Source organism: Hemitrygon akajei, chromosome 4 (assembly GCF_048418815.1).
Source record: "Hemitrygon akajei chromosome 4, sHemAka1.3, whole genome shotgun sequence".
Lineage (NCBI taxonomy): Eukaryota > Metazoa > Chordata > Chondrichthyes > Myliobatiformes > Dasyatidae > Hemitrygon > Hemitrygon akajei.
Genome location: NC_133127.1, coordinates 9,216,273 through 9,360,451, shown reverse-complemented (window position 1 = coordinate 9,360,451; position 144,179 = coordinate 9,216,273). Strand labels below are relative to the sequence as shown.

At 44.8% G+C, this 144,179-nt stretch overlaps 3 protein-coding genes and 1 long non-coding RNA gene across 4 annotated transcripts in view; all 4 read right to left on the bottom strand.

Annotated features, from left to right (window-relative positions):
* Nucleotides 1-21,221, bottom strand: part of LOC140726118 (dysferlin-like) — a 388,334-nt gene extending 367,113 nt beyond the window's left edge. The window contains 1 exon segment of the mRNA XM_073042070.1: nucleotides 20,501-21,221. Within this exon segment, the coding sequence (XP_072898171.1) occupies nucleotides 20,501-20,588 (88 nt within the window). The 5' untranslated portion in view covers nucleotides 20,589-21,221.
* Nucleotides 21,222-24,847: 3,626 nt separating this feature from the next.
* Nucleotides 24,848-65,116, bottom strand: LOC140725874 (uncharacterized). Its single transcript, XR_012098495.1, has 3 exons — nucleotides 64,894-65,116; nucleotides 39,247-39,344; nucleotides 24,848-25,572 (listed from the first exon to the last, which is right to left on the bottom strand). It is a non-coding gene; the product is annotated as an uncharacterized lncRNA (long non-coding RNA).
* Nucleotides 65,117-73,836: 8,720 nt separating this feature from the next.
* On the bottom strand, nucleotides 73,837-84,007 carry LOC140726117 (sepiapterin reductase-like). The gene is made up of 3 exons (XM_073042069.1): nucleotides 83,615-84,007; nucleotides 76,201-76,491; nucleotides 73,837-74,904 (listed from the first exon to the last, which is right to left on the bottom strand). The coding sequence occupies exons 1-3, from the start codon at nucleotides 83,928-83,930 to the stop codon at nucleotides 74,714-74,716; spliced, it is 798 nt and encodes a 265-aa protein (XP_072898170.1). The 5' UTR covers nucleotides 83,931-84,007; the 3' UTR covers nucleotides 73,837-74,713.
* A 20,167-nt stretch (nucleotides 84,008-104,174) lies between these two features.
* On the bottom strand, nucleotides 104,175-142,773 carry LOC140726116 (hematopoietically-expressed homeobox protein hhex-like). Its single transcript, XM_073042068.1, has 4 exons — nucleotides 142,422-142,773; nucleotides 121,761-121,939; nucleotides 119,421-119,471; nucleotides 104,175-106,072 (listed from the first exon to the last, which is right to left on the bottom strand). The coding sequence occupies exons 1-4, from the start codon at nucleotides 142,723-142,725 to the stop codon at nucleotides 105,803-105,805; spliced, it is 804 nt and encodes a 267-aa protein (XP_072898169.1). The 5' UTR covers nucleotides 142,726-142,773; the 3' UTR covers nucleotides 104,175-105,802.
* Nucleotides 142,774-144,179: the final 1,406 nt, after the last annotated feature.

Genomic DNA, 144,179 nt, shown 5'->3' with positions numbered 1-144,179 from the left:
TTGTGGGTCAGATAGACTTGGTTCAGCGAAGAAAGGGTTAACCTTGGTAATAGTGGGAAGTGAGAGTTCCCAGGTGTTTGTGCTCGAAGGTGTGTTAAAAGTTAATGCGGAGATCAAAAGTGAGGAGATGAATATTATCATTGAAGAAAACGGGAAATATGTAGTTCCCAAATCGAATGAAGAAAATTTAAAACCTGCGGATCACTTACAGGTTGAGTTGGAAGATGACGGGGCCCCCCATGCTATTGTTATTCCAGAGTGTGGTGTGAAAAGGCAGAATTTGAAATGCTGCTTGAACAAAGAGTTCGAACTGAAAACTAATAGCCTGAAGGGTCCTGAAGAGAAAGCTAGCAACTTGCGTAAAATTAAAGAATTGGGTGGAAATTCAGAAGATGGTCTAAGTTTGGGACACAGTGTTAATAAAATAACTCCTATGAAAGAAGCGGGCAAAAGTCTATTTCGCTGGGTACCCAAGCTCCCCACGTGGGAACTAACCGGAAACGAGGCGAGGGTTAATGGGGACGCCATTTTTAAATAGCAGAAACCGGTTTTGAGGGATTTCGACAAAGCCTGTGAATAATAAAAGACAACCCCCATGGAAGCCTGCCTGTTAAGTTTGAAAGCAACATAAAGATTAGTATTTGCGTGAACTGTTGTAGTATACCCGTAAGCTAAGATCACAACTCTTTAGTTTTGTTGGCTAAAGAAAAATATGAAAAATAAAAACAGGAAGTTATTGAGTTGGAGTCTGATGCTGCAAGAGTTCGATATTAAGATACAGCATATTAAAGGAAGTGATAATGTGCTCGCAGACTGTTTATCTAGATGCTGAATTGAATGTATAACTGTATTACTCTGTAGTGAAAAGAAAAGCTTTTGTATTGTGTTAGATTCTAAAATCCTGTAAGACTCTGTACTACTTCGTTTTCACCGCTGGTGAAAACGCTTTGAAGAAAGGGGGTGTTACGAATGTGCCACAGCTCTGAGGGGCCGAAGGGTGCGGGGTAGCCCCCTCCTTTGTGAGAATCGCAAGATCACTATTAAGTCAGTTCAGGGGACACAGGAAATGAGAGAAAGACATGCAGAATCCACAAAAGGGTTGGAATGTGTCCTGGCCTCCGAAAGGCGGACCCATTGATACCGGCTATTGTCTCTTGGAGACGGACTTGTGTATTGCATCCTGCACGATGCATCGAAGCCCCCCCCCCAGGCAATGAACCGAGGGGGAGGTTGGTGGAGGGATTGCATCATCCCAACCTGATCGACATCTGCGACCCTGTGAGTCAGGATAAAAAGAGGGTCTGTGGGAACAGCCCCTCAGACGCACCAGAAGAAACGCTAGAGATCCCGTAATAACAAAAACCAGTGGAAGGCCACGTGCGTCCGTTTCCATTTGCCCCGGAATCGGTGGCCTTTACCACGGAAGAACGGTTTTTAGCTAACAACGGGGAAATCAACTCCCAACGACTCTCGAAGGATTGACATCATAAAAGGAATGGGCAAGTTTTAACCCGTCTTTCTCTCCAACCAAAGGCTGCAGCCTACAGCTTGACTGAACTAAAGTGACTTTTATATTTCCATCGGACAATACATTATCCCCTAGACAACGATAGAGCTATTTCTTATTGATTATTATTATACCCGCGCTTTTAGATTTAGTATTGATGACGTATATTATCTCTGTGTTTGCATTGATATTATTTTTGTGTATTTCTATCAATAAATACTATTAAAAATAGTACCATCAGACTTCAACGGTCCTCTCTATCTTTGCTGGTAAGTGACCCAGTTACGGGGTACATAACAATTGAAACATACAATGTACAGTGAAATGCAACTTTTGCGTTCAGAACCAACATACCCAAGGACACGCTGGGAGCAGGCCACAAGATCCATCACACATTCCGGCACCAAGATATCATGCCCACCATTTTCGGCAGAACAACGCAGACCACAAGAAGCAACAAAACAACAACATCAAAACAAAGCAACACACAAAACGCTGGAGGAACTCAGCAGGTCAGGCTGCGTCAACGGAAAAGAGTAAACAGTCGACGTTTCGGGCCGAGGCGCTTCATGAGGACCCCGCTCCTATCCCTCCCTCCCACGCACATGCACGGTCCTACAACTCCAGAACAGGCTGTCTTTCACCTCCAGCCTCCAGGGAACTCTGACTTGGGGTTGCAGACTCACAGGGATTGACAGTATTGGAAAACTCTGAGCCTAGGGTTCCAGAATAAGCTGGCCAGTTGGATGGTGATGTGAGTCAGATGATGGTAGTAGATGGGATGTTTCTCAGTTTGGTGGCCTAGACCAGTGGTGTGCTACAGGATTTGGTGCTGGGGGAGTCCAGGACCAAAGTGCACAGCCTCAGTCCCTTTAGAACAGAAATGAAGAAGAATTTCCTCAGCCAGAAGGTGGTGAATCTGTGGAATTTATTTCTACAAACAGCTGTGGAGGCCAGGTCATCCATATTTAAAATGGAGGTTGACAGGTTCTTGTTTAGTCAGGGTGTCAAAAGTACCTTGGAGAAGGCAGGAGAATGGAGGGATAATAAATCAGCCATGATGGAATGGCAGAGCAGACTCGATGGCTTAATTCTGCTGTTATGTCTTATGGTCTTCCACTTAGAGATGGAACAGCTCTTCCATGTCAAGCGTTCCACCAGTCAACTTTGCCACCACATCCTCTCTCACTCTGAGTAATTGGATGCAGACGGTTTATCATTGCTGTAAAATTCCCTTTTCTAATCCGAACCTCCTTCCTCCAGCGACTCACTGCCTCAAGACAGGCTTGGTCAATTAATCCACCCCTCTCACTTCCCATTTCACTTCCCCTCTTCAGCTCAGAGCACCACAGGGTTCGGAAGCTGAGGGATATCACAAGCTAACTTCAAGGCTGCCCTTGTAATTCAATGGTTCAATTCAATATCAGAGAACGTGAGCAGTGTACGACCTGAAATTCTTACTCTTCACAGACATCCATGAAACAGAAAAAAAAACCCGCAAAGAATAACAGAAATGTCAGAACCCCAAAGCCCTCCTCCCCCTCCTAAAGCAGCAAAAGCATCAACCCCCTTCCCCCCCCCACATAAGCCCTCAAAGATACCATGATCTGAAGTCCATCAAAAAAACTACAGTCCATCCCAACACTTCAGTATCTTAGACAGTGAGGGAGAGAGGCTGCTCCTGCAACAGAGAGAGCAGGAGCGGAGACCGGCAGACGGGTGTTCCGATGAGGCAATCTTCCGCAACGCTTACCCTTACCTTTGGCCAGTTACTAGGGTTTCCAAACCCCAGTATTTATTTATTTGACAAAGTTTATTCGACGTGGTTTGTGGACTGGATCTGCCATTCATAGCTCACATTATATGTGTTTCTGATCTCTGCTTACTGCTTTTTCATTGTTATTTTGTGCAATTTTGATCAGGGAAGATTTGCTCTGGGGCCTGCAGTCAATGACCAAAGCAAGGCTAAATTGATATGATCTAAATCAAATTGACTGATGTTCTTGCTGTGTTTAATGCAGGGTGGGGGGTTTGGGGGTTGAGGATTGTCTTGCGGTTCTTTTTTATCTTGGTTTCCTGGCTATCTGGGGAAGAATAATCTCAGAGTCGTATACTCGGAGAATAAATGAACCTTTGAACTGATCATTCCTAGACTGTTTCAAGGACTCTGTTTAATATTCTGTGTGTTGTTCGCTCACTTTTTGCCATTTGCGTGATGTGTTAATTTTTGCACGTTGGGGATTTGATGTTTTTCTTTGAATGGTTTCCATGGTGTTTCTGTTTCCTGGCTGTCTGTGGGAAGACAAATCTCAGGGTTGTATACTGCATACATACTTTGATAATAAATGTACTTTAACTTTGATGTTCAAATGAGAGGGGATAAGTTTACGTGAAACGTGCAGGGCAAATTTTTACTTACAGGGGCAGTGGTGGAGGCAAATATGATAGTGGTGTTCAATAGGTCCTTAGATAGGTGCAGAATATTGGGACATGACATTATCTAGGCAGAAGGGATTAGTTAAATTATGCATTTGATTACTAGTTTATTCAGGTTGGTACAATATTTTGGGGCCAAAGGCTTGGGGGGGGGATGCTAGAGTAGGCCCATAGCCTCAGTTCATCACACAGTGGGGCAAATTGCTAAGAAGCTCTCTGATACACAGTCTGGAGCAGACACACAGCCTCAGCACCAGAGAGGGAGGAGTAAACATCGTGGAAGAGTGAGCAGAATCGGCTAAACCCTTGCCTCTGGACCCGACACCCTACCCTATCAATACCCTAGCAGGCACATTTAATAGAGCTGTTAGGGCAGGTTTAAACTAATTTTGCAGGGGGTGGGAACCAGAGTGATAGGGCTGAGGAAGGGGAAAACAGAAATAAATCAAAGATAGTGTGCAACAGAAATTATTAAAAGTACAGGCAGAAGATGAGGCTTAATCACAGGCAGTGGCATGAGTTACAGGGCAATAGAGGCATGGTGCAGTTAAAACAGAAATAATGAAAGTGTTACATTTGAATGCACACAATATAAGGAATAAAATGGATGATCTTGAAATTCAGCTACAGATTGGCAAATATGACATTGTGGCCATCTCTGAAACTTGGCTAAAGGTTGGCTGCCATTGGGAACTGAACGTCCAAGGATATACGGTGTATTGGAAAGATGGGTTAGTAGGCAGAGGGGCTGGTGTGGCTCTGTGTATGAGATATAATATTAAATCATTAGAAAGAGAAGACATATGATTGGAAGGTGTAGAGTCTCTATGGGTTGAGATAAGAAATGACAAGGGTAAAAGGACCCTAATGGCAGTTGTATAGAGGCCTCCAAACTGCAGCTAGGATGTGGATTAGAAATTATCGCAGGAGATAGAAAAGGTGTGTCAGAAAGGTAATGTTATGATAATCATTGGGAATTTCAACATGAAAGTGGATTGGGAAAATCAGGTCAGAACTGGAACTCAAGAGAGAGAATTTGTAAGATGTCTAAAGGATGGCTTTTTAGAACAGCTTGTTGTTGAGCCCACTAGGGGATCGGCTGTGCTGGATTGGGTGTTGTGCAATGATCCGGAGGTGATAAGAGAGCTGAGGGTTAAGGAACACTTAGGGAACAGAAATCACAATATGATCGAGTTCACTTTGAAATTTGAGAGGGAAAAAATAAACTCCAATGCATCAGTATTTCAGAGGAATAAAGGAAATTACAATGAGAGGGGAACCAGCAGAAGTTGACTGGAAAAGGACATTTGCAGGAAGGACAGCAGAGTAGCAAGGACTGGAGTTTCTGCATAAAATGAGGGAAGTGCAAGACAAATATATTCCAAATAAGAAGAAATTTTCAAAGGGAAGAAGGACACTACTGTGGCTGACAAGTGGAGTCAGACCAAAGTAAAAGCAAAAAAGACAGCATACAAGGAAGCCAGAGCTAGTGGGAGGTTAGAAGATTAGAAAGCTTTTAAAAACTTGCAGAAGGAAACTAAGGTCATTAGGAAGGAAAAGATGTATTTTGAAAGAAAGCTGGCGACTAACATCAAAGAAGATATTAATTTTTAAAAAATTATATAAAGGATAAAAGAGAGTTGAGGGTAGATATAGGACCAATACAAAATGGTGCTGGAGATATTGTAATGAGAGATGCAGAGATGGCAGAGGAACTGAATGCGTATTTTGCATCAGTCTTCACAGTGGAAGACATCTGCTGTATACCAGACATTCAAGAGTGTCAGGGAAGTGAAGTATGTGCAGTGAAAATTATGAATGAGAAGGTGCTCAGGAAACTTAATGGTCTGAGGGTGGATAAATCTCCTGGACCTGATGGAATGCACCCTGGGGTTCTGACGGAAGTAGCTGGAGAGTTTGCAGAGGCATTAACGATGATCTTTCAAGAATCGATAGATTCTGGCATTGTACCAGATGACAGGAAAATTGCAAATGTTACTCTGCTTATTAAGAAGGGTGGGAGGCAGCAAAAAGGAAACTATAGACCTGGTAGCCTGACATCAGTGGTTGGGAAGTTGTTGGAATCGATTGTTAGGTGTGAGATTACGGAATACCTGTAGACCAGGGGTGTCAAACTCATTTTAGGTCACGGGCTGGATTGAGCAAAATGCAGCTTCATGCGGGCCGGATCAGTCGGACGCGTGCGAACGCAGCTTTCGTTGCCTCCGTTTTTTTCAGCTGCTCTCATGTGTCTCAGTCTCTGCTATAACTACAAAGTGTTTCACTTTACAAATTCCGTTTCTTATGAAGAAGACTGCCGAGCAAGACTGCCGAATAAACACTAAAAACCCTGAAAACCTGGTACCTGAATAAACTCAGCATTAGCCATATCATACGCCATAGGCGCTTCGATTACTGGGGCCAGCTTTAATAGTAATTAGATATTATCTCGCGGGCCAAAGATAATTCCACCGCGGGCCGAATTCGGCCCGCGGGCCTTGAGTTTGACATATATGCTGTAGACACATGACAAGATAGGCCAAAGCCAGCATGGTTTCCTGAAAGGAAAATCTAGCCTGACTAACATACTGCAATTCTTTGAGGAAATTACAAGCAGGATAGACAAAGGAGATGCAGCAGACATGGTGTACTTGGATTTTCAGAAGGCCATTGACAAGGTGCCACACAGGAGACTTCTTAGCAAGATAAGAGCCCGTGGAATTAAAGGGAAGTTACCAGCATGGGTGGAGCATTGAGTAGTCGGCAGAAAACAGAGAGTGGGAATAAAAGAATCCTATTCTGGCTGGCTACTGGTTACCAATGGAGTTCCACAGGGATTGGTGTTGGGACCACTGCTTTTTACGCTGTATGTCGATGATTTGGACTACAATATTTATGGATTTGTGGCTAAATTTGCTGATGATACAAAAATAGGTGGAGGAGCAGGTAGTGTTGAGGAAACAGAGAGCCTTAAATAGTTTAGGGGAATGGGCAAAGAAGTGGCAAATGAAATACAATGTGTACGGTCATGCACTTTGGTGGAAGAAATAAACGGGCAGACTATTATTTAGATGTGGAGAGACTTCAAAATGCAGAGATGCAAAGGGACTTGGGAGTCCTTGAGCAAGATACCGTAAAGATTAACCTCCAGGTTGAGTCGGTTGTGAAGAAGACGAATGCAATGTTGGCATTCATTTCTAGAGGCATAGAATATAAAAACAGGGATGTGATGTTGAGGGTCTATAAGGCACTTGTGAGACCACGTTTGGACTACTGTGTGCAGTTTTGGGCTCCTTATTTTAGAAAGGATATACTGACATTGGAGAGGATTCAGAGAAGATTCGCAAGAATGATTCCTGGAATGAAAGGGTTACCATATGAGGAACGTCTGGCAGCTCTAAGGCTGCATTCCCTGAGGTTCAGAAGAATGAGGGGGGGAATCTCATAGAAACATTCCAAATGTTAAAAGGCCTGAACAGATTAGATACAGCAAAGTTATTTCCCATGGTAGGGGAGTAGGACAAGAGCACACAACTTCAGGATTGAAGGACGTCCTTTTAGAACTGAGATGCGAAGAAATTACTTTAGTCAGTGGGTGGTAAATTTGTGGAATTTGTTGCTAGGAGTGGCTGTGGAGGCCAAGTCATTGGGTGTATTTAAGGCAGAGATAGATAGGTTCTTGATTAGCCAGGGCATCAAAAGGTATGGGGAGAGGGCAAGGGAATGGGGATTGCTGGAAGAATTGGATCAAATGGCGCAGCAGATTCAATGGGCCAAATGCCCTCTTCTGCTCCTATATCTTATGGTCTTTTCAGTCTGTCTGGGCCAGCATTTAAATTTTCCAAAACACCAGATCATCCCCTGCACGCGTACAATAATAAACCAATTTATTATCAGTGATGATTTTTTTAGTGCAAAAGAAAACACCAGAGGTTTACATTCCTCAAATATGTAAATAGAGCAACTGAGATAACCTGTGGCTCAAACTTCAAACGAGCTTTGTTGCAGCCCTAGCTCTGCTATGTCAGCCCCAGAGTTAATGTTAACTCCGAGCCGTTCTGACTGAAGTGCAGTGGTCTGATTTCATCAGAGCAGCTGCCATTTATTATCAAGTTCGCCTGTTCCAGACAATGCCATGCACTGCAGACAGGAACAGCTGCGAACGTTATCAGAAAATTGTTTACAGGAATCACCAGGGTATCACCAGACAGTTAAAACAAAGTGGGCCAACAGGATCAGTGTGAATAGGTAATATGTGATGATACGTTCTGGTGGGCAGAGGACCTGTTTCTGTGTGGATAATTACTGCAGTACAGATAGGCCCAGAGCAGGGGGTCCCAACTTTTCTGTGTCATGGACCAATATCATTAAATATCATTAAGCAAGCAGACTGTGGATCCCAGAATGGAAACTCTTGGGAGATTAGCTGAAGTAGGCACACACAGTGGCCACTCTGGTACCTAATAAACTGGCCACTGAGTGCATGGTCACAGTCTACAGCTGCTTTCAAAGTTCGATGTGTTGTGCATACAGAGATGCTCTTCTGCACACCGCTGTTGTAACACGTGGTTATTTGAGTTACTGTCGCCTTGAACCAGTCTGGTTATTCTCCTCCGACCTCTTGCATTAACAAGGTGTTTTTGTTCACAGAACTGCTGCTCACTGCCTGTTTTTTGTTTATCAGACCATTCTCTGTAAATTCTAGAGAAAATTGCAGGAGATCAGCAGTTTCTGAGATACTTGAACCACCCCATCTGGCACCAACAATCACTCAACGGTCCAAGTCACTTAGATCACATTTCTTCCCCATTCTGATATTGGTCTGAACTACAACTGGACCTTTTAACCACGTCTGCATGCTTTTATACATTGAGTTGTTGCCACATGATTGGCTGATTATAGTTGCATTAATTAGTAGGTGTACAGGTGTACCTAATAAAGTGGCCACTGAATGGAATATTAACATTTAAACATTTGGACAAGTACATGAATAGGAATATTTTGGAGGGATACAGGCCAAATAAGGGCAAATGGGACACACACACAAAATGCTGGAGGAACAGCAGGCCAGGCAGAATCTATGGAAATGAGTAAAGAGTCAACGTTTGAGGCTGAGACCCTCCATCAGGACTGACCTGCTGAGCTCCTCCACCATCTTGTGTGTGTTGCTTTTGATTTCCAGGATCTGCAGATTCTCTCGTGTTTGTAACTTAGATGAGCATCTTGGTTGGCATTGACCAGGTGGGCCAAAGGGCCTGTTTCCATGACGCAAGACTCCATAACTCGATGATTATGACTTAAGTGAATTGCCCATAATGTGCCCAGGACACATCCAATGGTCATCCTGGGTAGACAATTCACAATTCTAGCTTATTCTGGCTTTTTCTCCTTTCAAGTCCTGAGGAAGGGTCTCGGCCCAAAATGTCGACTATTTATCCTCTCAATGGATGCTGCCTGACCTGCTGAGCTCCTCCAGCATTTTGTGTGTGTTGCTCTGGATTTCCAGCATCTGCAGAATCTCTGGTGTTTACATCTAGCAGAAGCTTTCTCGATCTCTGACCCAATTTGCTAACCCTAAATTACGAGACTATGATGCCTGGTTCTAGATACGCAGCTGGGGAAATGTCCCTGTATACGCAGATCATTTTTATTACATTTTAATGACATCACCACTTAGTCTTCGAAACTCAGGAGGATGAGAACATAATCTGATCAATCTCTCTGCATTTGACAGTCCAATCATCCCAGAAATCAGCCTGGAGATTATTTGCTGTGCCTGTAATGTCTTTAGTATTTAAGTAATATAGTAAATATATTGTTCGATTAACCATTAGTTGTTATTTATATAATTCATCGTGGATTATATGTAAAAGTACATTACGCCACCAGGTCACATGTGAGTGCTTTATGAAAGTAAAATCGAAATCAAGTCAAGTCAAGTCACTTTTATTGTCATTTTGACCATAACTGCTGGTACAGTACACAGTAAAAATGAGACAATGTTTTTCAGGATCATGGTGTTACATGACACATTACAAAAACTAGACTGAACTACGTAAAAAAAAAAACAACAGAGAAAAAAAACAACTTCACTAGACTACAGACTTACCCAGGACTGCATAAAGTGCACAAAACAGTGCAGACATTACAATAAATAAATAATGTACACATTTTACCAGGTTCCTGTGTTTTTCTTTCGATTAGCTTTTGGAATTAGAGAAAGCAACAGTGCGCCCCTCCCCCCACCCCAGCATCTTAAATATTGAGCACGAGAAGCTCCCACGGCAATGAGAAGGCAATAAAATAGCCTGCTTTAAGAACATCGCGGGTAAAGTCCTCCCCACCGTTGAGCACGTCCACATAAAGCGCTGCCGCAGGAAAGCAGCGTCCATCATCCACAACCACCGCCATCCAGGCCACCTTCTCTTCTCACTGCTACCATCAGGAACGTGGTACCGGGGCCTCAGAAATACTGGTAAAGATTTGCTCCATTTCTCACATGTACATTGAAACATCAAAACATGGTGAACTGTGCCAATTGCATTCATGACCAACAAAGTCAAAGGTTGCACTGGACACCACGCCTCCAGCACCAACTTAGCATACCAACAGCTCAGAAGCCCTAACCCACATGTCTCTGGAAAGTAGGAAAGTGGGGGGAAACCCTGCACTATGGAGCATCACGGGTAAAGCCCTCCCCACCACTGAGTACATCTACATGGAATACTGTTGCAGGAAAGCAGCATCCATCATCAGGAACTCCAACCACCCAGGCCGTGCTCTCTTCTCACTGCTGCCGTCAGGAAGGAGGTTCAGAAGTCTCAGGTCCCACACCACCAGGTTCAGAAACAATTTTTACCCTACAACCATCAGGCTCTTGAACCAGCATGGATAACTTCACTCATCTCAACACTGAAGTGATTCCACAACCTCTGGACTCACTTTCAAGGACTCTACAACTTGTGTTCTCAGTATTATTTATTTATTATTATTTATTTTTCTATTTGTACAGTTTGGCTTCTTCTTATTATCAAAGTACATATATACGTCACCATGTACATCCTTGAGATTCATTTCCTTGTGGGCATTCAATGTAAATGTAAAGAAACATAATAGAATCAATAAAAAACGTGCACGACAGACGGACAAACCACCAGTGTACATCACGGGTGAAGCCATCACAACCATTGAGTACACTACATGAATCATTGTTGCTGTCATAGGAAAGCAGCACCACCCACACCATGCTCTCTACCCGCTGTGCCATCAGGTGGAAGGTCCAGGAGCCTCAGGACCTACACCACCCGTTTCAAGAACAGTTACTACCCCTCAGCCATCCGGCTCTTGAACAAAAGAGGACAACTGCACTCATCTATTGAGATGTTCCCACAACCAATGATCTCACTTTAAGATCATTGGGATTGTATATGGTGACATAGATGCACCCTGATAATAAAATTTAACTTTTGAACTTTGAAAAGACAACAAACTGCAAATACAAAAAAAAAGATAAATAAATGAATATCGAGAACATGAGATGAAGAGTCCTTGAAAGTGAGTCTACAGGCTGTGGGAACCGTAGTGTTGAGGAGAGTGAATTTAGTTTGAGTTAACTTTAAGTTATGTTACTGCATGTTTGTCATGTCTGTAATAGGCTGTGAACCCATGAACACTACCATTTTCCTCTTTTGCACTGTTTATTTATACTTATGTCTTGTGTATTATATATTACATCTTACACTACATTGGACTCTCTCTCACAACCTTGCAAGAACATCATGTATAAAAACACAAAATGCTGGCAGAAGTCAGCAGGCCAGACAGCATCTATGGGAGGAGGTAGTGACGATGTTTCGGGCCAAAACCCTTCATCAGGAACATTGTGTGCTTATTTTGTATACTTACTGCCCATTACGCTGCTGGCGTTTAGGGCAGCAATGAAGGTGCCCCATCTCTGGCAGTGTTCAGGGATTCCTTCATCATGTCAGTAGATTCCTCTCTGTTTTCACTACTGTCAGTCATGCAAATCCCGGGTGGAGACTCAGGAATACCGTCACACTCAGATGCAGAAGGATGCTTCATTGCTGTTTCCGTAACAATTTTGCTTGACCAGTCAGGGTTGTTAGCCCTGAATTGAACTCCCAAACCTTGAAGACCGGTGGACCACTCTTAGTCTGGCCTCGACACTTTGACTTGTTTGGCATGGATGACTCTACCAAGAGCCAAACCGCAAAGCCCTGACACCAGCCAACAAAGCTCTCTGGGTCATTGAGGAAAGCAATCCTCCAAACCCAACCACAAGGTTGTGAATTTAAAAACACAAACACGAGGAAATCTGCAGATGCTGGAAGTTCAAGCAACACACACAAAATGCTGGTGGAACACAGCAGGCCAGGCAGCATCTATAGGGAGAAGTACAGTCGACGTTTCAGGCCGATACCCTTTATGTTTACGTTTAGGACAAGAATATAAAAGCAAGGATGTAATGTTAATGCTTTATAAGGCACTGGCAAGGCCTCACTTGGAGTATTGTGAGCAGTTCAGGGCCCGTTATCTTAGAAAGGATGTGCTGAAACTGGAGAGGGCTCAAACGAGGTTTATGAGGTGATTCCAGGATAGAATGGCTTGTCATATGAAAAGCACTTGATGGCTCTGGGCCTGTATTCACCAAAATCCAGGAGAATGAGGGGTGACCTCATTGAAACTTATCAAATGGTGAAAGGACTTGATAGAATGGATTGTGGAGAGGAAGTTTCTTACAGTGGGGGAGTCCAAGACCAGAGGACACATCCTCAGAATAGAGGGATGTCCATTTAGAAAAGAGATGAGGAGGGATTTCTTTAGCCAGAGAGTGGCGAATCTGAGGAACTCACTGCCATAGGTGGCAACGGCAACCAGGTGGTTGATAGGTTCATCTCAGTGGATGAAAGATTACGGAGAGGAGACAGGAGAATGGAGTTGGGAGGGAAATAGATCAGCCATAATGAAATGGTGGAGCAGACTTGATGGGCCAAATGGCCTAATTCTGCTCCTTATGGTCTATTGTTAACTTATGCTTTCCACCTTTGTAATGTTCTGTGCTGCTGCAAAATGTTCATTTTCATGGCATTTATACCCTGAATACGTCTGCCCAACATGATAAACTTGGAATGGGGTACAGTCAACCAGAGGAGCAAAGATTAGCAAATCCAGTGGGAAGAGCAAGAGAGCAAATGAACAGGAGGGGAAATATAGAGCTACCATAATGGCAGAGTGGACATGGAGAGGATATTTCCAATAAGACCAGAGAGCACAGCCTCATAAGAGGACCTCCTTTAAAATTGAAATGGGAAAGAATTTCTTTAACCAGAGGGTGGTGAATCTGTGGAATTCATTGCCACAGATGGCTGTGGAGGCCAAGTCATTGGGTATATTTAAAGCAGAGGATGATGGGTTCTTGATTAATCAGTGCATCAAAGGTTACGGGACGAAGGCAGGAGAATAGGGTTGAGAAGGATAATAAATTAGCCATGATTGCATGGCAGACAGAGCAGACTTGATGGGCCAAATGGACAAATTCTGCCCCCATGACCTATGGTCTAATGCAAGGCATCTGACTACTTGATTAATGCAAAGCTATAACTAACACATAATCCCACAATCTTGCTGCTGTGACTGGACACAGCCAAAGGATGGGCAGTCCTTCCCAGGGTACTGAATCACTGAATATAAATAGGGGGTGAGGTAGTAAAAGAGTAAGTGGTATTCCGCTGTTCGTCAAGGAACCCGTTACTTCAATAGTGAGGCGGAATATCCGAGAAGGCCACATGGGTAGAGATTAGGAACAAAAAGGGGGTTGCCACTTTGCTGCCATGATATTACACACCACCCAACAGTGAACTGAGGATAGGCAACAGAAAGCATCCTGATTGGCTGCATCATGGCGTGGTGTGGCAACTCAAATCCACAGGAAGACAAGAAGCTGCAGAGAGCGATGGACTCTGTCTAATACATCACAGGCACACAAGGCACAGGAGCAGAATTCTGCCATTTGGCCCGCTCAGTCATTTGATCATGGCTAGTTTATTGTCCCTCTCAACCCCAAGCTCCTGCCTTTTCCCCATACCCATAACCTCCAATGCTCTGACTAATCAGCCTCCCCACCAGCAGAAGTATCCACAGGAGGTGCTGCCTCAGGAAGGCAACATCCATCGTCAAAGATCCCTACTATCCAGCCAGGCCATCTTCTCACAGCTACCACCAGGCAGGAGGCCCAGAAGTCTGAAGCCCCACAGTATGCATGACTGCATCACTGTCTGGTATGGAGGTTCTAATGTGCAGAATCTAAAGAGGCCCCATGATGCCAGAGGACTGGAAAATTGCAAACTTAAGAAAGGAGGAAGCTAGCAGAAAGCCAACTGTAAGCCAGTTAGCCTGACCTCAGTGGTTGGGAAGATGTTGGAGTCAATTGTTAAGGATGAGGTGATGGAGTACTTGGTGACACAGGACAAGATAGGACGAAGTCAGCATGGTTCCCTTCATGGAAAACCTTGCTTCGCAAACCTGTTGGAATTCTTTGAGGAGATTACAAGTAGGACAGATAAAGAGGACGCTGTATGTTTGAACTTTCATAAAGCCTTTGACAAGGTGCCACACATGAGGCTGCTTACCAAGTTAAGAGCCCATGGTATTACAGGAAAGTTACTGGTATGGTTTGAACATTGGCTGATTGGTAGGAGAAAGTGAGTGGGAATAAAAGGATCCTTTTCTGGTTGGCTGCCAGTGACTAGTGGTGTTCCGTAGGGGTCAGTGTTGGGACTGCTTCTTTTTATGCTGCATATCAATGATTTAGGTGATGGAATAAATGGCTTTGTTGCCAAGTTTGCAGATGATACAAACATTGGTGGAGGAGCAGGTAATGTTGAGGAAACAGGTAGCCTGCAGAAGGACTTAGACAAGATAGGAGAATGGATAAGAAAGTGGCAAATGAAATACAATATTGGGAAATGCATGGTCATGCACTTTAGTAGTAGAAACAACTGTGCAGACTATTTTCTAAATGGGGAGAAAATCCAAAAGTCTGAGATACAAAGAGAATTGGGAGTTCTTGTGCAGAAAACCCTAATGGGTAACTTGCAGCTTAAGTTGGTGGTGAGGAAGGCAAATGCAATGTTAGAATTCATTTCAAGGGTTTAGAATAAAAAAGTAGAGATGAGATTATGAGGCTTTAAGGCGCTGGTGAGGCTTCACCTTGAACATTATGAACAGTTTTGGGCTCCTTATCTAAGAAAGATGTGCTGGCATTGGAGTTCAGAGGTTCACAAAGATGATTCCAGGAATGAAAGGGTTATTATACAAGGAACGTTTGATGGTTCTGGGTCTGTACTCGCTGGAATTTAGAAGGATCTCATTGAAACCTTTCGAATGCTGAAAGGCCTAGACAGAGTAGATGTGGAAAGGATGTTTCCCATGGTGGGGGAGTCTAGGACAAGAGGGCACAGCCTCAGGATAGAGGAGCATCCATTTAACACAGAGATGTGGAGAAATTTCCTGAGCCTGAGGGTGATGAATTTGTGGAATTTGTTACCACAGGCAGCTGTGGAGTCCAGGTCATTGGGTATATTTAAGGCGAATATTGATAGGTTCTTGATTGAACACGGCATCAAAGTTTATGGGGAGAAGGCTGGGGAGTGGACCTGAGGAGGGGAAAAAAGGATCAGCCATGATTGAATGGCAACACGAGTGAATCTGCAGATGCTGGAAATAAATAAAAACACAAAATGCTGGCAGAACTCAGCAGGCCAGACAGCATCTATGGGAGAAGGTAGTGACAACGTTTCGGGCCGAAATTCTGCCCGAAATGTCGTCACTACGTCCTCCCATAGATGCTGTCTGGCCTGCTGAGTTCTGCCAGCATTTTGTGTTTTTAGCCATGATTGAATGATGGAGTAGACTCAGTGGACCAAATGGCCTAATTCTGCTCCCATGTTTTACGGAGCAATGGTCTTATGGATTTAGATTCAGCCAGCTCAATCACAGGCACGTCCCTGCCCACCATCACCTTCAAAAGACCGTGCCTCAGTAAGGCAGCATCCATCATTAAGGACCGTCACCACACAGAACATGCCTTCTTCTCGTTGTTACCATCAGGGATAAAGGAACAGCTTCTTTCCCTCTGCCATCAGATTTCAGAATGGACAATGAACCCATGAAGTCTCCCTCACTAATCCTCTTTTACACTATATATTTTAATACAAATTATAGTATGTTTTTAGTGGTGGGCTGAAAGTACATTTCTACCAAAGGAACAGAGAAATCTACAGTACATTACAGGCCCTTCAACCCACAATATTTTGCCAACCACATAGCCTACCCTAGAAACTGCCCAAAATTACCCTACCACAAAGACCTCTAATTTTCTAAACTCCAAGTATCCAAGAACCTCTTAAAAGACATTGTATCCACCTCTACCACCATCGCTGGCAGTGCATTCCATGCACACATTCTGTGTGAAAAACTTACCCCTGACATCCTCTCTGTACCTACTTCCAAGCACATTAAAACCATGCCCCCTCACGTTAGCCATTTCAGTCCTGGGAAAATAGTCTCCGGCTATCCACACGATTAATACCTCTCATCATCTTGTACACCTCTATCAGGTCACCCCTCATCCTCCATCACTCCAAGGAGAAAAGGCCAAGTTCACTCAACCTATTCTCATAAGCTACACCTTCCAATCCAGGCAACATCCTTGTAGATCTCCTCTACACTCTCTCTATAGTATCCACATCCTTCCTGTAGTGAGGTGACTAGAACTGAACACAGTACTCCAAGTGGGGTCTGATTAAGGTCTTATATAGCTGTAACATTACCTTACGACTCTTGAACTCAATCTCACGGTTGATGAATGCCAACACACCATACACCTTATTAACAACACCGTCAATGTACACAGCAGCCTTGAGTGTCCTATGGACATGGACCTCAAGATCTCTCTAATCCTCCACGCTGCCAAGAGTTTACCATTAATACTATAATTTGTCTTCAAATTTGAACTACCAGAATGAATCACTTCACACTTATCTGGGTTGAACTACATTGACCACTTCTTAGCCCAGTTCTGCATCCTATCGATGTCCCGCTTTTATCTCGTTTCAACCCTTCAGACTGTCCACAACACCCCTAACCCTTCTGTCATCAGCAAACTTACTAACCCACCTTTCTATTTCTTCATCTAGGTCACTTATAAAGATCACAAAGAGGAGGGGTCCCAGAACAGATCCCTGCAGAACACCACTGGTCACGACCCCTATGCAGAATACGAACCATCTACAACCACCCTTTACCTTCTGTAGGCAAGCTAAATCTGGATACACAAAGCAAGGTCTCCTTGGATCCCATGCCTCCTTACTTTCTGAATGAGCCTTGCATGGGAAACCTCATCGAATGCCTTACTGAAATCCATATACACTACATCCACTGCTCTACCTTCATTGAGGTGTTTTGTTACATCCTCTAAGAATTCAGTCAGGTTCTTAAGGCATGACCTGCCCTTGACAAAGCCATGCTGACCATCCCGAGTCAGATTATGTCCCTCCAAATGCTCTCAAATCCTGCCTCTCAGGATCATCAACAACTTGCCCACCACTGAAGTCAGACTCACATGTCTATAATTTCCTAGGTTATCTCTACTCCTTTCTTGAACAAGGGAACAACATTTGTAACCCCCTATCCTCCAGTACCTCTCCCATCCCTATTGATGATGCAAAGATCATCGCCAGAGGCTCAGCAATCTCCTCCCTCGATTCCCACAGTAGCCTGGTGTATATCTCCTCTGGTCCCGACAACTTATCTAAGTTAATACCTTTCAAAAGCTCCAGCACATCCTCTTTCTTAATGTCTATATGCTTAAGCATTTCAGTCCACTGCAAGTCATCCCGACAATTGCCAAGGTCCTTTTCCTTGGTGAATACTGAAGCAAAGTATTCATTAGGTACCTCCACTACCTCCTCTGACTCCATGAACATGTTTCCACTATCACACCTGATTGGTCCTATTCTCACAAAGCTCATCCTCTTGCTCTTCACATACTTGTAGATGCCTTGGGGTTTTCCTTAATCCTGCTCGGCAAGGCCTTCTCATGGCCTCTTCTAGTTTTCATATTTTATTCTCAAGCTCCTTCTGACAACCTTCTAATTTTCTAGAACTCTATCAGTAACAAGTTTCTTGAACTTTTCACAAGTTTTTTCCTTCTTAAACTAGATTTTCTACATCTTTTGTACACCATGGATCTGTTACCCTACCATCCTTTCCCTGCCTCAATGGAACATACCTATGCAGAATGCTATGCAAATATTCCCTGAACATTTGCCACATTTTTGCCGTGCATTTCCCAGAGGTCATCTGCTCCCGGTTTATGTTCCCAGGTTCCTGCCTAATAGCAACATTTTTCCTCCTACCACAATTAAATATGTTCCCAAATTATCTGCTCCTCTCCAGCACCATGGTAAAGGAGATAGAGTTGTGGTCACTAACTCCAAAATGCTCTCCCACTGAAAAGATCTGACACCTGACCAGGTTCATTTCCCAAACCAGATCAAGTACAGCCTCTTCTCTAGTTGGCTTATCGACAAATTGCAAAATGAAACCATCCTGAACACACCTAACAAACTCCACTGCATCTAAACCCCTTGGTCTAAGGAGATGCCTGTCATGATTAGGAAAGTTAAAAATCACCCATCACAACAACCCTATTATTGTTGCACCATTCCAGAATCTGCCTCCCTATCTGCTCTTCAATATCCCTGTTACTGTTGGGGAGGGTCTACAAAAAACACCCAGTAGAGCTATTGCCCCCTTCCTGTTTCTGACTTCCACTCACACTGACTCAGCAGACAATCCCTCTATGACTTCCTCCTTGTCTGCAAGCGTGACACTATCCCTGATTAGCAGTGCCACACCCCCACCTCTTTTGCCTCCCTCCCTGTCCTTTTTGAAACATCTAAGCCTGGAAACTCAGCAGCTATTCCTGCCCCAGACATCCAAAGGAGGTGTAAGGTGCTTCTCCACTTCTTCCCTCCCAACCTGCAGGTCACCCTTGGGCAAGGTGTAGCACCTCCTTAGCTCCCCCCCCCCATCCCAATCAGGGTCACTTGCACCCATGGGAGCAGGTGGTGGATGGTCGTACGAGCAGCTGGTGCATATCACAAGTCCTGGTTCTGTGACCACTGATACCAGGGAGAATCTCTGAGGAGTATTGATAATGGATGGATTCACCCATCTTGTAAAGGCACAGAAGTAGCAATGGCAGACTACTTCTGCAGAAAATTTTGCCAAGAACAATCATGGTTATGAGACCACGATCATCTACATCATACAATGTTGTCTGAAAGGCAGCAATGGCAAAGTACTCCAACAACAATCATGATCAAAAGACCATGATCTCCCTTGGCACACGATGGTAATGATGATATAGCACACTGCTGCCACAAAACAACAACATTTACAACATATGGAATTCGATCCTGTCCAGACACATCACAGCTTGGTACGTGAACTGCGCCGCCCATGACCGCAGGAAACCGCAGAGAGTTCTGGACACAGCTCAGCACTTCACAGAAACCAGCCTCCCCTCCACGGACTCCGTCTTTGTTTTACAAACCATTCATACGGATCATTTCACCGTAGTGTATTGAGGAAGAACAAGGGAAAACAATAACAGACAGCTGAATAAAGGGTTACAGTTACAGAGAAAGTGCAGTGCAGGCAGTCAGTAAGATGCAAGGGGCCTAATGAGGTCAAGGATCCATTTTATCCCAGGGTAGAGCTCAATAGTCTTATAACTGTGGGATTGAAGCTGTCCTTGAGCCTAGTGGCGTCTGCTTTTTGTGTACCAGGAGCTGTTTAATCGGCAGGGTAAAAGCCTTGAGTCTTTTCTGCATCCTCTGCAAATTAAGCTGAACTTATTGAAATTGAAACTTTGAAAAGACTCATCAGGTCAGTCAGCATCATGGCAGAGTTAACGCAGAGCTGCTACCCACACAACCTTTCATACAGAGATCTTTATTTGTGTTTTATTAGACATTCCACGCCGAACAGGCCCTTCGGCCCTTCGATCCGAGCCACCCAGCAATCCACAGATTTAACCTTGGCCTAATCACCGGACAATTTACAATGACCAATTAACCCATGCCTTTGGGCTGTGGGAGGAAACCGGGGTCCCCCAGAGGAAACTCACGCGTCACGGGGGGAGGGCGAGCATAAACACGGGGGCTTAAAAACTTTGGGTAAGGATGGGGTGGGGGGAGAGATCCCAAACAGATTGCTGGCTGTGCAGAGGTATCGAAGACAGGTTCTGCCAATGAGACGCCCAGAAATATAAGGACATGGTTAAAAATTCACCAGATGGATTGTCATTACTGCTGCTTTAGAAGTTACAGGTTTTTAATGCAATGCGTGCGCCTGTTAATTATAGCCTCAGCTGGTGTCCCAGTCCGCCTGTAACCCAACACGGCTATAATTAACTTCGGGAATACTCTGCCTGAGCGGATCGGGGGGGGCTCGCTCGCTGCCTCTTACCCTGAAATGTCACCCCGCAGTACGCGTCGCTGATGTCCTGCTCGATAATCTGCAGCCGCTCCGCGCACAGAACGAACACCCGCAGCATCCTGAGAGCGGCCGGGGCGAGCCGGGAGGGTCAGGCGTCCAGTAATTGTCTCTCATCCGCTCCTGGACCCGGAGTCGGTCTTGCCCCACCCCTCCCTCCCTCTCCCTTTAACTAGCTCCTGCCTCCGCCCCTCCCACTCTCGATCAATCTCTTTTCCCTTCTACCTCTCTTTCCTTCTATTTCTTCCTTCCCTGGTTCTCTTTTTCGCTTCCTCTTTCTATTCCCTTTTATTGCTCCCACTCTCTCTCTCTTTGCTCAATTTCTGATTCTCTATCTTGCTATCACTATCTCCCCTCTGCCTCTCTTTCTTTATTTTCCCCACTATCTGCCCATCTCCCAACTTTTTCCCTACGCTCTCCGTTTTCTCTGTCTCCTCCTCTTGGCTCTCTCTCCCTCCGGCTTTTTCCGTCCTCCTCTCTCTATCTGTGACTTTCTCTCTCACTCTCTCCCCACCCACCTCGTTCCCTCTTTCTCCCTTAACCGGTTGCCACCCACCCTCGCCTTCAGCGTTATGGCTCTCCTCGCTCTCTCCGTTTCCCCCCGCCTCCCACCAGCACCGAGGCGCCGCCTTGGCTTCTGATACAGAGCGAGAGTGCGCCAATGCGGTCAGCCACGGCCCATGTGAAGCTGATTATGGACTGGCTCCCGTTTCTATTGATCAGCTCTGCGGAATCTCTGACTCGTCTTCTCAGCTGTCCAGAGAGTGCGTTTATATAGCGCCTTCTGTGACTTCGGAACCAACCATTGTAGGGCTCTAGAAGAGCGGGGAAAAGCTACGCAATAGGGTTATGACCAAAAGCACAAGAGATTCCGCAGATGCTGGGAATCCAGAGCGACACACACAAGATGCTGCAGGAACTCAGCAGGTCAGGCGGCATCTATGGAAAGAGTAAATGTTTTCAGGTCTTCTTAGAGCAGTGGTTCCCAACCTGGGGTCCAAGGACCTCTTGTTTAATCTTATTGGTCCATGGCATATTAAAATGTTGGGAAGTCCCTGTCTTGGAATGATACAGCATAGAAACTGGCCCTACTGCCCAACTGGTCCATGTGCAGCAAGATACTCATCTAACTGAGCCCAGCTTTGGCTCATATCCCCCTAAACTTTTTCCTGTCCATGTACCTATCCAAATGCCTCAACCACCTCCTCTGGCAGCTCCTTTCACCTAGATACCACCCTTTGGGTAAAAAAAAAAGGGTGCCTTCAAGTGTCTTTCAAATCTTTCCCCTCACCTTAAATCTATCATCTCTAGTTCTCGATTCCCCAACCCTGGGTAAAGACTGTGACCTTCACTCTAGCTTTGCCCTTCAATTTTATACACTTCTATAAGATTACCCCCTATCCTACACTCGATGAATATAGTCCCTACCTGCTCAGCCTCTCCTGATTGACTAAGTTCCTCCAGCATTTTGTGTGTGTCGCTCAAGGTTCCCTGCATCTGCAGAATATCTGGTGTATGTCATCACTGCAATACAGTGCTGTGCAAAAGCATGTAGATATAGCTAGGGTGCACATCACTGCAGTAATTTAATGTATTACACTACTGCTGCCACAAAAACAACAAATTTCAGGACATACGTGAGTGATGATAAACCTGATTGTGGTATGAGTCTCTATTTCTGGACTAAGAACTGAAAGTGTAGACTGTGTAGGAAGGGGGGCAGGGAGAGGGGAATCATGGTTGGGGAAAGGGGAAGGGCGAGGAGAGGGAGCAGGAAGCATCAGGAATCAAATGACTCTGCCTGGTGTCTCAGGGCTGGGTGTGTATGCACCCGCACTATACCCTGTCTCTGGCATTCCTTCTCGGCCACCTGTCCCACAGCGCTCCACCCTCACCATTCCCAACGTCCTTTAGTCCCGCCAGATTTACAAACTCGCTCTCAGCTCCATGTTGACAAATACAGTACTGTGCAGAAGATTTAGGCACCGTGGGTAGATATACCTAAGAGTTTTATAGAACATAGAAATCTGCAGCACGTTACAGGCCCTTCGTCCCACAATGTTGTACTGATCATGTAACCTACTCTAGAAACTCTAGAATTTCCCTGGCGCATAGCCCTCTATTTTTCTAAGCTCCATGTACCTATCTAAGAGGCTCTTAAAAGACCCCATTGTATCCACTTCCACCACCATCACCGGCAGTGCATTCCACGCACCCAGCATTCTCTGTGTGAAAAACTTGCCCTGACATCCCCTCATGTTAGCCATTTCAGCCCTGGGAAAAAGCCTCTGGCTATCGACACGATCAATGCCCCTCATCATCTTATACCTCTCTATCAGGTCACCTCTCATCGTCCATTGCTCCAAGGAAAAACACTCAACCTATTCTCATAAGGGATGCCCTCCAATCCAGGCAACATCATTGTAAATTTCCTCTGCACTCTCTCTATAGTATCCACATCTTTCCTGTAGTGAAGTGATTATATATTACTGTATGTGTATGACAAGATCTCTCAAATAAAAAAAAAACGATTGTGACCCTCCCTGCCGTGAAGGTCGCTGGTTAGACATCAGAATACCAACAGGACATCGGAATACCAATACCACATCGGAATACCAACAGGACATCGGAATACCAACAGGACATCGGAATACCAATACCACATCGGAATACCAACAGGACATCGGAATACCAACAGGACATCGGAATACCAATACCACATCGGAATACCAACAGGACATCGGAATACCAATAAGACATCGGAATACCAATACCACATCGGAATACCAACAGGACATTAGAATACCAATAAGACATCAGAATACCAATACCACATCGGAATACCAACAGGACATCGGAGGCATGGCCGAGCAGCACCGTGAGACAGATCATTCTCAACATGCATGGACTGATAGCACAGGTAATTGAGGGCCTTAGTGGTGGGGTAGGGGTACATCTCTACCAAAGGAAACACAAGGTACACTGCAGATGCTGTGGTCAAATCAACATGTACAAAAGCTGGATGAACTCAGCAGGTCGGAAGAAACGTTGACTGCTCATTTCAACGGATGCTGCCCGACCTGCTGAGTTCATCCAGCTTTTGTACACGTTGATCTCTACCAAAGGAGGTGTGAGGTGCTCCTTCCCTCCACTAGCTTGCAGGTCACCCTTGGGCAAGGTGTAGCACCTGCTTAACCCTGATGGTTGTATGAGCAGCTGGTGCATACACAAGTCCTGGTTATGAGACCACTGACTCCAGGCAGACAATCTCTGAAGAGTATTGAGAATGGCTGGGGTCGCCATCTTGTAAAGACACTGCCCAGAAGAAGGCAATGGCAAAACAGTTCTGAAGGAAAATTTTGCCACGAACAATCATGGTCATGAGACCATGATCGCCCAGGTCATACGACAGGGCACATAATGATGATGTTATATAACACGGCACATGATGATGATGAATGAGGGCCTGTACCCTCCACCCCTCCATGACCTCACTCTTTTTCCTTGCCTGGGTGTCATTCACTGCACTGCACTGACCAGCAGGAACGCAGGCATTAATAAACACTGTCATTGTCTATTGACAACTGAACCGTTTACGACACAGTCAAAATTAAAGGAAGCCTGAATCTGGGATGAAAGCTCTGCAGCAGCTGTGGCTGTTCTAACGGCAAAGTTCAAAAACACAGGAGATTCTGCAGATGCTGAAAATCTTGAGTGACACACATGAAATACTGGAGGAACTCAATGGAGAGGAATAAACAGTCGACGTTTCGGGCCATGACCCATCATCAGGACTAGAAAGGAACAGGGAAGAAGCCAGAATAAGAAGGTGGGAGGAAATACAATAAATGTTCGACTTAGATTAGTACAATATAATTTTTTACATCAATTATATATAACGCCACAGAAAATAAATAGATTAAATTCAAATATGTCTGACCAATGTTTTCGATGTAATCAAGAAATTGGTACTTTTTTACATTCTACTTGGTCTTGTTTTAAAATTCAACCATTTTGGATAAATCTAAGACTTTTATTGGAACAAATTACTGGAGTACAACTCCCACATAGTCCAATATTATTTTTATTAGGAGATATTGAAGGGACAATACCAAAACTTAAATTGAATAAGTATCAGAAAAAAATTATAAAAATTGCATTGGCAGTAGCCAAAAAAGTTATCGCAGTTACTTGGAAATCTGATTTATATTTAATTATGGATCATTGGAATAATGAAATATATAGTTGTATTCCACTTGAAAAAATTACATATAATCTAAGAAATGAATATGATATATTTTTGAAAATTTGGCTCCCATACCTAGAAAAGATAGGATTAAATACATAGGTCCTTTGAAGATAAAATTATAAAGTAATTGGGGAAATTAAAAATAAATATTAAAATTATTTTGAACTCCATGGAGCATGTGGGGATCCTCCGATATCCAGGTAATCTTTCTCTTCTTTCTTTCTTTTTTTTTCTTTCTTTAGACAAGGGTTAAGGGGGGGAGGGTTAAGGGGAGGGGGGAGGATTAATATTATTTTTCTCTTTCTTACTATTTTATCATTACATTTATTCTTTGTAATTTTCTAAAAAATTAATAAATAAATAAATAAAAATTTAAAAGGTGGGAGGAGGGGAAGGAGTACAAGCCAGCAGGTAAAAGGTGAGACCAGGTGATGAGAAAGGTGGGTGTATGAGCAAGGGGGAATGAGGTAAGAAGCTAGAAGGTGACTGGTGGAAGAGGCAACGAGCTGAAGAAGAAGGAATCTGATAGGAGAGGACAGTGGACCATGGAAGAAAGGGATGGAGAAGCGGCACCAGTTGGTGGTGATGAGCAGGTGAAGAGAAGAGAAGGGGTGAGAGAGCAAAAGAAAGAAGAATGAAAAAGGAGAGAAGGGGAAAGGGGAGAGATTACTGGAAGTTGTTGAAATTGATGGTTATGCCATTAGATTGTAGGCTACCCAGAAAGAATATCAGCTGTTGCTCCTCCAGTCTGAGTTTGGCATCATCTTGGCAGTAGGGGAGACCATGGACCAGAAGACTGTAAGACATAAGAGCAGAATTACACCATTTGGTCTGGTCTGGTCTTCCATTCCATCATGACAGATTTACTATCCCTCTCATGGAGCAAAGGGAAGGAGAAGGGGAACCATTCTCCTGACCTCTCCCCGTGACTTTTGGTGCCTTTACAAATCAAAACCCATCAAGCTCTGCTTTAAATATACCCATTGACTTGGCCTCTACAGAAGTCTGTAGCAGTCAGTTCCACAGATTCACCACCATCTGGCTAAAGAAATGTCTCATCTGTGTTCTAAAGGGATGTCCTTCTATTCTGAGGCTGTGCCCTCTGATCCTAGGCTCACCCAAGATAGGAAACATCCTCTCTACATCCACTCTGTCTAGGTATTTCAATATTCAATAGGTTTCAATGATATCCACCCCACTCCCCCCATTCTTCTAAATTCCAACAAGCATAGACTCAGAGACAGAAAACGCTCCTCTTGCATTCACCCTTTCATTGCTGGAATCATTCTTATGACTCTTCTCTGAATGGACCTACGTCAGGATGCTGTTCATCGACTATAGTTCAGCATCTAATACCATCATTCCCACAATCCTGATTGAGAAGTAGCAGAACCTGGGCCTCTGTACCTCCCTCTGTAATTGGATCCTTGACTTCCTAACCAGAAGACCACAATCTGTGTGGATTGGTGATAATGTATCCTCCTCACTGACGTTCAACACTGGCGCACCTCAGGGATGTGTGCTTAGCCCACTGCTCTACTCTCTATATACACATGACTCTGTGGCTAGGCATAGCTCAAGTACCATCCATAAATTTGCTGATGATACATTGTTACAACCATTGATACATTGATACATTGATACAACCATTGTTGATAGAACCATTGTTGGTGGTGACGAGAGGGTGCATGGGAGTGAGATATGCCAACTAGTGAAATGGGGCCACAGCAACAAAAGGCACTCAACGTCAGTAAGACAAAAGAGCTGATTGTGGACTTCAGGAAGGGTGAGACGAAGGAACACATACCAATCCTCATAGAGGAATCAGATGTGAAGAGAGTGAGCGGTTTCATGTTCCTGGGTGTCAAGATCTCTGAGGATGTAAGCTGGTCCCAACATACTGATGTAGGTATAAAGAAAGCAAGACAGCAGCTACACTTTATTAGAAGTTTGAAGAGATTTGGCATGTCAACAATTATGTTCAAAAACTTCTATAGTTGCACCGTGGAGAGCATTCTGACAGGCTGCATCACTGTCTGGTATGGAGGGGTTACTGCACAGGATCAAAACAAGCTGCAGAAGGTTGTAAATCTAGTCAGCTCCGTCTTAGGTTCTAGCCTACAAAGTACACAGGACATCTTCAGGGAGTGGTGTCTCAGAAAGGCAGCGTCCATTACTAAAGACTCCAGCACCCAGGGCATGCCCTTTTCTCACTGTTACTGTCAGGTAGGAGGTACAGGAGCCTGAAGGCACACACTCAGTGATTCAGGAACAGCTTCTTCCCCTCTGCCATCCGATTCCTAAATGGACTTTGAAGCTTTGGACACTACCTCACTTTTTTTAATATAGTGTACAGTATTTCTGCTTTTGCACTTTTTAAAAAATCTATTCAATATAAGTAATTGATTGACTTGTTTATTTATTATTTATTAATTATTTTATTTATTATTATTATTATTTTCTTTCTTTTCTCTCAGCTAGATCATGTATTGCATTGAACTGCTGCTGCTAAGTTAACAAATTTCATGTCGCATGCCAGTGATAATAAACCTGATTCTGATTCTGATTCTGATGTCACATTGGGAATGGGAAGTCGAATTGAAATGGGTGACCACCAGGGGATTCTGGCCGTTGCAGTGGACAGAGCGAAGGTGCTCGATACCTTCAAACTGAAGCACCCTACAGATGTGGCGGAGAGCCAAACCTGGAGAGGAAGCACCAGTGAACAGCAGCTGAAGAGGGACCAGAGCTGTGCAGCCAGTGGGGGCACTGTCTTACAGCTCCAAAGATGCAAGTTCAATCCTTACCTCCGACACTCTCTGTGTGGAATGTTCCTGTTCTCCCTGTGAATAACTGGGGTTCTCCCATTTCCTCCCACATCCCAACAACTTGCTTGTTGGTAGGCTGACCGGCCACTGTAAAATACCCCTGTGAGCAAAGTCGAATTTGGGTTTATTGTCGTCTGCACAAGTGCATGCTTGCACAGGTGTGAGGAAAAACTTGCTTGCAGCAGCACCACAGGTACAGAGCATCAGATGAGCGACGTTCACATGAAAAACATGGAACTAATACAAGTTTTAAAAGTCCATTTCTGTACAAAGTGACCGAAGCAGTCATCGTGTCATAGTAATAGCGTTTGGTCGCTTGCTCACACAGGACCAAACTCCAATGTCATCTTCAAGTTCACTGACAACACCGGTGTTCTTGGAAGGATCAGAGGTGGCAATGAGCTTACCTGACCAAGACAGGTCACCCAGTTGAGCAACCAGCTTTTGCTCAACGCCAGCAAAATGAAAGGAAGGGGAAGGGGGGTGAACATGTGACAGTCTGCACTGGGGGAGCCGGCGATGGAGAGAAACAGCAGCTTTAAGCTCTTAGGCCGTTAAAATGTCGGATGACCTGTCCTGGTCCCACCACACTTTAGTTGATGAGAGATTCAGGATTCAAGATACGTTCATTTGGGAACAGCCCGCAAGTATCTCCACACGTTCCAGCGCCAACATAACATGCCCACAATGCTCAGTAGAGCAACACAGAACACAACAACAGCAAAACCAGCCCCGTTCCTACCTCCCTGCACCCACATACACAGCCCTAGGCCTCTAGCCTCCAGTGGACACAGATTCGGGCCTGCAGACTTCGGGCTTCAAATTCCCCAGTGGGCTTGCAAAGATTTGCAGACTTGGCTCCAGCCAAGAGAGGCAAGAGGTGAGGTTGCTTGACCAATAGCCTGGAGTATTGGAGAGTAGCTTAATGTTGTTCTATTATTTAAGAGGTGGAAGAGGGAGAATGACAGGAATGTGTGCTATGGCCCAAGTGCTGAGAGAGAGACACTGAATTTAAAGAGGGTTCAGAGGAGGTTCATGAAAATGATTCCAGCAATGAAAGATTTATCACATGAGCAGCGACTGAAGGCTCTGGGCCTGTACTCACTGGAATTTAGAAGATCAAGGAGGGATCTCCCTGAAGCCTATTGAATGTTGAAAGGCCCACATAGAGTGGATGTGGAGAAAATGTTTCCTTTGGTGGGGGAGTCTAGGACCAGAGGACACAGACTCATAATAGAGGAATGTCCATTTAGAGCAGAGATGAGGAGTTATCTTTTTTAACCAGACAGTGGTGAATCTATGGAATTCATTGCCACAGATGACTATTGAGGCCAAGATATTGGTTATATTTGAAGCAGGGTGTGATAGGTTCTTCATTAGTCAGGGTGTGAAAGGTTACGGGGAGAAATTAGGGGATGGGGCTGAGAGGGAAATCGATCAGCCATGATGAAATGGTGGAGCAGACTCGATGGGCGGAATGGCCTAATTCTGCTCCTGTGCCTTATTAGGAAGTGTGTAGAAATAAAGGGAAACAGGGCTGGTAAGTAGATCTGTCAAACTAAAGCTAATGCCAATACTGTGACTCCACGGCAGTAGCTTCATACTAAATAAACACTGCTCCTTAACAGCGTCAGTCTTAAAGGTAGTCTGCTTTCCCAGAAACAGGATATTCTTCCCTCTCCCTGGAAACTGGCGGTAGTTATGCCTATTCTAAAACCTGGAAAACCCTGTCAGATCCTTCCAGTTATAGACCAATATCATTAACATCCCGTTTGTGTAAACTTATGGAACTTATGGTAATAGAACAGTTGAATCATACTTTGGAAAAAAAAGAGGTGATGTAGCATTTTATCAGAGTGGATTTTGAAAGGGTAGAATGATAGTAGATTCGGTTTAATGTTTGGAAGATGATATTAATAGAGCACAGGTAAATAAAGAAGTTGTAAAGCAGTATTTTGAAATAGAAAAAGCATATGATATGTTATGGAGGGAGGGTCTTTTGATTAAATTATGGAAATTAAGAGTGGCAGGAAGGCCATATAGTTTTTTTTCTGGGTGTCTTATTTGGACGGTCTGTGCAGGTAAGGGTAGGAAGGTGTATTTGGGCTTCTGTGAGGTAGAGAATGGGACTCTGCAAGGCAGTATTTGCAGCCCTTTATTGTTTAATATCATGATTAATGATACTTTCTCTGAGATAGGCACTGGAGTGAGTAAATCACTTTTTGCAGATGATGGAGCTTAAAGGATCAGAGGGAAAAAATTCAATTTAACTATATAGGATGCAATTAGCAATTAATAAGGTTGAACAGCGGGCAAATAATTGGGGTTATAAGCTTTCAGTAGCTAAAACACAAGCTGTATGTTTTACAAAGAGGATCAATAGACCTGCACTCGATTTGAAATTGTATAGTCAAACTCCTGAAGTGCCAGTGGTAAAATTTCTTGGCATGTGGCTGGATGAACAAGCTGACATGGAAACACCATATCGGTAAGATAATTGATAAGTGTAACGGGGCATTAAATATCCTCGGGTGTCTATGTGGGTATTCTTGGGGTGCTACACGAAAATCTCTGACTTTATATATTTGTTTAATTAGATCAGTACTTGCTTATGGCTGTGTGGCTTATGGGTCAGCTTCATCTTCAAATTTAAAATGTCTGGATGTGATACAAGCTCAGGCTTTAAGACTGTGTTGTGGTGCAGTTATTTCATCTCCTGTTTCAGTTTTACTGGTTGAAATGGGACAATTGCCCTTACAATGCAGAGGGTGAAGTTGTTGTTAACGTACTGGGTTAACTTGAGGGGGCAGAGGAATGATCACCCTGTTTGAGGTGTGTTGGAAGATTGTTGGGAACATCACAAGTGTTTTTAGTTTCGGGTGGTTGAGTTCTCATTACACTAGGAATATGGGTTTATTGGATTATGTCATTTGTCCTACCGTAGCTTTATCAGTAACCCCACCATGATTGTTTTTCCAAGGGCTTTAGCTGATTTTAGTTTGCATGATTTAAGGAATATGCCTCAGAGTCTGTTGGTTCATCAGTATGTTAAGGAGAATTATTGTGATATGTTAACCATTTTTACTGATGGATCAATAGATAATCTAACAGGGAATGTCAGTGTGGCTGTTTTGTGCTCAAATTACCACTAACAATAAAGAAACATCTTCCTAACCATTTATCAGTGTATACTGCTGAGCTGGGTCCCATGATTTTGGAAGAAACCTGTCTTTGCAAATTATAATTTGTTTAGATTCTTTTTCGGTTTTGACTAGTTTTAAAACAGGTTGCTCTAGCTGTAGGTCTGAAGCCCTTCAAACTTTATTTCATATTCTACATTTCCTCTTCTTGTGGGTTCCTGCACATAGAGGTGTCGGGGGGGAATGAGCGTGTTGACTGTTTGGCCAAAAAAGCTGTTAAAAGTTCATCTTTGGATATAGACCTCCCACCTAGCAAATCAGAAGCTACGGGGTTGGTTGGGGCTAAGAATTAGTGGGTCATAGCAAGACCTGTGGGATATTGGGTATAAGGGGAAACATTACAGCCTTACAGAATACATAAAACTGTTGGATGATGGGAGAAGGGGGGAAGACGAAAAGGGATTTGACTCAACATAGAATTGGGCATCCTATGCTTAATTAATCCTGATATCTTGTTGGAAAACATCACTCTGGGGTGCGTAGGTTTTGTCATCATTCTGAAACATCTGAACACATTATTTACAATGTGAAGCATACAAGGTTGAAAGAAAGCAAATGCAGGCTGCACTACTAGCTTTGTGAGTTGACAATTTTCATTTAAAATCTTTAAGTTATAGAAGTGACTAATTCAACTCACAATTTTGTCTTTCATAATTTAAAAACTATAGGGCTTTTTAGGGTAATTTAGTTTTCAGTTGATAAAGAACAAGTAGGGATTTTATTTCTCAACTCTGTACACCACACTCCAGTCCAGTTGGTGACGATAATGCACCTTTAAGTTGGACTGCCAACTGCCTTTGAAAGTCAGAAGAAGAAACCCAGGATAACAGTAAGCAGGGAGCATTGACGTTGCTCTGCGTTTCGTCAAGATTTGACAAGATGGAAACAAGAGCCGTGGAGTTACACACCACCACAGTGAGACACTCATCAGCAGGAGCGTGCATACTCACGAGTGTGCTGCAGCCTACCTGCGAGGGCACACAGACACCACGGCCGAGTTCGTGATTGTTACAGGTAGTCCTGGAAAGTATAGACCGTGGGTCTCACGTCAGTGGGGTATGGAATTTACTGGAGAGAATTCTTAGGGATGGAATTTATGATCTAGTGACCTAATTTGGAACATTCAGGGCAAGTCATGTCTTACTAATGAGGTTGAGTTTTTTGAGGAAGTAATGAAGGTGATTGATGAGAGTAGGCTGTAGCTGTTAGTACCTGGATTTTAGTAAGGTGTTTGACGCAGCCCCTCGTGACAGGCTCATCCAGACATTTGAAGTGTGTGAAATCCATGATGAACTGGCCACTTGAAATTCAGAACTAGCTTGTCCAGGGGATAGTGGCCAATGACATATTCTGGTCGGAGGTCTGTGACTAGTGGTCTTCAGATGGATCCACGCTAGTTTGTGATGTACATAAATGACCTGGATGAAAATGTAGATTGCTTTGCTGATAAGATTGCAGATGATACAAAGATTCATATTGTTGGGGACAGTGTAGATATTCGGCAAAGGATACAGCTATGGGTAGATATGCTTTATTGATCCCAAAGGAAATTACAGTGTCACAGCTAGAGGGTGACTCATTATAGAGCTGAGGGTAAGAATGACCTCTATAGTGCTCTTTGGAGCAGCACAGTTGTCTACTCTGTTACTAAAAGTGCTCCGCTGTTCAGCCAAGGAGGCATGCAGAGGGTGAGAAACATTGTCCAGAATTGCCAGGATTTTCCGTAGGGTCCTTTGTTCTACCACAGGCTGCAGTGTGTCCAGTGTGAAGCCTACAACAGACCCAGCCTTTCTAATCACCCAAGTTGATGCCATTGCCCCAGCACACCACCACATAGAAGATTGTACTGGTGACAACAGACTGGGAGAACATGTGAAAGAGAGGCCTGCATACTCCAAAGGACCTCAGTCTCCTCAGGAAGTGGAGGTGACTCTGGCCCTTCTTGTACACAGTCTTTGTGTTGGTGCTCCACTCAAGTCTGTCATCCAGGTGCCCCCCAGATACTTGCAGTTCCTCACCACATTCGCGTCCTCACCATCAATAGTAACAGGAGCAATGCAGGCTTGGTCTTCCTAAAGTCCATCACCATCTCCTCTGTCTTACTGATGTTGAGCTGTGGATGATTCACCTTGCACCATTTGACAAAGTCCTCCACCAGGGCCCTGTATTCATCCTCCCTTCCTCCCTTTACACACCCAACTATTGCTGAGTCATCAGAGAATTTCTGCAGATAACATGACTCAGTGTCGTATCTAAAGTCTGAGGTTTACAGGGTAAATAGGACGGGAGACAATTCAGTCCCCTGTGGGGCCCCAGGCTGCTTGTAGCCATGTCTGACACTCAGCTCTGAAGCTGCACAAACTGTGGTCTGCCAGTCAGGTAGTCCATTATCCAGGATACAAAGGAAGTGCCAACGTGTATTGAATGGAGCTTCTCCCTGAGCAATGTGGGCTGTGTGGTATTGAAGACACTGGAGAAATCAAAGAACATGATCCTCACAGTGCTGCCCTGCTTATCCAATGGGAGTGGGCTCTGTTCAGCAGGTAGATGACAGCATCGTCAACTCCAATGTGCTCCTGGTAGACAAACTGCATGAGACCAAGGGCTGATCTGACCAGGGGTCGGAGGTGAGCCAGGACCAGCCTCTCTAGGGTCTTCATGAGGTGTGAGGTCAGAGCCACTGGATGGTAGTCATTACATAACTGATTTATAGATCAGTTGAAGATATGGGGGGTAGAAAAGACAGATGGTATTTAACCCTGCTAAATATGAACCGTTGCACCTTGGGAAATCAAATGTATGGGACAGTACAGTCAATGCAGACCCTTAACAGTACTGATGAGCAGAGGAATCTTGAGATCCAAATCTATAGCTCCCTGAAAATGGCCACACAGGATGACTGGCTGGTAAAGAAGGCACATGACATGCTTGCCTTTATTAGTTGTGGAACTGAGTTCAGGATTTGGGAAGTTTTGTAGCAACTGTTTAAAATTCTAGATAAGTCACAGCTGGAGTATTGCATGTGGTTCTGGTCAGCCCATTATAGAAAGGGTGTGGGGGTTTGAGAGAGGTTCCCCAGGATACTGGCTGGATGAGAGGACATGTGCAATGAGGAGAGGTTGGACAAACCTGGGTTGTTTTCTCTGGAGCAGCGGAGGCTGAGGGGAGATCAGATGGAGGTTCAAAACATTATGAGAGTCATAGATAGATGTCCAACATTGGTTCTTCCCCAGGGTTGAAATGTCTAATACCAGAGGGCTTGCATTTGATGTGAGATGGACAAAGTGGAGCAAATTTTTTTTTACACAGTAAATGGTGGGTGTCTGGAATGCACGTCCAGGGATAGTTCCATTCATTCATTCTGTGCCATGCCATATGACGTGGGCAATCGTGGTTTTGACCATGACTGTACGTGGCAAATTTTTCTACAGAAGTGTTTTGCCATTTGCTTTCTCCTGAAAGTACCAGCCATTATCAAAACTATTGAGAGAGAGGCATGGAATGTGGTGTGCTCCACTAGAGCTGGTGTGGTGTATCGTCCAGGCAGGGGTCAGTGCTGCCCCCTAGTGTTCACCCAGCAGAAGACAAGCTCTACCGTGACATGGCTCTGGACTATATAACTCTTGGTGGCTGTATCTTACTGATACATTTATATGCTTGTATGTGCTGTGTGTTCTTTGTGATGTGTATGTCTGTAGGTACTGTGTTCTGCACCTTGGCCCTGGAGGAATGCTGTCTTGTTTGGCTGTACACATGGGTATTCCTGTATGGTTGAATGACAATTAAACTTGAAATGAATTGAAATTGAAGGACCTGTACTGTAGTGCACAGTTCTAGGTTCTATTTGTACGTGTGGCATTAAATGTGATTTTGCCTTTGGCTTTGAATGTGTGCATCAAATTCCCATCCTCGAATCAGACTGGTGATGATCTTCTGTTTACTCCTCTTACAGGGTGGGATCTGAAATGGGGGGAAGTTTCAGTAAGGGTCTCTCCCATTTGGGAAGGGAAGTATTCTCGGAAAAATTCATAATCACAGAGCAAAATACAATGAAAATTCTGCTTCCAGTTGAGGGTCCTCATCAAGGGATCAGCAGTGAGTAGTTTGGTGAACACTAGGGGGCAGCACTGACCCCTGCCTGGACGATACACCACACCAGCTCTAGTGGAGCACACCACAGCCGATGCCTCTCTCTCAATAGTTTTGATAATGGCTGGTACTTTCAGGAGAAAGCAAATGGCAAAACACTTCTGTAGAAAAATTTGCCACGTACAGTCATGGTGAGTAGTTTCGAGTTCCTGGGTGTCAACGTTTCTGAGGATCTATCCTGGGACTAACATATCGATACAATTTCAAAGAAGGTATGACAGCAACAATATTTCATTAGGAGTCTGAGGAGATTTGGCATGTCACCAAGGACTCTACAGATGTACTCGGAGAGCATTCTGACTAGCTGCATCACCACCTGGTCTAGATGCGCCAATGCACAGGACCAGAAAAAGCTGCAGAGGCTTGTAAACTCAGCCAGCTCACTGGCCTCCCCACCATTGAGAACATCTTCAAAAGCAGGAGAAGGCATCCATCATTATGAACCCTCATTGTCCAGAGGTCCAGAAGCTTGAATAGACAATAGGTGCAGAAGTAGACCATTCGGCCCTTCGAGCCTGCACCACCATTTTGAGATCATGGCTGATCATCTACTATCAATACCCGGTTCCTGCCTTGTCCCCATATCCCTTGATTCCCCTATCCATAAGATACCTATCTAGCTCCTTCTTGAAAGCATCCAGAGAATTGGCCTCCACTGCCTTCTGAGGCAGTCATTCCAGACCCCCACAACTCTCTGGGAGAAGAAGTTTTTCCTTAACTCTGTCCTAAATGACCTACCCCTTATTCTCAAACCATGCCCTCTGGTACTGGACTCTCCCAGCATCTGGAACATATTTCCTGCCTCTATCTTGTCCAATCCCTTAATAATCTTATATGTTGCAATCAGATCCCCTCTCAATCTCCTTAATTCCAGCGTGTACAAGCCCAGTCTCTCTAACCTCTCTACGTAAGACAGTCCAGACATCCCAGGAATTAACCTTGTGAATCTACGCTGCACTTCCTCTACAGCCAGGATGTCCTTCCTTAACCCTGGAGACCAAAACTGTACACAATACTCCAGGTGTGGTCTCACCAGGGCTCTGTACAAATGCAAGAGGATTTCCTTGCTCTTGTACTCAATTCCCTTTGTAATAAAGGCAAACATTCAATTAGCCTTCTTCACTGCCTGCTGCACTTGCTCATTCACCTTCAGTGACTGATGAACAAGGCCTCCTAGATCTCTTTGTATTTCTCCCTTACCTAACTTTACACCGCTCAGATAATAATCTGCCTTCCTGTTCTTACTCCCAAAGTGGATAACCTCACACTTATTCACATTAAACGTCATCTGCCAAGTATCTGCCCACTCACCCAGCCTATCCAAGTCACCCTGAATTCTCCTAACAGCCGTACACTCAACATTCATCCCCTCCACCACCGGGTTTCTGAACCATGTGCGCCACCTCACTATTTTTGCCTCTTTTTGTACTACTTGTGTATGGTTTTTATACAGGGGGTGGCGGGGTGAATATACGCAGAGCTGTAAACCCAGCGGTCACAGATACAAGGTAAGAGAGGAGAGATTTAAAAGACCTGAGAGGTAACTTCTTTACACAGAGGGTAGTGAGGAGCTGGAGAGAGCCGGCAAGGAAGCTTTCGAGTTGGGTAAAATTGCAATGCTTAAGAGGCATTTAAGGGTGGTGGGGTGGAGATATTTCTCTACCAAAGGAGGTGTAAGTCACACCATTCCCTCCACTAGCTTGCGGTTCACCCTTGGGCGAGGTGTAGCACCTGCTTAGCCCCCCCTTCCCCCAATCAGTGTCATGTGATCACGTGAAGCCATGGGAGCAGGTGGTGGACGGCCGTACGAGCAGCTGGTGCAGATCACATGTCCTGGTCATGTGACCACTGATGTCAGGCAGACAATCTCTGAAGAGTATCGATAATGGTTGGATTTACGAGGGTGATTCCTGGAATGCAGGGGCTCACATATGAGGAGCGTTTGTCGGCTCTTGGATTGTATTCATTAGAGTACAGAAGAATGAGAGGGGATCTCATAGAAACATTTGGAATGTTGAAGGGGTTGGACAGAGTAGATGTGGAAAGGCTGTTTCCCTTGGTGGGTGAGTCCAGGACAAGAGGCTACAATCTTAGAATTAGAGGGTACCCATTTAAAACAGAGATGAGGAGAATTTTTTTAGCCAGAGGGTCGTGGATTTATGGAATTCATTGCCACATACAGCTGTGGAGGCCCGATCATTGAGGGTGCTTAAGGAGGAGATTGATAGGTATCTAATTAGTCAGGGTATCAAGGGTTATGGGAAAAAAGCCGGAAATTAAAACTAGATGGGAGAATAGTTTAGCTCATGGTGGAGTGGCGGAGCAGACTCGATGGGCCGAATGGTCTACTTCTGCTCCTGCTCTTGTGACCGGTCTTGTAAAGACGCTGCCCAAAAGAAGGCAATGGCAAAGCACTTCTGTAGAAAAAGTTGCCAAGAACAATCATGCTCATGGAAAGAGCGTGATCACAGGACATGCCACACGGTGGTGATGATGACGCTAACCGTGATCTTTGTTGGTGTTGCAATGTACTGCTGCCGTGAAACAACAAATTCCATGACGAATGCCCGCGATCAGAAACCTGACTCCGATTGTAACTATATTGTTCTGAAGCTGCAGCACAATGCAAGTTCACAGAGAATCAAACCGACAGAAATTATACATACCTCACACAGGTGCAAATTAATCATAACAACACCGTGTAGGATTGTGAGAGAGAACAAAATGTAAAGTCTGAGGTCGTGTTAAACATCTTAAGCAGTGATCCTTTTGAATTCTGTGAAGTTAAGTCTTGAATATATATTGGGGTGCATGGGGTGTCCAGGGAGGGGTAGTCATGTCCATTTTGGGGCAGCTCACTCACATTTGCTCTCCACCAGACGCAGCTCTCACCTGTGGCTCCAAGTAGCTGTTTGCATGTGACAGCGGCCACACCCCGGTACACCAGTACAACAGGCAGGCAAAACCAAGTGAGGGTATCTCATACCCTGGTGAGATAGGGACATGCCTGTCCTAGTCAGCTCCAGCCGACTAGGCAAATGAGATCTCCAGTGAGATCCAACGGACAGGAAGCTGGTTCTGCAACGCTTCATGGAGAGTGAAGGTTAGGATAAGGCACAGACAAAGTCAGGATCATCCACTGCAGCCAAGGAAAACCCCAGTTTGTGATGACCACTCGTACCACTGGACCTGGACTTCTGAGATCGGGAGAGTAGAACTACCCAGTGTAACCACTTTTCCACTTCAAAAACCCCGCACTGGTATCCTGTCATTGTTGGATGTGACAGACCACCAACACAGGAATGGATTATTGGTTGAGAGTGAAGTCCAGATGGACAAGTATAACTTCCACTGAGGTTGGATCAGACACGATCTCATTCAGTGGTAGAGCAGGCTTGAGGGATCAAATAATCTATTCATGTTTCTCATGCCTTTGCATTCATTGGAATTGCTTCAATCGTTGTTAGAAATGCTATCTCTGAAGAGTCGCTAATTAACCACTGACTTAGTGGTTAATGACTGGATTAGAATATAAAAGCAAGGCTGTAACGTTGAGGCTTTATAAAGCACTGGTGAGGCCTCACATGGAGGATTGTGAGCAGTATTGGGACTCTAATCTTGCAAATGATGTTCCGGCACTGGAGAGGGTTCACAGGAGATTCACAAAAGCGATTCCAGGATTGATTGTCTTGTCATATGGAGAGCATTTGATGGCTCTCGGCCTCTACTCACTGGAATTCAGAAGACTGAGGGGAGACCCAAATGAAACCTATTGAATGGTGAAAGGCGTTGATAAAGTGGATGTTTCCTATGGAGGGAGAGTCTTAGAACAGAGGACACAGCCTCAGGATAGAGGGGCATAATTTTAAAATGAAGATGAGGAGGAACTTCTTTAGCCAGAGAGTGTTAAATCTGTGGAATTCGTTACCACAGGCAGCTGTGGAGACCAAGTCTTTACAAATATTTAAGACAGATGTTGATAGATTCTTGATTAGTCAGGGCATGAAGGGATACGGGGAGAGAGCAGGAGACTGGGGCTTAGAGGGAAAATGGATCAGCCATGATGAAATGGTGGAGCAGTCCAATAGGCCAAAAGGCTGCTCCTGGATCTTATGGTCTAATGATCTTAGTGCATGTTGGAGCCGAGTGAAGTGAAGGGTTACTGAATAAATTCACAATCAGGAACAGAATCAGATTTAATATCACTGATGTATGTTACGAAATTTATTGTTTACATAAAATATTACATGCTATAAATTACAATAAGAAAGGATAAGATGACAGAACACATACCAGTCCTCGTAGATCAGAAGTGGAGAGAGTGAGCAATTTCAAATTTCTGGGTGTCAAGATCTCTGAGGATCTAACCTGGTCCCAACATATCGATGCAGCTGTAAAGAAGGCAAGACAGTGGCTATACTTCATTAGGAATTTGAGGAGATTTGGTATGTCACCTGAAATGCTCAAAAATTCCTATGTATGTACCTTAGAGAGTATTTTAATAGGCTGCACTACCATCTGGTATGGGGGTTGGAGTGTGAACTACTGAACAGCATTGGAGTAAGCTGCAGAGAGTTGTAAAATTAGTCAGTTCCATCATGGACACTAGCCTCCGTAGTATAATAGTAAGTACTTTATTGATCTCGAGTGGGAAATTATTTCATTACAGCAGCAACATTTAAAACCACACTTAGCAATAATAATAAATATAAAAACAATAATATTAAATAATAATAAAGTACATAATAATAATATGCACAATAATAATTTACCAATCTACAATACAGTGCAATAATATTGTATGAAATAATAAAACAGAGACTACTGTACTACGATGTGTGTTCTCCTGACACACAGAGATGAACTGTTGTGTATGCCTACTGTATTGTATTTGGTAGGAAAGATTTTCTGTAATGATCCTTGTGACAGTGGAGCTGAATGAGTCTGTTCAAGTCAAGTTTTTATTGTTATTTTGACCATAACTGCTGGTACAGTACACAGTAAAAACAAGACAACATTTTTCAGGACCATGGTGCAACATGAAACAGTACAAAAACTACACTAAACTATGTAAAAACAACACAAAAAAAACTTCACTAGACTACAGACCTACCCAGGACTGCATAAAGTGCACAAAACAGTACAGGCATTACGATAAATAATAAACAAGACAATGGGCACAGTAGAGGGCAGTAAGTCGGTGCCAAAAGAGCGCCAGAGATAGTAAACGTGATTCTGAAATATATCAAAAGTAAACAAGTAGTGCAGAAGGAAAGCAAAACAATGAGGTAGTGTTCATGGAGTGAGTGTCCGTTCAGAAATCTGAAGGCAGAGGGGAAGAATCTGTTCCTGAAACTTTTAATGTGTGTCTTCAGGCTCCTGAATCCCTTCCATGATGGTAGCAATGAGAAGAGGGCGTGTCCCGGGTGATGAGGGTCCTGATCGACCGATGCCACCTTTTTGGTCACTGCCTTTTGAAGATGTCTTTGATGCTGACGAGCCTAGTGCCCACAATGGAACTGGCAGAGTTTACAACCCTTTGCAGTTTTCTCATGTCACTTAACTCCAAATACCAGCTTCCTCTGTTCCAGAACCAGCAATGTAGCCCATAGTCGAGACAGAGCTTGATATAGACACAAGAGACTGCAGATGCTGGAATCTGCTGGAGGAACTCAGCTGGTCAGGTAGCATCTGTGGGAAGAAAGGAATTGTCGATGTTTCAGGTAAATAACTTGCCTCAACACTGACAGAACTTGATAGGTTAGGATTGTTAGAAGTGAAGGCATCCTTGAAGTCTTAAAGATTAGGGTAAGATAGTAAAACAGGTAGAGACATGGGACAGAGATGAGGGAGCACCACATTCAACATTACATGCATCAGAGCTCAGCAGTTAATTATCAATGTACAGCACATAGCTGAGGAGATACACTGGCACTTACAAATCCTCTGCATGTCGACAGGGTCTATGACCATAAGGAGCACATCAATGGAGTGAGCCTAGATCACAGTCAAGGGTTTAAAGTCATAGTCATGTAGCGTGGGAACAGGACCTTCAACCCAACTCGCCTATGCCGACCAAGATGCCCCATCTAAGTCACGAGATTCTGCAGAAGCCGGAAACCCAGAGTAACACAAACAAGATACTGGAGAAACTCAGCAGGTCGGGCTGCATCTATGGAGAGGAATAAGCAATTAATGTTTCATCCAAGACCCTTCATCAGGACTCGTGAAGAAGGGTCTCAGCCCAAAACATCAACTTTTTATTCATTTCTATAGAAGCTCCCTGATCTGCTGAGTTCCTCCTGCATTTTGTGTGTGTGTTGTTCCATCTACCCAAGTCCCAGTTATCTGCATTTGACCCACATTCCTAAACATTTCCAATCTATGGAATGGTCCAAGAGCATTTTATATATTGTTAATGTAACTGCCTCAACCACACCTCTGGCAGCTCATTCCATGTACAGACCACGTCCTGGGTGAAGGGGTTTACCCTCACCTCCCAACTTAACATTATACCATCTGGTTCTTGATTCCTCAGCTCTGAGAGGGAGACTGTACACTCACCATCTCCCTGCCCATCATCATTTTATATGCCCCTATAAGATTATCCCTCACTCTCTTACACAGTTCGTTGCGCACCCCCAGAGCTAGACACAGTGAAGCTCCCTCCATCACACTCTCTGGGGGTCAGACTCAGAGTGAAGCTCCGTCTACACTGTCCCATCACACACTCCCGGGGTCAGACTCAGAGTGAAGCTCCCTCTACACTGTCCCATCACACACTCCCAGGGTCAGACACAGAGTGAAGCTCCCTCTACACTGTCCCATCACACACTCCCGGGGTCAGACACAGAGTGAAACTCCCTCCACACTGTCCCATCACACACTCCTATGGTCATACTGTCAATATATACTACCCAGAGACCCAGAGATTCATTTTAGTCTTTCTTCTTTCCTTCATATACATATGAAATACCTTTTTTTTAAATTAAATTTTTAGAAAATTACAAACAATAAATGTAATGATAAAATAGTAAGAAAGAGAAAAATAATATTAACCCTCCCCCCTCCCCTTAACCCTTGTCTAAAGAAAGAAAGAAGAGAAAGATTGCCTGGATATCGGAGGATCCCCACATGCTCCATGGAGTTCAAAATAATTTTAATATTTATTTTTACTTTCCCCAATTACTTTATAATTTTATCTTCAAAGGACCTATGTATTTAATCCTATCTTTTGTAGGTATGGGAGCCAAATTTTCAAAAATATATCATATTCATTTCTTAGATTGTATGTAATTTTTTCAAGTGGAATACAACTATATATTTCATTATTCCAACGATCCATAGTTAAATATAAATCAGATTTCCAAGTAACTGCGATAACTTTTTTGGCTACTGCCAATGCAATTTTTATAAATTTTTTCTGATACTTATTCAATTTAAGTTTCGGTATTGTCCCTTCAATGTCTCCTAATAAAAATAATATTGGACTATGTGGGAGTTGTACTCCAGTAATTTGTTCCAATAAAAGTCTTAGATTTATCCAAAATGATTGAATTTTAAAACAAGACCAAGTAGAATGTAAAAAAGTACCAATTTCTTGATTACATCGAAAACATTGGTCAGACATATTTGAATTTAATCTATTTATTTTCTGTGGTGTTATATATAATTGATGTAAAAATTATATTGTACTAATCTAAGTCGAACATTTATTGTATTTCTCATACTATCAGAACATAATCTTGACCAGTTTTTTCCATCAATTTTAATGTTCAAATCAGATTCCCATTTTTGTCTTGATTTATGAATTCCTGATTTAATTGTCTGTTTTTGAATCAAATTGTACATACAAGATGTAAATTTTTTAATTTTTCCTTTCTGAATTAATATTTCTATTTCACTAGGTTTTGGCATCAACATTGTTTGGCCCAGCTTTTCTTGTAAATAAGCCTTTAATTGAAAATAACAGAAAAGAGTGTTATTTGGTATTTTATATTTATTTTTTAATTGATCAAACGACATCAATATACCTCCTTCAAAACAATCACCTATATATTTAATCTCCTTTTGGAACCAATTACGTAAAAGTTTATTATCCATTGTAAAAGGAATAAGCCTATTTTGAATTAAAGTTCTTTTTGCTAATAAAGATTTCTTTATCTCATCGTCCATATTTACCTTATTCCATAAGTCAATCGAGTGTCTTAATATAGGAGATTCTTTTTTTTCCCGTATCCATTTGGATTCCCATTTATATATAAAATATTCTGGTATGTTTTCTCCTATCTTATCTAATTCTATTCTAATCCATGCCGGTTTTTCTTCATCAAAAAAAGACGCAATAAATCTAAGTTGATTTGCTTTATAATAATTCTTAAAATTTGGAAGTTAGTAACCCTCCTAAATCAAATTTACATGTCAATTCTTCCAATGATATTCTTGACATCTTTCCTTTCCAAAGAAATTTCCTTACATATTTATTCAGTTCTTGAAAAAACTTCTGAGGTAATTGTATTGGTAAAGTTTGGAATAAATATTGCAATCTAGGAAATACATTCATTTTTACAGCATTAACTCTACCTATTAATGTTATTGGTAACATCATCCATTTATCAAGATCCTCTTTTATTTTTTTTAATAATGGCAAATAATTTTGTTTATATAAATTTTTTACATCATTATCAACTCTAATACCTAAATATTTTATCCCATTTATTGACCATCGAAATTGCGTTACTAATCGACATTGATTATAATTTCCTTTGGTAAGGGGTAAAATTTCACTTTTATCCCAATTTACTTTATACCCTGATACTTTCCCATATTCTTCCAATCTAAAAGATAATCTTTGCAAAGATTGCAATGGGTTTGTTAAATAAATCAAAACATCATCAGCAAATAAATTAATCTTATATTCTTCTTGATTAACTCTAAAGCCCCTGATGTCTGAATCTGTTCTAATTAATTCAGCTAATGGTTCTATTGCCAATACAAATAAAGCAGGTGATAATGGGCAGCCTTGTCTAGTTGACCTCGTTAAGCAAAATGGTGTTGAAATCTGACCATTTGTAACTACTTTAGCTTGAGGATTAGTATTTAAGGTTTTAATCCATTGTATAAAAGATTTTCCTAACTCATATTTTTCCAATACCTTAAATAAAAAATCCCATTCCAATCTATCAAATGCTTTTTCTGCATCCAAAGCAACTGCCACACTCATTTCCTCTCTTTTTTGTGCCAAATAAATTATACTAAGTAACCGGGTTATATTATCCATTGATTGTCTGTTTTTAATAAAACCTGTTTGATCCATATGTATTAATTTTGGTAAATATTTAGATATTCTATTAGATAAAATTTTTGCTATTGTTTTATAATCTGTATTCAACAAAGAAATAGGCCTATATGATGTTGGTTTTAAAGGATCTCTATCTTTTTTTGGCAATACAGTTATGATCGCTGTTAAAAAAGATTGTGGGAGTTTATGCATTCTTTCCACTTGATATATTAATTCCATAAAAGGAGGAATTAATAAATCTTTAAATTTTTTATAAAATTCAGGAGGAAAACCATCTTCTCCTGGGGATTTATTATTCTGAAGTGATCCTAAAGCTTCTTCAACCTCTTTTAATGTAAAGTGCATATCTAATCCTTTCTGTTCTTCCAAATTTAATTTTGGAAGGGTTATTTGTGATAAAAAATTTATCTATCTCAGCAATCTTATTTTGTGATTCTGATTGATATAGTTCAGTATAAAAAATTTTTAAAGTTTCATTAATTTCTAAAGGTTTATAAGTAACCTTATTTACACTTGTTCTAATTGCATTTATTGTTTTAGAAGCCTGTTCTGTTTTCAGCTGCCAAGCAAGAATCTTATGTGATCTTTCACCTAATTCATAATATTTCTGTTTAGTTCTCATAATTACTTTTTCTGTACGATATGTCTGGAGTGTATTATATTGTAATTTTTTATTAACAAGTTGTCTTCGTTTTTCTTCTGTCATATATCTTTGAGATTCTTTTTCTAACTTTATGATATCTTTTTCCAATTGATCTATTTCTACCATGTATTCCTTCTTAATTTTAGATGTATAACTTATAATCTGTCCCCTTAAATATGCTTTCATCGCTTCCCATAATACAATTTTATCCTCAACTGAATGTAAATTTGTATCCAAATAAAATTGAATCTGTTTTTTCATAAAATCACAAAAATCTTGACGTTTTAATAAAATTGAATTAAATCTCCATCTATAGATCGATTCCTCCTTATCCATCATTATCATTGTCATTATCAAGGGGGAATGATCTGACAGTATTCTTGCTTCATATTCCACACTTTTCACTCTATCCTGAATATTTTTTGATAATAAAAAAAATCAATCCTTGAGTAAGTTTTATGTCTATTTGAATAAAATGAATAGTCTCTTTCTCTTGGATTAATTTTTCTCCATATATCAATCAGGTTTAAATCTTTCATTAATGATTTATTACTTTTGATTTTGATTTTGATTTTGTAGCAACTTTAGTTGACCTATCCAAAACTGGATCTAAGTCTCCACCTATTAATATTTTATCATGTGCATCAGCCAAGTTCAAAAAAACTACTTGTATGAATTTTGCATCATTTTCATTTGGTGCATAAATGTTCATAAGAGTCCATAATTCTGGAAAAAATTTGACAATGTATAATCACATATCTCCCCACAGAATCAATTACTACATTTTGTATTTTAATTGGTAAAGTTTTATTAACCAAAATTGCAACTCCTCTCGATTTTGAATTAAACGAAGCTGCAATGACAATTCCAACCCAATCTCTCTTTAATTTCTTATGTTCTGTTTCTGTTAAATGTGTTTCTTGTAGAAAAGCTATATCTCCTTTCATTTTCTTAATATATGTTAAAACTCTTTTTCTTTTCACAGGTCCATTGTCCATTAACATTAAAACTTTAAAAATTAAGTAAATTAATCATTCATAATACCTTGGGAACTCTTTAAAATTCTCCATGTTGCTATGAGTCTCTCCCCAACCATCCAGGCAAAAAAGAAGAAAAATAGAAGAAAGATAACTAATATATAAGAAAAAAAAACATATGAAATACTTTATATATGAAGCACATCTAACTATCTCCAAAGAGTGCAACAGTCCTAAAAAGCCAACTGAACAAGAACAAAATCAGAGCCATCAAAACATTCGCCCTACCAGCCATCAGATACCCAGCTGCAATAGTGTGCTGGCCAAGGAACGAACTGGAAGCCGTGACATCAAGACCCGGAAACTATTGACAATACATGGACGATTCCATCCAAAGTCCAAAATCAAGCGACTGTACACCCTCCAGAATAAAGGAAGATGGGGACTTGGAAGTGTCAAGGCCGCAGTCCTGGAAGAAATGTGAAACATCTATGAGTATGTCAGGAAGATGACCCCTAAGGATGACCTGTTAGGAGAATACCTCAGAGAGCAGGCAGGGGATATGGAAATGGAAGTGGGTGAAGCAGAGCCAGAGGACCAGAAGCTATGTGTGGTGAACTACATATACCTGTCTGGACACGCCCCCCCTGCTGACTGCTCCTGTGGCTCCTCCCACTGACCGTGGCTCCTCCCACGGACCCCGGTATAAAGGCGATTGGGGACACCGCCCCGGCCTCAGTCTCCAGGATGCAGTGTGGTGGTCAATTGCTGCTTGTTCTTTCTTCCAGCTAATAAAAGCCTATATCTCGCCTCACATCTCCGAGAGTCATTGATGGTGCATCACCATGGCAGGACAAGCCACTGCACAAGATGTACCTTTGCCAGATATCAGAGGTGGCTGACATAGGAAATTCCTACCAATGGCTGGAAATGGCAGGACTGAGGGACAGCACAGAGGCACTGCTCATGGCTGCATAAGAACAGGTGTTGAGCACAAGAGCAATAGAAGCCGGGGTCTATCACACCAGACAAGACCCAAGATGCAGACTGTGCAACGAATCCTCTGAAACTATCCAGCACATAGTAGCAGGGTGCAAGATACAGGCAGGGACAACATGCACTGAACGGCACAACCAAGTTGCAGGAATTGTGTACAGGAACGTCTGCGTTGAGTATGGATTGGACACTCCCAAATACAAATAGGAAACACTCGAGAAGGTAGTGGAGAATGACAGAGTTAAGATCCTGTGGGACTTCCAAATACCGTACAGACTGGCCAACCAACCAGACACGGTAACACTGGACAAGGAACAGAAGAAAGCAACGGTAATAGATGTGGCAATCCCAAATGACAGTGACATCAGGAAGAAAGAATATGAGAATCTGGAACAATACCAGGGCTTGAACGAGCATATAGAAAGGTCAGAGTAATCCCGGTGGTGATCGGAGCACTTGGAGCTGTGACACCTGGACTGGGAGAGTGGCTCCAACAAATCCCGGGAGCAACATCTGAGACCTCGGTCCAGAAGAACGCTCTAATAGGAACAGCAAGGATACTGTGCTGAACCCTCAAGCTCCCAGGCCTCTGGTAGAGCTGAGTTGGAGGAAAATACGCATATACCGTACATCACCCATAAGGGGTGAGAAAAAATATATTCTTTCTCTCTCTCTCTCCCTCCTCCCTCTCTCCCTCTTCCTCTCCCGCTCCCTCCCCGATTTTGATTCTGTATTCTTCTCAGAATAAACCACAGTGAAATTCATGAACTTCGGGAGTCCTAAAGCATCTCATAGCAACTAGAGCAGTTTTGGCTGGCAGTCAGTGTACTCAGAATCAGAGTCAGGTTTATTATCACAGTACACTGCAAGGCAATAAGAACAGAGAGAGCTAAGGGAAGTCATGTTATCCAGCCTACATGTGACTCCAGTCCCACAGAGCCTGCTTATCTTCTCCTTACACAAACATTCCATTATAATCTGCAGACATCCAAATGGCAAAGCCAGGTGAAGGATTTCGCACTGGATAATGTTAGTTTGCTGAAAGCGGTCAGGATCAGGAATCCCACAAACAAGCTCAGTGCAACACCAACAGAGAGAGACAGACAGACAGACAGACAGACAGAAACAAAGAGAGACAGAGAGAGGAGAGACAGCGACAGAGAGAGAGGGAGGAAGAGAGAGAAAGAAACAGAGACAGTGAGAGAGTGAGAGAGAGAAAGAGACAGACAGAGACACAGAGAAAGAAAGAGGAACCTAGCAACATGGGAAAAGCAGGTGTGAGGTAGAGAGTGGGAAAGAGAGAGAGAGAGAGAAGCATACTGACAACACAGAGGGAGAAGGAGAGAGAGAGAGAGAAGCATACAGACAACACAGAAGGAGAAGGAGAGAGAGATAGATAGAGAGAGAGAGAGAGAGAGAGAGAAGCATACTGACAACACAGAGGGAGAAGGAGAGAGAGAACAATGGAAAGATAAAGGCACGCTAGAGGGAGTCAGAGAGACAGCAGTGAAAGAAAGATTGGTGAATTGGATTATTATTGTCACATGTACTGAGATACAGTGAAAAACTTGTGTACTGTTCAGATTGATTAAATCATTCTAACAGTGTATTGAGGTAGTACAAGGGAAAGTAATAGCAGAATATTGAATAAAGTAACACAGAGATAGCACGGGAGCAACTGTACTTCCTTCAAAGTTTGTAGAGATTCAGCATGAATTGAATTGACTTTATTTCTTACATCCTTCACACGAGGAATAAAAATCTTTACGCTACTTCTTCGTCGAAATGTGCAATATGCAATTTATAGTCATTTATAAAATATATACATACAACAGGACAGTCAATATAATGTAGAAATACAGTTGTATCAGCACAAAGTAATCAGTCTGATGGCCTGATGGAAGAAGCTGTCCTGGAGCCTGTTGGTGTTATGTACCCCTAGCGTTCATTTTTTCTGTGGACAGTTAGAGTCAAGATGGATTCAGTCAATGGAAGACACCAGTGAGTTGGTCGCTGGTTTAAACTTTCAGTAGCCCAAAAGGGGTGAGTTGAGATCAATCCAGAATATTGATAAATGACTCTCACAAGTTTGCTGCAACTAGAAGAAGTTTGCAGAGAAGAGAGGAGAGATAGGTTTGGAACAGAAGAAACCTAGTGACAAAGAGATCACTGTTTGGACTCTCTCTCTAAGTAGCCCGTGAGGGTGAGTTTCTTTCCATTCGGCTACGAAAGTGTGTTTGTCACTTAGTTAATCCACAGGAGTGAGTTCTCTGGTGAGGGGAAACCTTTTTGAATACCACATGTCTGTTTACCCTTTGTCTGGGTGTGGTAGTTCACTGAAGTAAGGCACCCCTGTGGCAAATCACTGTTGGGAGTTATTTCGTATGTCGTGGAACTGGATAAGTGGCTATCGCGTTGTGTGCGATTGAGGTAACCTTGTGGAATCTACCAGTGTGTCGCCCCTTGCCTGGGTGGTGGTTCCCTTAAAGATGGTCCCCTTTGTGATAAGCTACTGTTGGTGATAATCCATACATGGATTCTGTTTGAGTATCCAGTGACCTGGATACTGTTTGAGATGTCCTGTAGCTGAATTCGGGTGTGGTACCACTTAGGTTGAAAGGATTGATGCACCATCAATAACTCTAGGAGACTGGAAGTGAACGATAGGCTTTTATTAACAGCGAAAAAGGGACCACGACCATGTCGAGACTAAGGGGGGAGCAGTGCCCCCAATTGCCTTTATACAGGGGTCTGTGGGAGGAGCCACAGGAGCAGTCAGTGGGGGGGGAGGGGGCGTGTCCAGACAGGTATACATAGTTTACCACATTCACCCCTCCTTTGTTTTAAAAGAGAGTCCCCACGGGGCGAAGTGTCTTACAAGTATATTTACAGGTAAAGTCTATCAGGCGGTCGAGTCTGTCGCTGTGATCTACGTAGCACCGGTGGTGATTGTACCAGTGCCGGTGGTGATTGCACCGGTGACGGTGGTTGTGCTGGCTCCGGCCTGACTTGAGGTGCCAGCCCGTTAGGCATCAGTAACCCCTCATGCGTGTGTGTGGCGCCCGGTATGGGAGTGTCGTGAGGAGTCGGTGTAGGGCTGGGCGTGCGCGGTGTCTCGTGGGCATATACATCGGTGGGTACGGGGTCCATAGTCACTATGGAGCATTCAGGGTAGGGGTCTCGTTTAGGGTAGGGGTCTCGTTCAGGGTAGAGGTCTCATTCAGGGTAGGGGTCTGGTGCTCCTGCGGGCACCAGGTCGCAGACGGAGACCGTGTCCTCCCGCCCATCAGGTAAGACCACGTAGGCATACTGGGGGTTCCCATGAAGTAGGTGAACCCTCTCGACCATCGGGGAGTATTTATTGCTCCTCGCATGTTTCTGGAGCAGCACTGGCCCCGGGGATGTCAGCCAAGCCGGTAGGATGGTCCCTGTGGTCGACTTCCTGGGAAAAGAAAAGAGTCGCTCATGAGGGGTGGCATTGGTGGACGTGCATAACAGGGAGCAGATGGAGTGCAGCGCCTCGGGGAGAACCTCCTGCCAGCGAGAGACCGGCAGTCCCTTTGACCTAAGGGCTAAGTGTGTGGCCTTCCACACCATGGCATTCTCCCTCTCCACCTGTCCATTCCCCCGGGGATTATAACTCGTGGTTCGACTAGTAGCAATACCCCTAGCCAGCAGGTACTGGCACAGCTCGTCACTCATAAACGAGGACCCTCTATCACTGTGGATATAGCAGGGATATCTGAACAGAGTGAAGAGCTTGCGCAGGGCCTTTATGATGGACGTGGCTGTGGTATCGGGGCAGGGGATGGCAAAGGGGAACCGCGAGTACTTGTCGATTATGTTGAGAAAGTACACACTGTGGTCGGTGGAGGGAAGGGGGCCCTTAAAGTCAACACTCAGTCGCTCAAAGGGGCGGGTGGCCTTGATAAGTTGTGCCTTTTCGGGACGGTAGAAGTGCGGTTTGCACTCAGCGCAGACTTGGCAGTCCCTGGTCATCGTCCTGATCTCCTCGAGGGAGTAAGGCAGGTTCCGGGCTTTCACAAAGTGGAAAAGTCAGGTGACCCCCAGGTGGCAAAGATCTGCATGGGGGGCGTATAGCCGGTCGAGCTGCACGCAGGCACATGCTCCCCGGGATAGGGCATCAGGGGGCTCATTGAGCCTTCCAGGCCAGTACAGGATGTCATAGTTGTAGGTGGAGAGTTCTATTCTCCACCTCAAAATTTTATCATTTTTGATTTTGCCTCGCTGTTGGTTGCTGAACATGAATGCAACTGAGCGCTGGTCGGTCAGCAGGGTGAACTTTTTGCTGGCGAGATAGTGCCTCCAGTGCCTAATAGCTTCCACTATGGCCTGGGCTTCTTTCTCCACCACGGAGTGCGGAATTTCAGGGCCTTGAAGGGTACGGGAGAAGAACGCCACTGGTCTTCCCACCTGGTTGAGGGTAGCAGCCAGCGTGAAGTCAGAGGCGTCACTCTCTACTTGGAAGGGAATGGTCTCGTCCACCACATGCATTGTTGCTTTGGCAATGTCCCCTTCAATGCGGCTGAAGGCCGCGCGGGCCTCGGCAGAGAGGGGAAATGTGGTAGACTTGACCAGGGGGCGGGCCTTGTCTGCGTAGTTAGCGACCCATTGGGCGTAATAGGAAAAGAACCCCAGGCACCTTTTGAGGGCTCTGAGGGTGTTTGGAAGAGGGAGTTCCAACAGGGGGCGCATACGGTCGGGGTCAGGGCCAATGACTCCATTCTCCACGACACACCCAAGGATAGCAAGTCAGGTGGTTCCGAAAACACACTTGTCCCTGTTATAGGTAAGGTTCAGAGCTTTGGCCGCTTGGAAAAATTGTTGGAGGTTGGTGTAGTGATCCTGCCGGTTGTGACCGCAGATGGTGATATTATCCAGATATGGAAATGTGGCCTTCAGTTGCCACTGGTCCACCATCTGGTCCATTCCCTCTGGAAGACAGAGACACCATTCGTGACACTGAAGGGGATGCGCAGGAAGTATAGAGCCTGCCGCCCGCCTCGAAGGCAGTGTAGGGGCGGTCCTCCGGGCGGATGGGGAGCTGATGGTAAGCGGATTTTAGGTCTATGGTCGAGTACACCTTGTACTGATCTATCTGGTTGACCATATCCGCGATGTGGGATAGAGGGTACGCGTCAAGCTGCGTGAACCTATTGATGGTCTGGCTATAGTCCATGACCATCCTATTTTTCTGCCCGGTCCGAACAACAACCACCTGGGCCCTCCAAGGACTTGTGCTTGGCTCAATGATCCCCTCTCTGAGCAACCGCTGCACCTCCGACTGAATGAAGGCCCTGTCCCCCGCGCTGTACCCCCTGCTTTTAGTTACCACAGGTTTACAGTCGGGGGTCAGGTTGGCGAATAGTAGTGGGGGAGGGGTCTTGAGGGTGGAGAGGCTGCAAGTGGTGTCCGTAGCGCGGCTGTTGGCATGGTGTTGGGTGGGATGTGCGGGTCGGTGTGTGTGTGTGGTCAGTAGCAGGGTATGTGACGAAGTCCCACAGAACTGAGGATTTCTGACAGTGATTGGTGGGAGGGGCCCGTCATACTCCATTGTCACACTTTTCAGGTGGCTCTGGAAGTCGAGCCCCAGTAGCACAGGGGCACACAGTTGAGGCATGACCAGTAATGTAAAGTCCCGATATTCTGTGCCCTGCACCACCAATGTCGCTACACAACCCACCTGGATGTCTGTGGAATGCGACCCAGAAGCCATGGTGATCCTCTGGCTTACCGGCCGTGTCACGAGTCGGCAGCATTGCACCGTGTCCGGGTGAATAAAACTCTCAGTGCTGCCCGTGTCAAACAGGCAGCTAGTCCTGCGCCCCTCCACCAGGATGTCCATCATTGACCTTGCGAGCTGGTGTGGAGCACTTTGGTCGAGGGTCACGGAGGCCAGAGTTGCATCGCCGTCTTGGTGCCCAGTAAGCACCCGTGGGTCGGAGGCGGGGCAAGGTGGCGCCGACAAAGATGGCCGCCCCCCCATGCCTCGCACGCGGCAGGCAGGCAAGATGGCGGCAACCAAGATGGCTACCCCCATGCCTCGCACACGGCATTGCTCGACCCCGCTCGTGGTTTGGACTTACAGGCCTTGGTGAATTGGCCCTTCTTGCCGCAGCTGGAGTAAGTAGCTTCTCGGGCTGGGCAGCATTTTCAGGGGTGCTTTTCGAGTCTGCAGAAGTAACACTGCACGGACTTGCGACTGGCAGCAGCCGAGGTCGATTCGCCGGAGGGTTGTGGGGACTTCACGGACTCGCGACTGGCAGCAGCTGAGGTCGATTCGCCGGTGGGTTGCGAGGTCTGCAGCATCCACGAGGCTGGTGGGAGATCGCGTGCCTGGACAGTGTCAGCGTTGTGCAGAGCAGCCTCCAGAGTGTCGGCCAACTCGATCGCCGAATGTAAGGTAAGATCGGCATGTTCCAGCAGCCGCTGGCACACGTACACTGACCTGATCCCCGTAACGAAGGCGTCTCTTACTAGCAGCTCCGCATGCTGTTCCGCCTTCAATCCCCTGCAGTCGCAGGCCCGCACGAGTGTCTGTAGGGCCCAGACAAACTCAGTGCTCGACTCTCCGGCCCGCTGCTGCCGTGTTGCTAATCGACGTCTTGCGTAGACGGTGTTCACCGGCCGCCGGTATTGTCTTATGAGGGCGTCCAGTGCCCCTTGGTAGGTCGGCAGGTCACTGATCAGGGAGTAGACCCATGGACTGACCCTGGAGAGGAGAACTCTGTGCACCGTGGCAGGCTCGGTCACTCGAATCTCCTCCAGGTACGATTCAAAGCATGCAAGCCAGAGTTCAAAAGCGATGCCGGCTTCGGGAGATTGAGGGTCAATATCCAATCTGTTGGGTCATAAAATTCGATCCATGTTTCAAATTCGCTGTTAATAAAATTGATGCACCATCAATAACTCTAGGAGACTGAAAGTGAACGATAGGCTTTTATTAACAGCGAAAAAGGAACGCGACCATGTCGAGACTAAGGGAGGAGCAGTGCCCCCAATCGCCTTTATACGGGGGTCTGTGGGAGGAGCCACAGGAGCAGTCAGCAGAGGGGGGGGCATGTCCAGACAGGTATACATAGTTTACCACACGGATATTCGTTGAACATCACTGTCGGTGATGTGTAGAGTGGAACAACTTCGGAGATAAAACCTACTGCTATTGTTATTTTGTATTGCTGTCGTGGAATCTGTGGAATATCGACGTGATTCCTTTTCACAACATTCGCCTTTGGATTGCAAACATCTCGCATTAATTAACCTGTGCATTTGAACTGAATTTTCTTATATACCATCATAAGACTGTATCACTTACCACCTGAGCTTGCATAAGTTTGGGAACTTTATTTTTTTTTCACCTATATATACATAACACTGTTAACTCTTGATTTACCTGGTTTAAGTTACTATATATTACATAGTTACTAATAGTGTTTTGTTAACAGCAAAACCAGACTCCCGGTGTGTTCTGTTGCTGCTGATACTTTTACAGGGTTGTGTGTACGTGACAGCTGGTCCTGGCTTTTATGTTGCGGTACAGTTTCCCGGTTGGTAGCAGCTGGTTGGGGTGACTTGGGTCCCCAGGGATCCTTCGGCCCCTTTTTACACACCTGCCTTTGTAAATGTCCTGAATAGTGGAAAGTTCACATCTACAGAGGAGCTGGGCTGTCCGCACCACTCTCTGCAGAGTTCTGTGATTGAGGGAAGTACAGTTCCCATACCAGGCAGTGATGCAGCCAGTCAGGACGCTCTCAATTGTGCCCCTACAGAAAGTCCTTAGGATTTGGAGACTCATGCCAAACTTCTTCAAACTTCTAAAATTTGACGATTTAGGTGTATAGTGCAGAGTATATTGACTAGTTGCATTGCAGCCTTATATGGAAACACCAACGCCCTTGAATGGAAAATCCTACAAAAAGTAGTGGATATAGTCAAGTCCATGATGGGTAAAACCCTCCCCACCAGTGAGCACGTCTACATGAAATGCTGTTTCAGGAAAGCAGCATCCATCAACAAGGATCCCCACCACACAAGCCATGCTCTCTTTTCACTGCTGCCGTCAGGTAGAAAATACAGGAGCCTCAGGACTCACACCACCAGGTTCAGAAACAGTTAATTACCCCTCATCATCAGGCTCTTGAACCAAAATGGCTAAGTTCACTACACTTCACTCACCCCATCACTGAACTGTTCCCACAACTCACCTTCAAGAATTCTTCATGTCATGTTCTCGATAGTTATTGTTTATTTATTTATTAATAAAGAATGGGGAGGTTTGCTAAGGCTATTGGGGAGAGGTTAAACTAGGATAGCAGGGGGTGGGAACCAAACTGAAGAGATGGAGGAAGAGGCAGTTGGCTCACAAATAGAGAAAGCTTGTAGACAGTGTGAGAGGGAGTAAAGGCAGGTGATAGAGAAGAGACATGCTCAGACCGATGGTTTGAGATGTGTCTATTTTAGTGCAAGGAGTATTATGAACAAAGCAGATGAGCTTAGAGTGTAAATCAGTACTTGGAGCTATGATGTTGTGGCCATTACAGAGACGTGGATGGCTCAGGGGCAGGAATGGTTACTTCGAGTGCCAGGCTTTAGATGTTTCGGAAAGGACGGGGAGGAAGGCAAAAGAGGTGGGGGTGTGGCACTGCTGATCAGAGATAGTGTCACAGCTGCAGAAAAGGAGGAAGACATGGAGAGATTGTCTACGGAGTCTGTAGGTGGAAGTTAGGAACAGGAAAGGTCAATAACTCTACTGGGTGTTTTTTATAGACCTCCCGATAGTAACAGGGACATCGAGGAGCAGATAGGGAGACAGATTCTGGAAAGGTGTAACAATAACAGAGTTGTCGTGGTGGGAGATTTCAATTTCCCAAATATTGATTGGCATGTCCCTAGACCGAGTTGTTTAGATGGGGTGGAGTTTGTTAGGTGTGTTCAAGAAGGTTTCTTGACACAATATGTAGATAAGTCTACAAGAGAAGAGGCTGTACTTGATCTGGTATTGGAAAATGAACCTGGTCAGGTGTCAGATCTCTCAGTGGAAGAGCATTTTTGAGATAGTGATCACAATTCTATCTCCTTTACCATAGCATGGGAAAGTGATAGGAACAGACAAGTTAGGAAAGTGTTTAATTGGAGTAAGGGGAAATATGAGGCTATCAGGCAGGAACTTGGAAGCTTAAATTGGAAACAGATGTTCTCAGGAAATGTGTGGAAGAAATGTGGTAAATGTTCAGGGGATATTTGCGTGGAGTTCTGCATAGGTACGTTCCAATGAGACAGGGTAAGGATGGTAGGGCACAAGAACCATAGCATATAAAGGCTGTTATAAATTTAGTCAAGAAGAAAAGAGCTTACAAAAGGTTCAAAAAGCTAGGTAATGATAGAGAGCTAGAAGATTATAAGGCTAGCAGGAAGGAGCTCAAGAAAGAAATTAAGAGAGTCAGAAGGGGCCATGAGAAGGCCTTGGCAGACAGGATTAAGGAAAACCCCAAGACATTCTACAAGTATGTGAAGAGCAAGAGGATAAGGCATGAGAGAATAGAACCAATCAAGTGTGACAGTGGAAAAGTGTGTATGGAACCGAAGGAGATAGAAGAGGTACTTAATGAATACTTTGCTTCAGTATTCACTATGGAAAAGGATCTTAGCATTTGTAGGGATGACTTGTAGTGGACTAAAAAACTTGAGCATGTATATATTAAGAAAGACAATGTGCAGGAGCTTTTGGAAAGCATCAAGTTAGATAAGTCTCCGGGACTGGATGAGACGTACCCCAGGCAACTGTGGAAGGCGAGGGAGGAGATTCCTGAGTCTCTGGCGATGATCTTTGCATCAACAATGGGGAAGGGAGAGGGTTGCAGATGTTGTTCCATTATTCAAGAAAGGGAGTAGAGGTATCCCAAGAAATTATAGAAAAGTGAGTCTTACTTCAGTGGTTGGTAAGCTGATGGAGAAATTCCTGAGAAGCAGGATTTATGAACATTTGGAAAGGTATAATATGATTCGGAATAGTCAGCATGGCTTTGTCAAAGGCAGGTCATGCCTTACGAGCCTGATTGAATTTTTTGAGGATGTGACTAAACACATTGATGAAGGTAGCGCAGTAGATGTAGTGTATATGGATTTCAGCAAAGCATTTGATAAAGTACCCCATGCAAGGCTTATTGAGAAAGTAAGGAGGCATGGGATCCAAGAAGAAATTGCTTTGTGGATCCAGAACTGGCTTGCCCACAGAAGGCAAAGAGTGGTTGTAGATGAGTCATATTCTGCATGGAGGTCAGTCACCAGTGGTGTGCCACAGGGATCTGTTCTGGGACCCCTACTCTTCATGATTTTTAAAAATTATGTGGATGAAGAACTGGAGGGATGGGTTAGTAAGATTGCTGATGACACAAAGGTTGGAGGTGTTGTAGATAGTGTGGAGGGCTGTCAGAGGTTACAGCGGGACATTGATAGGTTGCAAAACTGGGCTGAGAAGTGGCAGATGGAGTTCAACCCAGATAAGTGTGAGGTGGATCATTTTGGTAGGCCAAACATGATGACAGAATATAGTATTAATGGTAAGACTCTTGGCAGTGTGGAGGATCAGAGGGATCTTGAGGTCTGAGTCCATAGGACACTTAAAGCTACTGTGCAGGTTGATTCTGTGGTTAAGAAACCATACGGTACATTGGCCTTCATCAGTCTTGGGATTGAGTTTAGGAGCTGAGAGGTAATGTTGCAGCTATATAGGACCCTGGTCAGACCCCACTTGGAGTATTGTGCTCAGTTCTGGTCGCTTCACTATATATAGAAAGGATGTGGAAACCATAGAAAGGGTGCAGAGGAGATTTACAAAGATGTTGCCTGGATTGGGGAGCATGACTTATGAGAATAGGTTGAGTGGACTCGGCCTTTTTGCCCTGGAGGTGACCTAATAGAGGTATACAAAATGATGAGAGGCATTGATCGTGTGGATAGTCAGAGGCTTTTTCCCAGGGCTGAAATGGCTAGCACGAGAGGGCACAGTTTGAAGGTGCTTGGAAGTAGGTACAGAGGAGATGTCAGGGGTTTAAGTTTTTTACACAGTGAGTGGTGAGTGCGTGGAATGGGCTGCCGGTGACGATGGTAGAGATGGATACAATAGGGTCTTTGAAGAGACTCCTGGACAGGTACATGGAACTCAGAAAAATAGAGGGATATGGATAACCGTAGGTAATTTCTCAGGTAAGGACATGTTCGGCACAGCTTTGTGGGCCGAAGGGCCTGTATTGTGCTGTAGGTTTTCTATATTTCTATTAATAGACAGACACAAAATGCTGGAGAAACTCAGCAGGCCAGGCAGCGTCTATGGAAAAGAGTACAGTCGACAGGACCTTCAACAGGATCAAACAATGTCCCGGCCCAAAACGTCGACTGTACTCTTTTCCATAGATGCTGCCTGGTCTGCTGAGTTCCTCCAGCATTTTGTGTGTGTTGCTTGGATTTTTAGCATTGGCAGATTTTCTTTTGTTTATTGACAATCAATATTTAAGAAAAAAGCTATGAAAATACAAAAAAATATACCGAGAACATGAGTTATAAAGAGTCTTTGAGAGTGAGTCTGTAGTTTGTAGAATCAGTTCAGCTTTGTTGTGTGAAGTTACTCACACCGGTTCAGGAACCTGATGGTTGAGTGGTAATAACTGTTCTTGAACCTGATAGTGAGGGACCTGAGGCTCCTGTTCCTCCTTCCCATTGATAGGGGAACAAGTTAGGTCAGGTTGAACAAGTTAGGTCTCTATTCATTGGAGCGTAGAAGGTTGAGGGGGGATTTGATCGAGGTATTTAAAATGTTGAGAGGGATAGATAGAGTTGACGTGAATAGGCTGTTTCCATTGAGAGTAGGGGAGATTCAAACGAGAGGACATGATTTGAGAGTTAGGGGGCAAAAGTTTAAGGGAAACACGAGGGGGTATTTCTTTACTCAGAGAGTGATAGCTGTGTGGAATGAGCTTCCTGTAGAAGTAGTAGAGGCCAGTTCAGTTGTGTCATTTAAGGTAAAATTGGATAGGTATATGGACAGGAAAGGAGTGGAGGGTTATGGGCTGAGTGCGGGTAGGTGGGACTAGGTGAGATTAAGAGTTCGGCATGGACTAGGAGGGCCGGAATGGCCTGTTTCCATGCTGTGATTGTTATATGGTTATATGATAGTAGTAAGCGCGTGGACTGAATGGTGGGGGTCCCAGATGATGAGTGCTTTCTTGTTACAGAGCTCCATGTAGATGTACTCGGTGGTGGGCAGGGCTTTACCTCTGATGGACTGGGCTGTATCCATCAAGTGTTGTGATCTTTTCCATTTCTGGGCCTTGGTGTTTCCATACCAGGTGTGATACAACCAGTCAGGACACTCTCCACTCTGCTTCTATGGAAGTTTGTTAAAGTTTTTGGTGACACGCTGCAACTTCTAAGAAAGTAAAGGCACCACTGTGCTATCTTTGTAGTAGCACTTGTGTGCTAGACCTAAGCAATTTAAAGCTACTGACCCTCTCCACCTCCAATTCCCTAATGAGGACTGGTTCAGGAACCTTTGGATTCCTCCTCCCGTAATCAATAATCAGTTCTTTGGTTTTGCTGACGTTGAGTGAGAGGCTGTTGTTGTGGCACCACTCAACCAGATTTCCAGTCCCTCTCGTTTCATGGAATTTACAGAACTGAGCAAAAATCTTAGACACATACATACAGCTGGCATTACCAAGCCTTTTTCACAGTTCTGTGGTAATTTTATGTATTGCACTGTACTGCTGCAAAAAAAAACAAATTCCATGGCATCTGTGAGTGATGATAAACCTGATTCTGATAGGGGTCTCTATTGTGGACTGAGAGTGGGAAGGGGGCAGGGAGAGTAAAATCATGGTTGGGGAAAGGGAAAGGGACAGGAGAGGAAGTGGAAGCACCAGAGAGACATTCTGTAATGAACAATAAATCAATTATTTGGAATCAAATGACCTTGCCTGAAGTCTCAGAGCTGGGTGTGTCTGCACGTGCGCCGCCCCCACCCTACCCCGGCACTCCTGCTCTGCCACCTGTCCCACACCCTTCCCACGGTGCTCCACCCTTGCCAATCCCAACATCCTTAGCTCATGTCAGATTTACAAACTCAGTCTCTCACGCTCTGCTTCACATTGACACATCTATACGTGCCTAGGCCTTTTCCACAGCACTACGTACCCTGGAAACATGTGCTCATGGCAACAAACCTGAAAAACTGAGTAAGACAGTGACAGTAGGAGAAAGATGAGCTTTATTTGTCACACGTACAACAAAACATACAGTTGTGTGTCATTTGCATCAAATCAAATCAGTGAGGATTTTCTGGGGCAGCCCACAAGTGTCGCCATGCTTCCAGTGCCAACACAGCATGTTCACAACTCAGTAACCCTAACCCGTACGTCCTTGGAATATGGGAGGAAACCAGAGCATCCAGAGGAAAGCCACTCAGCAGCGAGAAAGATGGACAAGCTCCTTAAAGGCCGAGACAGGAACCGAACCCGGGTCACTGGTACTGTAAAGAGTTGCGCTAACCACGATGTTACCGTGAGCGACGTGAGAAAGGAAAGAAGCACAGGGAAACATCCCAACTTAAACAGAACATGAGGATGCGTTGAACAGAGAGATTCTGACAGACTGATACCCAGAATAAGGCATGGTGATGAGGTGGGCCAGAAAGGCAATCACGGACACACAGTCCATGAAGACTGACTGTGAACCACTATCCTCTTCCCTGCTGCCATTGGGCTTTTAAACCCACTTGACAAACCTTAACAAATAGAACAGATTCCTCAGGGGTCACACCAGCCAGGCTGCACTCTGACCCCTGGCCCTCTGACCCTTAGCCTTCCTGCAGTCCAATGGGGGATTTATTGTTGTTGATAACTCTAGTTAGGCTGCAGCTGGAGTATGATATGTGGTTCTGATCATCCCGCTATAGGAAGGATGCTGAGGCTTTGAGGGGATGCAGAAGAGGTTTGCCAGGATGTTGCCTGGTTTAGAGGGCATGTGCCATAACGAGAGGCTGCACAAACCTGGGTTGTTTCTCCAGAGTGGCAGAGGCTAAGGGGAGACTGGGTAGAGGTTTAGGAGAGGCACAGACAGAGCAGACAGACAGTATCTTGTTCCCAGAGTTGATATGTCTAATACCAGAGGGCATGGATTTAAGGTGAGAGGGAGTAATTGCAAAGGAGATGAGAGGGGCAATTTTTTTTAATCAAAGAGTGGTGGGTGTCTGGATTGCACTGCCTGGATTGGTAGTGGAGGCAGATGACCTTGAGACAGGAACATGATTGTGAGGGAAATGGAAATTATGTAGATTAGTTTCATGTATTATGTAGGAGTTTTATGTAGGAGATTAGTTTCATTAGCCATTAGATTACTAATTTAATTGGTTTGGTACAGAGAGCCTGTGCCTGTGCTGTACTGTTCTATTTCGGGGTGTGTAGGCTGTCCAGAGAGGGGTAGCACCTCTGGTGCAGGAGATTCCGGGGCAGCACACTCACCTTTGGTCCCCACCGGACACTCAGCTCTCACCTGTCACTGTTTGCATGTGACAGCGGCCACACCCCGGTACCCCGCTTCGACAGGCCCGCTAAAGCAGGTGAGGGTAGCCGGCAGCCTCATTCCCCCAGTGAGGTAGGAGCATCCCTGTCCTAGTATGCAAAGTCAGCTCTGGTGGACTATGTAGGTGAGATCAACAGGGAGGTCCAATGGCTAGGAATGTGGCTCTGGAGGGCGAAGGGCATGACAAGGCACAAAAGATGTCATGGTCATCACTGCAACCAAGGAAGACCACAGTTTGTGACACTTGTTCGTACCACTGGACCCAGACTTCTGAGGTCAAAAAAGTGGAACTGCCCAGTGTAATGGGTTCTCCCACGGAGGCCTCCTGCCATCGTCGGACACGAAAAACAACCACCACTGTTCTACATTCCAATATCTAGTTATGAAGCACTAGCATATGAAAGTGTGGAACAGAACTGGAAACCATGATGTGATTATGAACTAATAACCACATGTAGTTCCCAGTGTGACTGCATCATTAGAAATAAGGCAGAAACCGTGACCACTTCTGGACATTTTTAAATGTTGTCTTGCTCACTATTTCCTTCCCGTGGCAGAGAGACAAATGTTTTTTTTATATATGTCACACGCTTGGCCTTGGTTTATCAGCATTTATTGCCCATTGCTGACTCCCTGACAGGAGGTGAGAGTGCTGACTCTGAACTTCTGCTGTCCTTTTGGTTAATGTGTGATCATACTATTGTGAGAGAGGAAGTTCCAGAATTTAGACTAAATTAGGATGCTTATGGTTGGCCAAGGATGTGAGACAAACAAAAAGGCTGTTTCATAAGAGCATGAGACAAAGGAGCAGAATTAGATCATTTAGCCATCAAGACACAGAACCATGAATACTACAGCACAGAAACAGGCCCTTCAGCCCACCTAGTTTGTACTGAACCATTAATCTGCCTAGTTCCATTGTCCTGCAGCTGAACCATAGCCCTCCATACCTCTCCCATCCATGTACCTATTTAAATTTCTCTTAGATGTTGAATTCAAACCTGCATTCACCACTTGCGCTGACACTCTCATAAACCTCTGAGTGAAGAAGAGCCCCTCATGTTCCCCTTAAACATTCCAACTTTCACACTTAACCCATGACCTCTGGTTGTAGTCCCACCCAACCTCAGTGGAAAAAAACTGCTTGCATTTATCCTATTTATACCCCTCATAATCTTGTCTACCTCTACCTAATCTCCTCTCAATCGTCTATGCTAGGGAATAAAGTCTTAATCTTCTCAACCACTCCCTATAACTTAAGTCCTCAAGTCCTGGCTACATTCTGATAAATTTTCTCTGTATTCCCTCAATCTTATTTACATCTTCACAAAAATTACTCACAATACTCCAAATTAGACCTCACTAACATCTTATACAACTTCAAAATAACATCCCATCTCCTACAATTCAATACTTTGATTTATGAAGATCAATGTGCCAAAAGATTTCTTTATGACCCAATCAATCTGTGACACCACTTTCAATGTATTATGTACCGGTATTCCCAGATCCCTCTGTTCTACCACACTCCTCAGTGCCCTACCAATCACCGTGTAAGACCTACCCAGTTCTGTCCTCCCAAAGTGCAACAACTCACACTTGTCTGCATTAAATTTCACTACTGATGTCAGGCTCACCGGCCTATAACCTCCTGGCATATTCTTAGAGCCTTACTTAAACAACAGAACAACATTAACTATCCTCCAATCCTCCATCACCACACCTGTGGCTAAGGACGTTTTAAATATCTCTACTAGGGCTCTTGCAAATTCTGCACTAGGCTCCACAAGGTCCAAGGAACACCTTGTCAGGCCCTGGGGATTTTTCCCACACTAATTTACCTCAAGACAACAAACCCCTCCTCCTCTGTAATCTGTATAGGCTCCATGACCTCACTACTGCTTTGACTCACATCTATAGACTTTTAGTCCATCTCCCAAATAAATACAGATAAAAACATCCACTTAAGATCTCCCCCAGAGCTTGCAACTCCATCTTCCAGAAGACCAATTCTATCCCTTGCTATCCTTTTGCTCTTAATAGATCTGTAGAAGTCCTTAGGATTCTCCTTCATCTTGTCTGCTAGAGCAAATTCGCCTTCTTTTAGCCCTCTTGATTTCCTTCTTAAGTGTTCTCTTGAATTTCCTATACTCCTCAAGTACTTCACATGTTCCTACCTGCATATACCTGCTATGTACCTCCTTCTTTTCCTTTTCTAAAGCTTCTCTCAAGGGCCAAGGTTCCCTAAACCTGTTATCCATGTCTTTTATTCTGACAGGAACACACAAACTCTGTACTCTCAAAGTTTCACTTTTGAAGGCTTCCCACTTACCTAGCACACCTTTGCCAGAAAGCAACCTGTCCCAGTCCATATTTACCAGATCCTTTCTGATACCATCACAATTGGCCTTTCTCCAATTTAGAATCTCACCTGAGGACCAGACCTATCCTTTTCCATATTTACTTTGAAACCAGTGGCATTATGATCACTGGTTTAAAGTGCCCCCAAAGCTAACCTTTGGGGTCACCTTCACTGTCTCGTTCCCTAATATGACATCACATTCTATGTGATGGAATTCTATGTACTGATTAAGGAAACTACCCTGAACACACTTGACAAACTCTATCCCATCCAGCCCTTTTACAGTATGGGAGCTTCAGTTAATATGTGGAAAGTTAAAATCACCTTAAAATCACTTGTTTCTTGCAGCAGTCTGCGATCTCTCCACAAATTTGCTCCTCTAAATCCCGTAGAGTGTTGAGTGGTCTATAATCTGATTCACCCGTAACGCCTCACTAGACAAGTTCTCCGGTCTGTCCTGACTGACTACCCTTCCCCCTTTAATCCCTCCCACTCCATCAGGTCTAAAACAACAGAACCCTGGAACACTGAGCAGCCAACCCTGCCCCTCCTGTAACCAAGTCTCACTAGTGGCTACGAGTCATAATTACGTGCTGATCTATCGCCTAAGCTTTTCCTACGATACTCCTTGCACTAAATTAATGCAGCTCAGAACATTAGTCCCACCAGGCTCAAACTTTCAATTCCTGACTTTGCATGTAGGCTTAACAACATCTTTCCCTACAACCTGCTCTGGCATTCTGGTTCCCACCCCATTGCAACTCTGGTTTAAACCTCCCCTACCCCACTCCCAACCATGCAGCACTAACATTTTTGTACAGCTCGGCTCAAGAACTGAATGGACGAAGGGAGTTAGCTGTTAGTGTGTGACTGAAAGGCTCCCGTACTCCTGCTCAGTGGTAGTGTTTAGTGCTTTGACTGTGATAATACTATTATGCGTCATCAGCAACGTAGCAGTTAGCATGACGTATTACAGCTCAGGGCCTTCTGAAGTTCAAAGTTCAGCTCCGTCACGCTCTGTAAAGAGTCTCTATACGTCCTCCCTGAGGAATGCATGGTTTCCTACCTGATGCACCATCAATAACTCTCGGAGACGTGAGGCGAGATATCGGCTTTTATTGGCTAGAAGAAAGAACAAGCAGCAATTGACCACCACACTACATCCTGGAGACTGAGGCCGGGGCTGTGTCTCCAATCGCCTTTATACCGGGGTCCGTGGGAGGAGCCACAGGAGCAGTCAGCAGGGGGGGCGTGTCCAGACAGGTATATGTAGTTCACCACACTCCCACAGTCCAAAGACGTACCGGGTCATTGTAAATTGTCAGGTGATTAGGTTAGTGTTAATCGGGGTTGTGGGGTTGCTGGGATGCCATGGTTCGAAGGGCTAGAAGGCCAACTCCATGCTGCCTCATTAAATCAAATAAAATACAATAAATACAAAACCGCAACGATAAAGCCTTTCTGCTCCGCTCCAGGTCTGCTCGCTTTCATTCTCATTATTTCAGACCCAAAGTCCAAGGTCAAGGACTTATTTATGTGCCTGCTGTGTGATCCATTGGCAACGTACTTCCTGAATCCCTGAGAGTGAAAGTTTAGCAGCAAGCAGATTAGGAAAACATTTCAAAGTTCAAAGTAAATTTGTGTATGTCACCATATATACCCTGAGATTCATTTACTTGTGGGCATACTCAGTAGATCCAAGAACCATGAAAGAAACAATGTACGACTGGATCCAACAGGATGGACAAAGCACAAAGCAGATTTATTATCAAAGTATGTATTCATTATACAACCTTGAGAGTTATCTCCTTAAAGGCAGCCACAAATCTAAGAACCCCAAAAAAACAAACTGTGCAAACAATAAAAGTAAGCAAATAGCATTCATAGCAACAGTGAGTCTGCAGATATGAAGCCAGGCCACAGCCTCCGTTCAGCACAGAGCCGAGTAAACATCGCGGAGCAGCTAGGAGAACCGGCCTAACCCTCGCCTCTGGTCCCAACACCCCTCCTTTCCAATCTGACCTGGCATTTCAATCACCCAAACATCGGATCATTCCTCACTCTAGGACCTGGGCCCTGTCATGTCGATACACTCTGGGCCTGGACCTTGCCGCCTCGTTTTGGCCTATACCCGTCCTTTCCAACTGGCCTGGCGCCTATATTGATCAAACCTGGGATCTTTCCTTGCTCTTGGTTATGGTGGACGGACCTCAACTCCACTTGCCTCGAGACTGCCTCACCTCCACTCACCTCAATTCTGCCTCAGCTCAGCTCAAGACAACCTTGCCTCAACTCTGCCTCACACTCACTTACTTCTGGTTGTCTTTCCATTGTTTGCGGTGATCGTTTACCAGAGGGAGTGTTATTATTAAATATTTAGCTGTCCTTTTTGTTTAGTTTGTCACCGATAAGTAGTTTGCTGGGCTTCACCAGCGCCATTTTAAACCAATCTGCAAAAACTAAAAACTGTGCAATTACAAAAAGAGAAAAGAAGAAATAATAATAAGTAAGCAATAAATACCAAGAACATGGGATGAAGAGTCCTTGAAAGTAAGACCATAGGTTGTGGGAACATTTCAATGATGGGGAGAGTGAAGTTATCCCCACTGGTTCAAGAGCCTGATGGTTGAGGGGTAATAACTGAACCTGGTGGTGTGGGTCCTGAGGGTCCAGATGGCAGCAGTGAGAAGAGAACGTGACCTGGGCAATGGGGGTCCTTGGTAATGGATGCTGCTTTTCTGCGACAGTGCTCCATGTCGATGTGTTCAATGGTGGGGAGACACTGGATTGTCCATGATTAGGCACTTTGCAAGGTCCAGTGAAAGGTTAGGTTAAGTGGGAGTGGGCCAGTGTTCGAGTGGGGAGTTGAGGCTTTAGTTCATCGAGGCTTCAGTGAGGAGAGGCAGATTTTGCTTCAGTATTTATTCTTTCTTTCTTTCTTATTGCTCAGTTAGAGCCATGGAGATGCAAAGCAGATAGTGGGATGCTCCTCTTTCAGGGAAGGCAGGGAGATTTCCAGTGTCCCTAATGACTATACCCACAACGAGTGCACCCAGCTGCAGCTTCTAACAGTCTGTGTTAAGAAACTGGAGCTGGAACTGAATGAATTCCAGATCTTTTGGGAAGCTGAGGGGTTGATAGGTAGGACATACAGGGAGGCAGTTACTCCTAAGATGGAGGACAGAGGTAATTAGATGACTGTCGGGGGTGGGGGAGAGGATAGGCAGCCCATCCTGAGGGGGAAAGAGAGTAGGCAGCCAATGCTGAGGGGGAAAGAGGATAGGTAGCCAGTGCTGAGGGGGAAAGAGGATAGGCAGCCAGTGCAGAGGGGGAAAGAGGATAGGCAGCCCATCCTGAGGGGGAAAGAGAGTAGGCAGCCAGTGCTGAGGGGGAAAGAGGATAGGCAGCCAGTGCTGAGGGGATAGAGGATAGGCAGCCCATCGTGAGGGGGAAAGAGAGTAGGCAGCCCATCCTGAGGGGGAAAGAGGATAGGTAGCCAGTGCTGAGGGGATAGAGGATAGGCAGCCAGTGCTGAGGGGATAGAGGATAGGCAGCCCATCATGAGAGGGAAAGAGGATAGGTAGCCAGTGCTGAGGGGGAAAGAGAGTAGGCAGCCAGTGCTGAGGGGATAGAGGATAGGCAGCCAGTGCTGAGGGGATAGATGGGCAGCCAGTGCTGAGGGGGAAAGAGGATAGGTAGCCAGTGCTGAGGGGGAAAGAGAGTAGGCAGCCAGTGCTGAGGGGATAGAGGATAGGCAGCCAGTGCTGAGGGGGAAAGATAGTAGGCAGCCAGTGCTGAGGGGGAAAGAGGATAGACAGCCAGTGCTGAGGGGATAGAGGATAGGCAGCCCATCCTGAGAGGGAAAGAGGATAGGTAGCTAGTGCTGAGGGGGAAAGAGAGTAGGCAGCTAGTGCTGAGGGGATAGAGGATAGGCAGCCAGTGCTGAGGGGATAGATGGGCAGCCAGTGCTGAGGGGGAAAGAGGATAGGTAGCCAGTGCTGAGGGGGAAAGAGAGTAGGCAGCCAGTGCTGAGGGGATAGAGGATAGGCAGCCCATCCTGAGGGGGAAAGAGAGTAAGCAGCCAGTGCTGAGGGGGAAAGAGGATAGACAGCCAGTGCTGAGGGGAAAGAGGATAGGCAGCCAGTGCTGAGGGGATAGAGGATAGGCAGCCCATCCTGAGGGGGAAAGAGAGTAGGCAGCCCATCCTGAGGGGGAAAGAGAGTAGGCAGCCAGTGCTGAGGGGATAGAGGATAGGCAGCCCATCCTGAGGGGGAAAGAGAGTAGGCAGCCAGTGCTGAGGGGATAGAGGATAGGCAGCCCATCCTGAGAGGGAAAGAGGATAGGTAGCCAGTGCTGAGGGGGAAAGAGAGTAGGCAGCCAGTGCTGAGGGGATAGATGGGCAGCCAGTGCTGAGGGGGAAAGAGGATAGGTAGCCAGTGCTGAGGGGGAAAGAGAGTAGGCAGCCAGTGCTGCGGGGATAGAGGATAGGCAGCCCATCCTGAGGGGGAAAGAGAGTAGGCAGCCAGTGCTGAGGGGGAAAGAGGATAGACAGCCAGTGCTGAGGGGATAGAGGATAGGCAGCCCATCCTGAGAGGGAAAGAGGATAGGTAGCCAGTGCTGAGGGGGAAAGAGAGTAGGCAGCCAGTGCTGAGAGGATAGAGGATAGGCAGCCAGTGCTGAGGGGATAGATGGGCAGCCAGTGCTGAGGGGGAAAGAGGATAGGTAGCCAGTGCTGAGGGGGAAAGAGAGTAGGCAGCCAGTGCTGAGGGGATAGAGGATAGGCAGCCAGTGCTGAGGGGGAAAGATAGTAGGCAGCCAGTGCTGAGGGGGAAAGAGGATAGGTAGCCAGTGCTGAGGGGGAAAGAGGATAGGCAGCCCATCCTGAGGGGGAAAGAGAGTAGGCAGCCAGTGCTGAGGGGATAGAGGATAGGCAGCCAGTGCTGAGGGGGAAAGAGAGTAGGTAGCCAGTGCTGAGGGGGAAAGAGGATAGGCAGCCCATCCTGAGGGGGAAAGAGAGTAGGCAGCCAATGCTGAGGGGGAAAGAGGATAGGTAGCCAGTGCTGAGGGGGAAAGAGGATAGGTAGCCAGTGCTGAGGGGGAAAGAGAGTAGGCAGCCAGTGCTGAGGGGGAAAGAGAGTAGGCAGCCAGTGCTGAGGGGGAAAGAGGATAGGTAGCCAGTGCTGAGGGGGAAAGAGGATAGGTAGCCCATCCTGAGGGGGAAAGAGGATAGGTAGCCCATCCTGAGGGGGAAAGAGAGTAGGCAGCCAGTGTTGAGGGGGAAAGAGGATAGGTAGCCAGTGCTGAGTAAGCCTGTGGCCATTCCCCTCAATAAAAGGTACATGAGTTTGGATACCCTTGAGGGGGATGACCTAGCAGAGGAAAGTCACAGAGGTCAGATCTCTGGCACTAGGTCTGGCCCTGTGCCTCAGGAGGGAAGAAGGGGTGAGCTGTAGTAATAGCAGAGTCATTGGTTAGGAGAACAGAAAGATGGTCCTGTGGATGAGAATGAGATTCCAAGATGGTATTTACCTCCAAGGTGCCAGGATCAGGGACATCTTGGATCAAGTCAACAGCATTCTTAAATGTGAAGCTGAGCACCCAGAGATCATGCACAGTGTAATGATCTGATCTGTATGGACTGAATGCAAAACAAGCTTTTCACTGTATCTCAGTACATGAGATGATAATACAACATTGCACCAGCACCTTTAATTCCTGAGAAGACTAAGAATTTTGGCAATCCCCAATGACTGCAGCACCTCAGGAAGGCAGCATCCATCACTGAGGACCCCCTTCACCCAGGACATTCCCTCTTCCCATTTCTACCACCAGGGAGGAGGTACAGGAGCCCGCGGACACACACTGAATATTTTAGGAACAGCTTCACCATGTACACCACGTCAGCATTCCTCAATTCTGTTTATCTCTTATTGTAACAGGATGTTTGTTTATGTATTGCCCTGTACTGCTGCCACAAAGCAACAAATTTCATGACAAATGTTAGTGATATCAAACCTGATTCTGATTCTCAAATTTTCAGAAGCATATAAACACACAAAGATGTACAGTACGTACCCATCTCCAATATACAATAACATCCCCAGACACAGAGACATTTCAGTGTATGTGAGCACATACACCGAGGTGCAGTTACACACGGACACACACAAACATAAAAATCTTCCCATACCGCCCCAACACATCACACCTTGGTACGGCAACTGCTCAACTCACGACCAGAAGAAACTGCAGAGAGTTGTGGACACAGTTCAGTCCATCATAAAACCCAGCTTCTGCCTACACTTCACACACACAAAATGCTGGATGAACTCAACAGACCAGGCAGCCTCTATGGAAAAGAGTAATCACACAACGTTTTGGGCCGAAACCATTCAACAGCCTACCTTTCATGCTGCCTCGGGAAAGTGACCAACATAATCCCCTTCAACCCCAACATTCCCTGTCCCGATGGGCAAACTTTGAGAACACCAGACCTACGGACAACTCCAGTGACTATCGTCCAGTAGCACTTACAGGCAATGTGTTGAAATGTTTCGAGAGGTTGGTGGTGCAGCATGCGAACTCTTGCCTGGGGAGCGACTTGAATCTACTTCAATTTGCCTACCAGTACAACAGGTCAACGGCTGATGCTCTCCACTCAGTCTTGACAGCTGGACAGTGAAGATGCATACATCAGGGTATTCGTCATCGACTACAGTCTGCACTGAGTACTCCCATCCCCTCAAAACTGATCAATAAGCTTCAAGGGCTCCTTGTGCCACTGGATCCTCAGTTTCCTCACTTGCTGACCCCAGACATCTCCTCCACAGTCTCCATCAGCACAGGTGCACAAGACCATGTGCTGTTTGTTTTACACTTATGACTGTGAGGCTAAGTACAGCTCCAACGCCATATTCAAGTTTCCTGATGTGGACAGTGTGAACCCCTCTATTGTAAGCCTTGTGAATAAACCCAATACATGATTAAGATGAAATCTTGATTTCCAAATCCACTTCATGGTGACCCTTGCACTTCGCCCACTTGCATTCCACTTCCTCAGAAACACTGTATTCTGCACCTGTTTACTATCACTGTGTAGTTACTGTGAAAGCAAGTATCTGTTTAGATGGCAACAAACACACGCTTTTCACTGGTCTCAGTACGTGGCTCTGCCACAAAGCTCCTTGGTGTGCACACAATGCGCAGTCTAATCTGGACCCACAACACCTCCTCCCTGGTCTAGAAGGCACCACAGCATCTACAACTTCGCCAGAGATTGAGACGTGCAAGACCCCACACCCCTCCCCTTTCTAACAACTTTCTACAGGGGCAGCATTCAGAATGTCCTGTCTAACTGCATCACCCCATGGTATGGAAGTGCAAGATCCTACAGAGGATAGTAAAACCTGCCAAGATCACCAGGGTCTCCCTCTCCCCTTCTGTGACATTTTCTGGGAGCATTGTACACAAAGAGCCCAAAGTGTTGTTGAGGATCCCTACCACCCATCCTACAACCTCTCTGACCCACTACCGTCAGGACGGAGGTACAGGAGCATCAGGACTAGGACTGTCAGGCTGGGTAACAGCTTCTTCTCGCAAGTTGAGCCTAATGAATATCCTGCCACCACCAAGGTCTTGCCACCAAGACAGCGAACTGTTTATCATTCACCTGCACTGCACATTACATGCATTTTGAATTACACCTTATTAACATACATGGTAATATTTTATGTGCTGTGTGTGATATACATATCGTGGGTGCACCATGGTTAGGAGGAACGATGTTTCATTTGGTTGTGTATATATCTATAGTCCGTTAACAATAAACTTGAATTTGAACTTGAGGTGACAATAATAAGCCCTTCAGCAAATACCACATCCACCATTGCAGGGTCAAAGTCGAGTTTATTGTGTCTGCACAGATGCAATGAAAACCTTACTTGCAGTAGCATCACAGGCACAGAGACAGATTGGATAAATTAGCTTTATTTGTCACGTCTTCATTGAAATATCAAAATATACAATGAATTGTGTCATCTGTGTCAATGGCCAACACAGTCTGAGGATGTGCTGGGGGCAGCCGCTTTCCGCACCAACATAGCATGCCCACAACTTACCAACACTAATCAGTGCATTTTTGGAATGTGGGAGGAAATCCATGTGGTCACAGGAAGTGCACAGAGACTGCAGTGGGTATTGAACCTCAATCTTTCAGCTGACATTGTAAAACATTACAGTAACTGCTATGAAACTGTGCCACCATATATGGCATCATTCATAGGAAAAACAAATTAATCATAAATTATACATAATTTTTTTACAAGAAAGAACATAATTAGAACAAATCACAAACAAGAGAAAATCTGCAGATGCTGGAAATCTGAGCAACACACACAAAATGCTGGAGGAACTCAACAGGCCAGGCAGCATCTATGGAAAAGAGTCGTCAACATTTTGGGCCAAAACCCTTTGGCAGGACTGGAGAAAAAAATGAGGAGTAGATTTGAAAGGTGGAGGGAGGGGAGAGAGAGGTGGTAGGTGAAACTTGGAGGAGGAGGGATGAAGTAAAGAGCTGGGAAGTTGATTGGTGAAAGAGACAGAAGGCCATGGAAAAAAAAAAGTTGGGAGGGAGAGGAACACCAGAGGGAGGCGATGGGTGGGCAAGGAGATAACATGAGAGAGGGACAAGGGGATGGGAAATGAAGGTAGAAGCAGTCTCCCAATTACATTGGATCTCACCGATATACAGGAGGGCACACTGGGAGTACCGAACACAGTAAATGACCCCAACAGACTCAGAGGTGAAGTGTCGCCTCACCTGAAAGGACTGTTTAGGGCCCTAAATGGTAGTGAGGGAGGAGGTGTAGGGGCAGGTGAAGTATTTTTTCCACTTGCAAGGATAAGTGCCAGGAGGGAGATCAGTGGGATGGGACGAATGGACAAGGAGTGGGGTAGGAAGTGATTCCTGCGGAAAGCAGAAAGTGGGGAGGGGGGACTAGAGGGAAAGATGTGTTTGGTGGTGGGATCCAGTTGGAGATGGAGGAAATTTCAGAGAATTATGTGCTGGACGTGGAGGCTGGTGGGGTGGTAGGTGAGGACAAGAGGAACCCTATCCCTGGTGAGGTGTTGGGAGGATGGGATTAGAGCAGACATGTGTGAAATGGAAGAGATGTGGTTGAGGGCAGTGTTGATGGTGGAGGAAGGGAAAGCCCTTTCTTTGAAAAAGGAGGACATCTCCTTTGTTCTAGAATGAAAAACCTCATCCTGAGAGCAGTCGTGGTGGCGACAGAATAGAGAGGAGGGGATGGTGTTTTTACAAGTGGCAGGGCGGGACAAGGTATAGCCTAGGTAGCTGTGAGAGTCCGTTGGTTTATAATAAGGCATCGGTGGATAAGCCGTCTCCAGAAATAGAGACAGTGAGATCGAGAAAGGGAAGGGAAGTTTCAGAAATGGATCAGGTGAATCTGAGGGCAGGGTGTAAGTTGGCAAAGTGGATGAAATCGACGAGTTCACCCTGGTGCAGGAAGCAGCACCAATGCAATCGTCAGTGAGACGTAGGAAAAATATACCTCGTCCCACCCTGCTACTTATAAAAAAGCTTCGCCAAGCATCTACGCTCTGTCTGCCAGAACAAGCGGGATCTCCCAGTGGCCGCCCATTTTAATTCCACTTCCAATATGCCCATCCATGGCCTCCTCCACTGTGGTGATAAGGCCACACTTAGGTTGGAGGAACAACACCTAATATTCCCTTTGGTAGCCTCCAACCTGATGGCATGAACATGATTTCTCAAACTTACAGTAATGCCTCCAACAGCCCCCCCTCCCCCCCCCCATTGACCATTTCCCATCCCCTGGTCCCTCTCTCTCATGTTATCTCCTTGCCCACCCATCACCTCCCTCTGGTACTCCTCCACCCCCCCCAACCATTTCTTCTTTCTTCCATGGCCTTCTGTCTCTTTCACCAATCAGCTTCCCAGCCCTTTGCTTCATCCCACCCCTCCAGTTTTCACCTACCGCCTGGCATTTCTCTCTCCTCTGCCTCCACCTTTCAAATCTACTCCTCATCTTTTTTTTTCTCTCCAGTCCCGCCGAAGGGTTTTGGCCCAAAATGTCGACTGTGCTTTTTCCCATAGATGCTGCCTGGCCTGCTGAGCTCCTCCAGCATTTTGTGTGTGTTGCTCAATTAGAACAAAAATAAGGCTATCTCAGTGAGGTAATCAAAGTGGTCATAGTGTTGTTAAACTGCGTGATCATAGTTTTGCCAGTTAGTTCCAAAACCGATTAGCTGAACCTAGTGATGTGACACTTCAGGCTTCTGTACCTCCTACACCATGGGAGCGGTTAGAAGATGCCACAGCCAGATGGTGTGGATCTTAGAAGACCCCACTATCCTCCCACAGATTACCGTGGAGAGCATTCTAACTGATTGCATGACTGACTGGTACACAGGGTCCACAATACAGGATCAGAAAGAGCTGTAGAGAGTTGTAAACTCAGCCAATTCCACAACGGGCACCGGCCTCCCCAGCACTGAAGACAACTTCAAAAGGCAATGTCTCAAAAAAGCAGCATCCATCAGTAAGGACCCTACCGACCAGGACGTGCACTCCTCTCATCGCTACCAACAAGGGGGGAGGCACAGGAGCCTGAAGACACACACCCAATATTTTGGGAACAGCAACTTCCCCACTACCATCAGATTTCTGAATGGACAATAAACCCAAGTATACTACCTCACTATGTTTTTTTATACATTTCTTATTGTAATTTATAGTGTTTTTTTTTTAAAGTACTGCCGTCGCAGAATAACACGTTTCACGACATATGCCGGTGATATTACACTGGATGCTGATGGTCATTGCCAGTGAAGGTCACCTGCTGCAGTTACTCATCGAAGTAGTCGATGTGAGCTCCAGACTTAAACTCATCCCTCGCCAGGATGTCCAGCAGCTTCCGGGCAGATTTCCGACAATCGACCAACTGCCCCTGCCGGTGCAAGGTCTCGAAGGCCTGGCGTACCTCCGGGTCCCTGGTCTCTCTCCGAGCTTGCTCCTGCATACTAGTGTCCAGGGGCCCTGCGTGAAATTTATTTATTTAGAGATAAAGTGCAGACTGGCCCCTCTAGACCCATCATCCCAACTATTTAACACTAGTCTAATCACAGGACAATTTACATTGACCTTTGAACCCGCACGTCTCTGGAGCATGGGAGGAAACTGGAGCACCCGGAGGAAACCGATGTGCTCACGGGAAAAACATACAGACGGCGCCGGCACTGAACAAACTCCAAACTCCAATGGCAATAGTGAGCTGTAATAGTGCCACCCTAACAGAGGGGCATCAGACTGAGCCTTGGGCCAACAAAAAAAAGCATCTATCTTCCCATGGCACCCTTGAACAGAGAAAATTTACAAGGATGTTGTAAACTTGATAACTTGAGTTATAGAGAAAGGTTGAATAGGTTAGAATCTTATTCCCTGGAGCACAAGAGAATGAGAGGGGATCTGATAGAAACATACAAAGTTATAAGGGGTATAAGTAGGGTAAATTCAAGCAGGCTTTTTTCCCCCCACTGAGGTTGGGTGAGACTAGAACTCAAGGTCATAGTTTAAGTGTGAAAAGGGGCAACTTGTTCACTCAGATGGTATTGAGTGTGGAATGAGCTGCCAGCAGAAGTGGTGGTTGCAGGTTCAATTGCAACATTTAAGAAGTTTGGATAGGTTATATAGATGGGAGGGGTATGGAGGGCTATGGCCTAGGTGTGGGTCAATGGGATGAGGCAGGAAAACAGGTTTGTACAGACTAGATGGGCCAAAGGGCCCATTTCTGTGCTGTAGTGCTCTATACCTCTATTACATCCAACAGGTGGGGAAGCACTTCAAAAAGGGTGCTCACCATTGCATTGTGGGAAAAGGAGAGCACAGCAGGATGCCAGGATTGCATCGATATCAGGGCCCCACTAATGCCAATGTTGTTGCCGGGTACTCAAGGGGAATTAGTGATGTAGAGACTTTGGTCAGGTCGGGACGAGTACCCACCATAGAGTAAGAGACTGAGGGGTGATCTTCGAACAAAATCATGAGGGGCACAGATAGGGTAAAGGGGCATACAGTCTTTTCCACAGAATCAAGAACTTGAGGTTACAGGTTTAATGTGCGCCATAGAACACTACAGCACAAAAACAGACCCTTCAGCCCACCCTGTCTGTGCCAAGCCATCAATCTGCCTTGTCCCACTGACCTGCACCCACACTATAGCCCCCCATATCTCTCTCATCCACACGTATCCAAAGTATACTCAGCCTCTTTCCTCGCTGTGTCACACTACGATTCTAGATAAGTGTTCCCGGAGGTGAATCCTCGATGCACTACCTGGGGCATAATTAAGCACCCTCACGTCGGGCTCCTCGGCTGCAAGGACACTGAACACCATCTCCCGAGCCGCCTTCGCTGCGCAGTACAGCGACCACGATTTGAAGGGCTGGATGGCGCAGAGTGAGCTGATGTTAATCACTGTGCGGTGGAAGTTCTCCCGTCTGGGGAAGGCCTCGAGCAGTAAGGCGGTGAGGCATGTGGACGAGGTGAAGTTGAGGTCCATGTAACTGGAGACCACAGCAGGCTTGGTAAAATCCACAACAAACTTCGAGATGTCGCCCAGAGAGCCTGATGAGAAAGCAAAGGAACACCAACATGAGCTCAGAGCTTCAACCTTCACTAAACTCAGCCCAAGAGGCAGAGCTGGGTTGAAAAGTGGCAGATGAAGTTCACCCTGGAGAAGTGTGAAATGACTATCTTTGGAAGGTCAAATACAGTGTTAATGGCAGTGTGGAGGAACAGAGGGATGGATCTCTCAAAGTTCCCAGGAAAATTGATAGGATGGTTAAGGTGGCATATGGTGTGTTGGCCTTCAATAGTCAGGGGATCGAGTTCAAGAGCCGAAAGGTAAAATCCTGGTTAGACCACATTTGGAATATTGTGTTCAGTTCTGGTCGCCTCATTATAGGAAGGATGTGGAAGCTTTAAAGAGAGTGCTGAGGCCAGGAGTGTAATGGAATACTCGCCACTCGCCTGGATGAGTGCAGCTCCATCAACACTCAAGAAGCTTGACACCATCCAGTACAAGGCAGCCCACTTGATTGGTACCCCTTCCACAAGCATTCAATCCTTTCACCATCGCCGAACAGTTGCAGCAGTGTGTACTATCTACAAGATAGTGTGCACTGCAACAACACACCAAAGTTCCTAAGGCAGCACCTTCCAGATCCACAACCACTACCGTCTGGAAGGACGAGAACAGCAGATACCTGGGAACTTGGAAATCCCCATCCAAGTCACTCACCATCCTGAACTGGAATCATATCACCATTCCTTCAATGTCACTGGGTCAACATCATGGAATTCCCTAACAGCACTGTGGGTATACTCACACCGCAGGGACTGCAGTCATTCAAGAAGGCAGCTCATCACCACCTTCTCAAAGGCAACTAGGGATGGGCAATAAATGCTGGCTGAGCTGGCGATGCCCACATCCCGTAAATGAATAAATAAAAGAAAGTTTGGTTAAGCGAACTAAGGTTTTTCTCTTTGGAGTGAATGAGGATGAGAGATGACTTGATTGAGGTACACAAGATGGTAAGAGGTAGACAGTCAGAGACTTTTTCCCCAGTACAAGGGGGTATAATTTTAAGGTGATTTGAGGAAAGTATAGGGAGGATATCAGAGGTAGGTTATTTTGCAAACTGGTGGGGGCGTGGGAACTGCAACCAAGGGTGGTGATAGAGACAGAGACACTAGGGAATCTCTCAGATAGGCACATGGATAATAATGTTATGCCCTCAGGAAATGAATCTCAGAGTTGTATATGGTGACAAATTTTCACTCAAACCCTTATCTTTAGGCTTCGAGGTTATTTTCACTGTGGTCTAGATCAAAGAGCATTATTGAGTCATTTCACTGGGTCCATGCTGATCATCAAGCACGCCTTTACACCAATCAGACCGGTTGCATCTCAGTCTGGAGGCAGAGTTACGATGCCGCTCAATGGCGACTCCTTCGTGTTCACCTAGGAAAATAGTTTAATTTCTACCTTTGATGACCCGCTTTTTCCTTTCCAAGGTGGATGGGGTCCTGTTGAAGACCCTGAGCTGGAGTTACACTCACACTTCAGTTCTCTGCAGTGGTGGGACCCACTCCCAGGGGCTCACAACTAGCTGCTTTTCGGTATCCCAAGGACACAGCCTAGAAGATGCGTGCACCTTCGGGGTTCTGAGGTTTTGCGGCCCTGTGGATAGGCCGATTCCAAGCCAGGGCCTCCAACTGAAGCATCGCAGGAGAAAACGGAACATTGGGAACAGCGGATCAGCTGTCGGAGGCAATGCACTCGGCCACTGGCAAACTCTTTCTCACTCTCATTGGTGGGGGAAAGAGTGTTGCCTGTTCTCCAGGTGCAGAAAAGTGGCGTGACAGACGTTTAACACCGTAAGTCAGTGTGTTGTTTTGTTATGTCTCCCCTCTCGCTGTGAAAAGGGACACCTTTTTCTCCCTTTATTAGGGAGAGAGAGAGAGCCTGTGGCATGACAAATTGTCAGGTGAACGATTGATGTACTGCAGATCATGGTCTTTATCGGGGGCTTTGCTAGTGCATGATTGACGTGTGGAGGGCGCTGATGCTTTTTTGCAGAAGTGGGTGGGGGTGGAGGAGGGTCGATGCTTTGCTGCTTCCTGTGTGTGGGGGGTGGGGGGGGAGGCTTTGGGTATTTAACTGTCATTCATTCTTTGGGGCACTCTTCTGTTTTCATGGATGTCTGCGAAGAACAAGAATTTCAGGATGCATATTGCATACAGTTCTCTGATATGAAATGGGACTTCTGAACTATCGGTACAGCAATTCAAATCTGCGGGAAGGTAAGAACCTGCAGTGAATTCAGCCCATTACATAACAAGCACGTCCCTCCCCACCACCTACAGGAGGAGCTGCGTCAAGGCGGCAACTTCCATCATCGATGACCCCCCACCATTCAGACCTTGCCACCTTCTCACACCTACCGAGGTACAGAAGCCTGAAGTCCCACACCACCAGGTTCAGGAACAGCTACTTCCCTTCCACCATTGAACCAACACGAATCACTCCCACAGCAGAGCAACACTGAGCACTTGCACTAGAACGGACTGTGGTGTTCTAGGACCTGCTGCCTTCCTGCAGCAGTGGGCTCATGGCTTATTCCAGAGGAACAATGGGAAAGGGGAAAAGTTTGAAAGGTGATGTGTGGTGAGGGCATTTGAGAGGCTATTAACCAGATACATGAATACATAGGAAGGATAAGGATCGTAGGCGGACAGAAGGGAATTGATTTAATTTGGCACAATGGGCAACCTGTAGGAGGAACTCTGTAGGCCGAGCTGCACCCGAGGTTGGGGATGGAATTGTTGACATTTGGAGCATAGAAAAGGCAAATGGAGTTTAATCCAGCCAATGTGAACCATGCAGATCTAATGTAGAGACAGTGGAGTATTAATGGCAAGACCCTTAACGTTGTTGATGAGCAGAGGGATCTTAGAGTGAGTCCAAGGTCACAGCTCCCTGAAAGTGGCTACACAGGTTGGTAGTGTGGTTAAGAAAGCACATGGAATGCTTGCTTTTATTAGTCAAGGCATTGAGTGAAAAGTCAGGAGGTTATACTGCAGCTTTATAAAACTCTAGTTAGGCCACATCTGGAGTAATGCATACATTTCTGGTCGCTCCATTATAGGAAGGATGTCGAGGCTTTGGAGAGGGTGCAGAGAGATTCACCAGGGTGCTGCCCGGTTTAGAGGGCAGGTGTTATAACGAGAGATTGGACAAACCTGGGTTTTCTTCTCCAGAGTGGCAGAGGCTGAGGGGAGATCGGACAGAGGTTTATCAGATTATGAGAGGCACAGATAGACAGACAATATCTTTTGCACAAGGCTGAACTGTCTAATATCAGAGGGCAAGCATTTAAGATGAGAGGGGGTAATTTCAAAAGGAGTAGTGGGGTGATGGTAGAGATAGATACATTATAGAGAGGTACAGCACAGAAACAGGCCCTTTGGGCCATCTAGTCCATGCCAAAACCATTTTAAGTTGCCTACTCCCATTGACCTGTACCTGCATCCTTGTATTCTGTCTAGGGCTGAGGCCCTCTGGTCCTGGACACTCGCACTATAGGAAGCATCCCCTCCACATCATTTCTCTCCATGTCTTTCAATATTCTATAGTTTTCAATGAGATCCTCCTTCATTCTTCTAAACTCCAGCGAGTACAGGCTCTAAGCCATCAAGTGCTCTTCATATGTTAACCCTTTCATGCAGACATCATCCTTGTAAGCTTATATACTTAACATATAAAACAAAAGTCCCCCAACAGATGGACCATCTGCACAATGCTACTTCCCAACAATAAGGGTCCATGACAAGACTATGAGCCATATCTCAGAATAAGAATTGAATCCCATTAGCTGAGGATACACATAAGTGCAACAGATACTATGAACGTGCCATCTTACTTGTATTCACTATTGGGTAGATGAACAGAAGCCTGAAGTCACACACCACCAGCTTCAACAACTTCTTTCCTTCAACCATTTGCTTCTTGAAGCAATTGGCACAACAGTAGAGCTCCACTTGGTGCGGACAGGGATGCTGCCTGTGACAGAGGGGCATTGGTGAGTGAAGGAGGCGTGTGGTCTAACAGCTAGGGACATTTAAGAATCATTTAGATAGGCACTTGAATGTGAGGAAAATGGAAGGATATGGACATCATGTAGATCGAGGGGATTAGTTTAATCGGCCAATTGATTACTAAATTGATTCAGCACAACACTGTGGACCGAAGGGCCTGTTCCTGTTAACACTGGGAGAACACACACAGTGCTGAAGGAACTTAGCAGGTCAGGCAGCATCTGAGGAGTTGGGGTGGGTGGGGAGGAACTGTTGACATCTCAGGTCAAGACTACAGTCCTGCTGCAATGCATCAACCCAACCCCCCCCCCCACCCCCACCCTGCCCGATATCGCTCAACTCACTGAGTTCCTCCAGCAGGTTGTCTTTTGCTTCAGATTCCAGAAATTCTTGCATTCCTCTAATATAATTTGGCATTTTTGTCTGGTGCAGGTAACAGTGGGCCAAATGGCATGTAACCATACTGCCCCATTCCATTTACTCAATAGTTCAAAGTGTATATATGTATATAAAATTGAGATTCACTTTCCTGCAGATATTCACAGTAAATAGAAACACAACAGAATTGAAAAAAAATAATTCTATAAATGAACAAATAAATAATATTAAGAACACAAATTGTAGAGTTCTTGAAAGTGAGTCCATAGGTTTTGCAATCAGTTCAGTGATGGGGAAGTGAAGTTATCCTATTGATTCAGGAGCCTGATGGCTGAGGGGTAATAACTGTTCCTGAACCTGGTGGTGTGGGTCCCGAGACTCCTGTACCTTCTTCCTGATGGCAGCAGCGAGGAGAGCGTGGTCTGAGTGGTGGAGGTCCTTGCTGTTGGATGCAGCTTTCCTGCAACAAAGCTCCTTGTAGATGTGCTCAATGGCGGAGAGAGCTTTAGCTGTGATGGACTGGGCCGTATCCAGCAGAGACCCCGACAGTCAAACAGTACAGAGAGACAAGAGATTCTGCAGGTGCTGGAAATCTGAAGCAACACACATCTAATGCTGGAGGAATTCAGCAGGTCAGCCTACGGCAGATGTATCACAGATGCTGCCTGACCTGCCAAGTGCCTCCAGTATTGTGTCTGTATTGAAACATCAGAGCGAAACAGGCCTTTCCCCTCCCCACCTAAGAGAGACCAGAACTATGGGGCACAGCTTTAAAATTTGCAGGAGTAGATTTAGGATACTGATGAGGAGAAACTGCTTTCCCCAGTGAGTACTGAATTTGTGGAATTCTCTGCCCAGGGGAGCAGTAAAGGCTACCTTATTAAATATTAAGACACACGTAGACGATTTTTGCATAGCAGGGGAATTAAAGTTTATGGGGAAAAGGTGGTGGTGAGCCCATGGCCAGAGTACCCACGATCGTATTGAATGGTGGAGCAGGCTCGTTAGACACAGAACAGGACTGACCCCCTGGCCCACAATGTTGAGCTGCCCTTTTAACCTCTCTAAAATCAATCCTACCCCTCCTTGCCACATAACCCTCCAAGACTCTCTTAAACGTTCCTAATGTGTGTAAAAAAAAAACTTACCTCTGATATCCCCCCTACACTTTTCTCCAATCACCTTAAAATTGTGCCCCCACGTATTAGCCATTCCCACCCTGGGGAAAAATGTCTCTGGCTGTCCACTCTATCTATGCCTCTCATCATCTTGTACACCTTTATCAAGTCACCTCTTATCCTCTTTCACTACAAAGAGAAAATCCCTAGCTCACTCATCCTATCCTCTTAAGACATGCTCTATTCCAGGCAGCTCCTAGTAAACCTCCTCTGCACCCTCTAAAGCTTTCGCATGCTTCCTATAATGAGGCAAACAGAACTGAGCACAATAGAGTGTGGTCTAATTATAGAGTTGCAACATTACCATGTGGCTCTTGAACTCAATACAACTCTTATGAAAATTCAACCTATCATCCCAACTCCTGTACTCAATACATTGATTTATGAAGACAAGTGTGCCAAAAGCTTTCTTTACAACCCTATCTACCTGTGACACATCCTCAAGGATCTGTATTTCCAGCTCCTTCTGTTCTATGGTACACCCCAGGGCCCTACAGTTCATTGTCTTAAGTCCTACCCTGGTTTGTCCTCTCAAAATGCTATGTTTCTTAGAACTCAGAACAGGACAGCATAGGAACACGCCCTTTCAGCCCACAATGTTGTACTGATCCAATTAAATTAGTAATCAAATGGCCAACTAAATTAATCTCTTCTGCCTGTCCAATGTCCATATCCTTCAATTTTCCTCTCATTCACGTGTCTAGCTGAAGAAGGGTCTTGGCCCAAAACACTGACTGTTTATTCCCATCCATAGATGCTGCCCAACCTGCCGTGTGTATTGGTCTAGATTTCCAGCATCTGCAGTACTGTACGTCATGTCCATGGGCCCATCTCCTAAAGGTCCCTGCGACACACACAAAATGCTGGAGGAACTCAGCAGGCCAGGCAGCATCTACGGAAATGAGTAGTCCCTTCATCGGGACCAGAGAATAAAAGATGAGGAGTTGGAGTAAGAAGGTTGGGTGGGGGAAAGAGGAAGAAACACTAGGTGATGGGTGAAACTGGGTGGAGGAAGGGGTGAAGTAAAGAGCTGGGAAGTTGATTGGTGAAAGAAATATAGGGCTGGAGAAGGGGGAATCTGATAGGAGAGGACAGGAGGTCATGTGAGAAAGAAAAGGGGAAGGGGCACCAGTGGGAGGTGATGGGCAGGTAAGGAGATAAACTGGGAGAGGGGAATGGTGAAGGGGGAGGCATTACTGGAAGTTCGAGAAATCTTTTGCTCGTGTCTTAAAAGTCCATGTTTCTGCCTTCAACTGCCCCAGGGCAGAGTATTCCAGCCTCTGTGTAAAACCTCGTGTAAAAAAAAACTTGCCCCTCACATCTCTGAAATTACCCTTCTCGCCTTAAATGTATGACCTCTGGTATCAGACATTGGGGGGGTGGGGACATGTTTATGGTTATACTCACCCATCTACGCTGATCTCATTTCCCACCATTTTTGCAGCACAATGCAATTTCTCTACCGCTATTTTAGGCAGGAAAGAGTGTTGTAGTGTTGTACATCCCCAGCCCGGCCAGCGCATTGCCCTCACCCGCGTTGTTGACAAGCAGCAGCCGGTCCGGAGCTCCATCCGCCTCCCGGGCCTCGCTCACCGCTCTCAGGACTCTCTGGAGCCCCGGCTCCTCGCTCAGGTCCGCCTCCACACGGCTCAGCCGCAGCCCGGCCCCCGCCGCCGCCGCTTCGCTCTCCAGCTCCCGCAGCGCGTCCCCGGACCTGGCCACCAACACCAGGCGGGAGTCGGGCTGCAGGCTGCGGGACAGCGCTAGCGCCAGCGCCCGGCCCAGACCCCGGGACGCCCCGGTGACGATGCACAAGCACCGGCCCGGCAACCGCGGAAGTTCGGCCATACTCGGCAGTCCCTCCCCCTCTTCTGCATCAGATGCTCAAATTATCCACTTCTGCAGCGGCACCCTCCTACCGACAGCTCCCGTTTGAAGTGCGAGGGGATCAGAATTCTTCCGACCTTTTATAGGGGTTGGCAGTCCATTCGCACTGGAATTACTTACAAATTCTAGGGCTTTTGGGGCTAATTTAGCTTTAATTTGAAAAAGAAGCAGTAAGGGTTCCCCCCCCCCGGAAAAATAAACCCTTCCTATTTCTCTTTCAAATGAAGGCTAAATTATCCCAAAAGCCCTACAGATTGTAAGTGACGATCTAACTGAATTAATTGAAAAATTTTCCCCATAATTTAACAAAGTTTTAAAATAAAATCTATCAACTCCCAGAGTATAACGAAACCTGCATTTTATTTCTTTTTCCAAACTTGTGTGCTTCACACTGCAATCGAATGTGTTCAACTGTTTCATAATGATATAAAAACCTACACAACCCAGGGTGATGTTTTCCAGCAAGATAGAAGGAATAAATATGCCCAAGTCTAAGCCACGGCAATGTAATTCCTTCCCTTCTTGTCTTACCCCCTTCTCCCATAAACTCAACAGTTTTATATATTCTGTAAAGGTGTCTCTCCTTATGCCCATTATCCCACAAATCTTGTCAGAACCCCCTAAATCTTAGCCAGACCAACCCCTTAGCTTCTGATTTGCTAAGTGCAAGGTGTATATCCATTGCCGAACTTTTAACATCTTTCTTGGCTAAACAATCTAGGTGCTAAACGCCTCTAGGTGCAGGGACCCATTAGAAAAGGACATGTTAGACGAATACTTTGAATGTGAAATAATGTTTGATGAGCTTCCAACAGTAAAGGGGATCAGAATAAGAATTATAATTGGGTTTAATATCACTGATATATATTGTGAAATTTGGTGTTTTGATGCAGCAGTACAATACAATACATTAAAAAGCTATAGATTACATATAAGCATACTGAGTCTGTGTCTCCAGGCTCAAAGTTCAATACATCTATTTTTAAAATATGTATACAAAATACAACTTTGAAATTTAGACCATAATTATGCCATTTGGCCCATCAAGCCTGCTCCACTATTTGATCTATTTTGGCTGATCTATTTCCCTCTCAACCCCAATTCTCCAGCCTTCTCCCTTTCTTGCCCTGACTTACAAGAATCTTTCAACCTCCACTTTAAATACAGTCAATAACTAGGCCTCCACAGCCAGCTGTGGCAATGACTTCTAGATTCACCACCCCCAGCCAAAGAAGTTCCTGCACATCTTCACTCTAAACGGACGTCCCTTTATTCTGAGGCTGCGTCTTCTGGTCCAGGGCCCACCCACTATGGGGAACATCCTCTCCTCAATCACTCTAGGCCTTTCAACATTCAATAGGTTTCACTGAAATCCCACTAAATTCCAGCAAGTACAGGCCCAGAACCATCAAATGCCCCTCAGATGATAACTCTTTCAATCCCAGAATCATTTTTGTGAATCATTTCAGTCCCGATGAAGGCTCTCGGCCTGAAACCTTGACCACTTACTCTTTTCCATAGATGCTGCCTGACTTGCTGAGTTTCTTCAGCATTTTGTGTGTGTTGCTTGAATTTCCAGCATCTGCAGATTTTCTCTTGTTTCTGATCATTTTTGTGAACCCCTTTGAACCCACTCCAATGCCAGCACACGCTTTCTTAGATAAGGAGCCCAAAACTGCTCACAGTATTCCAAGTGAGTTCTCACCAGTGACTTCAAAAGCCTCAGCATTATATCCTTGATCTGAATACTAACATTGCATATGCCTTCTTCACCACTGTTACGGATTCAGCAACAATAAATATATGAGTTAGGCAGGGGTTTTTATAACAAATAACACGTTTATTAAACACTGAAAACAAACCCCCCAAAAGTAAACAAATCACTAACGTAACCGGAAATCAGCTGCTGTGCGGCAGCTTAAACAGTTCTTAAAGCGATGTTGCAAAAACAATTCTTCAAAGTAGTATTGCAAGAGTTCAAAATGCTTACAGTCCATTTAAGGGAGAGACTTTTTAAGACGATTTAAATTCTCTTTCACGCCGTCTTGCTTCGGTTCCCAAATCGAACTTTTCCCACGAAGAATTTTATGAAGATGAGATGTAACGGCTTAAAGGCACTGACCTTTCCTTTACAGAACTGTTCCCAATCCTTTCTGCTATTTCACAGGGATTAACACGAGAACAGTCAACGAATTCCTTCCGAATAAGGATCAAACAAGGTCGAACCTGTGGCACCGTCGAAATCGATTCTCCTCGATCTTTTAACTCCCGAACTCCGATCTTCACTCTCCACTGATTCTCAACTAGCAGTGTTATAAAGAAACTGCTGGCAATGACCTTTTAAACTTTAGGCATTAAATAAAACTTCATCTTCCAACTAAACTGCGTCATAACATTAAATCACGCAGTGGCATGAAGTCAACATGGCAAATCCAGCCACGAACTGCCCCTCCTCACAGGGAGGGGTCCTCCTTTTATACCCTGTAAAAAAAAAACTGTCACATGACCTCTACTGGCAGGAAAATGACGTCACTCCACCATCACAAGACCACCACCTCAAGTCCAGCACAGCCTCAACCCCAGTCACGTGACAAGGGTACCACTGTCACGTGTCACGGGTACGTAACACCTCCCTCCAAAAAAAAAACTTTTGGTCTGTCAAGAACAAAAATTTGAACAATTATTCACAAGAAAAAATAAATGTATAAATTTTATAACATACACAATATACAATACAGTATCATCATATAACATCTTACAATACAGTACAGTAGGAGTGTTACAATCGTAAAAAAAACCACTCCATAAAAAAATTACATTGTACATTCAACATCGAGATAGACAATCAGCAACCACATTATCTTTACCTTTAATATGAGTTATCACAATATTGTACTCTTGTAACATCAAACTCCAATTTAATAATCTTCTGTTTTTGTTTTTCATCTTACTCAGAAAAACTAACGGATTATGATCAGTATAAACAATAAGTGGTTTTTGAGTTGTACCAACATATACCTCAAAATATTCTAAAGCTAAAACAAGAGATAACAATTCCTTCTCTATTGTCGAATAGTTTCTTTGATGCTTATTAAATTTCTTAGAAAAGTAAGCTACTGGATGATCAACCTCATCACCCTCATTCCTTTGCATCAATACTGCTCCCGCAGCCTCATCACTAGCATTTACAGCTAATGAAAAAGGTTTTTCAAAGTCAGGTGCCTTAAGCACAGGTTGTTGACATATCGTTTTCAATTTTTCAAATGCTTGCTGACAAGGCACTGTCCACACAAACTTCACATTCTTCTTCAAGAGGTTAGTTAATGGAAGGGCAACATTAGCAAAATTCTTACAAAATTTTCGATAATATCCTACCATTCCCAAGAATCTTCTAAGAGTTTTTTCCCCGTTGGAGTGGGAATCTCTAAAATTGCCCGAAATTTTGCCTGAACAGGAGCTACCTTACCTTGACCCACAACATAACCAAAGTAAGTCACAGTGACATGTCCAAAGTCACTCTTAGCTAAATTAATAGTTAAGTTAGCTTTTGAAAGCCTTTCAAACAATTTCTCCACCGCAATAATGTGTGCTTCCCAAGTATCATTTCCTGTCACTAAATCATCACTATAAGCATCAGTATCTTTCAATCCCTGAATCACAGAGTTAATCATCCTCTGGAAAGTACCTGGGGCATTCTTCATCCCAAATGGAAGAACATTATATTCATATAGCCCAGATGGAGTTACAAATGCAGAAATCTCTCTACCTCTATCCGTTAATGGAACACACCAATACCCTTTCAATAAATCAATCTTTGTAAGGAACTTTGCTTTTCCAACTTTATCTACACAATCATCTACTCTAGGAATTGGATATGCATCTGATTTCGTTACAGCATTCACCTTCCTATAGTCTGTACAGAACCTAATACTACCATCTGGTTTTGGCACCTTAACACAGGGTGAACTCCAATTCGAGTTAGAATGCCTAATAATATTATTCTCTAACATATATTTAATTTCTTCCTCAGCAAGTTCACATTTTTCTATGTTCATCCTATATGGGTGTTGTTTAATAGGTTTGGCATCTCCAACATCTACATCATGTGAAGCTATAGTAGTCCTTCTCAGAACATCTGGAAACAAATCCTTATATTTAAAAATTAATTCCTTCATCTGCTGCTTCTGCTCTAGCTGTAAATATGCTAGTTTCTCATCAATATTTTCCAGAATGGTTGAATTTGGTAACCTGACAGAAACAATGTTGGATTTAGAATGAAATTCAGATGAATCATCTATCATGTTCCTAGTTAAATCAAACTCATTCTCACTAACCACAACAGTCACAGTATCAGATTGTTTCGCAAAATATGGTTTTATCATATTTATATGGCAAAGTTGTGTTGACCTTCTACGATCTGGAGTTTTTATCACGTAATCCACATCATTGATTTTAGACACAAATTCATAAGGACCATGAAATCTAGCTTGTAAAGGATTCGTTTGCACTGGGAAAAGAACCAACACCTTATCTCCAGGCTTAAACATCCTCATCCTAGCTTCTTTATCATACCAAGTTTTCATTTTCTCCTGAGCCAATTTTAAATTTTCCTTGGCTAAGCTACAAGCTTTATGTAACCTGTCCTTAAATTTCAAAACATAGTCCAACAAATTAGTGTGTATTTCCTTACTAATCCACTGTTCTTTTAATAAAGCTAAAGATCCTCTAACTCTATGCCTAAATACAAGTTCAAATGGACTAAAACCTAAAGATTCTTGTACCAATTCCCTTACTGCAAATAAAAGTAAGTTTATACCCTCATCCCAATCACTTTCATTTTCCACACAATATGTCCTAATCATATTCTTGAGGGTAGAATGAAACCTCTCCAAGGCACCTTGAGATTCTGGATGGTATGCAGATGAAGTGATTTGCTTAACTCCCAATTTATAAACTATCTGTTGAAACAATCCAGACATAAAATTACTGCCTTGATCAGTTTGTATTTCCTTAGGTAATCCAAAATAAGTAAAGAATTTTATAAGGGCCTTTGTCACAGTTTTAGCTGTTATATTCCTAAGTGGTACTGCCTCTGGAAACCTAGACAAAGTACACATGATAATCAACAAATACTGATAACCAGTTTTTGTCTTTGGTAATGGACCAACACAATCTACAATAACTTTAGAAAACGGTTCACCAAATGCTGGAATAGGTTGTAATGGAGCCACTGGTGTAACTTGATTTGGTTTACCCACAATTTGACAAGTATGGCACGTTTTACAAAACATCGCCACATCTTTTCTTAGACCAGGCCAGTAAAAATGTTTTAAAATCTTGTCCACAGTTTTCCTTACCCCTTGATGTCCACCTAAAGGCACACTATGAGCTAAAGTCAAAATCTCATTTCGATAAACTTTAGGGACAACTACCTGGTAAACAATATTCCATTCCTCACTTGCAGGAATTGTAGGGGATCTCCACTTTCTCATCAACACTCCTTTTTCCAAATAATATCCTACTGGCACCTTCTCAATTTCACTATCTAGTAGAGCTTGTTCTCTTAATTTTATAATCTCAGGGTCTCTATTCTGCTCTGCTATCATCTCCTTCCGAGACAGAGATAAATCTTCATAGTCAGACTTACTCCAAGAATCTGGTTCAAACAACGAAGGTAAGAAAGACTCTGACACATCCTCAAAACTCGAATCCTGAGTTGAACAGTCATGAGTAACAACCTCATTCTGTGCATCAATCTTTTTAGCCATAGCTCTAGTCACAACACAGGAAGAATCTGTGTTAGAATTCATCTCTGGTTCCTCTGACTCCATTGTCAAATGCACTTCAGGAAAAACGTCCACCTGCCAAGTCATTACCTAATAATAAAGAAATACCCTTCACAGGTAAGCTATGCTGTAATCCTACTTTAACAAATCCTGCATCTAACCCTGACTTTAAATTTACTTTATGTAAATGTACAGGCATAAAATCACTCCCAACACCTCTTATGTAATTTACCTCACCAGTATCAGACTCTTCATTAAACTTCAATACACTGTCTAACATCAGTGATTGAGAAGCTCCAGTATCCCTAAGGATTTTTATTGGCAACAGAGTAGATCCTTCTTTCAAGGATACAACCCCTTCAGTTATAAAATGATCATATCCCTTTTTAACTTGGTCAAACTCTAACAAAACCTCATTTGTGTTTATTGAACCCTGTAATTTTACAGGTGCTTCAGTATGTTGCACACAAGCATCTGGAACTACTTCCTTCTCTTTCTTTTTCAATCTGAAACAGCTAGCTATTACATGGCCAGGTTTCTTACAATAGTTACAAATAAGACCAAACTGTCTTTCCTTCACATGTTTTCCTTCCTCCTTACCTTTCTCATTAACTTCTGATTTAATTTCTGATTTACCTTGAGTCTCTGTGTTATTTTTCCTCTTAAAAATTCTGCCCTGAGGAAATTTATTTTTATGGATTAAAACATACTCATCAGCTAATCTAGCAGAGTCCTGCAATGTATCAGTATCCCTCTCATTTAAGTAGGTCCTTACTTCAACAGGAATGCTTCTTTAAAATTCCTCCATTAAAATCAGCTCTTTCAATGTATCATAGTCCCCATTTACATTTTTAGAAGAAACCCATCTCTCAAAACACACAGCTTTATCATAGGCAAATTCCACATAAGTTTTTTCCAAAGACTTCTTCAAACTTCTGAGTCTTTCTCTATACACTTCTGGGACTAATTCGTATGATTTTAAAATATGCTTTTTCACAATATCATAATCAAGTGCTTGCACAGCAGTTAAAGCTGTATAAACTTGTTGTGCTTTGCCTTTAATTACACTCTGTAACAACACTGACCATTTATCTTTTAGCCACTCTGAAATCTGAGCAATCATTTCAAAATGTTGGAAATATCTTTCCACTTCTGTTTCACTAAATGGTGGGACCAATTTAATTTCTTGACTAGCAACAAACAGTTTTCTAGAACCAGAAGACTGATTCCCAGACCTTAATTCCATCATTGCATATTCAAAATCCCTTTTTTTCTGATCAGCTTCTAACCTACAACGCTTCAATTCTGCTTTACTTTGTTCCAACTTCATTTGTTCGATTTGCAACTGCATCTCTATATTACTTATTGGAAACGACTCTAAAATCGATTCATCAAAATCACCCGAATCCATATAGTGTGACGCAATTTTTCTCTGTATTAGAGCCTTTGATGTAGTCATCAAAATACCTTTAAGTTGCAATCTACTAGCTATCTCAGACACCTCAGTCTTTTTCGCCTTCGCTAACAACTCCGCGTCTGGCGAAGCCAGAAACTCATCAATATTCATTGTTGCTGAATACCACTCACAAGCCAATCAAACAAACAAATTGAGTATTCCCCGTTTCCAAACCACCGATACAAAATTTAACAAGCATTCAAACTCAAACAATCCAATCCCAGACGAGCCCCCATATTTATGGTACGGATTCAGCAACATAAATATATGAGTTAGGCAGGGGTTTTTATAACAAATAACACGTTTATTAAACACTGAAAACAAACCCCCCCAAAAGTAAACAAATCACTAACGTAACCAGAAATCAGCTGTTGTGCGGCAGCTTAAACAGTTCTTAAAGCAAGGAAGCTTAAACAGTTCTTAAAGCGATGTTGCAAAAACAGTTCTTCAAAGTAGTATTGCAAGAGTTCAAAATGCTTACAGTCCATTTAAGGGAGAGATTTTTAAAGACGATTTAAATTCTCTTTCATGTCGTCTTGCTTCGGTTCCCAAATTGAACTTTTCCCACGAAGAATTTTACGAAGATGAGATGTAACGGCTTAAAGGCACTGACCTTTCCTTTACAGAACTGTTCCCAATCCTTTCTGCTATTTCACAGGAATTAACATGAGAACAGTCAACGAATTCCTTCCGAATAAGGATCAAACAAGTTCGAACCTGTGGCACCGTCAAAATCGATTCTCCTCGATCTTTTAACTCCCAAACTCCGATCTTCACTCTCCACTGATTCTCAACTAGCAGTGTTATAAAGAAACTGCTGGCAATGACCTTTTAAACTTTAGGCATTAAATAAAACTTCATCTTCCAACTAAACTGCGTCATAACATTAAATCACGCAGTGGCATGAAGTTAACATGGCAAATTCAGCCACGAACTGCCCCTCCTCACAGGGAGGGGTCCTCCTTTTATACCCTGTAAAAAAAACCTGTCACATGACCTCTACTGGCAGGAAAATGACGTCACTCCAAAAATCACAAGACCACCGCCTCAAGTCCAGCACAGCCTCAACCCCAGTCACGTGACAAAGGTACCACTGTCACGTGTCACGGGTACGTAACAACCACTAACTCAACATATAACATATAACCATATAATAATTACAGCACGGAAACAGGCCATCTTGGCCCTTCTAGTCTGTGCCGAATGTTTACTCTCACCTAGTCCCACCGACCTGCACTCAGCCCATAACCCTCCATTTTTTAAATGACAATATCAAACCTGCCTCTACCACTTCTACTGGAAGCTCATTCCACACAGCTACCATTCTCTGAGTAAAGAAGTTCCCCCTCGTGTTACCCCTAAACTTTTGCCCCTTAACTCTCAACTCATGTCCTCTTGTTTGAATCTCCCCTACTCTCAATGGAAAAAGCCTATCCACGTCAACTCTATCTATCCCCCTCATAATTTTAAATACCTCTATCAAGTCCCCCTCAACGTTCTACGCTCCAAAGAATAAAGACCTAACTTACCTTTCTCCGTAACTTAGGTGCTGAAACCCAGGTATCATTCTAGTAAATCTTCTCTGTACTCTCTATTTTGTTGACATCTTTCCTATAATTTGGTGACCAGAACTATACACAATACTCCAAATTTGTCCTCACCAATGCCTTGTACAATTTTGACATAACATCCCAACTCCTATACTTAATGCTCTGATTTATAAAGGCCAGCATGCCAAAAGCTTTCTTCACCACCCTATCCACATGAGATTCCACCTTCAGGGAACTATGCACCATTATTCCTAGATCACTCTGTTCTACTGCATTCCTCAATGTCCTACCATTTACCATGTATGTCCTATTTTGATTAGTCCTACCAAAATGTAGCACCTCACACTTATCAGCCATCTTTCAGCCCACTCTTCTAACCATTTACCATGTATGTCCTATTTTGATTAGTCCTACCAAAATGTAGCACCTCACACTTATCAGCCATCTTTCAGCCCACTCTTCTAACTGGCCTAAATCTTTCTGCAAGCTTTGAAAAGCTACTTCATTATCCACAATGCCACCTACCTTAGTACCATCTGCATGCTTACTAATCCAATTTACCACCCCATCATCCAGATCATTAATGTATATGACAAACAGCATTGGACCCAGTACAGATCACTGAGGCACATGCAAGTTAACTTTTAGTGAATCCTGCATGAGGACTCCAAGATCCCTTTGCTCCTTGGATTTTTGAATTTTCTTTCCATTTAGAAAATAGTCTATGCTTTTATTCCTTCTACCAAAGTGAATGACCTTACACTTCCTAACACTATATTCCATCTATCACTTCTTTGCCTATTCTCCTAATAGATAGATAGATAGATACTTTATTCATCCCCATGGGGAAATTCAACTTTTTTCCAATGTCCCATACATTAGCAAAACTAATTACATACAATACTTAACTCATTAAAAAATATGATATGCATCTAAATCACTATCTCAAAAAGCATTAATAATAGCTTTTAAAAAGTTCTTAAGTCCTGGCGGTTGAATTGTAAAGCCTAATGGTATTGGGAAGTATTGACCTCTTCATCCTGTCTGAGGAGCATTGCATCGACAGTAACCTGTCGCTGAAACTGCTTCTCTGTCTCTGGATTGTGCTATGTAGAGGATGTTCAGAGTTTTCCATAATTGACCGTAGCCTACTCAGCGCCCTTCGCTCAGCTACCGATGTTAAACTCTCCAGTACTTTGCCCACGACAGAGCCCGCCTTCCTTACCAGCTTATTAAGACGTGAGGCGTCCCTCTTCTTAATGCTTCCTCCCCAACACGCCACCACAAAGAAGAGGGCGCTCTCCACAACTGACCTATAGAACATCTTCAGCATCTCACTACAGACATTGAATGACGCCAACCTTCTAAGGAAGTACAGTCGACTCTGTGCCTTCCTGCACAAGGCATCTGTGTTGGCAGTCCAGTCTAGCTTCTCGTCTAACTGTACTCCCAGATACTTGTAGGTCTTAACCTGCTCCACACATTCTCCATTAATGATCACTGGCTCCATATGAGGCCTAGATCTCCTAAAGTCCACCACCATCTCCTTGGTCTTGGTGATATTGAGACGCAGGTAGTTTGAGTTGCACCATATCACAAAGTCCTGTATCAGTTTCCTATACTCCTCCTCCTGTCCATTCCTGACACACCCCACTATGGCTAAGTTTCCTATCAGTTTCCTATACTCCTCCTCCTGTCCATTCCTGACACACCCCACTAATCTGTCTAAGTCCTTCTGCAGCCCCTTTCCTTCTCAAACCTGCCCCTTCACTTATCTTTGTATTGTCCACAAACTTGTCCACAAACCCATTAATTCCATTATCCAAAACATTGACATACAATGTAGAAAGGAGTGGTCCCAAAACCGACCCCTGTGGAACACCACTAGCCACCAGCAACCAGTCAGAAAAGGCTCCATTTATTCCCACTCTTTGCCTCCTGCCAATCAGCCAATTCTCTATCCATGCTAGTACCTTTCCTGTAATACCACAGACGCTTATCTTCATCAGCAGCCTCATGTGTGGCACCTTGTCAAAGGCTTTTGAAAATTCAATTTTACAGCATCCACTAATTTTCCTTTGTCTATCCTGCTTGTTATTTCCTCAAAAAATTTGAACAGATTTGTGAGACAAGACTTTCCCTTCTGGAAACCATCCCGACTTTGGCCCATTTTATCATGTGTCTCCAAGTACCCTGAAACCTAATCCTTAACAATCAACTCCAACATCTTCCAAACCACTGAGGTCAGGTTATTTGGTCTATAATTTCCTTTCATCTGCGCCCCTCCCTTCTTGAAGAGTGGAAGGACATTTGCAATTTTCTAGTCCTCCAGAACCATGCCAGAGTCCAGTGATTCTTGAAAGGTCATTACTAGTGTCTCCACAACATCTTCAGCTAGTTCTTTCAGAACCCATGGGTGTAATCCAGTTGATCCAAGTGATTTATCTACCTTCAGGTCTTTCAGCTTCCCAAGCACCTAGTAATAGCAACTGCATTCACTTCTGCCCCCTGACTCTCTCAAACATCCGGCATTCTGATAGTGTCTTCCAAAGTGAAGACTGATCCAAAATACTTATTCGGTTTGTGGTCCATTTCCTTGTCCCCCATCATTTTCCAGTGATCTGAAATCTACTCGTGCTTCTCTTTACTCTTTTTATATCTGAAAAATCTTTTGGTATCCTCCTTGATATTATTGGCTAGCTTACCTTCATATTTCATCTTTTCCCCCTTATGATTTTTTTGGTTCCCTTTTGTTGGTTTTTAAAAGCTTCCCAATTATCTAACCCCACTAATTTAACTCTATTATATGTCTTATCTTCGGCTTTCCTTGTCAGCCATGGTAATGCGATCCTGCCTTTAAAATACTTCTTTCAGGTGTATCTATCCTGCACCTTCTGAACTGTTTCCAGAAAATTCAAAGTCATTGCTGCTTTGCCATCATTCCTGCTAGTGTTCCCTTCCAATTAACTTCAGCCAGCTCCTCTCTTATGCCTCTATAACTCCCTTTACTCCACTGTAATATTGATACTGACTTTTGTTTCGTCCACTCAGATTGCAGGATGAATGCTATCATATTATGATCACTGCCTCCTAAGGGCTCCTTTACCTTAAACACCTTAATCAAATCTGGTTCATTGCACAACAGCTAATCTGGAATAGCTGACCCCCTGATGGGCTGAATCACAACCTGCTCTAAAAATTCCCTCTCTTGAGATTCAGCACCAACTTGATTTTTCCAATCTACCTGCATATTGAAATTCCACGATGACCATCGTAACATTGCCCTTTTGACGTGCATTTTCTTTTTCCTGTTGTAATTTGTAGCCCACATCCTGGCTATTGTTTAGGAGATTTGTCACCTTATAGGCAGCCACAAAACAAAGAAACCTAATAGAACCTGTACCTCCTCCTCGATGGTAGCAATGAGAAGAGGGCATGTCCTGTGCTATGGGGGTACTCTGCAGTGGTCTGTCCACAGGATTGGAAGGTTGAAAACTCAGCCAGCCCCATTGTGGGCACTAGCCTACCCAGCATCGAGGACACTTTTAAAAATTGATACTCAAAGAGGTGGCACCGGTCATTAATATTAGTACAGTCTTTGACAAATGTGAGGACCACAGAGAACAAGCTAATATGCTGGAACATGTCAACATTAAGAAAGAGGACATGATGCAATCTTTGAAAAAGGTTAGAATAAGTATGTCCCCAGGGTGGAAGGGATATACCCCAGGTTACTGCAGGAAGCAAAGGGACAGATTGCTGCTGCTTTGGGATGGTCCTTGCTTCCTCACTGGCCACAGGAGTAGTACCAGATGACTGGTGGGTGGCAGGAAAGGTAATACAGAGAACCCTGAGAATTATACACCAGTGTGTCTTACTTCAGTGCTGGGCAAACTAATGGAGAGGATTCTTAGAGATGGGATTTGTGAGCACTTCGAGGACCATAGTCTGATGATGGATAGTCAGCATGGCTTTGTGAGGAGCTGGCTGGGCTTCAGGACCCTGATTGAATTGTGACAGAGCACATTGATGAAGGTGGAGTACTGGATGTGGTGTATGTGGATTTTAGTCAGGCATTTGTTAAGGTTCCTCATGGTAGGGGAATGTCAGGAGGCATGGGATCCAGGGAAACCTGGCTGTGTGGATACAGAACTGGCCTGACAACGGAAGGCAGGGGATGTTGTAGGTTGAGAGAATTCTGTCTGGAGGTCGGTGACCAGAGGGGTTATGCAGGAATCTGTTCTGGGGTCCTGCTCTTTATAACGATTATAAGTAACTTGGATTTGGAAGTGGAAGATCGGTTAGTCAGTCTGCAGGTGACACAAAGGATGGTGGAGTTTTGGATAGTGTAGAAGGCTATGGGAGGATACAGCAGGACGTTGATGGGCTGAGAAGTTATAAATGGAAAAGTGTGAAGTGATTCACTTTGGAAGGTCAATCTTGAATGGTATGATCCTTAGCAATGTGGAGGAACAGAAGGATCTCGGGATCTATGTCTGTCCATACATTTCTCAAAGGTGCCATGCAAGTCGACGTTTTGGGCTGAGACCCTTCATCAGAATTCAAAAGGCAAGCGGCAGAGAGATCCATTGAACAATGGAGAGATGGTGGGCAGGAACAGGCAAAAGGCAAGTGACAGAGAGATCTATTGAACAATGGAGAGGTGGTGGGCAGGAACAGGCAAAAGGCAAGCGGCAGAGAGGTGCATTGAACAATGGAGAGGTGGTGGGCAGGAACAGGAATGTCTTATGCTCAAGGTGCAATCAGAGTATGGAAGTCAGCCAATGATCTGGTTTACCAGTGTCAGGGAGTTCCTGGGAGCAGGATTCCTGTAGAACAGGCAGGACAGAGGAGAAACACAGATCAGCGATATACAAGAAAGCCTGTACAGATTACAGAAGAGGAGGTACGTACACAACGCTGGAAGAACTCAGCAGGTCAGGCAGCATCCGTGAAAAAAGAGTAGCCAACATTTCGGGCCGAGACCCTTCATCAGGAATGGGGGGGAAGAGAGGGCCGAAGCCCAGTAATAGAGATAGGGGAGGGGGAAGGGCTAGAGGCGCCAGGTGGAAAACCAATCAGAGGAAAGTTGAAGTGGGGAGGGGATAAGCATGAAAGAACTGTAGAGATAAAGGAGCAGAAAGTTGGGGAGAGAGGCAGAGAGGGACCTGGGATAGGGGGAGGGGGAGGGGGAGGGAATTACCGGAAATCGGAGAATTCAATGTTCATACCACCAGGCTGGAGGCTACCCAGACGGTAGATGAGGTGTTGTTCCTCCAACCTGAGTTTGGCCTCATCATGGCAGTAGAGGAGGCCATGTATGGACATATCTAGATGGAAATGAGAGGCAGAGTTGAAGTGGGTGGCAACTGGGAGGTCCTGTCTATTGTGACGGATGGAGTGGAGGTTCTCGACGAAGCGGTCCCCCAATCTGCGTCGGGTCTCGCCAATGTAGAGGAGGCCGCACCGGGAGCACCGGATGCAATAGACGACTCCAGCAGACTCACAGGTGAAGTGTTGCCTCACCTGGAAGGACTGTCTGGGGCCCGGAATGGTGGTAAGGGGGGAGGTGTGGGGACAGGTGTAGCATTTGCGCTTACAGGGATAAGTGCCGGGTGGGAGTTCTGTGGGGAGGGACATGTGGACCAGGTAGTCGCTGAGGGAATGATCCCTGCGAAAAGCTGAGGGGGTAGGGAGGGAAAGATGTGCTGAGTGGTGGGGTCCTGTTGAAGGTGGTGGAAGTTGTGGAGGATAATGTGTTGGATCCGGAGGCTGGTGGGGTGGTAGGTGAGGACAAGGGGAACCCTGTCCCTGTTGTGGTGACGGGAGGATGGGTTAAGGGCTGAAGTGCGGGAAGTGGAGGAGATGCGGGTGAGGGCATCTTTGATGACGCCAGAAGGGAAACCACGATCCTGAAAGAAAGAGGACATTTGAGAAGTCCTGGAATGGAAAGCCTCATCCTGGGAGCAGATGCGGCGGAAACGGAGGAACTGGGAATAGGGAATGGCATTTTTGCATTGGGCAGGGTGGGAAGAGTTATAGTCAAGATAGTTATGGGAGTCAGTGGGTTTGTAGAAGATGTCAGTGGATAGTCTGTCTCCGGAGATGGAGTTCAGAAGAGGAAGTGTTTGCTACCCTGAGGGATATCAAGGTGGATAAATCCCCAGGGCTTGCCAAGTGTGCACTTGGACCCTATGGGAGGCAAATGCAGAAATTGCCAGGGTCCTAGCAGAGATCTTTAAAACATCCTTAGTGACAGGAGAGGTACCAGAGGATTGAAGAATAGCTATTGTTCCACTGTTAAAGAATGGCTGCAAACAGAAACCAGGAAATTATAGGCTGGTGAGTCTGACATCAGCTGTGGGAAAGCTATTGGAAGGTATTCTAAGGGACTGGATAGATAAATATTTGGGTAGACATGGACTGATTAAGGATAGCCAGCATGGCTTTGTGTGTGGTAGGTCATGTCTAACCAATTTTATAGAGTTTTTTGAAGAAGTTACCAGGAACGTGGATGAAGACAAAACAGTGGATGTTGTCTATATGGACTTTAGTAAGACATTTGACAAGGTCCTGCACGGGAGGCTGGTCAAGACGGTTCAGTTGCTCGGCATTCAGGCTGAGGTAGTAAATTGGATTAGACATTGGCTTTGTGGGAGAAGCCAGAGAGTGGTAGTAGAGGGTTGCCTCTCTGACTGGAGGCCTGTGACCAGTGATGTGCCACAGGGATCGGTATTGGCATCATAAACCAATGTATTGAGTACAGAAGACGGGATGTTATGTTGAAGTTGTATAAGACATTGGTGGGGCCTGATTTAGAATATTGTGCGCAGTTTTGGTCACCTACCTACAGGAAAGATGTAAATAAGGTTGAAGGAGTGCAAAGAAAATTTACAAGGATTTTGCCGCATCTGGAGGACCTAAGTTATGAGGAAAGATTGAACAGGTTAGCGCTGTTCTTTAGAACATAGAAGATTGAGAGGAGATTTGATAGAGGGGTACAAAATTATGAGGGGGATAGATATGGTAAATGCAAGCAGGTTTTTCCCATTGAGGTTAGGTGAGACTACTACCAGAGGTCATGGGTTAAGGGTGAAAGGTGAGAAGTTTAAGGGGAACATGAAGGGAAACCTCTTCACTCGGAGGTTGGTGAGAGTATGGAATGAGTTGCCAGCACCAGTGGTGCGTGTGAGCTCGATTTCACTGTTTAGCGAAGTTTGGATAGGTGCATGGATTGTAGGGATACGGAGGGCTCATGGTCCTGTTGCAGGTCATTGTTTCTGGGCTGTGCTGCACTTCTCTCTGACTCTATGAACCTAAAGCCCCAGCAGGTTATAGCACTTGAAATGTTTTCCAAATTCATTACTGTTTGCACTCACACAAAGACACACATGAACAGAGACAAACACAGTCAACACACACACACTGACCAACACCCACTCACACACACTAACGCACATGGAAAAGCGGTACACACATGAAACACAGTGCAAGCATGTGAATACACATGCACAAACACGACACATCTGTGCATATGTGCTACATGTCTGCACCCACAGTCAGGCATGCTCACGTGTACACAGAATACACATATGCAAACACACATGTACACGCATACAGTATACATGTATTAAAAACTTTTCTTTGAAACTTTTCACTGCCCTGGTAAAGCAGCCAACATAATCAAAGTCCCCACCCACCCTGAACATTCTCTCCCCCTTCCTCCCATCAGGCAGAAGGTACAAAAGCCTTAAAGCCCGTACCACCAGGCTTACCACTGTTGTAAGACTGTTGAATGTTCAGCTATTATGGTAAGGATATCTCTTGAACTCACAATCTGTCTCTTCACGGCCTTTGGATTCTACTGTCTGTCTACACTGCACTTGCACTGTGACTCTAAGTTCTGTTGCTCTTTTCCCTTGAGCTGCTCAATGTGCTAATGAAATAATCTGTATGGATGGTATGCAGACAACGTTTTCCACTTGACCTCAGTACATGTGACAATAATAAACTGGTTTACCAGATATCAAGACCAACAACAGACAAACATAAAGCCATTCATTCAGCTCGGAATATGTATTCACTAAAAATGGAACTGGAGCTAAAGTGAAGTTCAACAAAGACTGGTAAACTGCAACTGAAAGCAAGATATAAATGTATTTATTTATTCAAAATATGCAAATCAACTTTGAAAATGCAAGTATAAAAAGATAAAACTTTTCACTGGCATCAGAGAGTGAGGCCATGGGACCAGTATTCCTAAAATATGGTGTGAGTGGTGTGTTTTACGTCCCTTCGTCCTGAGATTGTAAACCATAGGCCACTGTTGCTAGGATACCATCGGCTAGTTCCAAGCACTGCCAGAGTGGGTCTGAGAAAGTGGGGAGACACCGGTCACTAAAAGCCCACACAGATGCACCATCTCTTGTCCGAGGACCATCACCTTGTTGTGGTGGAGAAGCCTGTGACTTCCTGAGATCCCAAGAGTGATGCACTCTGGAGATTATCCAGCTGGCAATTAGCTCCTAGTAGGGTCACCCATGGTGGAAAGGTCAACGGGGGGGGGTTCCAGACAAAGGTTCTGGAACCAAAACCTCAGCGGTGAGCTGGCAGAAAATGATAACACATCACAGTAACAGTGAAGGTGGAGGATGGCTGTAGCAGTGAAAGGTCCCCAGTCATCTTGCATTGCATGTCACTGGACCCCAACTCCAATTTGACAAGGACTGTGTGGTGGCTGCCTGTGCATCAGCCACCCACGTTAAATGAAATCATGCCATTTCAGAAAACCCACCCTAACATGTGGATCCCAGAGAGGCCTCTACAGCCACCTGAGCACCCACCATAGACAACCCCTTGGGAGAGTGTACTCGGATCAAGGGATTTACACCACCTCTGGATCTGGGATGGAGGTGGCCTAATGGAGATGAGAGGCCTAATTGGTGCCAATTGGAGAGGGTGCAGAAGAGGTTTACCAGGTTGTTGCCTAGTTTAGAGGGCATGTGCTACAACAAGAGGTTGTACAAACTGAGTTTGTCTTCTCTGGTGCAGTGGATGCTGAGAGAGGTTTATAAGATAATGAGAGCCATAGATAGACAGTGTCTTTTTCCCCAGGGTTAAAATTCTTATATGAGAGGGCAATGAATTTAAGGTGAGAAGAGGTCATTGTGGACATTGTGTCAGCAGAAGGGATTAGTTTAATTGCCTGTTTGATTATTAAGTGAATTGGTTCAAAGCAGCAGTGGAGGTGGAAGGGCCTGTTCCTGTGCTGTACTGTTCTATGTTCTATGATGGGAGATTGGTCAACGCAACAGGAGGTGAGAGATGTCAAGGATTCACAGTGGAGAGCTCCTGATGTTCTCAGAATGGGCCAGTGCGCTCATTGTGGGTTTCTGGTAGTGTGCTGTCCACGTGGCTAAATTTGTCATTTTTTAGTTAGAGCTAACAGGTTAGCTAGTTGGAGGCAACCAGAATGGATGTCTTCTTGGTATTTTATTTAATATATTTCTTTATTGTAAGATACAGCACAGTAACAGTCTCTTCTGACCCAACAACCCCTTGCCGCCCAATTACACTCAGTTAACCCAACAACTCGTACGTCTTGTGGGAGGAAACTGGAGCACCCAGAGGAAACCCACATGGGGAGAACAAACTTCTTACAGACCAGCAGAATTAACCTGGGTTGCCAGCACTGTAATAGCTTTATGTTACCTGCTACACAACTGTGGCTTCAAACACCTACCTTTCAAGTAACAGCAGAAAACACCAATTAATTGTGTCACAGCAACAACCTTAATTTTCTCGGGGGGGGTGGCATGGGCATGAGGGATGGGACTGGAACCGCTGGAGCTGAGCTGAGGCACCATTGTGAGTGTATCACGGTGGTGGGGTATGAAGGAAGGCAGGTGGTACACCCTTCCTTTCCTGAAGCCTGGTTCAGCATGTCTGGATGTCAGGGACCCGATGTCACCACTCGCGTGTCCAGGCCTGGAACTGGGCAGGCACCATGTCCTGGGATTAGAGCCTACGTGTGCATGGAAAGGGGCTTGTTTTGTTGTTTTTGTTTTATTGTTGCTTGCGTTATTCTCCTGAGCATTATGGGAATGCTATGCTGGCGACGGAATGTGTGGCAACATTTGCAGGCTGCCCCCAGCACATCCTTAGTTTGTGTCGGTTGTTAATGCAAATGCCACATTTCACTGTATTTTTCGATAAAGATGTAATAGATAAGTCTGAATCTGTTGTCAGTAGATCAGATGGACCTTCATGTGCAGTCATTACTGATCCCAGCTCCAGTTCATAACCTGAATATTTATCTCTTCTTTCCTTTTCAAGGTGGCTGGGATCCTGCCGGAGTCCATGATCTACAGCTGCACTCAAACTGTGGTTCTTCACAGCGGTGAGTTCTCGCTCGAGAAGCTCTCCGAGTGGCCTGACTGTTTTGTTATCTTCATTTATGTCCTGGAAGACGTGAATCTTTGGAACAACCCCGTGGGTGACCCAATTCCTCAGCGACTGAAGCACAGTGAGAGATTGAAACTTCGAGACAGCAGTGTATGCTGCTGTCAAAATAAGCAACACAGCAGATTGTAACATCGAAACAGCCAGCTGTTGGTCTCCTTCTTGCTGTGGCAGGAGTGATATCTCTCTCTACCCATTGCTAGTCAGGGAGAGAGCCTGTCTGAGATGTCCAAGGGTTGGGATGGACAGTGGTTTTTTGATGGACTCTAGATCATGGTCTCTGGGGGGCTTTGCAATTGCTTGCATGGTGGGTGCTGAGGGTAGATGCTTTTGCTGGTGTAAGTGGGGGAGGGGAGGTTTGATTCTTCTGCTGTTGCTTATGCGTGGGTGGGAGGAGGGGAACTTTGGGTCTCTAACATTTTCTATCATTCATACTTTGGGGTTTTTCTGTTTTGTGGACGTCTGTGAAGAGTACGGATTTCAGGTTGTATCCTTCATACATTCTCCGATATTAAATTGAACCATTGAACCTGAATCTGGCTACGTTTCACACTGCCTCAGTAAAGCAATCAGCATAAAGGTACCACCCACCCTGGGCATCTTCTCTTCTCCCCTTTCCCATCGGGCCCAAGATACAAAAACCTGAAAGCGTGAACTACCGGGCTCAAGAACAACTTCTATCCCACTGTTATTAGACATGTGAACAGACCTTTCATCCTTTCGTATGATAAGATGGACTTTTGACCTCACAATCTAAGTACCTCGTACTGATCTTGCATCATATTATGTACCTGTCCTGTGCTCTCTCTGTAGCTTTTACTCTTTATTATGTATTGTTGGTGTTATACCTTACTCTAGCTTAAATATACTGTACCTGCAGTACATAGAAACTAGAATTTTACAGCAGTTCAGGCTCTTTGGCCCATGATGTTGAACCAACCTTTTAATCTACTCTAAGATAAACCTAACCCCTCCCTCCCACATAACCCTCCATTTTTCTATCATCCATATTCCTATCTAAAAATATCTCAAATGCCTCTAATGTATCTGCCTCTACCACCACCCCTGGCAGCGTGTTCCATGCACCCACCTTGGTGTAGAAAATTTACCTTTGCCAACCCCCTACACTTTCCTCCCATCACCATAAAATTATGGCCCCTCATATTAACCATTTCCACCCTGAGAAAGGTCTCTGGCTGTTCACTCATCTCAAGAACAACAATTACATCTCATCATCTGATCCAGGCAACGTTCTGGTAAATTTCCTCTGCACCCTCTTGAAAGCTTCCAGACCCTTCTTATAAAACAACCAGATCTGAACACAATACTCCAAGTACGGTCTAACTAGGGTTTTATAGAGCTGCAACGTCACCTTCCAGCTCTTGAACTCAATTCCAGACTAACGGAGGCCAACGTACCATACGCCTTCGTAACCTATCAATGTGCTCGGCAACTTTGAGGGATCTATAAATGTGAATCCCAAGATCCCTCTGTTCCTCCACTCTGCTAAGAATCCTCTTAATCCTTAATTCGCTCTGTAATGATTTGATGTGTATGCAAAGTACCCGAGACGAGCTTTTCACTGTCCATTTTGATACATGTGACAATAATAAACCAATACCAACACCAATTTAAGTTTCCTAGGCTCCACCTCTCTGCCACATACACTCCTTTGACTTAACTACCACACCACTATTCCCTTTTCTCAACTGTTTGTTTATTCCCTCTGGAGCTGAGCATCACTGACCAGACCAGCATTCGTTACCCCTGAGAAGGTGGTGATGGTCTCCCTTTAGTCACTGTGGTCCCTATGGTGAAGGGTCTCCCCATGCTGTTGCAGAGGGATTTCCAGGACTTAGACCCAGCGATGACGAAGGAACGGTGATAATGAAACTTGAAGGGGAACCAGTAGGTGGCGGTCCCCACGTGATTGCTGTCCTGGGGCCTTCCTGGTGGTTTGGATCATGGGTTTGAGGGTTGCTGCTGGAGTGGCGTGGACAATCTGTGGCAGTGTATTACGTAGACCATATATACTGTGTGCTGAAGGTGGAGAGAGGCAGTGCTTAGGGAGTGGATGGGTCACCAGTCCACCAGCTGCCATGTCCTGGGCAGTGTTGATTTTCTTGACTGTTGGAGCTGCGCTCACCCAGCCAGGTGGAGAGTGGTTCCTCACACTCCTGACTTGCACAGGGGGGACAGGCAATGTGGCGGATGTGGACTTCATAGACTAACCCCACCCAGGCAAGTGGAGAATCTTTCCTCTCCCTCTTGACCTATAGATTGGGGAGAGGAAGTGATGCAGATCTGGAGTGCATGGACTATCTGCACTCAGGCAACTGAAGTGTGTACTCACTCACTCCTCATCACACTCCTGACTTGAGTCTAGAAAACCAAACTGGGTAAGGGTAGCGGATATATTTCTCCGAAGTATGGTGGGGAATGAACTGTTGTTTGAAGGTGACCTGAGGTTTCGTGCTTTCTCCCTGGACCCCAACATTGCTGTTGTCCACATTTATAAGGAATGAAGGTGATACCAAGTGCATTTGAGCTCTATTCGAAGAGCTGGAAAGCCGGGCCAGTTCACTCTCTGTTGGCTGTCTCCTCAGGGGATATGTGGCTGGAGTCACCATCTTCATTGCAACCAACATCCACCTCAACATCACTGTCCAGCTCTGGGCTCTGTGAATCGGTCCCCGTGGGAGCCTGAGGGCAAAGGGGAGAGGTTTCCCGTTGAGTGATGTCCTCCGTCACCTGTGGCGATATCCCTTCGCTGTCTTCCTGCTGCCTGGGTACCATGGATTCCTCCTCCATTCCTCTGAGACACCTAGCCTTCTCATCCTCAGGTTGCTCCTAGAAGACAGGAAGATTCAGAATTATAATTGTCATTGTCACACGGACCGGGTTGAATCCGAGAGACCTGATGTCAATGAGTACCTTTGTTCCTCCACCACATACAGTGGAATTTCCCAATTCTACGTGCCACTCCCTTTCCGACATGTCAGTCTATAGCCTCCTCTACTGCCACAGTGAGGCCACTCTTAGGCAGGAGAAGCAACACCTTGTATTCCGTCTGGGTAGCCTCCAAGCTGGCAGCATGAACAGTGATTTCTCTAACCTCTGGTAACTTCTTTCACCCTCCCTCATTCCCTCTTTTTCCAATTCCCATTCGGGCTCCCCTCTCACCTCTTCAAGCTTCAGGATTGTTTAATGTCATTTCCAGTACGTGAGTGTAAAGGAGAACGAAATAATTGTTACTCCGGATCCAATGCAGCACAAAAACAACATGCTGAGATAAAGAACACAATAATAAAAAAACACAATAGATGTAAATACATACAATAGCTTATATGCAGAGATTGAATATATGATCATAAAGTGAAGCTAGCCACAGGAGTGTCTGTACATAAGTTGACTCTGACAGGAAATGATAAAGTCGTTGTGTTGGGGGTGTGGAGGGGTGGGTTAGTGGGTGGAGGTGTTGATCAGCCTCACTGCTTGGGGGAAGTAACCGTTTTTGAGGCTGATGGTCCTGGCGTGGATGCTGTGTAGCCTCCTCTCTGATGGGAGTGGGACAAACAGTCTATGAGCAGGGTGTGTGGGATCCTTCATGATGTTACTGGCCATTTTTTGGCACATTCCTGTATAGAACATAGAACATTCAGCCCACAATGTTATGCCAAACCAGCTAAAAGGCAAATCAAAAACACACAAACACTAATCCCGGTTACCTACTGCGGTGATATCACGTGTAAGAATGTGATTTGAGCGTGCGCAGAAATGATAGAAAGATCTGGAAGCATGGCACTGTAAGACACGTGTGGTTGTTGCTGTTAAATAAAAGTTCTATTTCTTCCAGAATATGGTCCTTTATTAGAAACCCAGGGTACGGATTAATATAAAGAACACAACACCTACACCGTGCACTTGATGGTGGGTAGGCTGGTGCTGGTGATGCATTGGGCAGAGTTGACAATCAGTTGTAGAGCCCTTCTGTCCGTCGCAGTGCAGCTTCTGTACCGTGCACTGATGCAGCTTGTCAGGGTGCAGTCTACTGCACGTGGGTTAAAGGTCATAAGTATAGATGTACATAGTCCAGCTCTCTTCAGCCTCCCCAGAAGGTAGAGGCTTTGGTGAGCTGTACGAATTGTGGAGAATGTTGAGAATTTGTGCAGGATGTGCACTCCTTGGAGTTTGAAACTGCTCGCATTCACCTCTGTGTTGCTGACGTAAAGAGGGGTGTGAGAGTTGGGAGTTCTTCTGCAGCCAATAACCATCTCCTTTGTCTTGCTAACATTGAGGAAGAGGTTGTTTGCCTAGCACCAGGCCTTAGCTTTTCCACCTCCTCCCTGTAGGCCGTCTCACTGTAGTAGGTGATGAGTCTTCACTTCTCACCTGGTCATAACCTCCCTCTGGTTGCCCTCCTCCTTCTCCTTTTACTTCAGCCATCTACCTCTTCCACCAGTCACCTTCTAGCTTCTCAATGCATCCCACCGTCCCCTTCACCTGGATTCACTTGCCAGTTTTTATTCCTTCCCCTTCCCTGGACTTCTTCAGGCTTCAGTCCCCTTCCTTTCCGGTCCTGATGAATGCTCTTGACCCAAAACGCCATTTCATTTCCACAGATGGAATAGTGCCCTTGTACGATAAGATGGACTCGTGACCTCTCAGTCCACCTCACTGTGGCCTTGCACCTTATTGCACTGCACTCTCTCTGGCTGTTACACTTCATTCTGCATTGTTATTGTTCTACCTCAGTGCTCTGGGTAATGACTTGATCTGGAGAATAGTTTGCAAGACAAGTTTCTCACTGTACGTTTTTGGACTGGCGGTAGAGAATGCAGTCTCAGCGTAACGAAAGACCCCAAACTGATGCACTTACTCTGACTCTTTGAGTTCTTAAGAAATCCAGCATGTCCTCCTCAGCCCTCACCAGTCACCTTCACTGCACCGTAGAAACCATTCCACGTGGGTGCACCACAGCTTGGTAGTGACAACTGCTCTGCAAAAAAGTGCAGGGAGTTGTGGACGTCACGGAAACCAGCCTCCCCTCCATGGACTCGGTAAAGCAGCCAGCATCCCCACTCATCCCGGTTTTCTCTTCTCCCCTCTCCCACCGGGCAGAAGATACAAAAACCTGAAAGCACGTATCACCAGGCTCAAGGACAGCTCCCACCTCACTGTTACAGAACTTACAAACTGTCCCCACCACCACGGACATCTTCCAAAGGTGGCATCTATCGTTAAGGACCCTCATCACCCCATTATCCAGTACATGCCCTCTTCTCATCGCTACCATCGAGGTACAGGAGTCTGAAGCCACACACTCAACCTTTCAGGAACAGCTTCTTCCCCTCTGCCGCATGTACATTACCTCAGTATTTTGAAAACGAGAAAATCTGCAGAGGCTGGAAATCCAAGCAACACACACAAAATGCTGGAGGAACTCAGCAGGCAAGGCAGCATCTAGGAAAAGAGTACGGTTGATGTTTTGGGCCGAACTCCTTCGGCAGGACATTTTAGTACTGCTACCGCTAAACAACAAATTTCACAATATGTGTTCTTGACAATAAACCTGGGTCAGTTTGTGATTCTCGTTCCCTAGTATGATAAGATAGACTCTTGACCTCACAACCTACCTCATTATGATCTTGCACCTTATTGTCTGTCTGCACTTTCTCTGCAACTGTAATACCTCATTCTGCTTTGTTGTTGCTTTGCCTTGTTCTACCTCAAATGCACTGCATCATGATTTGATCTGTACAACAGTATGCAACGGAATTTCTTCACAGTACCTCTGCAGAGGTAACAATAATAAACCAATTTCAATTTCATATTGTTAAATAGCATGGAATCAGACACTTCACCCCAACTCGACCATGCTGAATGTGTTGGCCAGTGAGCTGGTCCCACCTTCTCATGTTTGGCCCATAGCCTTCTAAATCTCTCCTATCCATGTACGTATCCGGACGCTTTTTAAATACCCACCTCAACCACAATTTCTGGCAGCCCATTCCAAACACACAGCACCTTATTGTCCATGAAGAAACTGCCCCTGATGTCCCTTTTAAATGTCTCACCTCTGACCTTAAACCTATGCCCGCTTGTTTTTAGCACCTCCTCTCTGGTAAAACTACCATGTGCTTTCATCCTCTTTATGCCCCTCATGAGTTTACATTCAGAACGTCTACCAGGTCACCTCTCAATCTCCAATATTCCAGGGAATAACTTCCTAATCTACACAGCTCCTCCTTGTAATTTAGGCCCCCAAAACCAGGCAACGTCCTGCTGCCGGAATCAGCTGTTTATTAAAAAATTATTTTTATAAAATATTAACTGAGTTATCCATGACTAAAATCATAGTTTTTTTACTGACATAATTTGTATTTTTAACAATTTGTGTCTTTAGCCAACTCATGTATTTTTGCGCGGTACTTCATCCCCACTTACTGGCAAAAGGTGGTATAGCAGTGACATATACCTTTTCATTTTTAATTGCCTAAGTATAAGAACATTATTAATTGTCTAGCCTTTTGATTGGATTCTGTTATCTAAGGAATTTCTGTTATCGTGTGTATAAAGGTGGTAGAGTTTTCAAATGTACCATTTTCTTTTTATATTGAATCTCTTTAATTTCTCATCTCTCATCTGCCTTGTTACTTTGTCTGTATCTTGGTTTAAACTTTGAATAAACGATCGTGAAGAATCAATGAATCAAAGTTTCTCACTCATTCCTGAACTCCTAAAGGAACCCAGGGATTGAAAATAACAGAGACCCGGCATTTGTTAAATCTTTTCTGCACTCTTTCTAGTTTAATAATGTCATTGCCATAAAGGGTGATCAAAACTGTACCCAAAACTATCTGTATTAGGGAGGGAAAGGCAGCATCTATAAGGAGAAGCACTGTCGACGTTTTGGGCCGAGACCCTTTGTCAGAACGAAGGATCTCGGCCCAAAACGTTGACAGTGCTTCTCCTTATAGATGCTGCCTGGTCTGCTGTGTTCCACCAGCATTTTGTGTGTGTTGTTTGAACTTCCAGCATCTGCAGATTTCCTCGTGTTTGTGTTAGGGAGGGATGTGGGATTTGTATAAATGGGTACTTAATGATTGTTGAAGACTCAGATCTCGTTTCCGTGTCGCTGAGCAGGCCCTCATGCCTCAGGGTGCCCTGTTGCAGCCACCGGGGAAGGAGATGCCAGAGCCAGCTGTGTACCGATGGATAGCGTGCTGGCCCTTCCTGCCCCCCAGTGTTCACTCGGTGAAAGACAAGCTAGATGGCATTCATCTGTATCTGCACTTGCATGAGATGAGGAACTGCTGCAGGCTTGATCTTGCAGAAACCTGGCTTCAGGACAACGTCTACATGACCCATCAATCTACAGGCCATGACTCTCAGGGAAATAGACTGCATTTTTTTAAAATTTTATTTTTTCCGTTTTGCCAATAACAGAACAAACAGGAGAAAAGCAAACAGGGTCATCATAGGTGAAGTAAAATCCATGTCTTATAATAGCAAAAATGAATAGAGAGACGGGTTACATTGCTGTATCATTAACCGAACTCTTATGTCCATAATTGTCCTTCAAAGTCTCAGGGGACCTTAAGATTATTGTTTTTGATAACTGTGTGTTTTTCTGCTATCATAATTATATATTCTGTGTGCTGTGTGTGACTGTTGGTTCTGTGTTTTACGCCTTGGTCCCAGAGGAATGATGTTTACTTTGGCTGTGTTCATGCGTATGGTTGCATGACAATTAAACTTATTTAACTGGAACTACAACATCCATCCAACTCTCACAAATGTACTTAATGATTAGGCGTTAACTGGTAGAGAAGGCCTCAGAATCAACACTGTCTGTGAGAAAATATTCTTCCCATTCTAGTGTGTGTCTACCTGTCTATTTATCTAAAGATATAGTGCAGAATAGGGTCTGCTGCACTGCCCAGCAACCCCAATTTATCCCTACCTTAATCACGGGACAATTTACAATGATCAATTAACCTACCAGGTGCATCTTTGGACTGTGAAAGGAACCTGGGGAAACCCATACGCTCCATGTGGAGGACATACAGAGACCCTTTACAGTGGGTGCCAGGATTGAACTCCCAACTTCAACGCCTCAAGCTATAATAATGTCACACTAATCGCTACACTACGTCTCTTTCTCGCTCTCTCTCTCACTCTCTCACTCTCTCTCACTCTCACACTCCTCCGAGGCTCTGCTGGTATTCCGATCACCAGTCTCTCGTTCCCATCTCTTCCCGGGGATCCTGCCACACTTCTGCACCTGAGTCCAGTCCTTGGTGAGCTCACCATGACAGCCCCTCTGTACATTATCAAGAGTAGGAGACCACATGTACAGTACCTCTTCTTTTGACACCTAGGTATACGCTACGAGAATGTCACACATTTTGTTGACGCTTTGAATTGCAAGATAAAAACTTACAAGACCTTAGCAGAGTAAAAGATACCTTTCTTATTTTAAAATTCTGTATCCATTTCTGACATTTAATGACCAAGAGCAAAATCTGGCCCAGACCTAAGCGCTGTTAGGAGGAGGGTTCATGATTAACCCATAGTTTGCCACAAGGGGACCAAGGGACTCCCTTTCTCTTTACCATCTACACCTCAGACTTCAACTACAACACAGAGTCTTGCCACCTTCAGAAGTTTTCTGATGACTCTGCCATAGTTGGAGGCATCAGCAAGGGAGATGAGGTGGAGTACAGGGCTACGGTGGGAAACTTTGTCACATGGTGCGAGCAGAATCATCTGCAGCTTAATGTGAAAAAGACTAAGGAGCTGGTGGTGGACCTGAGGAGGGCTAAGACACCGGTGACCTCTGTTTCCATCCAAGGGGTCAGTGTGGACATTAATGTCACACTAATCACTACACTATGTTTCTTTCTCACTCTCTCTCTCTCTCTCTCTCTCTCTCACTCACTCTCTCACTCTCTCACTCTCACACTCCTCCGAGGCTCTGCTGGTATTCCGATCACCAGTCTCTCGTTCCCATCTCTTCCCGGGGATCCTGCCACTCTTCTGCACCTGGGTCCAGTCCTTGGTGAGCTCACCATGACAGCCCCTCTGTACATTATCCAGAGTAGGAGACCACATGTACAGTACCTCTTCTTTTGACACCTAGGTATATGCTACGAGAATGTCACACATTTTGTTGACGCTTTGAATTGCAAGATAAAAACTTACAAGACCTTAGCAGAGTAAAAGATACCTTTCTTATTTTAAAACTCTGTATTCATTTCTGACATTTAATGACCAAGAGCAAAATCTGGCCCAGACCTAAGCTCTGTTAGGAGGACGGTTCATGATTAACCCATAGTTTGCCACAAGGGGACCAAGGGACTCCCTTTCTCTTTACCATCTACGCCTTGGACTTCAACTACAACACAGAGTCTTGCCATCTTCAGAAGTTTTCTGATGACTCTGCCATAGTTGGAGGCATCAGCAAGGGAGATGAGGTGGAGTACAGGGCTACGGTGGGAAACTTTGTCACATGGTGCGAGCAGAATCATCTGCAGCTTAATGTGAAAAAGACTAAGGAGCTGGTGGTGGACCTGAGGAGGGCTAAGACACCGGTGACCTCTGTTTCCATCCAAGGGGTCAGTGTGAACATGGTGGAGGATTACAAATACCTGGGGATACAAATTGACAATAAACTGGACTGGTCAAAGAACACTGAGGCTGTCTACAAGAAGGGTCAGAGCCGTCTCTGTTTCCTGAGGAGACTGAGGTCCTTTGACATCTGCCAGACGATGCTGAGGATGTTCTACGAGTCTGTGGTGGCCAGTGTTATCATGTTTGCTGTTGTGTGCTGGGGCAGCAGGCTGAGGGTAGCAGACACCAGCAGAATCAACAAACTCATTCGTAAGGCCAGTGCTGTTGTGGGGGTGGAACTGGACTCTCTGACGGTGGTGTATGAAAAGAGGATGCTGTCCAAGTTGCATGCCATCTTGGACAATGTCTCCCATCCACTCCATAATGTTAGGCACAGGAGTACATTCAGCCAGAGACTCATTCCACTGAGATGTAACACTGGGCGTCATAGGAAGTCATTCCTGCCTGTGGCCATCAAACTTTACAACTCCTCCCTCAGAGTGTCAGACAACCTGAGCCAATAGGCTGGTCCTGGACTTATTTCCACTGGGCATGATTAACTTATTATTATTTAATTATTTAAAGTTTTATATTGCTATATTTCTTCACTACTCTTGGTTGGTGCTGCTGTAACGAAACCCAATTTCCCTCAGGGTCAATAAAGTATGTCTGTCTGTCTGTCTGTCTGTCTGGCTGAACATGGGATGCAGCCGTCAGTGGGCTTCTCTTGGAAATATACAGAACATCCCTACAACAGTACAGCACAGGAACAGGCCCTTCAGCCCACAATCAATTCAATTAGTAATCAAATGGCCAACTAATCCCTTCTGCCAACTCAGTGTCCATATCCTTCATTTTCCTCACATCCATGTCCCTATCTAAACATCTCTTAAAAGTCCCTAATGTATCTGCCTCTCCCACCACCCACGGCAGTGCGTTCCACGCACCCACCACTCTCCGTGTAAAAAACTTGCCCCTCACATCTCCTTTGAAATTACCTCCTTTCACCCTAAAGCATGCCCTCTGGTATTAGATATTTCAACCCTGGGGAAATGGTGCTGTCTGCCTACTCTCTCCATGCCTCTCAAAATCTGATCATCCTCAATCAGATCTCCCGTCAGCCTCTGCCACTCCATCTTCAAAACCAGGTTTCATATCATCCGCATAATATCATGAAATTTGTCTTTGTAGCAGCAGTACAATGCAATACGTAATAGTAGAAAAAATGTGAATTACAGTAAGTATATAATAGTTAACTAAGTAGTGCAAAAACAGAAATTTAAAAAGTAGTGAGGTAATGTTCATGGGTTCAATATCCATTCAGAAATCGGATGGCAGAGGGGAAGAAGCTGTTCCTGAAATTGTTGAGTGTGTGCCTTTCGGCAAACTTCCAGGGAAGTTTGTCCAATCTCTTATCACACATGCTCTCTGTCAAAGAGAAGGCAGACAGGCTTTTCAGCCCATCAGTATCGTGCTGACCACCAGCCACCAACATTAATCCCATATTTTTTTTGTTCTCCCGTTTTCCCTTTACCACTCCCCACTCCACTGCCAGACTTTGCCAACCAGGCAGATCATGCCAGATACCCACACACTGGGTTAGTACAGGGGAAAACAATAACAGAGTGCAGTGCAGATAGGCAATAGTCTGCAAGTTCATTACAAGGTAGATTGTGAGGTCCAGAATCCATCTTATTGCTCTAGGGAACGATTCAATAGTCATTTAACAGTAGGTTAGAAGCTGTCCTGAACCAGTGTGGATAACTTCACTCACCTCAGCTCTGAACTGACTCCCTCAAAGTGCAGACTCTTTTTCAACGACTGTACAACTCATGTTCTCAATATTCTTCTTTGTATTTGCGCTATGTTGCTGTTGTTGCACTTCAGTTATCTGCACGGACAGATGACCACTTATGGGTGTGACCTTTGCAACAGACTGCCAGCCTCACACTACTCTCATCAGCCACAGGTGGTGCTGCATCCACAGCATAGGTAGCCAGGACACAACGTCCATGGTCAACTTCGGCCAGCGGAAAGCCACTCCGTTATATATAGTGTTTCTGTACATTTACTTATTTATTTTTATTTGTTTGGAGATACAGGATGGTAACAGGCCTTTACGGCCCATCGAGGCCACAATGCCCAATTACACCCACGTGACCAATTACAAAATGTCATTAGAAGAAAGCACAGCAGCGCCTCTACTTAGAAGTTTGTGAAGATTCGACACGACATCTAAGACTTTGATAAACTTCTATGGATGTGTGGTGGAGACTATACTGACTGGCTGCATCACAGCCTGGTATAGAAATACCAATGCCCATGACTGGAAAAGCCTACAAAAAAATAGTGGAGCCAGCCCAGTCCATCATGGGTAAAGCCCTCCCAACCACTAAGCACATCTACATGGAGTGCTGTCGCAGGAAAGCAGGATCCATCATCACTGACTTCCATCACCCAGGACATGCTCTCTTCTCATCTACTGCCATCAAGAAGAAGTTACAGGAGCCTCAGGACCCACACCACCAGGTTCAGAAACAATCACTACCCCTCAACCATCAGGCTCTTGAACCAAAGGGAATAACTTCACTCACTGAACTGTTTCCACAGCCTATGGACTCTCTTTCAAGCGGTCTTCATCTCAAGTTAGAAACATAGAAACATCAAAAACCTAGAGCATAATAAAGGCCCTTCAGCCCACAATGCTGTGCCGAACATGTACTTACTTTAGAAATTACCTAGGCTTACCCATAGCCCTCTATTTTTCTAAGCTCCGTGTACCTGTCCAGGACTCTCTTAGAAGACTCTATTGTATCCATCTCCACCATCATCACCGGCAGCCCATTCCACGCACTCACCACTCTCTGCATAAAATACTTACCCCTGACATCTCCTCTGTACCTACTCCCAAGCACCTTAAACCTGTGTCCTCTAGTGGCAACCATTTCAGCCCTGGGAAAAAGCCTCTGACTATCCACACAATCAATGCCTCAATACTTATTATGAGAACTCAACATATTGAGAACTCAATTTGTTCTCAATACTTATTTCTTATTTTTTATTACTTGTTTACTATTGTATTTGCACAATTTGTGGTTTTTTGCACATTGGTTGTCTGTCTTTCACTGATACCGTTGTGTTTCTTGCACTTACTGTATATGCACACAAGAAAATGTATCTGGATCATATATAAATTAACCCACTAACCTGTATGTATATGGCCTGTGGAAAACAAATGGAGATCTGGAGAAAACCTGCGTGACCACAGGGAGAACATACAAGCTTGTCGTAGACAATTGAACCCGGGTCAATGGAGTAGTTAAGCGATGCACACTATCGTGCCTCCTGTCTATTCAATTCCTTCATTGTCCACACATATCAACAAGAAAATGATATCAAGGTAGTATATAGCAACATATCAAGTCAAGCACAAAGTAAGTTTATTATCAAAGTACACATGTGTCACCGTATACACGTTTGGTTAATTGTCCCGTGATTAGACTAGTGCTAAATAGGTGGGTTTCTTGGCCACGTGGCTTGTTGGGCCAAAAAGGCCTGTTCCATACAGTATCTCAAAATAAATAAAAATAATAAATACTGGAAATTTACAGAAAAATAAAGAAATACAATAGAATTTATATAAAACTATACATTAATGAAGAAGGGCAAACATACAATCTGCAAAAGGAGACAAACTGTGCAACTTTGAACCTTGACTGAATCAGAGTTGAAATCTCCAACCTGAGAGAGGAACGTGCACTTGGTGTCTGTTTACCAACATCGAATTAAATCTTCCCTTTCCTAACAAATTCTCTCCTGTTCTTCTTTATTACCCATTCTAAAGTCAAAGTAAATCAAAGAAAGTTTATTGTCAAATTACATATACGTATGTCACCATGTCCAACCTTGAGATTCATTTTCTTGCAGGTATTTTCAGGAAAATAAAGAAACACAGTAGGATTTATGTAGAGACAGTCAAACAACCAAGGTGAGAAATGTGCAATGTACTTTGACATTAACTTGTACATTCTCCCTGTGACCACGTACATTTCCTCATACATTTCCACGTACATTTCCTCGTACATTTCCACGTACATTTCCTCGTACATTTCCTCATACATTTCCTCGTACATTTCCACGTACATTTCCTCGTACATTTCCACGTACATTTCCTCATACATTTCCACGTACATTTCCTCGTACATTTCCACGTACATTTCCTTGAGATTCTCTGGTTTCCTGCTGCATTCCAAAGATGCACAGGTTGGGTTAGTAAGCTGCATCAGAATCATAGCCACATTTGCGGGCTGTCCCCAGCACATCATCGGACTGTATTGATTGCTGACGCAAACAACACATTTCACTAAATGTTTCCATGTACATTTGACAAATAAAGCTAATCAGGTTGAGTCGGTTGTGAAGAAGGTGAATGCAGTGTTGGCATTCATTTCTAGAGGTACAGAATATAAGAGCAGGGATGTGATGTTGAGGCTCTATAGGGCACTCGTGAGACCACACTTGGAGTATTATGTGCAGTTTTGGGCTCCTTATTTTAGAAACGATATACTGACATTGGAGAGTCTTCAGAGAAAATTCACAAGAATGATTCCAGGAATGAAGGGGTTACTGTATAAGGAACGTCTGGCAGCTCTTGGGCTGTATTCCCCGGAGTTCAGGAGAATGAGGGGGGATCTCATAGAAACATTCCAAATGTTAAAAGGCCTGAACAGATTAGATATGGCGAAGTTATTTTCCATGGTAGGGGATTCTAGGAAAAGAGGGCACGACTTCATGATTGAAGGACATCCTTTTAGAAATGAGAAACGGAGAAATTACTTTAGTCAGAGGGTGGTAAATCTGTGGAATTTGTTGCCACGAGTGGCTGTGGAGGCCGTCATTGGGTATATTTGAGGCAGAGATAGATAGGTTCTTGATTAGCCAGGGCATCAAAGGAAATGGAGTGAAAGCAGGAGAGTGGGGATGACTGGAAGAATTGGATCAGTCCATGATAGAATGGCAGAGCAGACTCAATGGGCCGATTGGCCTACTTCTGCTCCTATATCTTATGGTCTTATGGTCTTAATCTTTGCTCCTCCAAGAGGGTCACAACCTTGTCATAGGGTTTGGAGCTTGTGTGCTTCAATGACCTTCTGTTCTGCCTTTTAGTGGGGTCACTCTTGCCAAACAGGTCAAAGGGTAGAGGTCCACTGGTCACCCGGGTTCAGGAGTTCAGCTCAGGGCCAACAGCCCTGACTGGTAAAAGAAATTTTTACATAAACAGCAATAAAGAGCTCTTCTGCATCTGTGCATGACAATATTCCTGAGACTCCACCCGGAGCTCGCATGACTGACAGTAGTGAAAACCGCGAAGAGGCTACTGAGATGATGAAGACAGTCCTGAACACCAGCGGAGATGAAGGACCTTCTCTGCTGCCACAAACGCCAGTGGCTTAACGGGCAGTAAGTACGTAAGCTAATCTTTGATGGTTAAGCTTCCTACATCACAAAAAAGAAGTGTAGCTAAGGCAGGTAGAATAACAACCTTGAAATGACATTTGGTTAAATACTGGGATACGAAAGGTTTAGCAAAATAAGGGCCAAATGGATGAGTCTAGACAGGCACCTCAGTGAGCTGAGCTGAAAGGCCTTTTTCAGTGCTGTATGGATCTGTGGCTTTATAACCGGGTCTGCACTTTACAGTTACACCAGGGGATGTGAAGTGCAGGACTCCTAATTTCCCATTCACACAAGCAAAAAACCTGAAGCAGGTTATTTCAAAACAAAACCATTGTTCACAGCTGCATATTATGGTATTAGAGTTGCAGAGTCATGGACCACTACAGCATAGAAACAGGCCCTTTGGCCCATCTAGTCCATGCTTAGCTGTTATTCTGTCTAGTCCCACATGGACCATAGACCTTCATACCCTTCCTATCCATGTACTTATCCAAACTTCTCTTCAATCAAACCCACATCCACCATTTAGAACATAGAAATCTACAGCACATTTTAGGCCATTCAGCCCACAACATTGTGCTGACCAGATAACTTACTCTAGAAACTGCTTAGAATTACCCTACCACGGAGCCCTCTATTTTTCTATTTCCTAGCCCTCTATTTCCAATGGCAGCTCATGCCACATTTGCACCACCCTCTGAGTGAAGAAGTTCCAACTCAGGTTCTCCTTAAATTTCACCTTTCACCCTTAAACCATGGACTCTAATTGTAGAACAAACACGAGGAAATCTGCAGATGCTGGAAATTCAAACAACACACACAAAATGCTGGTGGAACACAGCAGGCCAGGCAGCATCTATAGGAAGAAATACAGTCAACGTTCAGGCCAAGACCCTTCGTCCTGACGAGGGTCTCGGCCCAAAACGTCGACAGTACCTCTAATTGTAGTCTCACCTAACCTCAGTGGAAAAAACCTACTTTAATTTAACCTATCTAAACGCCTCATAATTTTGTACATCTCTTTCAAATTTCCCCTCATTCTCCTGCCCATCAGGGAATATAGTAAAACATGTTACGTATCTGAGGAGTTACAGAGTGAGGGGGGAAAGATTGAAACCACCATTACCTGCTTCAGTCTCCGCCACTTCGCTCTTCTGTTCTGGAACCAGGTCTTGACCTGTGGAGGAAGAGAAACGAATGAAAGGAGTAAGGATTGGGTTGGAGAACCTCGGCAAACTGCCTCTTTATGTTTGTGGGTGTGTAAAGAGCTTTCCTCCACCCCTGCCCTGAGAATACGTGATGAAACCATGGAATGATTGCACAGGAACTATGTTGTAGATGTACAGTCCTTGATTGGCTGTGAAGCTGACGAAGATAGATGTCTTACTGAAAACCATAAGATCATCTGACATAAAAGCAGAACTAGGCCATTCAATTCATTAAATCTACTACACCATTCGATAGATCATAAGACCATATGCAATAGAAGCAGAATTAGGCCATTCGGCCCATTGAGTCTGCTTGGCCATTCAATCAAGGCTGATTTATTTTCCTTCTCAACACCTTTCTCTTACCTCTCCCCATAAACTTTGATGTCCTTACAGATCAAGCACCTATCAACCTCTGCTTTAAATTTACGGCAATCTGCAAAAGTCTTAGGCACATATACAGTAGGATGCCTAAGATTTTCCCACAGTAGCGTGTTTGTCAATGTGGAGGAGAGAACGAGTTCGTAAATCTGGCAGTAACAAGGGATGTTGGGATTGATGAGGGTGGAGCACCACGGGACAGGTGGCCGAGAAGGAGCGCCAGAGGTGGGGGGGGTGGGGTTGTGGGTGCACAAGTGCAGACACACCCATCCCTGAGACACCAGGCAAGGTCATTTAATCACAAACCATTGGTTTATTGATTATTACTGAATGTCTCTCTGGTACTTCCCACTCCCTCCCCTCTCCCTGCTCCCTTCCCACTCTCAGTCCTCAATACAGACCCATATCAGAATCGGGTTTATCATCACTCACATATGTCATGAAAATTGTTTTATTTTTCTGTCAGCATTTCAGTGCAATACATAAAATTACTAGCTACATATATGTATGTGCCTAAGATAGTTGCACAGTACTGTACCCAATGACTTGGCCTCCACAGCCATCCATGGCCATGAATATCACAGATTCACCATCCACTGGCTAAAGAAATTTCACCTTATATCTGTTCTAAAGGGATGTCTTTCTATTCTGAGGCTGTGTTTCTATGTATCTACTGTGAACACCTGCAAGAAAATGAATCTCAGAGGTATATATAATTGCATACAATATATGTACTTAGTTAATGTACTTAGTTATGTAGTTAGTGTACTTAATAACTTAGTTACTTTGAACCTTGCAGTGGGAATTTTGCGATGACCATAGCCATGGAGGGATACAGCAGTGTTTCTGTGAAACACTAATGGAACTCAGCAGGTCAGGCAGCACCTATGGACAGAAATAGGCAACTAACATTTCGGGTTGAGATCTTTCATTTGGACATGTTCCTCCACAGTCCAGCTGAGGGGCCCTGACCCAAAACATTGTCTGCCCATTCTCTCCAGAGATGTTGTCTGGCCCATTGAGTTTCCTCCAGCATTGTGAGTGTGGTTCAGGAAATGGAGGGTTTACTCCATGGGAGTGGAGGGATAAGGGTCAAAAGCAGGCAAATACGACAAGCTTAGAGGGGCATCATATGGAGCCATAGAGCAAAACAGCATAGACACAAGCCCAAAGCCCGATCAGTTCATGCCAACCATAGTGCCCACCAAGGTCAAGAATGGAGACCACAAGGAAATACCATTACCTGCAGGTTCCCCTTCAAATCTTCAACAAATCAGCTCACCACCACACCCCTAACCTTCTCAGAGGCAACTTAGAATTTAAGAAGCATTTGGATAGATACACGAACAGGCAGGGAATGAGGGGAGGTGGATCATGTCCAGGCAGATTTGAAGCTTAGAGACACAAGAAACTGGAGATGTGAAATCTACAGCAACAGACAAACCACATTACAGGAACTCAGTGGTGAAGGGAAATGGATAGTCAATGCCTCGGGTCAAGACTGCTCATCTGGATTGTCCATGGGTAATCACAGCATGGATAAAGGCCCTTCGGTCCAACCAGTCCATGCTGACCATTGTGTAATTGTCACCATACTTGCAATGCCAACATAGCATGCCCACAACTTACTGACCCTCTTTGGAATTTGGGAGGAAACCAGAGCACCCAGAGGAAACCCAAGCAGCGTCAGGGAGAACGCAGAAACACAAACTCCCTACAGACAGCAGCAGGAATAAAACCTGGGTTGTTGGCATTGTGCTAAGTGCTAGGCTGCTATGTCATGCAACACATCCTAATTCTTTTCTCAAACACGTGTGGTGTCTCCAGACCATCTCTGAGGATTGAGGCTATTGCCTCCCATCTCCCCCCTTACTCACCTGCCTCTCACTCAACTGTAGGACTCTAGCCAACCGCTTCCTCTCGGGGGGTGAGAGGTACTTCTGGTTCTCGAACTTCTTCTCCAACTCGAGAGTTTGATCGTTGGAAAATCTCACCTGGCCTCCTTTCCTTTTGTACAAGGTGCGCGTTGCAAATGGATTCCAGTAAAACTGCTTGCCTGTGGGAATTGGACAAGGTGCCAGGTAAGATTATGAGCCCAATCACTGGAGGAGATAGTTGGCATAGACTGAAGCCTACAAAAAGAATGGAAGAGACTACAGAAAGTGGTGGATACATGACCACCACTGAGCACATCTACGAGGACTACTGCCACAAGAAAACGTCAAGGACCCCCCCCCCCCCCCCCATCCAGGTCATACTCTCTTCTCTCTGCTGCCATCTGAAAGGAGATATAGCAGCCTCAGTACCCACACCACCAAGTTCAGGAACAGCTATTAGAGACATAGAAAAGTACAGAACAGAAACAGGCCTTCGACCCACTTAGTCTGTGCTGACCCATTTAAGCTGCCTACTCCCATCGACCTGCACTGGGACAATAGGCCTCCATACCCCTATCATCCATGTACCTATCCAAACTTCTCTTAAACGTTGAAATCGAGCTCGCATGCATCACTTGCACTGGCAGCTCATTCCTCACTCTCGCGACCTGCTGAGTGAAGAAGATACCCCTCATGTTTCCCTTAAACTTTTCACCTTTCACCCTTAACCCATGACCTCTGGTTGTAGTCCCACCCAACCTCAGTGGACTACAGTTATATACCTACTGATTCACACAGCTGTCTTGGCATACCTCTTCTGACCCTGTCTCCTGTAAAGATACTATTCCCTTTCCTCAGTTTCTTCGTCTCCACCACATCTGTTCCCAGGATGAGGCTTTCCTTTCCAGGATATCAGAGTTGTCCTCTTTCTTCAAAGAATGGGGTTTCCCTTCCTCCACCATTGATGTTGCCCTTACCCGCATCTCCTCCATGTCCTGGACATCCACGCTCACCCCATCTTTCCATCACCTTAACATGGATAGAGTTCCTCGTGTCCTCTCCTACTATTCAGCGCCCCTCCACACTCAACGGATTATTCCCACAGCTCCCACCATCTTCAGTGGGATCCTACCACCAAACACATCTTTACCTCCCTCCTCTCTCCGCTTTCCACAGGGATTACTCCCTCTGTGATTTGCTTTTCCACACCTTTCCCACTAATCGTCCTCGTTGCACATACCCCTGCAAGCAGCAGGAATGCTACACCTGCCCATTTACCTCCTCCCTTACTTCCACTCAGGGTCCCAAATTGCCCTTCCAGGTGAGGCAACACTTCACCTGTAAATCAGCTGGAGTCGTCTGTTGTGCCCATTGCTCCCAATGGGGCCTCCCTCCTCTGAGACTTGACATAAGTTGGTCGAGTACCTCTGCTCCATCTGCCAAAAGCAGAATTTCCTGGTAGCCCACCATTTTAATTCCTATCCCTTATTCAATATTCCTATACCACGGAGAGCATTCTAACTGGCCAAATCACCATCTGGGATGTGGGGAACCACTGCACAGGATCAAAGTAAGCTGCAGAATTGCAAACTTCGTCAGCTGCATCATGGGCATCAGCCTCCATAGTAACCAGGACATCTTCAAGGAGCAGCTCCTCAAAAAAGCAAAATCCATCATTAAGGACCCCCATCACCCAGAACATGACCTCTTCTCATTGTTAACATCAGAATGGGCATTGAGCCCATGAACATTACAGGATCAGAATCAGAATCAGGTTTATTATCACCAGCATGCATCGTGAAATTTGTTAACTTAGCAGCAGCAGTTCAATGAAGAAGAAGAAAAAAATTAATTAATAATAACAAATAAGTAAATCAATTACAGTATATGGATATTGAATAGATTTTTAAAATGCAAAAACAGAAATACTGTATATTAAAAAAAGTGAGGTAGTGTCCAAGGGTTCAATGTCCATTTAGGAATCAGATGGCAGAGGGGAAGAAGCTGTTCCTGAATCGCTGAGTGTGTGCCTTCAGGCTTCTGTACCTCCTCCCTGATGGTAACAGTGAGAAAAGGGCATGCCCTGGGTGCTGGAGGTCCTTAATAATGGACGCTGCCTTTCTGAGACACTGCTCCATGAAGATATCTTGGGTACTTTGTAGGCTAGTACCCAAGATAAAGCTGATTATATTTACAACCTTCTGCAGCTTCTTTCAGTCCTGTGCAGTAGACCCTCCATACCAGACAGTGATGCAGTCTGTCAGAATGCTCTCCATGGTACAACTATAGAAGTTTTTGAATGTACTTACCTCGCAACATCTTTTAAATATTTACTTTTGCACTACATAGTTTAATTTAACTATTATATACACACACACACACACTTAATATAATTCAGTTTTTCTCTATTATTATGTATTGCATTGTACTGCTACCGCAAAGACAACAAATTTCACAATATATGCCAGTGATAGCCAGGGCATTAAAGGGTATGGAGTGAAAGCAGGGGAGCGGGGATGACCAGAAGAATCAGATCAGCCCATGATTGAATGGCGGAGAAGACTCGATGGACTGAATGGTCTACTTCTGCTCCTATATCTTACGGCAGGGGTCACCAACCTTTTTTGCACTGTGGACTGGTGTAATATTGACAATATTCTTGTGGACTGGCTGATGGGGGGGCAGGGGGGGGGGGGTTGGTGTTAATCACGGCCGGAATACAGCGATATTCGAACGGGGTTCCTTATGTCCAGTCTATTCTGCAATTTAGTTTTCGTGGCTCTCAGCGCTTGCTTCTGTCCCGCTTGCTCACATTTCTTTTTGCTGAAAAAACTCAACGGGTTTGTCTTTAAGTGCAGGGTGCTTGGACTCAGGGTACCGAAGCAGTTTTGAGGGCTTCATTGCCTCAGGAGACAGCCTCCAGGCCCGAACTCCAGCTTCTCGCCCGCCTGCCGCCAGACACCTTGACAGGTGTGGCTGGTCGCGGGTGGGGTAAAAGGACAAGGTCAGGACCAGAGGTCCCTGTGCCGGGGCCATGGCGGTCGCAGTCCAGAGAGACCAACCGACCGAGCGAGGAGTACGACAGGACGGCCGCCCCCCTTGTAGGATCTATTGGCCGACAAAAGTTTGGCTCGAGGGATGACTTTCAGTAAATCACAGCGAGGTAGCTGCTCTGCTACTTACGAAACCCTGAGCCCGAATTAGGTCGCCTGTGAATATTCGGTGTGTTAAACAGGTTTAGAGGCGGCGCCCACCTGTCTGCGCTCCAGGCCAGTAGGAATGGCACTTCCCGCTGGCCGTGTGAGGCCAACCGGTGATCCCTGGCGCGAGGGTGTCACTATGTTTAGGCGACTGATGACCTCGCGTGCGTTCAAGTTCAACAGTGGGCGTAACAGGGAATGAGGAACGGTGCAGCTGACTCATATAATTTCATATTGCCAAATCATAACGTTTCCTCGCGGCCCAGTGGCACATGCTTTGCAGCCCGGTACCAGTCCGCGGCCCGGTGGTTGGGGACCACTGTCTTATGGTCTTATGGCGTTATGATATTAAACCTGATTTTGATTCTGATTCAATCCCATTCTGTCACCTATTGTCTATCTCATGAGCCAAGATGAGGCCACTCTCACGGTGGAGGAGCAACACCTCATATCCATCTGGGTAGCCTCCAATCGGTGGAATGACCAACCCCCACTCTGGCCACTCTTTCCTCTGGGATTATATCATAAATTCTGTGTTCTGTATACTAACACACACAAAATGCTGGAAGAACTCAGCAGGTCAGGCAGCGTCGATGAAGGAAAATAATTAGTTCTGATGTTCTGTTGAAGGGGTTCTTGGCCTAAAAGGCTGACTAATTATCCCCTACCATTGATGCTGCCTGACCTGCTGAGTTCCTCCAGTATTTTGTATGTGTTGTCCTGGAATTTCAGCATCTGCCAAATTTTGTGTTTGATGTTGTCCTATTCCTTACACGTTTCTGTGGTCAGCAGACCTGGAGATCCTGATCCTGAGAACATCCTTCCTGCATCTCATCTATCCTGTCCCATGAGCATGTTGTAGGTTACAATGTGATCCTCCATCATATCCTATACTCAGCAGCCACTTTCTTAGACGCCTCCTGTACTTAATAAAGTGGCCACTGAGTGTACGTTCGTGGTCTTAAGCCATAAGACCGTAAGGTATAGGAGCAGAATTAGGCGATTGGGCCCATCAAGTCTGCTCTTCCATTCCATCATGGCTGATCCAATTTTCCTCTCAGCCCCAATCTCCTGCCTTCTCTTCGTACCCCTTCATGCCCTGACCAATCAAAAATCTATCAACCTCTGCCTTAAGTACACATAAAGACTTGGACTCCATCACTTCCTGTGGCAAAGTATTCCACTCTTCTGCTGCTCTAGCCCCTCCACTACAAGGTTCAGAGATGTTCTTCTGCACACCGGTTTATAACACGTGGCTATTTGAGCTACTGTCACTTTCTTGTCAGTCTTGCCTCTCTCATTAACAAGGTGCTGCTCACTGGATGTTTTTTGTTATTTGCACCATTCTCTAATCTCTAGAGAATGTTCTGCATGAAAATGCCAGGAGACCGGCAGTTTCTGAGATATTCAGATCACCAGCAATGATTTCATTGTCAAAGTCTCTTAGATCACATTTCTTCCCCGTTCTGATGCTTAGTCTGAACAACAACTGAACCTCTTAAGAGCGTGGATCAGACCGTGGACATATGGCATTGTGGCCATTACAGAGACTTGGATGTCTCAGGGGCAGGAACGGCTGCTGAGTGGGCCGGGCTTTAGATGTTTCGAAAAGGACAGGGAGGGAGGGAGGCAAAAGAGGTGGGGAAGTAGCATTGTTAATCAGGGATAGTGTCACGGATGCAGACAAGGAGGAAGTCATGGAGGGATTGCCTACTGAGTCAGTGTGGGTGGAAATCAGAAACAGGAAGGGGGCAATAACTTCTGGGTGTTTTTATAGAACCCCCCCCCCCCAATAGTAACAGGATATTGAGGAGCAAATAGGGAGGCAGATTCTGGAATGGTGCGATAATAATAGGGTTGTTGTGATGGAAGATTTTAACTTTCCTAATATTGATTGGCATCTCCTTAGTGCAAGGGGTTTAGATGGGGTGGAGTTTGTTAGGTGTGTTCAGGAAGGTTTCCAGATGCAATATATAGATAAGCCAACTAGAGGAGAGGCTGTAACTTGATCTGGTATTGGGAAATGAACCTGGTCAGGTGTCAGGTCTCTCGTTGAGAGAACATTTTGGAGGTAGTGACCACAAACTCTATCTCCTTCACCATAGGGCTGGAGAGGGATAGGAGCAGACAATTTGGGAAAACATTTAATTGGGGTAGGGGAAAATATGATGCTATTAGGCAGGAACTTGGGAGCAGACGTTCTCAGGGAAGTGCACAGCAGAAATGTGGCAAATGTTGAGGGAACAAGTGTGATAGTGGAAACATGCATGGAGTCGGAGGAGGTAGAGGAGGTCATTAATGAATACTTTGTTTCAGTATTCACCAGGGGAAAGGACCTTGGCAATTGTTCCCTTGTTCAAGGAAGTGGGTAGAGATAACCCAGGAAATTATAGACAGAGTGTCTTACTTCAATGGTGGGCAAGTCATTGGAGAAGATCCTGACAGGCAGGATTTATGAGCATTTGGAGAGACATAATCTGATTAGGGATAGTCAGCATGGCTTTGTCAAGGGCAGGTCATACCTTACAAGCCTGATTGCATTCTTTGAGGATGTAACAAAACACATTGATGAAGGTAGAGCAGTGGATGTAGTGTATATGGATTTCAGTAAGGTATTTGGTAAGGTTCGCCAATAAAGGCTCATTCAGAAAGTAATAAGGCATGGGATCCAAGGAGACGTTCCTTTGTGGATCCAGAAAAGGCTTGCCCACAGAAGGCAAAGGGTAGTTGTAGATTACTCGTATTCTGCAGGGAGGACGATGACCAGTGGTGTGCCTCAGGGATCTGTTATGGGACACCTGCTGTTTGTGATTTTTATAAATGACCTGGATGAGAAAGTAGAAGGGTGGGTTCTTAAGTTTGCTGGTGACTGAAAAGTTGGGGATAGGCTGGAGGGTTGTTAGAAGTTACAATGGGACATCGATAGGATACAGAACTGGGCTGAGAAGTGGCAAATGGGCTTCAACCCAGATAAGTGTGAAGTGGTTCATTTCAGTAAGTCAAATTTGAAGACAGAATATAATATTAATGGTAAGTCTCTTGGCAGTGTGGAGGAACAGAGGGATCTTGGGGTCTGAGTCCATAGGACACTCAAAGCTGCTGCGCAGGTAGACAGTGTTGTTAAGAAGGCATATGGTGTGATGGCATTCATCAACCATGGGATTGAGTTCAAGAGCCATGAGGTAATGTTGAAGCTATATAAGACCTTAGTTAAACCGCACTTGGAGTACTGTGTTCATTTATGGTCACCTCACTACAGGAAGGATGTGGATAGAGAGAGATTTACAAGGACGTTGCCTGAATCGGAGAGCATGCCTTATGAGAATAGATGAGTGAACTCGGCCTTTTCTCCTTGGAGTGATGGAGGATGAGAGGTGACCTGATAGAGGTGTACAGTATAAGATGATGAGATGCATCGATTGTGTGGATAGCCAGAGGCTTTTTGCCAGGGCTAAAGTGGCTAACATGAAGGGGCATAGGTTTAAGGTGCTTGAAAGTAGGTACAATGGGGATATCAGAGGTAAGTTTTTCATATACAGAGAGTGGTGGGTGCATGGAATGTACTGCCAGCAACGGTGGTAGAGGCAGATACAATAGGGTCTTTTAAGAGACCCTTAGATGGGTGCATGGAGCTTAGAAAATTCTAGGTAGTTTTTAGAGTACTGTAGGTTACATGGTCGATACAACATTGTGGGCCAAAGGGCTCGTAATGTGCTGTAGATTTATATGTTATAGGTTCTATACTCAAACCACCCTGTCTGGCACCAACAAGCATTCCACGGTCAGTCACATAGATCACATTCTTCTCCATTCTGATGTTTGGTCTGAACAACAACTGAACCTCTTGACCATGTCTGCATGCTTTTATGCATTGAGCTGCTGCCACATGATTACACATTAGATTTTTGCGTTATCGAGCAGGTGTACAGGTGTAACAAAGTGGCCACAGAACATACGTTCTCTGTCTATTCCTCTGAACTCCAATTAATATAAGCTGAATTAACCCAATCTCTCTTTGGATGTTAATCCTCTTGACCCAGGAATCAGTATATCCTTCACTGAGCTCCCCCAAGAACATCCTTCTTCACATTAGGAGACCAGAACTGTACACAATCGTGCTGGTGGGGGGTGGTGGGGGGAGGGAGTAGGAATTATGATGTACTGGGCAGGATCTTGAGAACATTAATTGGGAACAGATGTACTCAGGGAAACACACAATGGAAATGTGGAGGTTGTTTGGGGTGCAACTTGCATGAGGTTCTGGATAGGTTTGTACCATTGAGGTAAGGAAAGGATGATAGGGTGAAGGAACCGAGGTTGACAAGAGATATGGAATATCTATTCAATAGGAAGAAAGAATCTTACTTAAGGTTTAGAAAACAAGGATATGACAGGGCTCTAGGGAGTGACAAGGTAGCAGGAAAGAGCTTAAGAATGGAGTTAGCAGAACTAGAAAAAGGATGAGAAGGTGAGTTAAAGAAAATCTGAAGGTGTTCTATTCATACGTGAAGAACAGAAGGATGACTAGTGTGACGGTAGGACTGATCAGTGAGAGAAGAGAAAACCTGTGCCTGGTGTCAGAGGAGGTAAGAGGTGTCCTTAATGAATAATTTGCTTTAGTATTCACAAATGAGAGGGATCTTGACATTCGTGAGGACAATATAAAATATGCCAGAACGTGCTAACATTCGGAAAGAGGATGTGCTGGAACTTTGAAAAACATTAAGATAGATAAGTCAATAAACATAACAGATTCTGCAAATGCTGGAAATCCAGAGTAACACACATGAAATGCTGGAGGAACTCGGTAGGTCAGGCAGTGGCAATGAAAGGGAATAAACAGGCAATGTTTTGGGCTCAGACCCTTCAGGACTGACAAGTCCCCAGGCCCAGACAGGATATACTGCAAGTTACTACAGGATGCCCTTGGTGATGATCTTCAAAGTTCGAGGCAAGTTTACTATCCAATGCCATTAGGCTTTACAATTCAACCGACAGGACTTAAGAACTTTTTAAAAGCTATTATTAATGCTTTTTGAGATAGTGATTTAGATGCATATCATATTTTTTACTGAGTTAAGTATTGTATGTAATTAGTTTTGCTACAACAAGTGTATGGGACATTGGAAAAAAAAGTTGAATTTCCCCATGGGGATGAATAAAGTATCTATCTATCTATCTATCATAGTATGTATCTGTCGCCATATACAACCCTAAGATTCATTTTCATAGTAGACCAAGGAAACACAATAGAATTGATGAAAAATTGCACACAATGACTGACAAAGAACTGTTGTGTAAAAGGAGACAAACTGTGCAAATACAAAAAGCAAATGTTGTTGCAGAAGAAGAACTAACACTTGGACACGGAGGGAGATCGCTTCAGAACGCCTTTATTGTAGCATGAGATCATGGAGAGTCCATCCCCCTAACAGCGGAGTTCCGAGACTCTGGTCACGCTCTTATTTATATCCCAAGCACACGGGAGAAAAACACATAAATCAGAAGGAGGATCTTCAATGGCCGTTCTGCTGAGCAGCAAAGTTGCAGGATATGCCCCGAGCAGTTACACATTTACTTCAGTGTTAATTTCTCAAAATAGCATATCAGACAGGCTAGAAGAGTATATCAGACATGTGATGACTCTTTGAACAACACATACAAACATACCGGTAGTTATTTTAATCAGCCTGACTGAAAGGCACATTGTCAGCCACACAGAGTGCATTAGTCGCAGCAGACTTTGATTTTACATTTAAAGACCATTAACCCTTCCTTGCTCAATTCAGTGTCAGCTCTGGATATTTTCTTCCACAGTTAATAATAATATTAATAATAATCTTGATCCAAAATCTATCTGGAAAATTTACAAAGAAAAATAAGAACTGAAATGACAAATTTCACAAAACATTATGTTCACTCAAACGTGCTTAGATTAACACGACCTAGGACAGAAGGGGGAAGAGGAACAGCAGACATTAAAATCAACACAACACAACACAAAACTTCTAAGGATATATTTTCACCAACAAAATCAGGATTCAGCACTCCACGTGAGCATATGCAATTCTAATAAGAAGTACACACCACTAAACTTAAATGGGAACACAACCCAGAAAAATTAAGAAATTATCACTATTGAAGAAAAAGTTAACCAATCGAAAAGTATGACCCTCCGTGGAAGACATCCCCAGGATCTGAGCAGGCTAGATGTCGACAAGGAAGCGTCGAATGCCTGGCTCAGAGTTGGAGATCTCTTCCTAGAAACAGAGGGGTACCTTGGGGCACTGCAGAACCAGGTGCTTAACACAAAATATTATCAAAAATACATAATAAAAGACCAACAAATTCAAGATGATAAATGTAGAAAATGACCGGATTTCTTCCTGTCAAGGTGGCGCCAGTGTGCAATGCTCTGGTCAACGTCATCCAGATAGCCCACGAAAATATCTAGTCTACTTCTTTTGCGTCTGGTTTTCATCTTAAATGTGTTTCTGGGACAGTTAGACCCTGTGATTTACAATTTGGAGATCAATTGACTGATCCAATGCCTTGCTGTCTCTGAGAAGATTCTGGGAAGCGCGCGCATACTCAGGTGGCCTCAATGCAAAGAAGCTTCAAGATGGAGAACGGGCCAATGTTCAACTCCTTTTCACCAATTAAAGCATCCACTAATCACTGATTGAAGTGTTGAGGGAGACTGAGACATTGTCACGAATGCTGAAGGCCGGAGAGAGTTCAGCACTGCCTGCCTATCACTGTGAGGATGGCTGTAGCAGGCGGGTAGGCCTCTGCCTTGTGTGGTGTCCCTCTCCTTTGATGAATCTCGCTGATGTCGGAGGATGGCATTGTGGTTCCGTTTTTATGGACTGGACTATTGCGTTTATGGACTGTGGATTTTTTCAGACGTGATTTTTATATTCTGTGTTTTTGCCCATTTCTTTCAGTTATTTTGGTGCTGGGGGGGTTGGGGTCAATGTTCTTGTTCCGTTTTGTATGGGGTGTGGGGTTTCGGGGTCGATGTACTTATTCCATTTTGTACGGGAAAGGGAGTTTGAGGGTTGATGATTGGGGTGCTGTTCTTTTTTGTGTGGGGGGCTGGGTTTGATGTTTCCCTCTGAACTACTTTCACGTTCTTTCTTTGTTTCGTGGCTATCTGGAGAAGATGAATCTCAGAGTGGTATGCAGGTATGTACTTCGATAATAAATGAACCTTTTAACATTTTGAACCTTCGCCAAGAGAAACCAGAAGCAATCCAACAGTTTACAGGATCCTGTAGCGGTTTATCTCTATCTGATCACTACATAGGCACAATCCCAGGCTGTGTAGGTCGTTGACATTAACGATGCATTTCATCATATGTTTTGGTTGCATGGGACAAATAAAGATCTTCTTTCTCTCTTTAAATACTGGATGAGGCAGGCACGTTAGCAACATTTAAAAACCAACCAGAGAAGTCCGCGGGTAGGTGATGTTTAGAGCACTCTGGGCCAAACGCAGGCTGATGGATCTGATGAGCTGGTTCGAACGGGGCCTCTTTCCATGACGTGTGCCTCACTCTGACTCACAACCAGTTATCTAGATGACAATTCAAATGACTTGCATCTGATCTATGCTGCAAATTGAAAACAACTTATTGACTGTGAAATCATTACAGTGTGAAAAACACACTGTATTTTCTTCCTTTTCTCTAGTTCAGCCACAGTGCAAATCCTGGCTGTAGTATCAGCAGCCTACCAGCACCATGAATCATACAACAAGCTGATGCACACAACTCTCTGAGTCTGTTCCTCTTCAACTAACCTCTGGCGTCACATGATCTGCTGAAAAGCTATCACCTCGCATTGAAGATGAGTTCACAGCCTGCTATGGAAACACCAATGCCCAAGAACAGAAGAGCCTTCAGAAAGTGTTGGATACGGCCCAGTCCATCACAGGAAAAGCCCTCCCCACCATTGAGCATTTCTACAAGAGGAGACATCACAAGAAAGCAGCACCTTCCTCAAGGACCCTCACCATCCAACCCCTGCTCTCTTTATGTATTTAGTGAGCTATAGCGTGGAGTAGGCCCTTCCGACTTTTACAGCCACATTGCCAAGCAACCCCCAATGTAACCCCAGCCTAATTGACAATGACCAAATATCCTGCTAACCAGCATGCCTTTGGACTGCGGGAGGAAACCAGAGCACCCGGAGGAAACCCATGCACTCACGGGGGAAACGTACAAGAGAGCGGTGGGAATTCCCACTGCCGCCATCGGCAGAAAGGGCACCTGAGCCTCAGAACGCACACCACCAGGTTCAGAAGCAGTTATTACCCTTCAACCATGAGACTCATAAACCATGGAGAACTTCCCTCACCTCAACTCTGAACTGACTCCGCAATCAATGGGCTCACTTTCAAAGGCTCATGTTCTCAGTATTATTTATTACGCATTCGATATTAATTTGCACAGTATGTCGTCTTTTTCACATTGGTTGTTTCTCAGTCTCTGTGTGTAAGTTTTCAGTAACTCTATTCTATTTCTTTGTTCTACTGTGAATGCCCGCAAGAAAATGAATCTCTAAAACTAAATTTGTTATCAAGGTACATATATGTCACCATATACAACACTGAGATTTGTTTTCTGTGGGAATTCACGCTGCACAGTAAATCCAAGAAACACAATAGAATCAATGAAAGACCCCACCCAACAGGATGGACAAACAACCAACGTGCAAAACACAACAAACTGTGAAAATACAGAAGAAAGAAAAAGCTAAATAATAGTAATAATAAATAAAGAAGCAATAAATATGGAGAACATGAAATGAAGAGTCCTTGTAAGTTAGTCCATAGGTTGTGGGAACAGTTCAGTGATGGGGTGAGTGAAGTTAAGTGAAGTTATCCCCTTTGGTTCAAGAGCCTGATGGTTGAGGGATCATTCCATATATTGAATATTGAAAGAGCTAGTTAGAGTGGATGTAGAGAGGATGTTTCCTACCTTTGGCGAGACAAACCAGAGGACACAGCCTCAGAATAGAGGCTGGCCCATTTAACAGAGATGAGGAGGAATTTCTTTAGCCAGACAGTGGTGAATCTGTGGAATTTATTGCCACTGATGACCATAAGACCATAAGGCATAGGAGCAGAATTAGGCCATCTGGCCCATCAAGTCTGCTCCACCATTCCATCAAGGCTGATCCTTTTATTTTCTCCTCCTCAGCCCCATTTCCCGGCCTTTTCCTGTAGCCTTTGATGCCATGTCATATCAATCTCTGCCTTAAATACATCCAACAACCTGGCCTCCACAGCTGCTTGTGGCAACAAATTCCACAAATTCACCACCCTTTGACTAAAGAAATTTCTCCACATCTCTGTTTTGAAAGGGCGCCCCTCTATCCTGAGGCTGTGCCCTCTTGTCCTAGACTCTCCCACTATGGGAAACATCCTTTTCACATCTACTCTGTATAGGCCTTTCAATATTCAAAAGGTTTCAATGAGATCTCCCCTCATCCTTCTGAATTCCATTGAGTACAGACCCAGAGCCATCAAACGTTCCTCGTATGATAACCCTTTCATTCCTGGAATTATCCTTGTGAACCTCCTCTGGACCCTCTCCAATGCCAGCACATCTTTTCTAAGATGAGGGGCTCAAAACTGTTCACAATACTCAAATGGAGGCCGAGTCATTGGGTATATTTAAAGCAGAGGTTCATAGGTTCTTGATTAGTCAGGTATCAAAAGTTACTGGGAGAAGACAAGGGAATGGGGTTGAGATGGATAATAAATCAGCCATGAAGGAATGGCAGAACAGATGCAATGGGCCAAATGGTCTAATTCTGCTCCTATGACTTATGATCTTAATTACATCGAGGTAATACAGAGAAAAGCAGAATATAGTGTTGCAGTTACAGAAAGTGCAGTGCAGGCATCAGCAAACATTTGTACTCACAACATACAAAACATGCAAACACATCTGGAGGTACAAACACGCAAGCATGAACAGACACTAAAAACTCATGAATTAGAAGCAGGAGACCTTCGATCATAGAAGAATGAGGGGCAACCAGGGGGTACTCTGTAAATGGAATGCACTGCCAGAGGAAGTGGTTGAGGCAGTTACATTAACAGCATTTAAAAGGATTTTGGACAGAAACATGGACAGGAAATGTTTAGAGGCCAATGTGAATAAATGACTCTAGCTCAGAAGGGAATCTTGGTTGGCATCAACCAGATGGGCCGAAGGGCCTGCTTCCATACTGTATGACTCTATGAATCTGCAGCTTCATGACTGCAGAGTTTCTCAAGAAGCACACAAAATGCAGGACCAAAACGTTGACAGTTTATTCCTCTCCATAGATGCTGCCTGACCTCCTGATTACCTCCAGCATTTTGTGATGTTGCTCTGGATTTCCAGCATCCGCAGAATGTCTTTAAAAAATTTCTGAAGAGCCCACTTTTCTCACCAAAGCTCCTCCACACCTCTGTGCGTTGTTTCTCTCCCTCCACATTTTCATGACTACCCTCACCCTCTTCACCTGCACTGTCCATGAACTGAGCAGTTACCCAAGTCACACCAGATTACAGAAGGAGGCTGCAGCTTGTCTCTGTCTGTGATGAATGCTGCAAAGTAGTTCCTCTTTTCCTAGCTAACCACAATAGCCTCAAACGACACCATATTGCTATAATTGCTTATAATCTACCCTGTAACAAGGAAATGTGTTCCTATCAGCCCTTGGCAGCTAGCTACCCATGTTCAAACACTTCCTGAACTTTGAAAACACTGATGATCACTGATGTATAAATATATTATCTTTATTTTTAAAAAAAAATGAAGAACAGGAAGAATAGTCAAAGCTACGCTTTTAAAATAGTCGGAAAAAATCACATTTTACAAAGGCCGAGCTTTACTAATTTTTTGTGTTTCACAAGAGTTGGACAAAAGAGAGTTGCCATTGTAAGTAGAGCAGGGAAGGAATGAGAGGGTTGGAAGCATTGTCAGTTAATATTGAGACACTCACACATCATCAAATTGCACCCTGCTCAGAGAGAAAGGGGAACCAGGCATTAGTCTTGTGGGTGGGTCTGCAAATGGGTACATCATGGGGGTTTTATTTTTTTTTATTTTATTTAGAGATACAGCTCGGAATAGGCCCTTCCTGTCCTTCAAGCCACAACGCCCAGCAACCCCCAACAACTCCAATTTAATCCTAACCTAACCACGGGACAATTTACAACGACCAATTAACCTACCCTGTATGTCTTTGGATTGTTAGAGGAATTCAGAGCACCCAGGGAAAATACACAGTGAGGACTAACAGAGGATGTTAGAATTGAACTCCCAACTCCGATGCCCTTGAGCATCAGAGTAATAGCATCATGTCAACCGCTATGCTGCTGAGTAACGATTTAAGGAACAGAGTTCTGACATCTGCTGAATCTGCTTCCATTGACGTCGTATTGATTCTGTAGTTGTAATATCACTGACATGTGTCTTGAATTTTGCTGTTTTGTGGCAAGAGCACAAACTATAAATTACAATAAGAAATAACTCTGCCATGGATGATCCCAAGCAACACACACAAACTGCTGAAGAAACTCAGCAAGCCAGACACCATCTATAGAAAAAAACTTTTGACCTCTCTTCTTTTTTTCCAGTCCTGAAGAAGGTTCTCAGCACGAAACATTAACTGCTTACTCGTTTCCACAGATGCTGCCTGACCTGCTGAGTTCCTCCAGCGTGCTGCGTGTGCGCTTTGGATTTCCAGCGTCTGCACATCTTCTCAGTTTGTCATGGACGTCCCAAGCCCGGCTGCAAAAGGAAGAGGATCGGACATGGGGCCAGCAACCCCATCCTGTAAAAACCCAGCGCTTCAGAAGCTCCAAAGGACTCACCCCTGGGAGAGCAAGCATCTTCGAAGGTGGGCTACGCCTGAAGGCAGCTTGAAAGACTGGCCCAGGACAGAGGGCTCTGCTGAGCTGCTGTCAGCGGCCTTTGTCTCAGTAGTGGTGATGGGAGAAAGAAGAAGACAATAAGAAATATATATTAAGAAAATTAAATTAAATAAGTAATGCAAGAAGAGAGCAAAAATAGTGAGGTAGTGTTCATGGACTATTCAGAAATCTGATGGTGGAAAGAAGGAAGCTGTTCCTAAAATGTTGAGCATGTGTTTTCAGGGTCTTGTAGCACCTCTCTGATGGTAGCAATGAGAAGAGACATTTCCTGGGTAATGGGGGTCCTTAGTGGAGGATCCCACCTTCATTAAGGACATCATCGTCTTTGATATCAGGGAATCATAAAGTTAATAGAATCAGAATCAGGTTTTTCAGGTATTGATTCGTTGGAGTGAATGAAATGAGAGGCAACTTGACAATGGTGTACAAGATGACATGAGGCATAGATCGAGTAGATAGTCAGAGACTATTTCCCGTGGCCTTTCAGGCCCTCAATCCTGTTCTCCCAGCCACCCAAATCTACCTACTACTTCAGTGGGCCAGCATGGTAGCATAGTGAATGGCTGACTCCACTAATGCTTCCTGACCTGCTGAGTTCCTCTCCCGTTACCCGCATGGGTTTCCTCCACACACACTCCGGTCTCCCCTCACAGTCCAAAGACATGCCAGTTGATAGGCTCATCGTTCTGTGATTAGGCTAGGGTTAAATAGGGAGTTGCAAGGCCACGCGGATTGAGAGGCCAAAAGGGCCTATTCTGTGCTGGATCTCAATATATAATATAAATAAATGAATAAATAAGAAAGAATAAAAGAAAGAGTGGAAAGTCAGAGACTTTTTCCCAGGGTGGAAAAGGCTAATGCAAGAGGGCACAATTTTAAGGTAATTCGAGGAAATTATAGGGGGGGTGGGTATCAGAGGTGTTTTTTTAATACAGAATGGTGGGTGGATGGAACACACTGCTAGGGCTGGTGGTACAGACAGATACATTAGGGACATTTAAGAAACCCTTGGATTAGGTGCAAGGATAGAAAAATGGAGGACTATATAGGAGGGAAAGGTTAGATTAATCTTACAGTAGGTTAAAAGGTCAGCACAACATCATGGGTCAAAAGGCCTGTACTGTGCTGTAGTGTTCTGTGTTCTGTGATTATTGCTACTGATATACAGGACAGTGCAAAAGTCTTAGGAACATATCTATAGCTAGGGTGCCTAAGACTTTTGCACAGTGCTGTATTTGTCAATGTGGAGCGGAGAGCGAGTTTGTAAATCTGGTGGGAGCAAAGGATGTTGGGAATGGCGAGGATGGGGCACTGTGGAAAGGTTTTGGGATGGGTGGCAGAGAAGGAGTGCCAGGGGTGGGAAGGAGGGGGCAGCACAGTTGCAGACACATCAAGCCCTGAATTGCCAGGCAAGGTCATTTGATTCCAAACAATTGGTTTATTGATCATTACAGAATGTCTCTCTGGTGCTTCCCACTCCCTCCCCTTTCCCTTCCCCTTTTCCCAGCCATGATTCCCCTCTCCCTGCCCCCTTCCCACTCTCAGCCCACAATAGAGACCCAGATCAGAATCAGGTTTATCATCACTCACATACGTCATGATATTAGTTTTTGTTTTTGCTGCAGCAGTACAGTGCAATACTTTAAATTAGTACAGTACTGTGCAAAAGTCTTAGGCATCCTAGCTATGTATAACACTTTTGCACAGGACCTTGTATGTTGTGAAATTTGTTGTTTCTGGCAGCAGTACAGTAAAAGAAACAAAATTTACAGTAAGTGACAATAAGAAATATAGAAAAATATTAAATAGTGCAAAAAGAGAGTAAAAGAGTGAGGTAGTGCTGATGGGTTCAGGGAACGTTCAGAATCTGACAACAGAGGGGAAGAAGTTGTTCCTAAAACATTGAATGTGGGCTGCTGTACCTCCTCCCTGATGGTAGCAAAAATTACAGCCTAGAAACAGGCCTTTCAGCCTAACTCGTCTAAGCCAGACTGAGTTGGTCCCATTTACCTGTGTGAGGTAAATTTACCTCCAGATTTTCCTATGCATGTCCTATGGAAAATGTCTTATGTGTACTCACCTTCCTCTGGACGCTTGCTGTGTTTGTTCATCAGCCCGTGTGTGGAATAGTAAAAACCAAACCACCCCAGTAAGTTTTCACCCTGCTACTAAAATACAGACTGTAAATCTACATTGATACATGCGGTGAGATGCGTCATTTAACATCATTGAGCAACTCAGCCCAAGGGTCGTGCTGCGGGAAACTATTGGAAGCCAGGGTGGGTTAGCCAGGACAGTAATACTGGGGCGGGGAACGACCGAAGCTGTCAAACGACAAATGCCTCAGACCCAATTGCTTATCCCCTCAGACAACCCATTTCTGATAGCTCAGGTTGTTTTTAACACTGAAAGGAGAGGAATGACACAGGAAATACAACATTTAGCGCTGATGAATTGTGGGCAGATGAATTGAGAGAAGTGTGGCTTTCAAGAATTCAAGAATTGGTGTCAAAGCTATTGGAGGTGGGTTCCTGGAATGTACCTCCTGGTGGAAGAGGCAGAGATACATTAGGGACATTTAAGAGAGGTTTTGATAGGCACATGAATGTGAGGAAAATGGAGGGATATAGTGGGCAGAAGAGATCAGTTTAATTGGCTATTTGATTTCTAATTTAGTTGGTTTGGCACAATATTTTGGGCTGAAGGGCCTGTTCCTGTGCTTGTGTGATGTTGTACTGGTCTATGTTCTGTGTTCTGACCCTCTAAACCTCTCCTATCCTTGTAGCAGTCCAAGTATCTTTCAAGTTGTTAACGTAGTCAATGGCCACTTTGTTAGGCACACCCTGTGGGTAGTGATGTGGCCCCTGAATGTATGTTTGTGTTTCTCTGCTGCTGTGGCCCATCCACTTCAAGGTTCAGAGATGATCTTCTGCACACCACTGTTGTAACTCGTGTTTATTTGAGTTACTGTCTCCTTCCCGTCAGCTTAAACCAGTCTGGCCATTCTCCTCTGGCCTCTCTCATTAACAAGGCATCTTCACCATGAGAACTGCCACCCACTGGGTTTTTTATTTGCTTTTCCACAGAATTTTCTGTAGACTCTTGAGTGCAAAAATGCAAGAGATCAGCAGTTTTTGAGATACTCAAACCACCCCATCTGGCACCAACTATCATTCCACAGTCAAAATCACTTAGATCACATTTCCTCCCCAGGTTTGGTCAGAACAACAACTGAACCTCTTGACCATTTCTGCATGCTTTTATGTATTGAGTTGCAGCCACATGATTAGATATTTGCATTAGCGAGCAGGTGTAGAGATGTACCTAATGAAGTGGGCACTGTGTGTGTGTGTGTGTGTGTGTGTGTGTGTGTGTGTGTGTGTGTGTGTGTGTGTGTGTGTGTGTGTGTGTGTGTGTGTGTGTGTGTGTGTGTGTGTTTTAATTCGGTTTCCTTTGAACTTTGACTTCTGCAGTTATGTGACTTTGGTAATCTGGCAATTCCATTATCCAGACCAATGGTAGTGGAATATGATTATTTTAATAGCTGGGAACACCCGCTCCATGGTCCATGGTCCCTCTCGCATCTCACTGGGGTTTTACATTCGGAGTCAGAACCAGGTTGAAACGTTCAGGAATAGCGGAGCGAATGAGAACCGTGTGTACGTTAACTCCAAGGGGAGAGGGGAGACCAGCTCTGTGGGTGAGGAGGGAGCCCGTCAGCTGTCGACAGAGGCACTTGCTCTTCCCAAGGCCGAACTCAAGGGTGGACTGACACTCTTGACATCTCGCGAAAAGCAGAACCCCCACACTTAACATTCGCGGGCCACTCACACGTTATTATTCGACCCTTTTATAAGCAACGCACCCGTCCCGAATCTTTCACACCCACACTTTCTCGCTGCGACTGTCATTCACACACGGATTTCCAGGCAGAGCTAACGAGGGAGCTTCTCGCCTCCATGCCACTTCCTCACCACCCTACTCCTACCGAGGATTCTCTCTCTCTCACACCCTCTCTTACCCACTCTCTCTCCCCCTCATTCTCCCTCCATCTCTCCCCCTCCCTCTGATTCACCGTGTGTCTCTCTCACACCCTCTCTTACCCACTCTCTCTGTCACCCTCATTCTCCCTCCATCTCTCCCCTCCCTCTGATTCACCGTGTCTCTCTCTAACACCCTCTCTTACCCACTCTCTCTCCCCCTCATTCTCCCTCCATCTCTCCCCCTCCCTCTGATTCACCGTGTGTCTCTCTCACACCCTCTCTTACCCACTCTCTCTCTCACACCCTCTCTTACCCACTCTCTCTGTCACCCTCATTCTCCCTCCATCTCTCCCCTCCCTCTGATTCACCGTGTCTCTCTCTAACACCCTCTCTTACCCACTCTCTCTCACCCTCATTCTCCCTCCATCTCTCCCCCTCCCTCTGATTCACTGTGTCTGTCTGTCTGTCTCTCTCTCTCTCTCTCTCTTTCTGTCTGCCTCTCTCGCTGTGTGTGTCTCTCTGTATCTCTCTCTCCCTGTGATTCTCTTTCTACCTCTGTCCCTCTTCCTCTCTCTCTCTTTGTGCATGTGTCTATCTGTATCTCTCTCTGTCACTCTCTCTCCCTGTATCTATGTGTCTGTCTGTCCCTGCCCTCTCTTTCTCTCCCTCGCTCTCTCACTGTCTGTCTCTGTGCCTCTCTCCCGCGCTCTCTTTCTGTCTTTTTATCCGTTTATTTATCTCTCACTCACTCTAGGCGCAAGTTGCTGGTTTTACGGTCATTCCAGCTCCACCGTTTCGTTGTTTGTGGTTCCCCCCGCCTCTCTCTCTCTCCCGATTCCCAGTGCCGTTCTGTTTAACGCTCCCATGACTAATTCCTTTTCCTTGTTGTTGTCATTACTTGTCTTTTCGTTTCCTCTGCTTACTCTATTCCACACCTTCCTGCAGTTTCTTCATTCCCCACTCCCCCCCGCTCCTCTTTCTCAACATCTCTCACCGCACGCTCCATCCTCCTATCACCCGCTTTCCCTTTCCTTCCACTCTTTCTGTCCGTCATTTTATTCTCCCTTCCACGCTCCCTCCCTCTTCACTATCTTCCCCTCCCACTCCTATATTCTCCATTCTCTCTGTCCTCCCTCCCTCTTTCCTGTTTCCGTCCCTCCCCTCTCTAGTCTTTTATGTCTCTCCTCTTTCCTACCCCTCACTCTCTGCCCCCTCTCCAACCTCTTTTGATTCATCTTTCTCTCCTCCTACTCCTTTCTTTCTCATTCTCCTTTCCCCGCCTTCTCCCTCTCTACCCTTCTCTTTCCTCCTCCCTATATATCTCCCTCTCTCCCTCCCACCATCTCAATCTCTCTCACTCTACTTCTTTCTCCCTCCCTCTGTCCCTCCATCTCTTCCCACTCATGCCGTCTTTCCCTCCCTCCCTCTCCCTGCCTCTCGCCATTCTCTACCTCCTTCTCTCTCCCTCCCCTCTCGTTCCTCACTCTCTCCCTCCCTCCGCCCGGCACATTCTCCCCTCGCTCCGATCAGTGCGCTTTACCTTCAGCCAGCGGTCTGTAGAGTTGATGCCCGAGTTCTCCCGAAGCCGGGCTGTCGGGGAGGAGCGGAGCCCTGTACAAGTGCGGAGCCAGACCGAGATAACCGGGACTGACGTCCTGATACAACCCGCTTCTGTAGCCGGGTGCCGGTGGAAGGAGAGGCGGCAGGACGGCCGGGAGAGCGGCGAGGTGCGGTGAGCTGGCTCGTTCCCGTCTCAGTATATCCTCGATGTAAAACGGCGTGGGATGGACGGGATTGGGGCCGAGCAAGGAGAACTCGAGGGGCCAGGGGCCGCGGTACTGCATCCCAGAGTCCGGACAGTAACTTCACCTCGGAACAAAACCAACCCACGAGCTGATTGAAGTGTTAATGGGCTCAGTTCCCCTCTCGCCGTCTCAACGAACGGTGCAGACAGCACACACTGGGCGGAGACTCCTACCCAAAGTCATCAACCCCAAACACCACGGGGCCCAGACACCCAGTCTCCCGCCAGTCGAAACCCATCCGATCAGAACTTTCAAGAGTCAAGAAGCACAAAGTTAATCACTATGTGCCTAGCCGTGTGACTTGGGTGCATAGTCCTTGACCAGGGTTTGTTCTTGACAATTGTTTCAATGGAAGTAGTTTGCCATTGCCTTCTTCTGGGCAGAGTCTTCACAATACTCTTCAGAGATTGTCTGCCTGGTGTCAGTGGTCACATAACCAGGACTTGTGATCTGCACCAGCTACTTGTACCACCATCCACCACCTGCTCCCATGGCTTCAATTGACCCTGATTTGGGGGGGAGAGGGGACTTGGCAGGGGCTACACCTTGCCCAAGGATAACCTATGGGTTAACAGAGGGAAGGAGCACCTTACACCTCCTTCAGCGGAGGCGTATCTCCACCCCTTCACCCATGAAGCACCACAGCACCCATTTAGTCCATGCCAAACTATTAATAAGCCTAGTATATCAATCCTTACTGGATAATAGCCCTCCATACCCCTCCCATCCATGCACTTGTCCAATCATCTCTTGAATGTTGAAATTGAACCACATCCCTCAGCTCAGGCAGTTCCTCATTATGTTCCCCTTAAACGTTTCACCTTTCACCCTAACCCATGAACTCTGGTTCTTGTCTCACCGAACCTCAGTAGAAAAATGCTTGTTTGCATTTACCCTATCTATGCCCTCGTGATTTTGTATACCTCTATCAAATCTCCCCTCACTCCCCTACACTCCAGGGAATAAGATGGTATCCTATTCAACTTCTCCCTTTAACTTCGTTCCTCAAGTCTGGGCAACATGCTTGTAAGTTTTCTCTGTGTTTTCAGTCTTATTTGTATTTTTCCTGTGACCACAACTGCACACAATATTCCAAATTTGGCCTCACCAACATCTTATACAACTTTAACATAACAACCCAACTTCTGTACTCAAAACACACGAAGGCCAATGTGCCAAAAGTTCAAAGTTCAGAGTAAATTTATTATCAAGTACATATCTGTCACAATGTACTTTATTATCTTAGAAACATAGAAACGTAGAAAACCTACAGCACAATACAGCAAAGCTGTGCCGAACATGTCCTTACCTTAGAAATTACCTAGGGTTACCCACAGCTCTCAGTTTTTCTAAGCTCCATGTACCTGTCCAGGAGTCCCTGAAAAGACCCTACCATTTCCGCCTCCACCACATCTCTGGCAGCCCATTCCACGCTCTTACCACTCTCTGCGTAAAAAACTTACCCCTGACGTCTCCTCTCTACCTACTTCCAA

Bases quoted from the DNA above. Each gene is read 5' to 3' on its own strand.
- LOC140726117 (XM_073042069.1), bottom strand. From the start codon at position 83,930: ATGGCCGAACTTCCGCGGTTGCCGGGCCGGTGCTTGTGCATCGTCACC. The intron at 76,492-83,614 runs GTGAGGGCAATG...CTTTCTCATCAG, and splicing joins GCTGCTTGTCAACAACGCGG to GCTCTCTGGGCGACATCTCG. The intron at 74,905-76,200 runs GTAGTGCATCGA...AATTTCACGCAG, and splicing joins GGTGCTTAATTATGCCCCAG to GGCCCCTGGACACTAGTATG.
- LOC140726116 (XM_073042068.1), bottom strand. From the start codon at position 142,725: ATGCAGTACCGCGGCCCCTGGCCCCTCGAGTTCTCCTTGCTCGGCCCC. The intron at 119,472-121,760 runs GTGAGTAAGGGG...CTTCCTCCACAG, and splicing joins TACAGTTGAGTGAGAGGCAG to GTCAAGACCTGGTTCCAGAA. The intron at 106,073-119,420 runs GTAATGGTGGTT...CCTGTCTTCTAG, and splicing joins AGTGGCGGAGACTGAAGCAG to GAGCAACCTGAGGATGAGAA.